The sequence below is a fragment of the Talpa europaea genome (assembly GCF_964194135.1).
Source record: "Talpa europaea genome assembly, chromosome: X".
Lineage (NCBI taxonomy): Eukaryota > Metazoa > Chordata > Mammalia > Eulipotyphla > Talpidae > Talpa > Talpa europaea.
Window position 1 is genome coordinate 47219245 of NC_140081.1, and position 110006 is coordinate 47329250.

Genomic DNA, 110006 nt, shown 5'->3' on the forward strand with positions numbered 1-110006 from the left:
TAGGGAAGATATGGGCTTAATGGCTTCCAATGAATTATGCCTTCCTGTATCCACATCCTGGGTATTCTCTTCCCATACTGATTCTGGACTTGACCATATGATTTTCCTTAGTCAATGTTATATCTGAAAATGTGATGCAAACAAAAGCTCGAGAAGTTGTACATGGGGGATTGCCACCATATTAGGAGGTCCAAACCTTCTGGAAAGGCCACAAGTAAGAAAATTTAGACACCCTGGCTCACTGTGTGACCTGCTAGATATGCAAATGAAGTCATCTCAAATAACCCAGCCCCCAGAAAGCTGCCAGCTGATTTCTAAGCATGAGTGAGTACAGACAAGTCTACCAGAAGAAAAGACCAGCCAAATCTAGTACAAAATTTCTACTGAGTTTTGAGCATAAAAAAATTGTCATTTTAAGTGAATGTTTTAGGTGATTTAGTTTTTACATCGGTGATATTATATTATTCATGGCATACTGCAATTTGGTTGTTTTTTTTTTTTTTTGCTTCTTCATACTGATATTTTTCCATGTTGATATTAATACATACAGTTGTAGTAATTCTTTTTTTTAATAGAGGCATGTTTTATTTATTTATTTGTTTGTTTGTTTGTTTTGTTTATACAAGCACTGGGTACAGTCAGAAGTGTGACTGTACCAGAGCCAGAGCGGGGAGCAGAGCAGGCAGAAGGACCGAAGTACACTGCTGAGGGGAGCAGCGGGCGGCAGGAGAGGTCTGCGCGCCATGTGGGACCCTCCTCCGATGGCCGGGGAGCAGCCGGGGATTGAACCGGCGCCGCAGAGGACGCGGGCAGCTTCGCAACCCAGCGCTCAACCGCTGCACCACCGGGGAGGCCCTGTAGTAATTCATTTTTAACTAACTTTATTACACAATTTCTTCATATGAATACAACACATTCACTTACTAATGGATATTTGTACTTCTAGTTTTTAACAACCATAAGCAATATTGCAATGAACATTCTTGTATGAACCCTTTTACACTGTGAGTGGGATTACAAGATTGAAAGTGTAAGGACATCACCGACTTTACAATATAAGACCAAATTGTTTTCCATTTGTACAGGTCCTAGATCCCTTATCTACAATTTTTAAATCTAAAAATCTCTGAAAGCCAGCAGCATTTTTCAAAGTTTGACCTTTCCACTTTGTTTATGGTATTTAGGTAACTTGTGTTACTTAAAAGTTTCTCATTTTTGGAAATACAAATGGCCAACAGGTATATGAAAAGATATTCAACCTCACTTGTAATCAGGGAACTGCAAATCAAAACCATAATGAGATACCACCTTACACCAGTAAGAATGGCACATATCAAAAAATAGGCAACAACAAATGTTGGTGAGGATGTGGAGAAAAAGGAACTCTCCTACACTGCTGGTGGGAATGTAAACTGGTCCAACCCCTATGGAAAGTTGTGTGGAGATTCTTCAAACTACTAAAAATTGAACTTCCATATGACTCAGCAATTCCACCCCTAGGAATCTACCCAAATGACACAAAAACAGTTCAAAAGCATACCTGCACCCCTATGTTTATTGCAACACTATTTATAATAGGCAAGCTGTGGAAACAACCCAGATGTCCAAAAATAGATGACTGGATCAATGGAATATTACTCAGTAATCAAAAGAGGTAAACGCATGTCATTTGCAGCTACATGGATGGGATTATGCTCAGTGAAATAAGCCAGAAATAAAAATAAAAATATCAGATGGTTTCACTTATAGGAGGATATAGGGGAAACAAATAAGGGATCAGAAAAAAATAGTTATAATAAATTAAAAACCAAAATTAACAGGCAACTATAAATCAGAGACATTCTGTAGGGGAGGGCAAGGGAGAGGGATCAAAACAGGGGAGGGAAGAGCACAAGGGACTATGCGGATGGTGCATGGGTGAATTGGTGATGGGAATTCTATGGGACCTACTCCTGAGAGGTGAAAGCATACATTGTACAGAAAGTAAGAATGATATAAAATATCATTTTTTAAAAAAAGTTTCTCCTTTTAACTGACAACAAATGCTGGCAAGTATGTGGAGGAAAAGGAACCCTCTTACATGGCTAGTGGGAATGCAAACAAGAAAATGTGGTATATATACACAATGGAATACTACTCCGCAATCAAAAAGGATAAACTCATGTTATTTGTAGCAACATGGATGGAGCTAGAAAGGATTGCTCAGTGAAATAAGTGAAATAAGTCAGAAGGAAAAAGAAAAATAATGGATGATATCATTTACAGAAGGAATATAGGGAAACAGAATAAAGGGTCAAAAAAAGAGAGACAAAACTTATAGGCAACTATAGATCTGAGGCTTAAAGCAGGGGAGGAGGGGAAAAGGGATCAAAATGGGTGGGAAGAGCACAAGGGACCATGGTGATGGTTCACAGGTGATGTGGTTTTGGGATATTTACAAGGACTACACCTGACAGGAGAAATCAAATACTGTACAAAAATGAACAGCAATGTAAAAAAAAAATTAAAAAGTAATAAAAGGGAAAAAAAGTTTCTCATTTTATTTTTTTTTTGCAAAGAAACTGTGTGACTTTTAGTCTCTTAACCAACTTAAAATACAATTCAAAAATAATATCATGAAAGTGTATTTTTAGGCTTAAAGTATATAAAGATATAATAATATGTACAGCATAGTTGGAGGAGTGAATGACAGTCTATTACAACTAAAAATTTCTCATTTTAGAACTGGACCTCCACATGCAAAAAATGAAACTAGACCACTACCTCTCACCGTGCACAAAAATCCACTCAAAACAGATAAAAGAACTGGACATAAGACCGAAACCATAAAATATATAGAAGAAAATATAGGTAAAACACTACGAGATATACATCTCAGAAACATCTTTAAAGACTCATCACCCAAAGCAGTGATAGTGAAGGCAAAGATAGACACCTGGGATTACATCAAACTGAAAAGCTTCTGTATAGCAAAACAGAGAGACACCCCACTGATTGGGAAAAAAATCTTTGCACTCCATTCAACTGATAAGGGACTGATCACAAAAATATACAAAGAACTCACAAGGCCCAACAAAAACAATATAAACAATGCAGTCAAGAAATGGGCAGAACTCAAAAGACATTTCTCCAAAGAGGAAATGCAAATGGCCAACAGGCATATGAAAAAATGTTCAACATCCCTTATAATCAGGGAAATGCAAATCAAAATCACACTGAGATACCACCTTACACCAGTAAGAATGGTACATATCAAAAGAACAAGCAACAACAAATGTTGGTGAGGATGTGGTGAAAAAGGAACTCTCCTACATTGCTGGTGGGAGTGCAAACTGGTCCAACCACTATGGAAAGCTGTCTGGAGGTTACTCAGTCTAATGAAAATGGAGCTACCAGACGATCTGGCAATTCCACTTACTAGGGATCTACCCAAAGGACACAAAACATTGATTCAAAAGAACACCTGTACACCTATGTTTATTGCGGCACTATTTACAATAGGTAAAACCTGGAAACAACCCAAATGTCCAAAAATAGATGACTGGATCAAGAAGATGTGGCATATATACACAATGGAATATTATTCAACGGTCAAAAAAGATAAACTTATGCCATTCGAAGCAACGTGGATGGAGCTAGAGGGAACTATGCTCAGTGAAATACACCAGAAGGAAAAAGAAAAATATTGGATGGTTTCACTTATAACAGGAATATAAGGGAACCAAATAAGACATCAGTGCAAAAAAAAAAATAATAGTACAAAACACAACAAAGCAAAAACAGACAATTATAAATCAGAGACAAACTGCAGGGGAAGAGGAGGGAGAGGGATGAGAGGGAGGGAGGAAGGAGCACAGGGTACTGTGGTGATGGTGCATGGGTGCCTTGGGGAAGGAAATTCTATGGGGACTCAATCTGAGGGGGTGGGGGGAAGCAAATATTATTTAAACATTTAAAAAAAGATAAATGTTAAAATAAAATAAAAATAATAAAATAAATAAAGTTTCTCATTTTAAATTGTCAAGGTTACCTTTACAGTTGTGCTTTACCTTACTGTTCAACCCACTGATTTCTGAACCATGCCACTCTAATAAAAGTGTTCAATAAGGTCATCAACCATAACTTAAAATTCAAATCTCATGAACACTTATTGTACTACTGAATAATAAGTGGACCTCTATAGCATTTTGATATTATTTATCTTTCCTATCAGAGAAATTTAACTTCCCTAGGGCAGGGTGGTGATGGCCACTGTTGGCAGCCATAACAACAAGGCAGTAATACCACCTGCAACACTTGGGTGCTGCACTGCCTTCCTGCGAGGCATAACTTACTCCCAGATTGTGAGCCTGGTGGTCTAGACATGGTTCCCACCACTGGAAGACTCAAGCTTCATAGATGATGACACACAACAGAAAGGAGCAGCAGGGAAGCAGGGTGGGAAATCAGGACAACCTAAGTGTGCAATGAAAGAAAAGGAAGTAGAGGTGACTGACTTTACTCCTCAAAGTGAGATCAAGTATTAGAGCCCCAGATTCCCTCTTGCCTCCACTTCATGTCAAGATAAACTAAGAAGAGAAACAAGCAAAACTAATCCCCAGTGTGCTTCAGTCTCTCTCTCTCTCTCTCTCTCTTTCACACACACACACACACAGAGCAAATAAGACAACTCGCGTGCTTAGAAAGCAAGAACATCTGAATACAAGACAGAAAAGCAAAATGAGAACAGAAGGCTTGAGACAAATATAAAGGATACAGAAATAGAAAGCCTGTCAGACAAAGACTTCAAAACACATTATTAAAAATGCTAAATGAGGGGCCTCCCCGGTGGCGCAGCAGTTGAGCGCTGGGTTGCGAAGCTGCCCGCGGCCTCCGCGGCGCCGGTTCGATCCCCAGCTGCTCCCCGGCCATCGGAAGAGGGTCCCACATGGCGCGCAGACCTCTCCTGCCGCCCGCTGCTCCCCTCAGCAGTGTACTTCGGTCCTTCTGCCTGCTCTGCTCCCTGCTCTGGCTCTGGTGAATTCTCTCAGCCTCCCGCGCTTCTGACTGTACCCAGTGCATGTATAAACAAAACAAACAAACAAACAAATAAATAAATAAATAAAACATGCCTTAATTAAAAAAAAAATAAAAATGCTAAATGAGGAAGGTCAGTCAAAGGCAGATAGGCAGGTGCAAGATCTTAGGATGATCCAGTAACAAAGAGAAATCTTCACCAAAGAGATTGAATATATAAAAAGATGACAAAAAGAGATTTTGAATGAAGTGCAGACAAATTTAGGAAGTGGCTTAAATAGAATTAAACTGGAACTCTATATTCACTTTTTTTAATGAAAATGGAGTTCCTTGCAGCATTAATCATAAGCAGAAGAACTGGAAACAACTTGCATAAAAGTCAGTAAAGATTGTAAAGTTAAGTAAAGATTGAAATAAAATACTATCATTTAAAATAGTAATTGTATATTTACTCTTCAACGTGTGTACAGGCTTAACTCACCCTTCACCAAACCTCCTGTGTCAATGTCTTATCCCTTTCCTTCCTCTATTCCTTCAAAAAGGTAGCCCTAAAGTTAAATAGGCATGTAAACAACTGAAAAACTTAAAGAGGAAAAATTTTTTAAAAATTAAATAAAGGGGCCTCCCTAGTGGTGCAAGGAGTTAAGCACAGTACTGTGAAGCCATCCACAGCCTCTGCAGCATGAGTTCTATCCCAGCTGGCCAGGGAGCTACCCACATGGTACAGCAGACCTCTCCTGTCCCGCCCACTGCTCCCCACAGCAGCGTATTTCAGTCAATCTGCTTGCTCTGTTCCCTTCTCTGTCTCTGGTGAATCTTCTCACACACACACACCCCACCTCTGGCCTGTACTCCAGTTCTAGTATGCATAAATAAACAAATCTTTTTTAAAAAAATTAAAATAACAATTGTAAAAATAAAATAAAAACATTTGAACTCTAAGAATATACTGACACAGGGCAGCAAGGGGCACTAAAATGGCCATAGACACTGCCCAAATAGTTTACCTGTCACTGTCTGAATTTTTTACCCACGCACATAATTGCAAGACTACACAGGCTCAGGGAACAACAAAAGGATTTATTTAACAAACCAGGGAAAAACAAAGAGTTACTGAGACCAATAATGACTTTTACCTCACGCAAAGCCGTGTCCAGTGTTTCTCAGTCCTGCACAAAAACAGTTAAAATGGTGTCTTCCTGCCACTGAGGATGAAGAGCTCCTCTCCCAAACATGTCTAAGATGGTGTCTTCCTGCCTCTGCTGACCTGAAGCACACAGCAACCAGACTCCAGGCCAGGTTCCGACTCACAAAGACAACAGAAGACACAACAGGAGAAGCTCCATGAGCTGCTGGGATGCCCCAGCACAACACCAGCCAGACAAGGGACATTCAAAACAATAGCAGCCAAACCAAGCATAAGCAAAGCCAAAGCAAGCACAAACGACCACATTCACAGATCTCAGCCAGTCGCCTGGCTCCAGGCATCACCTTTTCTGCCAAGCTGCAGCTCAGTAAGACGCCTGGCTCCTGGGTCTCTGTCTTCTCCGCCAGGCCACAACAGCCTTTTGAAAGAATGGTGCAGTGGCGGCCCAAATCCGCTAACCCCAAATGCTAAATTACAAAGACTGCCCCCCCCATGCACTTCTGCAGTCACTTATATTACTTATCAGACTCTCAAGCCCACTTTTAGCATTTTCCCTGGGGCTATCTATCCTCACCAGCAACCTCCTCCAGGGGGAACCACCTGTAACAGCCTGTGCCTTGAGTCACGGGTTACAATACCACTGATATTTACTTAATTCAGTTTAATTACGAAGATATACTCAATTTTATTGTTATAATTATTCAGACAAGTTAAAGGACAAACATACCCAAAAAAGTCTGGTAGATAGGATCAAGGAATTTATAGAAATTAGGAAAAGAAGAGGCTATTTCTTTCTTTTTTAATCAATTTACATGTTTATGCATAAAATAACATCGCCTCAAATATATCAAGCAAGATGTGAGCACTTTCAGAGAACATACATACAGAACTGCAATCAGAATGGGATATTTTCACATATTTTTCTCAGTAATTGATAGACAATACCATCAAAAAATTGCTACAGAAGTGAAAGCTTTTAACATTTGTGGAAACTTGTTCACTTTCATAGTCAACAACTGTAAAATATATATATTTGGACAGATGCCCATATAAAAATTGCCAAATTTGATTGTATGTTCTACCATAAAATAAATCTCAACAAATTTAAAATTACTTAAATCTAAATATGCTCTTTGACTATAGTGAAATTAAGCAAGAGCCAAACAACAAAAACTAACTGGAAAAATTCCTGATTTCTTTTTTTTTTAATTTTATTTAAATTTTATATTTATATTCCCCATACAATTACAACCCCCTTATTTTGACCCCAAGCCCTCCTTTCCCCGCCCCCCAGCCCCCATGGAGTGTCTCTGGTTCGTAGTTGTTTGTTGATTTTGATATTTATTTTCTCATGGTTATTCTTTTTCTTGGTCCCTTATTTAAGTTTTCTAGATTCCTGCTATGAGTGAGACCATCCGGTATTTTTCTTTTTCTTTCTGGCTTATTTCGCTGAGCATGATCCCTTCTAGCTCCATCCATGTTGCTGCAAATTGCATGTGTTTATCTTTTTTGAATACTGAGTAATATTCCATGGTGTATATGTACCACATCTTCTTGATCCAGTCATCTATTTTTGGGCATTTGGGTTGTTTCCAAAGCTTAGCTATTGTAAACAGTGCTGCTATAAACATAGGGGTGCAGGTGCTCTTTGGAATTGATGTTTCTGTGTCCTTTGGGTAAATACCTAGGAGTGGAATTGCTGGATCATATGGAAGCAGAAGAGGTTATTTCTTTAAAACAGACCAGAATTATACATTGGTCACCAAGAGAAGACTCCATAATATAGCACTAAATGTTTTGGGGAAGCATTTAATTACATGCTATGTAATATAAAATTTTTCTTTGGGAACCAGAATTAATTACATAGCTGAAGTCCATGCTATTTCTATGACTGCCTCTTCCAACTTTCAAAAATAGAAAAAAGTACAAATTACCTATACTTTCCACATAAACTCCCAAGTTTTCCTTATTTTTTTAAACTATCTTTTTTAAAGATTTATTTATTTATGCATATAAATAAATATGGGGTACAGGCCAGAGGTGTGGGTGGTGAGAGGGTTCACCAGAGACAGAGTGGGGAACAGAACAGGCAGACTGACTGAAATACATTGCTGAGGGGAGCAGCGGGCAAGACAAGAGAGGTCTGCTGCACCATGTGGGTAGCACCCTGGCCCGGGATGGAACTCGTGCTGCAGTGGCTGCAGACAGCTTCATAGGTTGTGTCTTAACCCCTTGTGCCACCAGGGAGGCCCTCCCAAGTTTTCTTTAATAGAAGAAAAAGAGTTCTCTATCTTCATTTAGTTGCAAAGTCATCAATTTTTCTTCAGAAATATCTTTCTGAACCTTATCAATTTCTTTCTTTCGTTCAAGACCTAATTTCTTCCTTCATACAATTCCAATAGCTTCCTAATCTAGTCTTTTTTCTGGCCTTTCCCCTACTCCACTCTAGTCTTCACACTGTAATCAGCCCTCTAAAATACGGGTCCCTTTCATCTTCAAAGTTCTTCAATGGATACCAATTACACCACAGTTTGGCATGCGAGGCCCTTTTTGTGATGAATGCTGATTAACTATCATTTCCTTATTTTGCCTTCTATCAATTCCTTATTTTATATCTATAGTTCAGTTTACCGGTCTATTTTCTGTTACAAGGATGGAACATGCTGTTTTACCACATCATGCCTGGGTAATGTGATTTCTTTCTGAAAGTCCCTTCTTAACCTTGTGCACATAGTAAATGCTTATTCATTCTCCTCCATTTAATTACCTTCTCTGTGAAGATGTCTCTAATCTCAATCTTCATTGTTACACTTCATCATGTTTAGTCTGTTTATGTTTCTCCTACTGCTACCAAATTGCTTTTATTCCTTAAGAGAAAAAGCCGAATTTTTTATTCTCAATGTGCCACAAAGTAAGAGGGCAATTGCTATTTAATGACTAAATAAACCCCTTCTCCAGCAGTATTTCCTGCTATCCAACCAGTTCTATGATTACATATTGTACTCTCTAGCCTCTCTTTGGTATTCATCATTATTTATTACCTAGCAACTGCAAGCATAATTTATTAAACTTTAGAGTGCTGAAGCCTGGCAGTGCTATAGGTAGATTCACACCAGCCATAACTGTTAGTTTTTCCAATATCTAACTTTCAGGTTTAAATAGTTCATAGCAATTTCTTTCATTTTGAGTTGGTACAAACCTATGCTTTTTATTTTCACTTAGCCTTCCACATGCTGTTTTATCTAGGTTGTAATACATGAGGAATTATCTTGATTTACCTTTAGGTAAAATCACTTTCTTCAAAGTCAGAAGGGTCACAGTAAAAACAGGTTTTTGTGTCGGCAAAGGACCGAACACTAAGACTGATCAGCTATAATCATCATTATCATCATCATCATCATCATCATCATCATCACTAACATTTCTTTCTTCAGGTGCCTTGTAAACCCATTTAATCCTCACAACAATCCTGTGAAGTACATGTACTTCACAAATCCTTACTTAAGCCCTTGGGGCCAGATGTATTTCAGAAGTCAGATATTTGTGGGGGGAGGTGTTTAGAAAGGTGTTTGCCAAGGGCCAGATCATTTTCATCTCCTATAGCTCCCTTTTCTGATCACCACAGCTGGAAATTATCCCCTTGCTTGTGCTGTTCTCTATTATAAGGTGCAATTTTATGATCAATAAAATCAAAAGATCACTGAGCTGGGCTTTTGCCCTCAAGAACTCTGTTTACTCTGGGGATACATTTTTTTTTTTAATTAAGGCAGCTACTTTATTCTGAACAAGAAAATGTTATCATCAACAAGGAGAGTCTCCCCAATCTCCTAGATTTGGGGAGTCATGTATTCTATCTGGTGGTCCTGTCCTCAAGGGTCATAGTGTCATACAAAGCAGGCATGGTGCTGACTGGTGTTGCTGAAGGTCCAAGGTTGAGGGAGAGTGATGGTGAAAGTCACTTGGGTAGAGTGGAAGGCACATGCAGCATAGGGCACCAAACCACCCACCTCTCCTTAGAAAGCATGGATGTAAGATGTCCACATTCCCGCAATTGCTTTCATGGAAAGCTGTTTTCTAGTTCCTTTCATTGTAATGTTTCCTGATCACATAATCTTGCAAAGGAAGCCCCCCTAGCCTCGAGCCTACAATATAAAGCAAGGACAAAGTGACAGATTTTCTGTGGTTACCATGTCAAGACCCTCCTAAGGGATAAGGGAGATGCCAGGCCCCAGAGAGCACTGCTATGCCATCTGTGCCGAAAAATGCACATACTGCCCCTAAGTCTCAAAATAGCCAACTGGCTGGTTGTACATCATCCACAAGGGCTCTCCCACATGCAGCCTCAAACAGCCCCACAGCCTCCATGCAGTTCTTCTTGTTTAGCATGCAGTGGTGATCAATCCATGCGGGAAGGGATATTATATCTCCTTTCTCCATGAAAATCTGGATCTACTTGTCTTCCTTGTCTCTTACTTCAAAGGAACCACTGACATACAGGATGTAGCAGATATCTTCATCAAGATGAAGGTGCTCTTCATAAAACATTTTAATTGTTCCCTCATAATTTGATAATTTGTCTTTGCTTATGGTTATTATGGCCATCAAAGAATAGTTTCTCTCTTTTCAGATCTTTTCTAATTCTAGGTCATTCTGAAATTTTTCAGCATCCAGCTTCCAGTAAAAGGACCCCAAGCTGATGCAGCTGATCCAGGCTAACCTAACTTTCAGCCTCAGTGGAGTAGGGTCACCTCAAATGGTTGGCCGACTGCCGGTGCACACCTACTCTAGAGATTGTTAAGTTAGTCGGTGCATTTCAAAGTATAGCAAATAAAAGTATCACCCACAAATATATTGATTCACTAACTGGGGGTGGGACCTGGAAATTGTTTTTTTAAAACAGTCATTCCAGATGGCTTTCATGCAGGTGAGTGGATCTATACATCTCCTTTTAGGAGGTTTATGGATCCCATAAAATTACATGAGAAATACTGTAAATATGTGTAATATATGTCCATTTTCTAGAAATAGTTCACAGTTTATATTATACCATCTATGAGATTTTATTTATTTATTTGTTTGTTTGTTTGTTTATTTATTTATTTATATAAGCACTGGGTACAGCCAGAAGCACGAGAGGGTGAGAGAATTCACCAGAGCCAGAGCGAGGAACAGAACAGGCAGACTGCCAAAATACACTGCTGAGGGGAGCAGCGGGCCTGGCAGGAGAGGTCTGTTGTGCCATGTGGGACCCTCGCTGGTGGCTGGGGATTGAACCGGTGCTGCAGAGGCTGTGGGCAGCTTCGCAGCCCAGCGTTCAACCGCTATACCACCAGGGGAGGCCCCCATCTATGAGCTTTAAAAGAATACTTGTACCCCTATGTTTATTGCAACACTACTTATAATAGGTAAAACTGGAAACAACACAAATGCCCCAAAATAGATGACTGGATCAAAAAGATGTAGTATATATACACAATGGAATACTACTCAGCAATCAAAAAGATAAACCCATGCCATTTGCAGCAACATGGATGAATTAGAAGGAATTATGCTCAGTAAAATAAGTTAGAAGGAAAAAGAAAAATATTGGATGGTTTCACTTACAGGAGGAATATAGGGCAACCAAATAAGACATCAAGGGAAAAATAATAACAATACAAAACAAAACAAAAACAAACAATTATAAACCAGAGTCATCCTGCAGGGGAGGAGGAGGGGGAGGAGGAGGGAGAGGGATTGGAGGGAGGGAGGGAAGAGCGCAGGGGACTGTGGTGACGGTGCACAGGTGCACTGGTGAAGAAAAATTTTTTTAAGATTTATTTATTCATGCATACAAGAGCTGGAGTACAAGCCAGAGATGCAGGGGAAGAGAGAATTCACCAGAGACAGAGCGGAGAACAGAACAGGCAGATTGACGAAAATACACTTGCTTAGGGGAGTAGCAGGTGAGTCAGGAGAGGTCTGCTGTGCCATGTGGGTTGTTCCCTGGCCAGTCAGGGATCGAACTTGTGCTGCAGAGGCTGCAGATTGCTTCACAATGCAGTGTTTAACCCCTTGCACCACCAGGGAGGCCCTGGTGAAGGAAATTCTATGAGATTACACCTGAGGGGGCGGGGGAAGCAAACATTGTTTAAAAATGAACAATGATGTAAAATAAATATATAAATAATAATAATAATAAATTTTAAGCTCACTTATTAAAGAAGAAACAGGAGGTTACAAGTGAATTAAAATTAGGCTAGATGTAAAATAACAGTATGTGTAATGTCCAGGATAGGAAATAGGGACAAGTCAAGATGACATTGAATTTTCTAGTTTAGATAACCAGAGTGATGGTGACATTAACTGAAACTGAGAACATAGGTTAGTGAAAAAGTTTAAGAAACAGAGTAGAGCATAGTGCTTAGGAATATTGGCTCTGGAATCAGACTACTTGGGTTCAAATTCAGGCATAGCCACTTTTTTTTTTTTAATTTTATAGAGGCATGTTTATTTATTTCTTTATTTGTTTGTTTGTTTTGTTTATACATGCACTGGGTACAGTCAGAAGCGCGGGAGGGTGAGAGAATTCACCAGAGCCAGAGCGGGGAGCAGAGCAGGCAGAAGGATCGAAGTACACTGCTGAGGGGAGCAGCGGGCGGCAGGAGAGGTCTGTGCGCCATGTGGGACCCTCCTCCGGTGGCCAGGGAGCAGCCGGGGATCGAACCGGCATCGCAGAGGCTGCGGGCAGCTTTGCAACCCAGCGCTCAACCGCTGCGCCACCGGGGAGGCCCAGGCATAGCCACTTAACCACTGTAATGTAGGACAGATTACATACATTTTCATGTGTCAGTTTCCTCATCTGGAAAATGGCATCACTAGAACGAAAATCACAAAGAAAATTACAGACCAGAAACTCTTATGAATATAAACATGTTTTAAAACCCAAAAAGAGGGCCTCCCCGGTGGCGCAGCGGTTGAGCGCTGGGTTGCGAAGCTGCCCGCAGCCTCTGCAGTGCCGGTTCAATCCCCGACTGCTCCCCGGCCACTGGAGGAGGGTCCCACTTGGCGCGCAGACCTCTCCTGCCGCCCGCTGCTCCCCTCAGCAGTGTACTTCGGTCCTTCTGCCTGCTCTGCTCCCCGCTCTGGCTCTGGTGAATTCTCTCGCCCTCCCGCGCTTCTGACTGTACCCAGTGCTTGCATAAATAAATAAATAAATCTTTAAAAAAAAATAAATAAAAAAAAATAAAACCCAAAAAGAATACACTAGCAAGATGAATCTAGTAACATACAAAAGGGGTTATAAACTCTGACCAAGCAGGATTTATCCCAAGAATGTAAGATTGGCTTAACCTCCAAAAATCAATTGTAGTCATGACATGGATATGTTCTGAGAATTGCATTTTAGGTGATTTTGTTATTGTGCAAATGTTAGAGTATAATTACACAAATATAGATAGCATAGCCTACTACACACCTAGGTTATATATAGGGACACTATTATATAATTTTGGCTTTGATACATTGTTACATATTGCATGACTATAATATTAAACACCATATCAACAGAACAAAGAACAAAGCCCACATGATTATTTCAATAGATACTTAAAACTGAAAAACTTCAAAGCCCCTTCATGATAAAAACATTCAATAAAATAGGAACAACCTCTGCAGGAATCAGTACCAGAGTAGAACAACTTGAACTATAATTGAGGAAATGCTGGAGACTCAAAATAGATAAGCCTGAGAAATTAAAAAAAATCCAGGGACACCCAGTCATGAGAGGACCACCATACTTTGTGAGCACCAGGAGCTCTACCAGGTTCTTGCAGGGAAGACTAATGAAAAATCTTCTCAAAAGTCTAGCAGGAGGAGGGGAAATAACTATTTTCAAATATACCAGATCTTCTGTATTCTGTTTAAGAAGGCTGGCCTTCAAAAGAAGCTATTTTAAAAAAGATTTATTTATGCATACAAGAACTGGGGTACAGGCCAGAGGTGTTGGGGAGTGAGAGGATTCACCAGAGACAGAGCGGGGAACAGAACAAGCAGATTGACTGAAATACACTGCTGAAGGGAGCGGCAATTGAGTCAGGAGAGAGGTCTGCTGTGCCATGAGGGTAGCTCCCTGGCCAGAGATTGAACTTGTGCCTCTGTGGCTATGGATAGCTTCATCGGTTGCATCTTAACCCCTTGTGCCACCAGGGAGGCTCTGAAAAAAAACTTTTAAAAGTATAACCAATTTGCTAAAAATGGAGAATGGAATCATAAAATGATCAACTAATAACACAAACAGCATAAAAAGAGTAGAAGACAAAAGTAGAAAGAATAAAGACGACAAATAGAAAACTAACAAATATGGTAAATATTATCACTTTGAATGTCAATGGGCACAAATGTACCAATTAAAAGATAGAAACCCAAGTAGTCTGATTTTTGAACCCAAGTAGTCTGATTCCAGAGCCAATATTCCTAAGCACTATGCTCTACTCTGTTTCTTAAACTTTTTCACTAACCTATGTTCTCAGTTTCAGTGTCATATATTCCTTAATCACATACAATGTTACCTCAATAAAAAATATACAACTAACAATTTAAAAAGACAAAAAATACTACCATGAATCTAGGTAGTATAGTTTAAAGGACACTATATATTGTGTCAGGAGACTAAGAGCAATTTTTGGCACTTCTGTGTTAAATTATATTATCTTGGTGTACTTATTAATGCTTCTGAACTTAAATTCTCCCATCTGTGACATAGGATAGTGATATCTCATCTATAAAGAATGTAAGGATTAAATGCATAAGGTCTTGGATTTAAAAAAAATAGAGGCTACCAGAGTAAATAAAAAAACAAGACCCAATTATATGTTGTCTACAAGATACCCACTTTAATATAAAGGCATGTAGAGATTGAAAGAAAATAAATGAAAGAAAATATGCCCTACTAACACTAACTAAAAGAAAACAGAAGAAGCAATATTAATTTTAGACAGAGCAGATTTCAAAGCAAGGAAAGTAAAGAAGGGTATTACATAATGAAAAAGATCACTTCTTGGGCCTCCCCATTGGCGCAGCTGTCCGCAGCCTCTGCAGTGCCAGTTCGATCCCCAGCCACCGGCAAGGGTCCCACATGGTGCGAAAGACCTCTCCTGCTGCACCCGCTGCTCCCCTCAGCAGTGTACTCTGTCAGTCTGCCTGTTCTGTTCCCCGCTCTGGCTCTGGTGAGTTCTCTCACCCTCCCGCGCTTCTGACTGTACCCAGTGCTTGTATAAATAAATAAATAAATCCTTAAAAAAAAAATCACTTCTCCAAGAAGACATAACAATCCTTACACGTATGTACCCAACAACAGAAGAAAAGAGTGAAGCAAAGCTAGCGAGGCAAACACTAACAGCATTGCAAAGAAAAATAGATGAACTCTCTAAGTGAGATATTAACATGCTTTTATCAGGAATGGACAGATCCAGCAGTCACAAAGTCAATAAGAACATAGTTGAATTCAACATCAATCAATTGAATATAATTGACATCTATAGACTACTTTATTCAACAACAGCAGAATACATATTGTTATCAAGCTCAAATGGAACATTTACCAAGATAAATCACATTCTGGGCCATATAACACACCTTAACGCTCTAAGTAACAGAATTTATAAGAATATATCATTTAATATTTGCTGTCAGGCAAATGAAATCAGCAACTGAAAGATATCTATGGGGCCTCCCTGGTGGCGCAAGGGTTAAGACGCAATCTATGTAGCAATCTGCAGCCACTGCAACACTAGCTCCATTCCCCGCCAGCCAGGGAGCAACCCACATGGTGCAGCAGACCTCTCCTGACTCGCCCGCTGCTCTCCTCAGCAGTGTATTTCATTTCAGTCAGTCTGCCTGTTCTATTCCCCACTCTGTCTCTGGTGAATCCTCTCAACTCCAACACCCTCTGGCCTGTACACCAGCTCTTGTATGCATAAAATAAATAAATCTTTAAAAAAAGAAAGACATCTATGAATACCCAAAATAAGTTGAAATTAAAGAAGGCACTTCTAAATAATGAGTTAAAGAAAAAAATTTCAAGAGAAATTAAAAATTCTTCTGAACTAAATGAAAACACAACAAAATGTGTGAACTACAATAGAAGTAGTACTTAGAAGGAATTCAACTGATAGCACTGAATGTATGTATGTATTAGAAAAGATAAAGCTCTAAAATCAATTATCTAAGTTACTACCTTAAGAAACTAGAAAAAGGGGAGCGTCTTAAATCCAAAGTAAACAGAAGAAATAATATTTTTTAATTTTATTTTTTTTCATTTTTGCATAGAAGACCTGGGGTGTAGACCAGTGGTGTGGGGGTGAGAGGATTTACCAGAGACAAACTGGGGAGCAGAACAGGCAGATTTTACTGAAATACAGTGCTGAGGGGAGCATCAGGCAAGACAGGAAAGGTCTGCTGTGCCATGTGGGTTAGCTCCCTGGCCAGGGAATCGAACTCAGGCCATAGTGGTGATAGCGCTGAGTCTTAACCCCTAGGCCACCATGGAGGCCCAGAAGAGAAATGATAATATTCGGAACAGAAATCAATGAAATTGAAAACAGGAAATTGATGGAGGAAATCAATAAGACCAAAAGCTCCTTTGAAAATAACAATGTATTGCGTTATGCAATTGAATATTTTAAATGGGTGAATTGGGGAATAGGGCCAATTCCTCTGTCACTCCAGAAACAAATTTTTATTTTTATTTTTTTAAAGATTTATTTATTTATTCAAGTACTGGGTACAGTCAGAAGCACGGGAGGGTGAGAGAATTCACCAGAGCCAGAGCAGGGAACAGAACAGGCAGACAGACAGAGGACACTGCTGAGGGGCGCAGCGGGAGCGACAGGAGAGGTCTGCGCCATGTGGGACTCTCGCTGGCGTCCGGGGATCGAACTGGCTCTGCAGAGGCTGCAGGCAGCTTCGCAGCCCAGCGTTCAACCACTGCGCCACTGGGGAGGCCCCAGAAGAGAAATTTTTAGCAATGAAACGACTAAGTTATCTATTCAGACCTTTGTAAGAATTTGACTAAAAGCACTAGCCACACAGGGAAAAATAAAGAAACATGACAAATTGAAAAAAATATGGGTGAATTGTGTGGTGTGTGAATTACACCTCAATAAATTATACCTCATTGTCCAAACTATGAAGAAATCAGTCAGTAAGAGAACGTCAAATACCAGATGGTGTCACTTATATGAGGAATATAGCAAAACAAAACAAAGGGTCAGATAAAGCCAAACTAAATTACTAACCCGTGAAAGTTGCTGTGGAGTGGGAGCAACCAGAGGGGGAGGGGAGGGACAAGAACAAAGAAGGGAGGGACCTCAAGGGTGGTGGACTAAAGGTTCTTTGGTAGACAGTCAAGGAAAAAATAAACACCTGGGATTACATCAAACTGAAAAGCTTCTGCACAGCAAAAGAGACATTAACCAAAACAGAGAGACACCCTACTGATTAGGAAAAAACCTTTGCACTCCAGGCAACTGATTAGGGACTGATCACAAAGATATACAAAGAACTCACACAACTCAACAAAAATGAAGCAAACAATCCAGTCAAGAAATGGGCAGAAGAGGAAATGCAAATGGCCAACAGGCATATGAAAAATGTTCAACATCCCTTATAATCAGGGAAATGCAAATCAAAACCATACTGAGATACCACCTTACACCAGTAAGAATGGCACCTATCCAAAAAACAAAACAAAACAAAACAAAACAAAAAAACAAGTAACAACAAATGTTGGTGAGGAGGTGGTGAAAAAGGAACTCTCCTACATTGCTGGTGGGAGTGCAAACTGGTCCAACCACTATGGAAAGCTGTCTGGAGGTTCCTTAGTCTACTTAAAAATGGAGCTACGATATGACCAGGCAATTCCACTCCTAGGGATCTACCCAAAAGACACAAAAACATTGATTCAAAAGAACACCTGAACACCTATGTTTATTGCAGCATTATTTACAATAGATAAAACCTGGAAACAACCTAAATGCCCAAAAATAGATGACAGGATCAAGAAGATGTGGCATATATACACAATGGAATATTATTCAGCAATCAGAAAAGATAAACTCATGCCATTCACAGCAACATGGATGGAGCTAGAAGGAATTATGCTCAGTGAAATCAGCCAGAAGGAAAAAGAAAAATATCGGATGGTTTCACTTACAGGAGGAATATAGGGCAACTAAATAGGACATCAGTGTAAAAAAATAATAACAGTATAAAACTCAACAAAGCAAAAAGGGACAATTATAAATCAGAGACATCCTGCAGGGGAGGAGGAGGGAGAGGGATCAGAGGGAGGGAGGGAGGGAGGGAGGAGCAGGGGACTGAGATAGTGGTGCACGGGTGCACTGGTGAAGGAAACTCTATGGGCACTACATCTGAGGGGGTGGGGGGAAGCAAATATTGTTAAAAAATGAACAATGATGTAAAAAATGAAAAAATTAATTGGAAAAAAAATAAAGGTTCTTTGGTGGGTAGGTGCACTATAGTAACAATACCTCAAGAGGGGCTCCTACACTTCTACAGTGCAAACAATGCCATAAAACAATATTAACTCAATAAAAAATATTAAAATAGGGCCTCCCCTGGTGGCGCAGCGGTTGAGTGCTGGGCTGCGAAGCTGCCCTCAGCCTCTGCAGCACCAGTTCTATCCCTGGCCGCAGGCGAGGGTCCCACATGGCGCAACAGACCTCTCCTGCCGCCCGCTGCTCCCCTCAGCAGTGTATTTCGTCAGTCTGCCTGTTCTGTTCCCCGCTCTGGCTCTGGTGAATCCTCTCACCCTCCCGCGCTTCTGATTGTACCCAGTGTTTGTATAAATAAATAAATAAATTTAAAAAAAAAATCAAAATCAAAATCAAAATCCCAGTCCATCTCCTCTTTTGCTGCCTAGACTAAGAAGCCTACCACCTCCTCCTTAACTTCAATAGGTTCACCAGAGAACCTTATTAGGACATCTGTTTTAGGATCCCTGTGACATTTCAACTCCAGGCATTCTGCTTCACTCTAACTAGACAACTGTTCTAATGAATTAGATCAAAAAGTGGCCCACACTAACCATGGAGAAGTCTATCTTTGATACGAGAAGAGTAAGAACCACATGTATTTTCAACTAGCATGGCCTATCTACCAGATCTTTCCATTGTTTGACCAAAAATTCAAGCTCCAAGTCAAACAAACAAAAATATGCAAAACTCTAGTGGTAAATTTAAAAATGCTAAATTTTTACTCTGGAAGGTAAGTATATAGAAGACATTATTTGTCACAAACTCAGGAGACAGAGGAAGTTATCCTCCTTCAAACTGGCCTAATTAGCACTCATCATACCCTGCTCTCCAAAAGGTTCTGACCCTGAAACATCTTTTTAAAGATTTATTTATTTATGCATACAAGAACTGTGGTACAGGCCAGAGGTGTGCGGAGGGGAGGTGATAGGATGCACCAGAGACAGAGTGGGGAACAGCAGAGGCGGATTGACTGAAATACACTGCTGAGGGGAGCAGCGGGCGAGACAGGAGAGGTCTGCTGCGCCATGAGGGTAGCTCCCTAACTGGCCAGGGGATCGAACTTGTGCTGCAGAGGCTACGGATTGCTTCATAGTGCGGTGCTTAACCCCTTGCGCCACCAGGATCTTGCTACAAGCTGCGCTGACAAGAAATAACTAATTGCATACCTACCTGTGAAGAATAATTCATCAAATATTTTCCCCCATCCCATCCCTAATTCATCATATTATTGAATTTCCATCTTATTAACTCCTCCTTCCACTGCCTGGCAATAGTGACAATATATTGAGTACTAAATATGTGCAGGGATCATGCTATACACTTCATATATTTTTCATTTGATTCTTTCAATAACCACATAGGAATCATTTTAAGTTCAAAGCATACTTCCTTCCTTTTTAGCTTTGTCTTCATAGATATTTTTATTGCCATTTAATCTAAGTTTCTACATTCTTGAAGTCAAGCCAGATCCCAAAATAGAATTAGTTCTCCCAGTGTTTATATTTCATGAATACCACACTACTAAACTTTTACTGGATCCTCTTCCCCTGTTTTGCTGCTATGGCCCAGGCCTTAATTTCTCTTTTAAGGTCTAAATTTTATATCAATAGTCTTCATAATCCCTTCTTTCTTTTTTTCTCCTATTCTTTTCTAAAGAATGAGAAACTAGTCCACAGGGATTACTTACCTGGCTAGACCAGAATGACACAGATTGCCTCATAAACTAGAAGTCTTACAGTCTAAGGGTTCAAGATTCCAGATCACAAATGATGAAAAGGGTGGTTTAATCAATACTTTTTTGTAGTCTCTTATCTGATGGCTGCAAGAATGATAAAAAAAAATTACATCTATAAGAGCAACACTTAAACACTTCCATATTATTACCAAGTAAAAGTCAATAAGTCCCCAGCATGATCATAAAATGCTATTCTGTTATTATCAACCAATACCAAATATACAGTATTAATATAAAAACAGCTACAAGACTCCTTACTAGTTAGTTAACAAACTCCTTTCCTCCATCCCATCACGGGCAATTATGTACTTCAGTATCCAATAATTTCCAATTTTTTTCAGTTCATAACAAATGATAACTAGAACTAGAAATGCCAGACTACCATCATAACAGTAAATCTTTTTAAGGTACATATATATTTATGTATATATGTGTATATATAAGGTGTATATATATATGTAAGGTATATATATGGTGTATATATATTATATAAGCTTTCCATCTCTAATTCAGTCTCATACTTGCTTTATATTTTCCCTTTTCCTGTGCTTCTAGCTATGTAGGGAAAGTGAGATTTAAAAAATACACTAAAGTAGATCCTGTGCTCTATATATTATGGATTGAAAATGATTCCGGAAAAAAAGAAAAAGATTACTCCAAAAAGTCAACACATTTTTTAAAATACCTATTTTCTAATTACAAATAGACTAAAATTCATCATATTCTACTGGACATATTCCTATCAACTTCAGTTCCAATGGCGTTAATAACTTACCAAATATATAACCATTGTCACATTGTCACAGTCAAAGTATTCCAAAGCTGCCAAATTGGTTTCCAGCTACCAATATCAGTTCTAAAATTTCCCTGAGATATAAAAAAAAATCATTTCAAAAAGTTTCCTCAGTGCCCTATCTAGTAATATTTTTAACAATAACTTTAGCTATATTCTAGATTCAAACTAATTGCACAGATTTTAATATTGTCTTCTTTGTACCCCTAATTACACCCTATACTTAATGAAAAACTGAACTATGCACCATTTCACAGATTCTTCTTGTTTTTGGTCTTGCTCATGCATTCAGCTTCTATCTCCTTGCCTTAACTGAACTCTGGTTGGCCCAAATTCTAGTTTCTCTTGCAAAGCTCTTACTTAGAAGTTGATCATTTTCCTTACTTTCCTGTAAGACTAGATCAGGTTGGCATCTTCTTATATCTTCTTCACCAGATCCCCAAAGTATTATTTTACAATCTTCCGTCAAAAGCCCTTTTTTTTTTTTCCGTCAAAAGCCCTTCTTTCTTAAAAATATCAGATGGTTTCATTTATAGGAAGAATATAGGGGAACCAGATAAGACATCGGGGGAAAATAATAATACAAAACAAAAACGAACAGATAATTATAAACCAGAGATCCTGCAGGGGGAAGGAGGGAAAGGGATGGGAGGGAGGGAGGTGCACAGGGGACTGAGGTGATGTTGCATGGGTGAATTGGTGTAGGAAATTCTATGGGGACTACACCTGAGTGGGGGGGAAGCAAACATTGTTTAAAAATGAACAATGATGTAATATATATTAATTAATTAAAAATAATAATAAATAAAAAGCCTTTCTTCAAAGTTCATACTACTAAATTTTATCACCCACCCTATGTTAAATATGAACTTCAGTTCTCTCACCTACATTCACTGAGGATTTTGTTTTGTTTTGTTTTTAAAGATTTATTTATTTATGCATACAAGAACTGGAGTACAGAGATGCAGGGAAGTGATAGGATTCACCAGAGACAGAGTGGGGAGCAGAACAGGCAGACTAACTGAAAGACACTGCTGAGGGGAGCAGTGGGCAAGAGAGGAGAGGCCAGGGGATCGAACTCATGCTGCAGAGGCTGTGGATAGCTTCATAGTGCTGTGCTTAACCCCTTGTGCCACTAGGGAGGCCCTCATTGAGGATTTTGATAACCAACTATTTTTCTTTTGCCCTTTCATCCTGAAACCTTCACTATCCCCTTGATGATCTAATAACCAGACCTCACAATTCCTTGACATATACTATTCTAGTATTTCATCTCAACTCCAATTTTAATCATCCATTTCTACAGTAACACATGAAATGGCTCTACCTCCAAAATCAGAGTCCATTCTCAGAACTACTTGTTTTTCTACTTCTCTTACCCTTATGCTCCTGTAATTTACCCTTCAACTTTCTCACCTTTAATTCATCAACCCTCTTACTATTCCCCAAGACCACCATGTCCTTTTGGACTTCACTTCCTTCTCTACCTTGGAAAGATTCCACAGACAGTGGGACTTCAATGACAGTAACCAACACTTTCAATTCTCCTGTCTCTCTGATTTTCCACTATACCTATTCTGTCAATTCTCCACCCACAAATTAACCCAAATACTTATATTTTCCATTCCTGCTTATAGATGACAAAATATTACTGAGTAAAATTATATACTCTTGACTACCAGTTTCCCGTCCACCCAAATTACTCATTTACTGCTAGCAGAATGATCTTGTAAAACATAAATTAGGCAGAACTCCCAGAATGGCAGAGGGAGGAGGAACTCAACAGACCCACTCCCCTCTACCCCTCCCCCCAAAAATGACACAATGTACAAAATTGTCAAAAAACAATGATTTCAGAAATCTGGAGAAAGGCCAAAATTAAATCTATGGGAATCTATGTATTTTAGCCTGGAGACTGTTAATATCTCCCTTCCCCAGCAACTCTGGAGCTGATTTACAAGGGCAGGGCAAGGGAAGCCATAAAAACCAACAACTTGACTGCTGAAAGGGAATTACTTGTTTAGGAATGAGTACCCAAAAAGTCCTACACCCAGGATTGTAGAAAACAACAGAAACTCCTTAGATTGAGGGAAGTCATCACTGTTGATTCCGGCAAACAAAAGAAGAATCTTGGAGCCTTAGGTATTTCTGACATGCCTTTAATGCTGAATCTGGGGAGCAGATACACTGGCAGGCAGGCAGGCAGGCATGCAGGCACGCAAGCAGGGAGACAGAAAGACCAAAAGACAAATAGTAATTGAGTCTCTTAGACCCTTTTATGCTGTTATGTGCCCATGGCCATATAACTAATACATTGTTGCACATCAAAGCCCATCTGTTGTTTGTTGGATGTTCCAAAGGTGGAAAACATAAATGATACATTTCTTTTTTTTTATACAAGCACTGGGTACAGTCAGAAACGCGGGAGGGTGAGAAAATTCATCAGAGCCAGAGCAGAGAGCAGAGCAGGCAGACTGACGAAGTACACTGCTGAGGGGAGCAGCGGGCAGCAGGAGAGGTCTGCGTGCCATGTGGGACCCTCGCCCGGCGGCAGCCAGGGATCGAACCAGCACTGCAGAGGCTGCTGGCAGCTTCGCACCCGCTGCACCACTGGGGAGGCCCTAAATGACACATTTCAAGGTTACAGGATGTCTATTGCTTGAAAGGCTAAAAAGATCCTGATTTAACTAATTTTCCTTATAATCATAGTTATGTGAAGTCACAATATTGATTGGGGGTAAGCAACAGAACAACAGGTCTTTTAAAAAATTAGCAGAAAGATCTAGAAAACAAAGATGCCTTAGAGGAACTTGATAAGCTCCCTCATATTTCTGGTGTTCCAGAAGGTTGTGTGCATGTAAAAGTCTATACTCAAGTTCAAGGTACTAAAAGGGTGCAGATTATCTGCCTTTCCTTGACTGAAAATGAAACTTTCAAAAGGCACCAAGGAAACACAAGAAGACCTAGCAGAAAGTAAAATCAGGGAAGACTTGTAAATTCCCTAGACTTTGAAAATGCTTCCCAACCCACACACAATTCTATCAGCAAAGTGAGGAAGATAATATTAGCCCAAGGTGTTTAAGGAAAGTCGAACAAATCACTGACTGACCACTAAGCCATCCTGACCCAGGTGTGATACCACAACAACTTCTTGTTTGGGCGGGGGCGGGGAGGATAGGGATCAGAGCCTGAGTTAATCTTTTGTGGAACTGACAACTGTTTCTCAAAGTGGCTATACCTACTAGGATGTCTTTGATTTAAAAAAAAAAATGGAAAATAAAGTATTGGAAAGGATTTGGAGAAAACTGGAACCCTCATACCCTATTGGTGGGAATGTAAAATAGTGCAATTGCTTTGGAAATCAGTGTGACAGTTCCTATGAATGTTAAACATAGAGTTCCCATATGACTACAAAAGTGGAAACAATCCAAAATGTCCATCAACTGATGAAAAGTTAAACAAAATATGGGCCAATCATACAATGGAATACTATTGACTCATACAAAGGAAAAGTAAGTGTTGATACATGCTACAACATGGATGAACCTTTGAAACATTACTCTAAATGAAAGAAGACAGACCAAACAGCCACAAACCATGTGATTCAATTTAGGTGAAATGTCCATAGCAGGCAAATCCATAAAGACAGAAAGTAGACTACCAGTTACCAGGGACCAGTGGGGGAAGGTAAGTGTTCTAAAATCAGACTGTGATTGTGATAATAGTTGTACAACTATATAAATTTTCTAAAAACCACTGAATTGTATACCTTAATTGTGTGAATTTTATGCCATCTAATTTACCTTAAACAAACATTTTGTTTATATATATAAACTAGGGTTCCTTGAAGAAATGGCAGGTCTGAGGCAGGAAATATACAAGATTACTTTTGTGCCAGAAGTCAAGCAAACTATGGAACTCTAGGGAGTGGAATCAGAAGGATGCAGGAGGCAACACTTTGGCAAAAGATGGAACAATCTGAGCATTAACAAGAATAATGAATGCAATAAGTTGAAACACATTGAATACATTTTTTAAAACACAAGTTCATAATCATAGAAAGAGAACACACACATATAACTTATTATATAAAATTGACAGTAACTAACTAGTGTAGCAACTCTTTTTTAGAAAATTAGCAATCAAGTCCAAAAGCAAGAATTAAGCATATCTCCTGCCTACCCTATAGCAGTAACCCAACAGCCCTAGTTGATGAGGGAAAATTTACTTTTAGGAGAATTGCAGCTAATTAATGTAGAAGATAAAATTAGGAAAGCAACATTTTGAAACTACTAGTGGAATAACTAAGTCTGCCAATGATTATCAGTGAATTAAACTACTGGATAAAAGTTTTGTGGGAAACATAATGAAGGAATCAGTCTGTCACCTGTTCATTAAATGTAGAATAGACATGTGCCTCCAGATGTGATTTAAGATGGATTAATTACAAAGCAACCCCTCTGAAGTATTCTTTTTTTTTTAATTTTTTTAAAAGATTTTTTTTTAATAGAGGCATGTTTTTATTTATTTATTTGTTTGTTTGTTTGTTTTGTTTATACATGCACTGGGTACAGTCAGAAGCGCGGGAGGGTGAAAGAATTCACCAGAGCCAGAGTAGGGAGCAGAGCAGGCAGAAGGACTGAAGTACACTGCTGAGGGGAGCAGTGGGCGGCAGGCCATGTGGGACCCTCCTCCGGTGGCCGGGGAGCAGCTGGGGATCGAACCGGCGCCACAGAGGCCGCGGGCAGCTTCACAACCCAGCGCTCTACCGCTGCGCCACCTGGGAGGCCCCCCTCTGAAGTATTCTTAACAAAAAAAAAAGTCAAACTTGAATATCATCACACCTCTAAAAAGCTAACTTCCAATATAGAAAAAAATGGTGTATAGAGGAATAACGAAAATTACAATATAAGAAAGAAAACAATTCAAAAAAAAAGTAGGGTGTTCTATAGGAAAACTGACCCACTTTCTGTAACAAGTCAGTAGCTTGAAAAATAAAAAGTGAGGCACAGGCTGCTCTAGATTGAGAGAGATTTAAGGGATAAAACCCATCTTACATAACTGAAACTTTGCACCCATTGACCAACATCTCCCCTACTTCTCCCTCCCCTCTTGCTCTTACTTCACAATGTACACATATATCAAATCAACAAGTTGTACAGCTTAAATATACAGAATTTTTCATTATAAATTACACCCTGTTCAGTTAGTCCAGGCTTCTGTAACAAAATACTATGCACTGTGTGGCTTATCAACAACAAATTAATTTTTTCACAGCTCTAGAGGCAAGGATGTCCAAGATGAAGATGCCAGCAGATTTGGTATCTAGTGAGACACTGACTCATAGACACCTTCTTTCTGTTGTTTCCTCACATGGTTGAATCAGTAAAGGGTCTTTCTAGGGTCTCTTTTATATAATTCCATTCATTTGGGCTCTGTTCTCATGCTCTAATAACCTCCCAAAGGATCTTTAGTTTCTTTCTTTTAACTATCCTTCTGTGGATGCAAGCTTGCTCTGATTGTTCCAAAGTGGAATCCTCATTTCTTCCATAAAGGTGAAGCCTTATCCTCTAACAAAGGAGGAGGATTATGGGACATATCTTAGAGGCGATTTTCCAAGGTCTTTTCCTGTTCTCCTAGTACAATCACAATGGGGTTTGGGTTTTAACATATGAATTGTTGGAAGACACAAACATTCAGTTTATAATAGCTTTTTAAAAATTTTTAATTTTTTATTAAATTTATTTATTTATGCATACAAGAACTGGGGTGTAAGCCAGTGGTGTTGGGGGAGGGTGACAGGATTCACCAGAGAGAGTGGGAAGCAGACAGGCAGATCTACTGAAACAGACTGCTGAGGGGAGCAGCGGGCGAGGTAGGAGAGGTCTGCTGCACCATGTGGGTAGCTCCCTGGCCAGCCGGGATCGAACTCATGCTGCAGAGGCTCAGATAGCTTCATAGTGCTGTGCTTAACCCCTTGTGCCACCAGGGAGGCCACCAGCTTATAATAGTTTATACCTCAATAAAACTGGTGGAAAGAGATAATTAGATATAATGTATAAAATTTGGATGCTTACATGAACAAACCAAATGTTAGACACACTTTTGAGATAATCGGAGAAACTTTATAATAGACTAAGTATTAGGTGCTATTCAGAAACCATAAATTTTGTAAAATGGCATGGTGACTTTTTAAACATGCCACTGAGTATTCAGAGGTGAAATAACATGATGTCTGGAATTAACTTTAAAATGCTTATACAATAAATCAGTTCAGTGAAGTGTCAGGCTATATAATCAATACACAAAAATTTGCTGTGTTCCTATATGCAAACAAAAATTTAGAAGAGAGAGAAATCAAGAAAACAAGCCCATTTACAGTAGCATCAAAGAGAATTAAATACCTAGGTATTAGCAAAGGAGGTTAAAGGCCTGTAAGATGAAAATCATAAGACATTATTTTAAAAAAATAGAAGACACGAAGAAATGGAAAGATACTCCCTGTTTTTTTTTTTAAATAAATTTTATTGTTATATTCCCCATACAATTGCAACCCCCCCATTCTGACCCCAATCCCTCCCCTCCCGCCCCCGCCCCCCTAAAAGTGTCTCTGGTTCATAGTTTTTTGTTGATTTTGATTTTCAATTTCTTATATTCAATTTTCCTGGTCCCTTATTTAAGTTTTCTAGATTCCTGCTATGAGTGAGACCATCCGGTATTTTTCTTTTTCTTTTTGGCTTATTTCGCTGAGCATGATCCCTTCCAGCGCCATCCATGTTGCAGCAAATTGCATGTGTTTATCTTTTTTGAATGCTGAGTAATATTCCATGGTATATATGTACCACATCTTCTTGATCCAGTCATCTATTTTTGGGCATTTGGGTTGTTTCCAAAGCTTAGCTATTGTAAACAGTGCTGCTATAAACATAGGGGTGCAGGTGTTCTTTGGAATTGATGTTTCTGTGTCCTTTGGGTAAATACCTAGGAGTGGAATTGCTGGATCATATGGAAGCTCTATGTTTAGTAGGTCCAGAAATCTCCACACAGCTTTCCACAGTGGTTGGACCAGTTTGCACTCCCACCAACAGTGCAGAAGAGTTCCTTTTTCTCCACACCCTCGCCAACATTTGTTGTTGCTAGTTTTTTTAATATGTGCCATTCTCACTGGTGTAAGATGGTATCTCATGGTAGTTTTGATTTGCATTTCCCTGATGACAAGTGATGTTGAACATTTTTTCATATGCCTGTTGGCCATTTGCATTTCCTCTTCAGAGAAGTTTCTTTTTAGCTCTTCTGCCCATTTTTTGACTGGATTATTTTCTTTGTTGTTGTTGAGTCTCATCAGCTCTTTGCAGATTTTTGTGATCAGTCCTTTATCATTAGTGTTGGGTGCAAAAATGTTCTCCCAGTTGGTGGGGTTTCTCTTTGTTTTGTTATTGTCTCTTTTGCTGTGCAAAAGCTCTTTAATTTGATGTAGTCCCAGCTGTTTATCTTTGCCTTCACTATCACTGCTTTGGGTGATGTGTCTGTAAAGATGTCTTTGATGTGCAAATCACGTAGTGTTTCGCCTATATTTCCTTCTATATATTTTATGGTTTCAGGTCTTATGTCTAGTTCTTTAATCCATTTTGAGTTGATTTTTGTGTATGGTGTGAGGTAGTGGTCAAGCTTCATTCTTTTGCATGTAGCGACCCAGTTTTCCCAGCACCATTTATTGAACAAACTTTCTTTGCTCCAATGCATAGTCTTTGCTGCTTTGTCAAAGATTAGTTGACCATAAATCTGTGGGTTTATTTCTGGATTTTCTATTTGATTCCATTGGTCTTTATGTCTGTTCTTGTTCCAATACCATGCAGTTTTGATGATTATGGCTTTGTAGTATAGTTTGAAGTCTGGAGTGTGATGCCTCCATTCCCTTCTTTTTTTTTCAGGAGAGCTTTGGCTATTCGGGGTTTTTTGTGATTCCATATGAATTTCATCAATAATTGTTCTATTTCTTTGAAGAATGACATTGAAATTTTGATTGGAATAGCATTGAATCTGTATATTGCTTTTGGAAGGATGGCCATTTTAATAATGTTTATTCTTCCAATCCATGAGCAGGGGATGTCTCTCCATTTCTTTGTGTCTTCTTCTATTTCTTTTAACAGTGTTTTATAGTTTTCTTTGTATAGGTCCTTTACCTCTTTTGTTAGATTTATTCCCAAATATTTGATTTTTTTTGTTTCAATAACAAAAGGGATGTTTTTTTTGATTTCTTCTTCTTCAGATTTATTGTTTGTGTATAGGAAGGCTACTGACTTTTGCGTGTTGATTTTGTATCCTGCCACTTTACTGAACTGATTGATGAGTTGAATTAGCTTTTCTGTGGAGTTTTTGGGGTTCTCTATGTATAATATCATATCGTCTGCAAATAGTGATAGTTTGACTTCTTCTTTTCCTATTTGGATTCCTTGGATGTCTTTCTCTTGTCTTATTGCCCTGGCTAGGACTTCCAGTATTATATTGAAAAGCAGTGGTGAGAGTGGACATCCTTGTCTTGTTCCAGATCTTAATGGAATTGCTTTCAGCTTTTCACCATTGAGAATGATACTGGCTGTTGGCTTGTCATAGATGGCCTTTATGATGTTGAGGTATGTTCCTTGTATCCCAAGAATTTCAAGGGCTTTTATCATGAATGGGTGTTGCACTTTGTCGAAAGCTTTCTCAGCATCTATTGATATTATCATATGGTTTTTATATTTATTTTTGTTGATGTGTTGGATAACGTTGATTGATTTTCGGATGTTAAACCATCCTTGTGTCCCTGGAATGAATCCTACTTGGTCGTGGTGAATTATCTTATGGATACATTGTTGGATTCTGATGGCTAAAATTTTATTGAGGATTTTTGCATCAGTGTTCATTAGGGAGATTGGCCTGTAGTTTTCCTTTTTTGTGTTGTCCTTGTTCGGTTTTGGTATTAGTGTAATGTTGGCTTCATAGAACGTGTTTGGTATTGTCCCTTCCTTCTCAATTTTTTGGAAGAGTTTGTGAAGGATAGGCACTAATTCGTCTCTGAATGTTTGGTAGAATTCATTTGTAAATCCATCAGGTCCTGGGCTTTTGTTTTTGGGGAGGTTTTTGATTACCATTTCAATTTCGCTAATTGTAATTGGTCTGTTTAGGTGTTCTATTTCTTCTTTATCTAGCTTTGGGTGATTGTAGAGTTGTAGGAACTTGTCCATCTCCTCTAGATTGTTAAACTTGTTTCCATATAACTGTTCATAGTAGTTACTGATTATTCTTTTGATTTCTGCTGTGTCCGTTGTGATTTCTCCTCTTTCATTGATGATCCTGTTTATTTGTGCTTTCTCCCTTTTTTCCTTTGTGAGCCTGGCTAGGGGTTTGTCTATTTTATTGATTTTTTCAAAGAACCAGCTCTTGGTTTTATTGATCTTTTGGATTGTTTTTTTAGTTTCAATTTCATTTATTTATGCTTTGGTTTTTATTATTTCTTTTCTTCTACTGGTTTTGGGGTTTTTTTGTTGTTCTTTTTCTAGATCGGAAAGATACTCCCTGTTCATGAACTGAAAGAATAAACATGGTTTAAATGGCCATCTCACCCAGGGCAAAATACAGATTCACTGAAATCCTTATAGAAGTCTCTATGGCATTCTTCCAAGACATTGAATGAACATTACTGAAATTTATATGAAAGCACAAAAGACACCAAACAGCCAAAAGCAATTCTAACAAGAACAAAGGTATCACACTCCCATATTTAAAAGCATATTACAAATAAATAGTAATCAAAACAGCATGGTATTGGAATAAAACTAGACACACAGACAAATAGAATAGAATTGACAACCCCAGAAAGAAACCCACATTTGCACGGACAGTTACTCTACAACAAAGGAGAAAAGAGTAGACAAAGGCGGACCTTCCCGGTAGTGCAGCGGTTGAGCACAGCCCGCAGCCACTGCAGCGCCGGTTCGATCCCCGGCTGCTCCCCGGCCACCAGAGGAGGGTCCCACATGGCGCACAGACCTCTCCTGCAGCCCACTGCTTCCATCAGCAGTGTACTTCGGTCCTTCTGCCTGCTCTGCTCCCCGCTCTGGCTCTGGTGAATTCTCTCACCCTCCCGCGCTTCTGACTGTACCCAGTGCTTGTATAAATAAATAAATAAATCTTTAAAAAATAAATAAATAAAGCAACCCATTAAAAAAAAAAAAGAGTAGACAATGGCAAAATGAAAGTCTCATCAATAAATGGTGTTGGAAAATTGGACAGTCAAATGCAGAAAAATGAAACTAGACTATTACATACACACAAAAATTAACTCAAAATGTATTAAAGACTCTGATGTGAGGCCAGAAAACATTAAATACATAGAAGAAGCCATAAGCAAAACACTGAGACATCTTCAGTGCTATCTTTGGGGATTTGACTGCAACAACAAGGGAAACAAAAGCAAAAATAAACAAATGGGACAACAGCAGACTTAAAAAGGCTTCTGGACAGTGAAAGAAATGGTCATTAAAACAAAAAATGCACCCTACCAAATGGGAGAAAATATTTGCAAATCATACATCCAACAAGGGGTTCATATCTAGGGCCTCCCTGGTGGTGGTGGTGGTGGTGGTGGTGGTGGTGGTGGTGGTGGTGGTGGTGGCAGCGGCGGCAGCCGGCAGCGACCAGCAGGTTGAGTGCAGTGCTGTGAAGCTGTCCACAACCTCCAGGCCAGCCAGGGAGATTCCCACATGGAGGGTAGACTTCTCCTGTCTCACCCGCTGCTCCCCTCAGCAGTGTATTTCAGTCCTTCTGCCTTTTCTGCTCCCTGCTCTGTCTCTGGTGGATTCTCTCACCCTCCCATGCATCTGGCCTGCACCCCAGTGCTTGTATAAATAAATAAATCTTAAAAAGGGGGGTTAATATCTAATATCTACAAAGAACTCAACAAACAACTCATCAAAAAGAAATCAAATAACCAAATAGAAAAATGAGCTAGCAACAACAAATGTTGGCGAGGGTGTGGAGAAAAAGGAACTCTTCTGCACTGTTGGTGGGAGTGCAAACTGGTCCAACCACTGTGGAAAGCTGTGTGGAGATTTCTGGACCTACTAAACATAGAGCTTCCATATGATCCAGCAATTCCACTCCTAGGTATTTACCCAAAGGACACAGAAACATCAATTCCAAAGAACACCTGCACCCCTATGTTTATAGCAGCACTGTTTACAATAGCTAAGCTTTGGAAACAACCCAAATGCCCAAAAATAGATGACTGGATCAAGAAGATGTGGTACATATATACCATGGAATATTACTCAGCATTCAAAAAAGATAAACACATGCAATTTGCTGCAACATGGATGGCGCTGGAAGGGATCATGCTCAGCGAAATAAGCCAAAAAGAAAAAGAAAAATACCGGATGGTCTCACTCATAGCAGGAATCTAGAAAACTTAAATAAGGGACCAGGAAAATGAATAACTATAAGAAAGTGAAAATCAAAATCAACAAAAAACTATGAACCAGAGACACTTTTAGGGGTTGGGGGCGGGAGGGGAGGGATTGGGGTCAGAATGGGGGGCTGCAATTGTATGGGGAATATAACAATAAAATTTATAAAAAATAAAATAAAAATAAAAAAGCTGAAAAAAAAAAAAAAAGAAAAATGAGCAGAAGCACTAAATTGCTGCTTCTCCAAAGAAGACATACAGATGGCCAACAACACATGAAAAATGCTCATCATCACTTATCATCAGGGAAATGCAAATCAAAACCACAATGAGATACCATCTTACATCCGTAAGAATGACCCACCTCAAGAAGCCCAGAAAGGGGGAACATAAAGATAGCAGCAGAGTGAAAATGCTGGGCTCGCCTGCTCCATATAAGCACAGCTAGATTACAGCAAAAATAACTCCTGAAGGAAAAACAAATGATTATAGCACATGCTAGGAACAACGTCCAGAGAAGGAGGACCCCAGCAAGCAATGGAACAGGCCAAGCTGATAGCTTGGATAGGTGAGGTGAGCCCCAGAAGCCTGGCGGGCCCTACGAGCAGCAGAGTAGAAGTGGCAAGTGGCACCAATTTAGTAGGCTCCAACAGACCCCAACAAGCCTGGGAATAGGACCTGGAAGAAGTCCCAATGGTGTTAGCCACCCCCAGAACTTAGTGAGCTCTGAGGTAGGAACTAGAAGCAGCCCTGCAGAACTAGGATACCAAGGAACCCAGTGAGAACTTGGGCAGCCCCACTGTGATGGGCCCCAGAAGACACCAGAAAGCCCTGGGGTGGGACCTGGAAGCATCGTCATAGAGATAGGTCCTGGCAGAAGCCAGGGAGTCCCAGGATAGGAACTGGAAGCAGCATCATAGAGGTAGGCCCTGGCAGAAACCACTGAGTCCCAGGATAGGACCCGGAAGCAGCTCAGACCCATCAGACCCTGGAAAACAATGGAGCAGACCCTGTTAATGTAAGCAGATGTGAAAGGTGCTGGCAAAGGCAATGGCATAGTCTGGTCCCCACTGGTTAGTTTTTGCAGCAGCAAGCCAGAGGGACACTGTTAAGAAAGTCCACAGACAGGAGTAAGATTGATTGTCTTGTGGATAGCCATTACCAGTGCATGTCAACAGGGTGGGCACTGAGGAGATTCATGCAACATCAAACAGGAGGTGGATGGAGAAAGGAACCTAGAGACTATGGTCTGGAGTAGGGGACTCAAGTGGCATGGCTGCCAGCACAGCCAGGAACCCTGGGGAAGGTGGAGCAGAAGTTGTGTGAAGGCACACTCCACTGAAAGAGGGAAAAGCCATGTGGAGGCATTAGGAAGCTCCACACAGATGAGTTCCTAGGAAAGATAATAGCAGAACAGACATTCTGATCTCAGCTTCCACTTCGAGCCTGTCATAACTGGTGTTAACTTTGTGAGATTCACCAAGAGCACAGGGACTTCTGTGTCTCATCACAAACCCCAGAGAAAAGGGATACTGTGGTGCCACAAACATGAGCCAGTCCCACCCAAACTCATCCACACTAACATCTAGATGCCTTCAAGCTCCTCCACCAGACTGCTGACTCAGTAAGTACAAAACAGATCTGAGCAGATACAGAAAGCAACAAAATAGATAGATAGATAGATAGATAGATAGATAGATAGATAGATAGATAGATAGATAAGAGGGTAAGTAAATAAGTAAATAAAATCAAAAAGAAACACAGCACCACCTTCGGGGAAAGTAAAATAGCTTAATACCCTAAATTACTCCTAAAGATATTTAAAACAATAATAAAATAGGGAAAACTGAAGTACAAAACAGTATGCCACCACAAGGTAAGAACAACTCTACAGAATCCAAATAAAAAAGTATAGAAGGTTGGGCCTCCCCGGTGGCGCAGCGGTTGAGTGCTGGGTTGCGAAGCTGCCCGCAGCCTCTACAGCGCCGGTTCGATTCCCAGCTGCTCCCCGGCCACCAGAGGAGGGTCCCACATGACGCGCAGACCTCTCCTGCCGCCCGCTGCTCCCCTCAGCAGTGTACTTGGGCCCTTCTGCCTGCTCTGCTCCCTGCTCTGGCTCTGGTGAATTCACTCACCCTCCCGCGCTTCTGACTGTACCCAGTACTTGTATAAATAAATAAAAAATAATAAAAAATAAATCTTTTTTAAAAAGTATAAAAGGTTATATCCCCTATTAGCTAGAGATTTCAGAACTTCTATAATAAATTTACTCAAAGAGATAGAAGAAAACTCAGGAAGGTAAGTCAAAGTAACACAGAGAACTAAGAAAAGTTAATCAAAGAGCTACAACAAAACTCAGAAAAACAAATTAAAGAGTTTAGAAATAAAATCAATGAAAAGAAGGCAGAAATGGAAACTTTCAATATGAAAATTAAAGAAATTCAGGAAGTAAAGAGCTCAATAAATAAAATCAAGAACTCTAGAGAATGTATGGAAGTAGAATGTATCAAATGAAGGATTCAATCAGTGACCTCAAAGACAGTAATGCACTGAGGATCCAGATGGGAGAAGAAAGGAAAGAGATGTAAAAAGAAAAAAAAAATTAAGAGGCAATCTGAGAACTATCTGATACCAGTAAGAAAACCAACATATGAATAATGGATATTCCAGAAGGGAAAAAGGAGGGGGAACAACGGGCTTACTCAAGGAAAGAATAGAGGAAAATGTCCCACACCTGGGGAAGGAAATAGATAGACCAGTCCATGAAGCCAAAAGAAATCCTAGTTATCCAAATGTTGGTGAGGATGTGAAGAAAAAAGATCTCTCCTGCACTGCTGGTGGGAATGCAAACCAGTCCAACCACTATGGAAAGCTGTGTAGAAGTTCCTCAAACTACTAAAAATGGAGCTACCATATGACCCAGCAATTCTACTTCTAGGGATCTACCAAAAGGACACAAAAACATTAATTCAAAAGGATACCTGGACCCCAATGTTTATTGTAGCTCTATTTATAATAGGTAAGATATGGAAACAACCCAAATGCCCCAAAATAGATGACTGGATCAAGAAGATGTGGCATATATACACAATGGAATATTATTCAGCAATCAAAAAGATAAACTCGTGCCAGTCACAGCAACGTGGATGGAGCTAGAAGGAATTATGCTCAGTGAAATAAGCCAAAAGGAAAAAGAAAAATATCAGATGGTTTCACTTATAACAGGAATATAGGGGAACCAAATAAGGGAACAGGGAGGAAAATAATAACAATGAAAAAAAATTAACAGGCAACTATAAATCAGAGACATTCTTCAGGGAAGGGGGAGGGAAAGGGATCAAAATAGGGGAGGAAAGAGCACAGGGGACTATGGGGGTGGTGCATGGGTGAATTGGTGGTGGGAATTCTATGGGAACTACACCTGAGAGGAGAAAGCAAACATTGCACAAAAATGAACAATAATATAAATAAATTATATTAAATAAAAAAAGAAATCCGATTATCTAAATGCAACTTGATTGACAAGACACATAGTAGTAACACTAGCAAGAGTTTAAGGCAAAGAAAGAATATTGAAGGCAGCTTAGATGGAAAAAGCAGGTAACTTATAAAGGTATTCTCATCATGCTTATATCAGACTTCCCAGCAGAAACTCCAAAGGCAAGGAGAGAATAAAATGATGTACTCAAGATGCGCAAAGATAAAAATGCAAGATTTTTATTCAGATACAAGGGAGAAATAAAGGCCTTCCCAGAAAAGCAAAAGCCAAAGGAGTTTGCAAACACCAGAAATGTTGAGCAGTGTACTTCTATCTAAATCAAAGGGAAGAGGGCCCACAAAAAACAATAAGGAAATAAATATAAAACCAAAAAAAGAAAAAAATGACAGTAGCAAATCCTCTTATATCAATAATCACTCTAAATTTAAATGCAATGAACTTGCCAGTCAAAAGGCACAGACTGACTGGTTGCATCAGAAAACAAATATCATATTTTTTTTTGTCTCCAGAGACCCATCTGAATTCCAAAAATAAGCATAGGCTCAAAGTAAATGGTTGGAAAACAATCTTAAAAGCATAGAGAATATCCTCCCTCCAAAAAAACCACAGGGAAAACCATACTTACATTGAATAAATAAACCTCCAGTTAAAAAAGGTAGTCAGGGGCCTCCCCGGTGGCGCAGCGGTTGAGTGCTGGGTTGCGAAGCTGCCCGCAGCCTCTGCAGAGCCAGTTCTATCCCTGGCTGCTCCCTGGCCACCAGAGGAGGGTCCCACATGGCGCACAGACCTCTCCTGCCGCCTGCTGCTCCCCTCAGCAGTGCACTTCAGTCCTTCTGCCTGCTCTGCTCCCCGCTCTGGCTCTGGTGAATTCTCTCACCCTCCCGTACTTCTGACTGTACCCAGTGCTTGTATAAATAAATAAATAAATCTTTTTTAAAAATTTAAAAAATAAAAATAAATTAAAAAATTAAAAAAAGGTAAGACTGTGATAGACATTATATAATGATTAATGAATCAATACATCAGGAAGATATAACACTCATAAATACATATGCACCAAACAAAGGAGCATCAAAATATATAAGACAACTATTAATAAACCTAAAAACAGAAGTTGGCTACAACACAATAAATTATAGGGGACTTCAACACCCCCACTTACATCAATGGACAGATCAACCCGACAGAAAACAATTAAGACAACAATAGCTGTCAATGAGGAATTAGACCAGATGGGGCTATTATAGATTCATAGGGCACTATGCCCCCCAAAGTGTGTACACACTCTTCTCAAATGCACATAAAATGGTCTCCAGGATATACCAATTGTTCAATCATAAAACAAATGCAAATAAATTAATGAAGTATCAATCATATCAAGCACCATCTCTGATCACAATGGTATCAAAATAGAAATCAATCACAAAAAGTCAGAAAATCCTCTAATATGTGGAGACTTAACAACCCACTACTGAATGACTATTGGGTTAATGAGAAAATCAAAGACAAAATTTAAAAATACCTGCAGATAAACAAAAATGAAACCATGGCATACCAAAACCTATGGGACATAGCAAAAGCAGTACTCCGAGGGCTACATATAGCAATACAGGTCTAATTCAAGAAACGAAACAGATCTTCAAACCATTACACCTTAAGGAACTAGGAAAGATAAAAAAAAAAAAAATGAAACCAAAATCCAGTAGAAGGAAGGAGATAGTGAAAATTAGAGTGGAAATAAATGAAGTAGATGTAAAAAGACAGTTCAAAAGAGCAATGAAACTAAAAGTTATTTCTTTAAAAAAGTAAACAAAGTAGATAATTCACTAGCTAGACTCACGAAGAGAAAAAAGGAGAAAACTCTTAAAAATAGAATCAGAAACAAAAGAGAATTATAACAGACACCTCAGAAATTGGATCATAAGCTACTATGAATGTCTTTATTACAACAAATTGGAAAATCTAGAAGAAATGAACTAATTCTTCAAAGCATACAACCTTCCAAGAGTTAATCAGAAAGAAATAGAAAACCTAAACGGACCAATTATAAGCAAAAAAAAATTGAAATAGTAATCAAAAGTCTTCCAGAATACAAAAGCCCAGGACCAGATGGTTTTACTAGTAAGTTATAACAAATCTTTAAAGACAAATTTACACCTTTCTCAAATTCTTCAAAAAAAAGAGAGAAAGAGGGAATGTTTCCAAATATATTTTATGATGCCAACATTATTCTAATACCAAAAGCAGATAAGGACATCACAAAACAAAACAAAACAAAAAAGCTACAGTCTGATATCTCTGATATATACAAATGCAAAATTCCTCAACAAAATCTTAGCAAACCAAATTCAGCATTAAAAGGATCACACATCATGACCAAGGGGGATATATTCCAGGGATGCAGTGATGGTTCAAATCAATGCCATTTACCATATCGACAAAAGAAAAGGCAAAAACCATGTGATCATAAATGTCCAAATCTAGAGGATGGCCTATAAAGCTATCCAAAATGCAGACCCGACCTCATCTCTTACCATTCCCTAAATTCCAGCAATTAAACATCCTATTTCATACCTCCAACCTTCTGTATTTACTGTTTCCTTTGTCTTTGTTATCATACTTCTTCTCACACCTTTCTAGCCTGAGAAGAGTTTCCTGATTTATCATTTAGATTCCAAGAAAGGCCTATGAAGCCTTTCTTGACCCCCAATATTCAGTCTACTTTTATTTTGAACTTTATTCTCCTGTCACATAATGTCTGGGTTCTCATCTGCAGCCCTAGAATCTTCGATTCCATTTGAACGCCTGTACCCAGGACCTCTGTTACTAGAACTCCTAGGGCCTTAATATCTAGTCTTCCCATGGCTCTCACTGCTCTGTTTCCAACTGATAGACCTCAAGTCACTGTCTGAGGGCACAAATAGAAACTGGCACTCACTTTCAGGGTCAAGCAAATATAGGATCAGCACAACAGGCACCTCATTTGTGAGCTAAACCTGGACTGTTCCCTCCTCCTTAGAGTACTGCCATTAATATTTTCCTTCTTTTTTCCTTTTATCTTTTACCATTCTTGGCTCAGTTAATTTCCCTTGACTCACATATAACTTCCCCCTAATTCTTGGCATATTGGAAAATGTGTCTCTCCATTTATGATCCAAATATTTGACCTGATCATGATCTCTGGTTGCTGAGTATAAGAGGAGCCTGAGCATAATGCAAGTCACAAAAATTGATATAGCTTAAATTCTTAGTAAATTTAGATATAAGAACCAGCACCATCAAACTCTAAACACCATTGTAAGCATTCAGAGGATCCCTTCAGACCACCATGGGTATCCATCTACTTCTTTTTCTAATTAAGACTGCTTTTCTCTCAAGTACTAGCACTCAAGTTAAACTTTAAAAACCCATTCAGTTTTCCTTTTTTCAATAACTAATATTACAAACATATTTTATATTTTTTATTGCTTGCATGTAATGCTTCGTTTACCCTGTAGATTTAAGTTTTTATTTGCTATTTTTGAAACAAAACCACCACTTATAAATGGTTTCTCTGAGAAAATTTTCTAAGGCGCCAAATTACTAATATAAATAAACTTTTAAAACACAATCACAAAAGTATTACACATTTACCTTGCTAATTATGTACAAACTGTCTATTTTAGCACACCAAAAGGACCTAGTTGGTGAGGGAACATCCCTCACAAAATAATTCCAGATTGCTAACACTCCCCCTGGTTATGCTCATACTGCTTGTCTGTGGCCCAAACTTTGAGTAACACGAAAGTGTGGTGACAGCAACTCCTGCCTGGGAGTCCAAAACATAGCTTCAGTTCTTGGCCATGAATTTTGGAAAGTGAAATTTCAAAGACCCGGAACTGGTAAACTGATAATATGACCTACTGGACCCAGATTCCACCCACAGCACCGCAGAATAGGGAGGTGTTGATAAAACGCTCCCCTAAGTAGAACTGAAAAAAAACCAAAGCTACCTACAGGAAATTTCACCAGTTGATTACCAACGTGGGGGGAACTGACCCACAGATATTTCATTTGAGACTGGTGGCTCACAGTAAAAGCAGAAAAGGAAAAGGGATGGGGAGTTGTAGTCAGGGCAGCAGCCATTTCAATCAGCCCAACGAACTAGGGACTGCGGCACACACATCGCGCGCAGGGAAGCTTTTCAGTGAGGGTGGAATGCAGATACATCATGTTTATGGGTGCTGGGACCTTTGACTTAGGCAGAGACGAGGACTGCCTGCAGAATGGCTGGCAGACTCTCATACCCGCTCCCTGCTGGAAGATCTGAGAGAGCCGGTGCACGGAGAGGAGTGACAAAGAGGTGCGGCCTCAGAACTTGGGCTCCATGCAGCAGGGGTCAGTGCTAGCACTCGACCCAAAAGAAGAGGCAGTGTAAAATCCCGCCCTGGAACAGCTGTCCTTCCCCACCAAGATGGAAAGGAGACTATAGCTTCCCCTCCCTCTTTCACCCACTGACAAGTTAAACAAAATAGACAAAACTAAAGCCAAAGCACCCCAAATAAGGCAACCTGCAAGCCTGGGATACAAGGGGCATTTGAACGTGAGATGGGAAAGCTCAAAGAGAAGAAGTTCAGAAAACTGCAGAAATGACACATTATTTGAGGGCTTAAGACACAAATATTTTAGAATAACAAGCATAAAGAAACTTAATGAAGTCCTAGAAGCTCAAACACAGAAAGGCAGGTTCAGGATCTTAGAGAATAAATGTCCATATAAAGTTATTCACTAGAGATTGAACCCCTCATGAAATGTTCGTTATTTCTCTCTAGGTTATCCCAAAGGCCTCTTACGCTGTTTTCATTTTTTTATCTTTTTTCTCTATGTTGTTCTATTTGCATGTTCTCTGACATTGTGTTTTCAGTCTCATTAATTCTCTCCATTGCTTGCATTTGTCTGCTGTTGACAGTGGAAAATTATATTTCAAATTCAGTTTTATTTTTTAAATCCATTACTTCTAATTGTAATTAGCTCATATTTTCTTCACTTTTATTCTATTGCTATTTTATATCTTCTGTTGTTGTTGTCGTGTTCTGTAAGCATTGTCTGTCACCTTAAACTCCTCTCCGGTCATGTGCCACAGTTCTGCTGGATTGAGACTCCTCTCGGGATTTTGTTTTTCTGTACCAGCATTTGTCGTACATTCTTTTCTGTTTCTTCATTTTTTGTTTTTATGGGTTGTAACAGAGTTAGACTTACAGACTATTGCCTTTGTACCTTTTGAAGTAATCTTAGAACTGATGCTGGTAAGAGGGGGTAAGTAAAAAAAAAAAAAAAAAGATCAAAGGTGAAGGGCACCAGAGGATCACCTCCTGGATGTAGGCTTTAGGGATTCAAGCTTCCTGCTGTGCTGCGGGTACCAGAGTAGTGTGATGGGGATCTACAGTGATCCCCTCATCTGGACCAGCATGTCAGTCTAAGTGTCTCTTATACTCTCATGTCAGTTTTTACTTTACGCTATTTTTGAGCACTAGGTGCAGTGCTGGGCACAGCTGATATGGGGTCACAGACTGGGAGTTGTTCTTTTTTCAGTACAGAGTCTTATCCTAGGGTGTTTGTGCTTATTATTAACAGATGCTTTAAACTCTGATTTATGCAAATATTCATTTGTGATAATGGTTTTAGCCAAGACAGGTGGCAGATGGGTGGCAGGTGTTTCGAGTATCCCCGTCTTGGCTTCAAGTAGTAGCCTCATCTATGAGGAAACATGGGTGATACGACCTATTTCTTCCTACAGATAAGACTCTAGTTGTTCTCTATTTAAAGTCTCAGGCTCAAGCCAGTGATCCTTATTCTTCACTCCTGCTAATATAGTTCTCCAACAGTGCACCCTCTGAATGTCCCTTATTCAATATGGTATCAGATCTCAATAGTTCCAGAAGTTGCCATGTGCCCCTGAGTCACCAACTCTAGGGTGTTCTACACAGCAGTTGCCCCTCTCTCTGGTGGGTTATACTGCTCTGGTATCACTATAAACACAGTTCATTTAAAGTTTTCCCTACCCCTTTTGCTGAGCCACTGCTCCTTCAGTATACTGTGATTGCCCATTTTACCTTCAGGGGTTTTTGACTTTGTTCTATTGCAATCTAGTTGTAAGCACATGCAGGAGGCCAGCCCAGTGTCCTTACTACATTTGGCTGTGCCCTTATGTATGTGGATTTATTTCTGGGTTTTCTATTCTATTCCATTGATCCATGTATCATTATATGGGTTAAAGGTTTAGATATGAGATCTGAAACATTAAAATGTATACCAAAAATATTGGCAATTCATTTCATGACATCAACAATAAAGATGTTTTTGGTGGCTCAACCTTATGGCAAGGGAACTGAGATTACTTCAAGCTAAAAAACTTGTACACAGTGAAAAAATACAGCATGATTAAAAAGGCACCTTTGAATTGGAGAAAATAGTCACACAATATTCAACTGATAAGGGTTAATATCCAAAATATATTTTAGAAACTCACACAATCCAACAATAAAAAAGAAAACCCAATAAATAAGTAGTCACCAGACAGGAACAAAGCAATTAACTAAAGAGATTATCCAGGTCAATAGACATATGAAAGTGTTCATTGTCACTTCCAGTAAGACAGATGCAAGTGAAAAGCACAATGTGATCCCATCTCACACCTGTGGGAATGGCACATACTAAAAAGACCGACAAGTTCTGAAGAGGATGGGGAGAAAGGAGCCCTATTACACTCTTGGTGGGAATGTGAACTGGTGCAACCATTATGGAAAGCAATCTGGATTTACCTTAAAAAACTAACAACGGGGCCTCCCCGGGGACGCAGCAGTTGAGCTGGGCTGCGAAGTTGCCCGCAGCCTCTGCAGCACCGGTTCGATCCCCGGCCACCAGGCGAAGGTCCCACATGGCGCGCAGACCTCTCCTGCTGCGCTCGCTGCTCCCCTCAGCAGTGTACTTCGTCAGTCTGCCTGTTCTGTTCCCTGCTCTAGCTCTGGTGGATTTTCTGACCCTCCCGTGCTTCTGACTGTACCCAGTGCTTGCATAAATAAATAAATAAATCTTAAAAAAAAAAAAAAACTAAAAATGGAAATAGCACATGACCCAGCAATACCACTCTTGGATATTTATCCAAAGAACATGAAACCAGCAACACAAAAGACCATTTGTTCCATGTTCATGGCAGCATTATTTATAATAGCTAGGACATGGATGCAGCCTAAATGTCCTTCAATAGACAATCAGTTCAAGAAGATGTGGCATTGGGGCCTCCCCAGTGGTGCAGCGGTTGAGCGCTGGGTTGTGAAGCTGCCCGCAGCATCTGCAGCGCCAGTTCTATCCCCGGCTGCTCCCCGGCCACCGGAGGAGGGTCCCACATGGCGCGCAGACCTCTCCTGCCACCCGCTGCTCCCCTCAGCAGTGTACTTCGGTCCTTCTGCCTGCTCTGCTCCCCGCTCTGGCTCTGGTGAATTCTCTCGCCCTCCCGCGCTTCTGACTGTACCCAGTGCTTGTATAAGTAAATTAAAAAAAAAAAAATGGTTCCTTTCTTGTATAAGTAAATTAAAAAAAAAAAAAAAAGAAGATGTGGCATATCCACACTATGGAGTACTATTCAGTCATAAGGAAAGATGAAATGTAACCATTTTCAACAAAATGAGTGGGATTTGAGAGAGTTGTGTGCAGTAAAGCAAGTCAGAATGATAAAAATAAATACTGGACATTTACATAGAAGATGATTGATAAAGTAAAATTAAAAAACTAGTGAACATCAACGAATACTGTGAGGGCTCTGAAGTTAAGAAGGAAGGTACAAAAAGGGGGCAATGAGATATAAGGGATGGTGGTGAAAAGAAAGAGAAAAAAAGCACAATAATAAAAAATAGTAAGTTTTTTTTTTAAATTTAATGCTAAAATCTTGAAAGAAAAAAATTAATTCAGGAAATATTCCAGATTTAAGAAACCTAAAGTGATATGCCAAATGAATTCAATGTATATTCCTGGATTTTATTCTGGATTGGCAAAAATTACTGTGAAGGACATTATTGGGATAAGAAGTAAAATCTGATAATAGAGAGTAGTAGTGGTGTTATCGATGTTAATTTTCCTAATTTTGACTATTATACTGCAGGGGATTTTTTTGCATAATGATTTGTGGATAACCATGGAGTGACTGATGCTTTTTTTATTTTTACTGAAGTACCACTATTTTACATCCTTGCTAGTGTTTTGACAGTATAGGATTCAGCCCTTGCTTCAGGTGTAGGTACCATAGCTCTCCCACCACCAATGCATTCATAGTCCATTGTGTTCTCCCCCCACCCCTGTTTTCACTCCTCTCCCTCCCTTCTTTCTCCCTCCCCCTCCAGAAGCCAAAGATCTGCATTCAGTTTTTATGGGTTGGTGTTAAATTTTGTCTTTCCCTGACCCTTTAGTGTTTTGTTTTGTTTTGTTTTTATTCCACATATAAGTGACACCGTTGAGTATTTGTCTTTCTCCATCTGGCTTATTTCACTTAGTATAAATTCTTCCAGCTCCACCCATGTTGTTGCAAATGGCATGGGTTTATCTTTTTTGATTGCTGAATAGTATTCCATTGTGTACATATACCACATCTTCTTGCTCTACTAGTCTGTTTGTGAACACTTAGGTTGTTTCCATATTGGCTATTGTTTTAAGTAAATAGTGCTGCTATGATCATGGGAGTACAGGTTTCCTGAGCATTCTTGTATTTTTCAGGTAGATACCTAAAAGTGGGATTGCTGGGTCATATGGAAGATCCATTTTTAGTCTTTTAAGAAACCTCCACGCAGCTTTCCACAGGGGCTGGACCAGTCTACATTCCCACCAGCAGTGTAGGAGGGTTCCCTTTTCTCCACAACCTCACCAGCACTTGTTATTTCTGGTCTTTTAGATATGGGCCATTCTCACTGGTATGTGGTATCTCCTTGTGGTTTTGATTTGCATTTCTTTTTTAAGATTTATTTTTGTTTATTTATGCTTATAAGAACTGGGGTGTAGGCCAGAGGTGCAGGGGGAGGCTAAGGGTGGGGTGAGTGGATTCACTAGAAACAGAGCGGGGAGCAGAACAGGCAGATCTACTGAAATACACTGCTGAGGGGAGCAGCTGGCAAGACAGAAGAGGTCTGCTGTGCCGTGTGAGTTAACTCCCTGGTGGGGATCTAACTCATGCTGCAGTAGCTGGTGATGGCTTGATAGCACTGGGACTTAACCCCTGCACCACCAGGGAGGCCATGGATTTGCATTTCCTTGATAAGTGATGATGACCATTTTTCATGTGCCTCTTGGCCATCTATATGTATTCTTTGGACAAGTGCTTATTTAGCACCTGTGACCATTTTTTTGATTATGGAAACAACTTAAATGCCCCAAAATGAATGAGTGGATAAAGAAGACGTGGTACTTATACACAGTGGAATACTACTCGGCAATCAAAAATAAAAGAAACTCATGCCATTCACAGCAACATGAATGGAGCTGGAAGGGATTATGATAAGCAAAATAAGTCACAAGGAGAAAGATAAACACCACATGGTGTCACTTATAAGTAGAATATAGTAAAACTAAACAAAGGGATAGATAAAGCCAAACTTAAAAACTAACCCTGGAAAATTGATTATAGAGCAGAGGAATCGAAAGGAGTAGGAGAAGGGGAGGAGGAGGGCAGGGTGGGAGGGGGGCATCACAATGGACTAAGGTGGTGGGCAGCAAGTGCTTTAGTGGCGGGTTCACTATGGCAATAATGCTTGAAGGGGGGGGTCCTGTCCTCCCCAAATACAATCAACTATGTAAAGGAATATTACCTTAATTAATTAAATAAGCATCTATCCTATAACCTAGAAATTCTAGTTCTAGGCATTTATCCCCCCTCTTCAAATGAAAGTATAGGTTTATGAAAAGATTTGTTTTTTGTGTGTTTAAGATTTATTTATTTATTTATACAAGAACAGGCCAGATGCGCAGGAGGGTGAGGGGTCTCACCAGAGACAGAGCAGGGAACAGAACAGGCAGACTGAAATACACTGCTGAGGGGAGCAGCTGGCGAGACAAGAGAGGTCTGCTGAGCCATGTGGGATCCTCCTGGCCTGTGGAGGCCAGGCGCTGCAGAGGCTGCAGACAGCTTCACAGCTCAGCGCTCAACCACCTGAGCCACTAGGGGAGGCCTGAAAAGATTCGTATTAGAATATTCACTGCAGTTTTATTCATAATAGCCAAAAACTATAAATAATCCAAACGTTCATCAACAATAGAACGGTTAAACTGTGGCATATTCATACAATGAAATATTGTATCATATTCAGTAATGAAAACGAACAATTTTTATTATTTTCTTACATCAATTTTTGGACATTATTTTATTTCTCCCCTCAGGTGCAATCCCTGTATTTCTCCTACCACCATAGCACCCACAATCCATCACCATAGTCCCTTGGGCTCTTCCCTCCCCTGTTTTGATGCCTCTCCCCTCCCTCCCCTGCTGGATGCCTCAGATCTAGGGTCAGCTTGCAAGTTGTATCTTTTTCCTGATCCTTTGCTCAGTTTCTCTATAGTCCACCTATAAACGAAACCATCTGATGTTTATCTTTTCCTTCTGACTTATTTCATTCAGCATGATCCCTTCCAGGGAAAAGGAACAATTGTGTGTGTGTGTGTGTCTGTCTGTCTGTCTCCAAAAGGGCAGGTTTATTATAAAAAGGGAAAGAACAATAAAGGACACTTATACAGACACAAGTGGGCAAAAAGAGATGCCCCAAAAGAGACAGGTTTGTTAAAAGAGAGTTCTGCATAGTCACAGGCGGGCAGTCTTGGGAAGAGAGCTGCCTCTGCTGTTTTGCAAAGGGAGATGTTTGGCCAAGAAAAACACCTGCATGGTCACAGGCAGGCAGAAGAGCTGCTGCCCAAAAAGGAGCAATCATAATACTTACACTTAACATGGAAAAATCTCAAAAAAATGAGCAAGAGAAGCATTACACAAACTACTCCTTATTAAGTTATAGATTTTAAAAAGTAAATCATTTTTATTTTTAAATTGTATCATTTATCATTGAGGTAATATTTGTTCACAACAGTGCATATAATTTAGGGGTAGCAGGTCACACCTTTTCAAATGTATGTTACCACAACACACCACTAATACATTAATAACTAAATCCTCTGCCATAACCCACTGGGCCTTTTCCCACATTTTCCAACCACCACCTGCTCTCCCCTTCTGGTAGAATCACTTCTGCAATGAGATCTCAAGGGTTTGCTTGGTTTCATTGTATCTATTGCCTTGTTTTTGTTTCTTTATACTCCACCAAAGAAATTATCCCATATCTGAAGCTATAGATTTTGATGTAAATGTTGGTTAATAAATGTATTAACAAGTAGTTACACTTTACTTGAGGAGAGAAGCAGACAAGTACATAAAGATGAATGGGTAAAAATGGTCCTCACAAGTGTTTGTAATAGCAAAAAACTGAAAATGATTCAAGCGCCCACTGAGTGAAAAATTAATTTACATCAATAGAGTGGAAAGTTACACAGTATTTAAAATGATAGTGTAATCTATATTTATTGACAGAAAAATGTCCAGAACACACTGCTAAATGCAAACAAAATGGATTATAAAATAAAGAATGTATCTCACCTATCATAATGGTAAGGATGAAAAATTATAACACTGACATTGGAAAGTACATGGGGAAAACACACTTTCATGCCCTATTGGCAGGAGTATAACTGATAGACTCTTGAAGCCTATATAAATGTATTATTAAAGATTTAAATGTGTACATTTTACACAGCAATACATTTTGGAAAAAACTGTCCTATAGAATATTCTATAGGCACATAGATATGTAAATAAAGAACATAGTAACTTTACCATAGTCTAACATTAGAACAACCCAGATGTCTATTAGTTCTGTTTCCCACTCTGTCTCTGGTGGATCCTCTCAACCCCCGCATTGCTGGCCTGTACTCCAGCTCTTGTATGCATAAATAAATAAATCTTTAAATTTGGCTTTAAAAAAAGCTGGTATATGGATACAATGTAACACTATGCTGCTATTAAAATGAATGAGTTGCTATAAGATCAGAGAGTACAATGGTAGTTACCAGAGGCTTGAGGGTGGGGAGAAAGAGGAGCTATTGACCAGAGGGCACAAACTTTCACCTATAAGATAAATAAGTGGTGGAAACATAATGTAGGGCATGGTGACCATAATGCATGGCACAGTTAATAGTAAGGTATTATGTGTTAGTAATAATGTATTATATACTTGAAATTTACTAACAGAGTAGATGCTACACACACAAAATGGTAACTATGGGAGGTATATTAATTTTATTGTAGTAATAATTTTTTAAAGATTTATTTATTTATGCATACAAGAGATAGAGTGGGGAACAGAACAGGCAGATTGACTGAAGTACACTGCTGAGGGGAGCAGCAGGAGAGCCAGGAATGGTCTGCTGCGCCATGTGGGTTGCTCCCTGGCCAGCCAGGGATAGAACTCGTGCTGCAGAGGCTGCGGATTGCTTCATAGCGCAGTGCTTAACCCCTTGCGCCACCAGGGAGGCCCTCATTGTAGTAATCATTTTACAATGTATACATATATCAAAATATCACATTGTATATACTTTAAATATTTACAGTATTGGTCAAAAATAAAATTGTTTTTTAAATGAATGAGTTGATGCTATATTCAGTAAAATGATAAAGATTTTAAAATATATTATGCAAAAAAGGAAGTTGTGGAATGTAGTTTGTGCCATATTTATGAAGATTACATATGAATACATGCATTGACAAAGTTCTGGAAAACTAGCACTAAATTCTTTTTTTAAAAAAACATTTATTTATTTATGCATACAAGAACTGGGGTACAGGCCAGAGGTGTGTGGGGTGAGGGGATTCACAAGAGACAGAGTGGGGAACAGAACAGTCAGATTGACTGAAATACACTGCTGAGGGGAGCAGCAGGTGAGTCAGGAGAGGTCTGCTGCGCCATGGGGGTAGCTCCTTGGCCAGGGATTGAACTCATGCTTCAGTGGCTGCGGAAGTTTCATAGGTTGCGTCTTAACCCCTTGCACCACCAGGGAGGCCTTAGCACTAAATTCTTTTTTTTTTTTTAAACAATGATTTTTTTTTTTTTAGATTTATTTATTTATGTATTTATACAAGCACTGGGAACAGTCAGAAGCACGGGAGGGTGAGAGAATTCACCAGAGCCAGAGCGGGAAGCAGAACAGGCAGAAGGACCGAAGTACACTGCTGAGGGGAGCAGCGGGCGGCAGGAGAGGTCTGCGCGCCATGTGGGACCCTCCTCTGGTGGCTGGGGAGCAGCCGGGGATCGAAACGGCGCTGCAGATGCTGAGGGCAGCTTCACAACCCAGCGCTCAACCGCTGCGCCACCGGGGAGGCCCAGCACTAAATTCTTAATAGTAGTTATCTTAGTGTGATAGGATTACAGGGCTTTCCAGGTTCTAGGTTTATGGTATCAAGCAAATCTTCTATAAAACACATTAAAAATAGCAAGAACACATTTCAGAGAAGAAAATGAAAGGAATATAGATCTGAAGAGCAATTACAAAATGGTTAAGGCAGCAAGAAAACTGGAAAAATGCAAAACTGAGGACAGAGAGATCACAGAATTTTATATTTTCAGTAGAGTAATTCCAGGAAATGACCAAATCCAGGATCAGGTTGAGGGATTTTGTTGCAGACATAGAGGGAGAAAAGCACTAGCGATGTGGTCTAGAAACGGTGAAGTGAGGGTGCTGCTTGGCCAGTCCTACCACAGAGCAAGGAAGTGAAGAACAGGAGTTTGGGTGGAGGGAAGAATGAGAGTCAGATGCCCAAGTTCTCCAAAGATTATAGGAAATAAAAAAAGTCAATAAATGACTATATCAAGAAGTAATAAAATGTAATACTGCCAGAAGACATGCACCTCAGAGGAGAGACTTTTAATCTGAGGGTTAATAGTAATAGCCTGCAAGCTATAAAGTACAAGAATGATGATGACTTCCATGAAACAAATGAAAACTAATGACTAAAAAAATTAAATCTAGTACCAGCAAGGCATAAGAACATGGGCACTCTTGTGTGTGGTTGGTAACAATACTTACTAAAACAAACTTTCTGCATAAAAAGTTGGCAGTATTTATCAAGGTTTTTATGTTCACACTATTTGATTCAGCAGCTCCAATTCCATAAATCTATCCTAGATACAATTCATACATACACAAGTATATGAAAAGATATTCATTGTGACATTGTAACTGTAAAATAATTGCAAACAACCTTAATGTTCATCAGTAAGGACATGGGTTCAATAAATTATGTGAAGATTTCACTCAAAAGCCATAGCAATAAGGGAGTCCCAATACACTTGGGGAGACGCAAGTTCTAATTAAAGCAAGTGGAAAGAAATGTAGGGTACAATAGAGTTTATTTACAATGAAATCAGCTTTCTAGAAAACACAGTGCAAAGATATAGCAAGAGGCAACAGTGGGTGGAAGAATGGGAGTAACAAAAGGTGTAGAAGGGTAAGAGGAACCCCAAATGGGCTCAAGAAAAGGTGAACAAAAAAGGCAAATGATCAAAGAATCTTACAGGATAAATTGGCTTTCAAGCTAACTGTACTTTCAGTCTTAATGAAATTCCTACTCATTCTTTAAGTATCAGACCAAAATTATCTTTTCAGTGATGTTTTCCCTTACATCTACCCTGTGGTAGAGTTATGGAATCTTTCCCTTAAGTCTCATACAACCACTATTATAGGATTTATCACTTCTGATTGGGGGTACTAAACATGAGATTTATGGCTAGGCATCAGGGGGACTGTCCAAGTATCCCTTGAAATTTTATGCATAAGTCTGTGTATATTTGTGCATGGGGGAGGGGAGAAACCCACAGTTTTTAATCAAACTCTTAAACACTTATTATAGTGTAACTTGCTCATCAAAAAATTATTGAGCGGGGCCTCCCTGGTGGCGCAGGGGTTAAGACACAACCTATGAAGCAATCTGCAGCCACTACAGCACGAGTTCGATTCCCAGCCGGCCAGGGAGAAACCCACATGGCGGGACAGACCTCTCCTGTCTCGCCCGCTGCTCCCCTCGGGAGTGTACTTCGGTCCGTCTGTCCGTCTGCCTGTTCTGTTCCCAGCTCTGTCTCTGGTGAATCCTCTCACCCCCCCGCATCTCTGGCCTGTACCCCAATTTTTGTATAAAAATAAATAAATCTTAAAAAAAAATTATTGAGTGACCTATTACATGCCTCTGCTATATGTCTCTATGTAATATAGAGATGAGACAAAAAGATCCCTACACTCAACATGTTTACAGATGAGAAAGAGAAATAAAGGATTACAAAATAGCATAAAACATTTTTTTTAAGTCAAGGTAAAGGGAGAGATATACAAGTAATGAAGACCTAAATAAAAAGACATACCATGTTCCTGGTTGGGAAAATTCAATAATGTAAATTATTGAAAACTCCATGTAATATCAACTAAAAACAAGATCTTTTGTGGAATTTATTGACTGATTCTAAAAATTCTTGTGGAAGGGAAAATGAGCTAGATTAGCCAAGAAATGTTTTAAATACAAGGAAAGACTTGTACTATCATGTACTAAAATTTATGATAAAGCCATTGCAATAATTTCAGTATTGAAATTGGCATAAAAACAAATGATTGCATTGTCAATAAATAGTGTTAGGACAATTAGCTACCTGTTTGGAAAAAAATTAAGTTATAGCAATATCTCACATCATTCACAAAAATCAGTGCTAGACAGTTTAGGGAATAAAACCTTAAAAAATAACTCAGAAACAACATGTATTAGACAAAGATTTCTTAGATGTAAAACCAAAACCAAAAATTGATTGTCATCAAAATTATTAACTTTTCTTCAAAAGATAACTGGTAAGAGAAAGAAAAGAAAAGCTACAGACTGAAAGGAAATGTTTGTAAATTACAAAGCTAATAAAGACCTTGTACACAGAATATATTAGAATTCAAAACTCAAGAAAACAACTGAATTTTTTAATGGGGCAAAAGATTTGAACAGACACTATTCCAAAGATGCTCGGCATCATTAATTACTAGGAAAATACAAATTTAAACCTCAGCAAGATACCATCACACACTTATTAGAACATCTTAAGGGAAAAAAATACCTGACACTACCAAGTGTTGGGGCACTGGAAGCAAATGGAATTCTCATACATTGCTGAAAGGAATGCAAAAGTATATAGCTACTTTGTAAAATAGTTTGGCAGTTTCTTTTTTTAAAAAATTTATTTTCTTAAGTCATTGTTCTCCCTTCAGGTGTAGTCCCTGCACCGATGCACCATCACCACAGTCCCTTGTGCTCTTCGCTCCCCACTTTTGACGCCTCTCCCTCCTCCAGCTTGGCAGTTTCTAAATTAAACATACATTGACTACATGACCTAGCAATCCCACTCCTAGGTATTCACCCAAGTGAAATGAAAACTTATGTTCACACAAATACCTAATGCGGATATTTATAGTGACTGCACTTATAATCCCCAAACACTGGAAACAACCCAAATGTTCCTCAACTGGGAAATGGAATAATAAACTGATGCATCCATATAGAAAGCCATTCAAGCAAAAGGAACAAACTCCCGACACAAGCCACAATATGGATGAATTTTAAAGGCACTGTACTGATTGAATGAAGCCACTCTCAAAAGGTTCTATATTGTATGATTGTATTTATATGATTATTCTAAAAAGGCAAAATTATAATGATAGAAAACTGGCAGTGATTACTAGGAAGCAGGGGGACTGGGAAATTTCTTGAAGTAATGGAACTATTCTTTATCATGTAGTGATGTGGTGATGTTAAATGACTGTGTATTTGTCAAAACTTGCAGATATATATAATAAAAAGGATGGATTTTACTATATGCAAATGATACCTTAATTTAAAATAGAAAAAATAGCACATATATATGCACACAAACTTAGAAATGTATGAGAAAGAAGGGATACAAGAAAACGGTGCGGGGATGATGGACATGTTCATTATTTAAACTGTGATAGCTCCATGGGTATGTACAAATGTTGAAAACTCATCAAATTATATCCTTTATGCATGTATAGTTTATTATACATCAAATATACCTCAATACAGCTGTAAAAAAAAAGGTGGAAGAAATATGAGACTATAAATGAATATGTTTAAAACTTTGGAGTATGAACAGCCTTCATAAACAAGACAAAAAAAGCAAAAATCATAAAAGGAATGATACATTTGACATTGAAATTGAATGTTTCTATTCTAACAATATCATAAATACAGAAGAAGATAGGTTGTATCTATGAAACATTTGTAACATATATAGACATATGTTTATAACATATATAAACAATCATATCCAAAATACAAAGAACTACTATGAGTCAATGAGAAAAAATTAGCAATCCAATAGAAATAGAATGAAAGATATTTCCAATAGAAAGATATTTCCAATAGAAATAGAATGAAAGATATACCAAGCAACTAATTAAAGAGGAAACACAAATATTAATGAAAATATGAGAGGATACATAAATTGACAAGTAGAATTATGAATTAAAACAAGACACTGTTATTTTGTCTAACAGATTAACAGAAGTTTTAAAAGATTATCAATTGTTGACAGAGGTATAGGGAAATAGGTGTTTTAATATACTGTTGAAGTACTCAGTCTTTATGGAGAGCAATTTTGTACTATCATAATATAAAATGTGCATACCCTTTAATACAATAATTCTATTCTTCATAACCTACTCGAGAGAACACTAGGGTATGGCCACAAAAAGACTTACTGGGAAGCAAGTCAGAAAGTAAAAGATGGTTACCAGATGGTGTCACTCATTTGTGGAATACAAATAACCAAAGAAAACAAACTGGCCAAACAACAGGAATAATTCTTTGACTCTATGAAAAACATACTGGTTATGGCCTCCCTGGTGGCGCAAGGGCTTAAGCACAGCACTATGAAGCTATCCACAGCCTCTGGAGCACAAGTTTGATCCCTGGCCAGCCGGGGAGCTACCCACACAGTGCAGCAGACCTCTCCTACCTCACCCGCTGCTCCCCTCAGCAGTGTATTTCAGTGGATCTGCCTGTTCTGCTCCCCACTCTGTCACTGGTGAATCCTCTTACCCCCTGCACCTCTGGCCTGTACCCCAGTTCTTGTGTGAATAAATAAATAAATATAAAAAAGAGAGCCTCCCCTGGTGGCACAGAAGGTTGAACACCGCGCTGTGAAGCTGTCCGCAGCCTCTGTAGTGCCGGTTCAATCCCAGCCGGCCGGCGAGGGTCCCACATGGCGCTGCAGACCTCTCCTGGTGTGCCCACTGCTCCCCTCAGCAGTGTATTTCATCAGTCTGCCTGTTCTGTTGCCCACTCTGTTTCTGGTGAATCCTCTCACCCTCCCACGCATCTGCCCTGTACCCCGGTTCTTGTATAAAATAAATAAATAAATCTTGAAAGAAAAGAAAGAAGGAAGAAAGAAAGAAAGAAAAGAAAGAAAGAAAGAAAGAAAGAAAGAAAGAAAGAAAGAAAGAAAGAAAGAAAGAAAGAAAGAAAGAAAGAAAGAAAGAAAGAAAGAAAGAAAGAAAGAAAGAAAGAAAGAAAGAAAGAAAGAAAGAAAGAAAGGAAAGAAAACAAAAGAAAGAAAACAAAAGAAACAAAAGAAAGAAAAGAAAGAAAGAAAGACATACTGGTTACCAGAGGGGTGGAGGGGAGCAGGGGAGGAAGGTGATAGGGTTGTGACCACTGAAGAGTTGGTGGGGGTGAGTGAGAAATGTGTACATTTGGGTGTGAAGTTATACTCCCCAATTTATACAGTTATGTAAACTAGTGGTAAATCAATAAAACTTGAGGGGAAAAAAGAGTTAATGGGGAAAAAACAAAAACAATTTCAATCAGTAACTTTCAAACTGTATATGGCAAATGACCAATTTTTTTCAAAGATTTATTTTTATTTATTTATGCATACAAGAACTGGGGTGTAGGCCAGAGGTGCAGGGGTGTGAGAGGATTCACCAGAGAAAGAGTGGGGAGCAGAACAGGTGAATTTACTGAAATACACTGCTGAGGGTAGCAGCAGGCGAGACAGGAGAGGTCTGCTGCGCCATGTGTGTTAGCTCTCTGGCTGGGGATCATGCTGGCGATAGCTTGATAGCACTGAGACGTTAAACACTGTGCCACCAGGGAGGTCCCATAAATGACCATTTTTTCTTTTTTGTTAAATTTTCAATCTGCTATGGACTTATACATTTGTACAGTAGAGAAGAAAGGGATTACTAGAAAAGCGGTCATGTGCTTGGATGTCATGGCAACACCAAATTGCTATATAAGTTTTTAAATGCCTACTCTCAATTTTTTGTGCTTATTTCATTGTAGATGGGGGATAGTTCCTGATTCCCACAAATCTGTGGAATACAGAGTAGCACTGATATAAATGTCCATCAAAAGGGAAATAGGAACTGCCATATGATCCAGCAATTCTACTTCTATATAGACACCCAAAAGAAATGGAAACAATTCTTGAATAGATATTTGCACACCCATATTCACAGAATTAGCCTAAAATGGATGCAAACCAAGTCATCAGCAGATAAATGGACTTAAAAAGTATGATAGAACTCAATGGAGTACTACACAGCTGTGAAAAAGATGAAAGAGTAGTTTTTGGGACAAAAACTAAGATTACGATTGCACATAGTAGGCATACACCCTAGAGCAGATGTTTCAAGGTTCTCAAAATATGGTCCACAGATCTCTGGGGGTTTGCAGAAATCTTTCAAGGGGGTTATGTGATTCAAAACTATTTTCATAATAGTAATAAGACATTGTTTGCCTTTTCTTTTTTTTTTTTTTTACAGTATTGACATTTGCACTGATGGTGCAAAAGCAAAAGTGGGAGGAAAAGAAAAGGCAAAGGTGGACAAAGCTCCTGGTGCCTTTATGCTCATCAAGGCAGTGGCACTGAAATGTACCAGTAGTTATATTTTTTTGCCATCACGTTTAGGAATATCCTTGATAAATCAGTAACAATTATTAACTCTTCATTCTTGAGTATGTGGTTTTCTAATATTCTGTGTAACAAAACAAGAAGTACAGCTAAAGCACTTCTGTTACATCCCAAAGTACAATAGTTATCCCAAAGAAAAGCACTTGTAACATTGCTTTGTGAGCTGAACTAGTTGCATTTTTTTCAGGGAACACCAATTTTTTCTTGAAATAACTGACAGATAAACAATGGGTATTCACACTTGGGAATTTGGCAGGCATTTTCCTGAAAATGGACAAAGTGAAGAAAAGTAACTGACAGTATATGGTGCCAATGATAAAAACTTGAACCTACTGATTTTTAATTAAGTTATATTTTTATTTATTTATTTATTTTTAAAGGTTTTATTTATTTATTTATACAAGCACTGGGTAGAGTCAGAAGTGCTGGAGGGTGAGAGAATTCACCAGAGCCAGAGCGGGGAGCAGAGCAGGCAGAAGGACCGAAGTACACTGCTGAGGGGAGCAGTGGGCGGCAGGAGAGGTCTGCGGCCATGTGGGACCCTCGCCCATCAGCTGGGGATCAAACGGGTGCTGTAGAGGCTGCGAGCAGCTTCACAACCCAGCACTCAACCACTGCGCCCTCGGGGAGGCCCTATTTTTATTTATTTTTAAAATAAATTATTTATATATATATTACATCATTGTTTATTTTTTACATTTGCTTTTTCTCAGGTGTAGTCCCCATAGGATTTCCACCACCAATTCACCCGTGCACCCCATCACCATAGTCCCTTGTGCTCTTCTCTCCCCGGTTTTGATCCCTTTCCCTTCCCCTCCCCTAAAGAATGTCTCTGATTTATAGTTGCCTGTTAATTTTTTAAAATTGTTCTCCTTTTTCCCCCTGATCCCTTATTTGGTTCCCCTATATTCCTCCTATAAGTGAAGCCATCCGATATTTTTCTTTTTCCTCTGGCTTATTTCACTGAGCATAATTCCTTCTAGCTCCATCCATGTTGCTGTGAATGGCATGAGTTTATATTTTTTGATTGCTGAATAGTATTCCATTGTGTATATATACCACATCTTTTTTTTTTAATGATTTATTTCTTTGTACAAGAGCTGGGGTACAGGCCAGAAGCACAGCAGAGTGAGAGGATTCACCAGAGACAGAATGGGGAGCAGAACAGGTAGATGGACCTAAAACACTGCTGAGGGGAGCAGCGGGTGAGACAGGAGAGGTCTGCCGCTCCTTGTGGGTATCTCCCTGGCTGTCCGGGAATGGAACCTACGCTGTAGAGGCTGTGGGCAGCTTCATAGCGCTGTGTTCAATCTGCCGCGCCACTGGGGAGGCCCTATACCACATCTTCCTGATCCAGTCATCTATTTGGGGGCATTTTGGGTTGTTTCCAAATCTTACCTATTATAGTGCTGCAATAAACATAGGGGTGCAGGTATCCTTTGAATTAATGTTTTTGTGTCCTTTGGGTAAATCCCTAGGAGTGCAATTGCTGGGTCATATGGTAGCTCCATTTTTAGTAGGTTGAGGAACCTCCACACAGCTTTCCATAGTGGTTGAATCAGTTTGCACTCCCACCAACAGTGTAGGAGAGGTCCTTTTTCACCACATCCTCGCCAACATTTATTGTTGCTAGTTTTTTAATATGTGCCATTCTTGCTGGTATAAAGTGGTATCTCATTGTGGTTTTGATTTGCATTTCGCTAATTATGAGGGATATTGAACTTTTCTTCATATGCCTGTTGGCCATTTGCATTTCCTCTTTGGAGAAGTGTCTTTTAAGTTCTTCTGCCCATTTTTTGACGGGATTGTTTACTTTTTTTTGTTGAGTCATATGAGTTCTTTGCAAACCTTTGTGATCCCTTATCAGTTGCATGGAGGGCAAAAATGTAGGGTATCTTTTTGTTTTGCTTAATGTCTCTTGCTGTTCAAAAGATTTTTAGTTTTATGTAATCCCAGCTGTTTATCTTTTCCTTCACCTTATTTACTTTGGGGGGATGAGTAAAGTTGTTACTGAGATGTATGTCTTGTAGTATTTTACCTATATTTTCTTCTATATACTTTATGGTTTCAGGTCTTACATTCAGTTCTTTTATCCATTTTGAGTTTTTTTTTTGTGCAAGGTGTGAGGTAGTGGTCTAGTTTCATTCTTTTGCTTATGGTGGTCCAGTATTTCCAGGACCATTTATTGATCAAACTGTCCTCGTTCCATTGCATATTCTTTGCTCCTTTGCAAAGATTAGTTGTCCATATAAGTGTGGCTTTATTTCTGGGCTTTCTATTTAGCTTCATTGGTCTGTGTGTCTGTTTTTGCTCCAGCACCATACATTTTAAAATATAATGGCTTTGTCATATAGTTTGAAGTCCGAGAGTGTGATAGATACCTCCATTCTCTTTTGTTTTAGTCAGGAGCATTTTGGCTATTCGAGGTTTTTTGTGGCTCCATATGAATTTCATCCATATTTGTTCTATTTCTTTAAAGAATGTCATTGAGATTTTTATTGGAATAGTGATGAATCTGTAAATTGCTTTTGGTAGGATGGCCATTTTGATAATGTTAATTCTTCCAATCCATGAACAGGGGATGTCTTTCCATTTCTTTGTGTCTTCTATTTCTTTTAATAATGATTTAATATTTCTTTGTATAGGTCCTTCACCACTTTTGTTAGGTTTATTCCCAAGTATTTGAATTTTTTTGTTTCAGTTATAAAAGGGATAGTTTTCTTTATTTCTTCTTCTTCAGACTGATTGTATATAGGAAGGCTACTGATTTTTGTGTGTTGATTTTGTATCCTGCTACTTTACTAAACTGGTTGATTGTTTTGATTAGTTTTTCTGTGGGGTTTTTAGGGTTCTCTATGTATATTATCATACCGCCTGCAAATAGTGATAGTTTTACTTCTTCTTTCCCTATTTGGATTCCTTGTATGTCTTTCTTTTGTCTTATTGCTCTGGCTAGGACTTCCAGTATTCTATTAAAAAGCAGTGGTGAGGGCCTCCCTGGTGGTGCAGCGGTTGAGTGCTGGGCTGCGAAGCTGCCCGCAGCCTCTACAGCGCCCTCTCCACCCCCGGTGGCTGGGCGAGGGTCCCACATGGCGCTCAGACCTCTCCTGCTGTGCTCGCTGCTCCCCTCAGCCGTGTATTTAGTCAGTATGCCTGTTCTGCTCCCCGCTCTGGCTCTGGCGAATTCTCTCACCCTCCCATGCTTCTGACTGTACCCAGTGCTTGTATAAATAAATAAATAAATCTTTAAAAAAAAGAAAGAAAGAAAGAAAAGAAAAGTGGTGGTTAGAGTGGACATCCTTATCTTGTTCCTGATCTTAAAGGAAATGCCTTCAGCTTTTCACCGTGGAGAATAATATTGGCAGTGGGTTTGTCGTATATGGCTTTTATCATGTTAAGGAATGTTCCTTCTATCCCGATATTTCAAGGGCCTTCATCATAAATGGATGTTGGACTTTGTTGAATGCTATCTCAGCATCTATTGATATGATCATACAGTTTTTATTTTTCTTTTTGTTGATGTGTTGGATTACATTAATTGAATTTCAGATGTTGAACTATCCTTGTGCCCCTGGGATAAATTCCACTTGATCGTGGTATATTATCCTTTTGATGCATTGTCGGATTCTTTTGGCAAGGATTTTGTTGAGGATTTTTGCATCAGTGTTTATTTGGGAGATTGGCCTGTAGTTTCCTTTTTTTCTGTTTTTTTTGTTTGGTTTTGATAGTAGTGTAATATTGGCTTCATAGAACATATTTGGTAGTATTCCTTCTTTCTCAATTTTTTGAAAGAGTTTGTGTAGGATAGGCACTAATTCATTTTCGAACATTTGGTAGAATTCATTTGTGAGGCTGTCTGGTCCTGGGCTTTTGTTTTGGGGGAGTGTTTTGATTACTGTTTCAATTTCACTGCTTGTAATTGGTCTGTTTAGGTCTTCTATTTCTTCTTTATCTAGCTTTGGATGAGTATATCATTCCAGGAATTTGTCCATCTCTTCTAGATTGTTGAACTTGTTTGCATATAAATGTTCATAGTAATCTCTGATTATTCTCTTGATTTCTATTGAGTCTGTTGTAATTTCGCCTTCCATTTATGATCCCACTTATTTGTGTTTTCTTCTGATTTTTCTTCATGAGCCTGGCTTGAGGTTTGTGTATTTTATTTTTTCAAAGAACTAACTTTCGGTTTTGTTGATCTTTTGGATTGTTTTTTTTTTTAATTTCTATTTTGCTTATTTCTGCTTTGATTTTTATTATTTCCTTTCTTCTACTGTTTTTTGAGGGTTTTTGTTCTTTTCTAGTTCTTTGAGATGGGAGATTAGGTTGTTTCTTTGAGTTCTTTCTTGTTTCTAGATGGGAACCTGTATTGCTGTATACTTTCCTCCTATTACTGCTTTTGCTGTGTCCCATACATTCTGGAAAGTGGTGTCCTCATTGTCATTCAACTCAAAGTACGTTTTAATTTCTTTTTTGATCTCCATTTTATTTATTTTTTTAAGATTTATTTATTTATGCATACAAGGGCTGGGGTACAGGCCAGATATGTGGGAGGGTCAGAGGATCCACCAGAGACAGGGTGGGGAACAGAACAGGCAGACTGACTGAAACACACTGCCAAGGGGAGCAGCGGGTGAGACAGGTGCGCCATGTGGGTTGCTCCCTGGCCAGCCGGGGATCGAACTCGTGCTGCAGTGGCTGCAGACAGCTTCATAGTGCGGTGCTCAATCCCTTGCGCCACCAGGGAGGCCCCTTGATCTCCATTTTAAACGAATGGTTTTCAAGTAGTGTGGATTCAATCTCCATGAAGTTGGAGGGTTCCTTGCTTTCTTTTCATGATTTATTTCTAGTTTGATGACTTTATGATCAGAGAAGATAGTTGGAATGACTTTGATCTTAATGTATCTGTTGATGTATGTCTAGTGGCCCAATATCTAATCCATTCTGGAGAATGATGCATGCATGTGTATTGGGATTTTTTGGGGGGTACAGTGCCTATAGATATCTGTTAAGCCTATGAAGTCTAGGTCTTTATTTAGGGCTCTAGCAATCTTTTTTTTTAAAAAAAGATTTATTTATTTACACATACAAGAACTGAGATACAGACCAGAGGTGCAGGGAAGGAGGGCGGTAAGAGGATTCACCAAAGACAGAAAGCAGAGCACAACAGGCATATCAACTGAAATCTGCTGAGGGGAGCAGTGGGCGAGACAGGAGAGGTCTGCTGTGCCATGTGGGTAGCTCCCTGGCCTGCGGGGGCTCAAACTCTTGCTGCAGAGGCTGCAGATTGCTTCCAGTGCTGTGCTTAGCCCCTTGCACCACCAGGGAGGCCCAGGGCTCTAGTATCCTTGTTTAATTTTTGTCTCATTGATTTATCCATTGGTGAGAGTGGGGTGTTGAAGTCTCCTACTATATATATATTTTCTCTAATGTCTGTTTTCAGAGCTGATAATAATTGTCTGATATATTTTGGTGCTCCTTCATTTAGTGAGTATATGTTAAGGAGTCTTAGATCTTCCTGATGTATTGTCCTTGTAATCATAATGTAGTGTCCATCTATGTCTCTTTTTTTTTTTTTTTTAAATAGAGGCATGTTTTATTTATTTATTTGTTTGTTTTGTTTGTACATGCACTGGGTACAGTCAGAAGCACGGGAGGGTGAGAGAATTCACCAGAGCCAGAGCGGGGAGCAGAGCAGGCAAAAGGACAGAAGTACACTGCTGAGGGGAGCAGCGGGCGGCAGGAGAGGTCTGCGTGCCATGTGGGATCCTCCTCCAGTGGCAGGGGAGCAGCCGGGGATGGAACCGGCGCCGCAGAGGCTGCGGGCAGCTTCACAACCCAGCGCTCAACAGCTGCACCACCAGGGAGGCCCCCATCTATGTCTCTTAATACCTTTTTCAGTTTGAAGTTTATTTCATCTGATAAAAGTATAGCTGTTCCTGCCTTCTTTTTGGGTCCATTTGCTTGTAGGATTGTTTTCCAACCTTTTGTTTTCAGTCTATGCTTATCTTTTGTAGTTAAATGTGTTTCCTAGAGACAGCAGAATGTTGGATTTTGTTTTTTAACTCAGCCTGCTACTCTGTGTCTTTTTATGGATTTATATTATTTTATTACAATAAAATAATAATAGTCCATTTATATTCAGAGTTAATATTGATATGCTGGCATTTGTATTTGCTATTTTGCTGTCTTTTGTGGTTTTATTCCTTGCTTTATTCTGTTCTTCTTATTCATTCCTCTGTTGGTTTTGGCTTTAGGACTTCTTGTAGTAATTTTTGGAGTGGGGGTTTAGTCATAATAAATTTCTGGAGTTTCTGTTTGTCTAAGAAGTTCCTTATTTTTTCTTCATAGAGGAAGGAGAGTTTTGCATGGTAAAGTATTCTTGGTTGGCACTTGTTTTCTTGGAGTTTGTTGAATATGTTACTCCATTCTCTTCTTGCCCATAGTGTTTCTTCAGAGAAATCTGATGTCAGCCTGATAGGTTATCTGTTTCATCCCCCTTGTCAGCTTCATTTTTTTTTTCCTTTTCTTGGACTCTTGGAAGCTTTACTATTATGTGTCTTGCCGTAGGTTTCCTTTCATTGTGGTAATTTGGTGTTCTTTTAGCTTCCTCCTGTATGTCTATTTTCATCTCCTTCTTCAAGCTTGTGAAGTTCTCTTCAATTATCTCCTTGACTAGTTTTTTGGTTCCTTGGTCTCTCGCTTCTCCTCTGGGATTCCTGTAACTCTTATATTTCCTTTCCTCATTTCCTTTCCTTATATTTCCTTTCCTCAGATAGTTCTCGAAGTGTTTCTTCATTCTTTTTCTTTTGTATTTATCTTTACTTTTCTGTTTTGATTCTTTTTATTTCTGTATCTTTAAGAGTACTGATTCATTCTTCCATTTCATCAATTCTATTTTCATTGCTTTTCCCAGAGTTCTTCAGCTCCTCCACTAATCTTTTAATCTCCTGCGTTTCTTTCATTTCCTTCATTAGGGACTCAATTTCATTCTTCAGCTCATTAATTATTTTTCTCATATCATTCTTTTCCTTTTTGTCTTCTTTATGTTTTTTAATCATGACTATTTTTAATTCTCTATCTTGCAGGCTGAGAAGTTCTTCCATGTCATTGCTATTGAGTTCTGGTGGCTGATTTTCTTTTTGTGGTGTGTCATTCCCCTGAGGGCTTGCTTATTTGTATTTTTCCTTCTCCCTGTTGTTTGTTTTCTAATTTGTTCTATGCATTTGTTCTGTGTCACTGGTACTGGCAGGAATCTCTTTGGGGTACTCCTTCTGGCATGTTGGGATCTGATGCCCAGACCAACTCCAGCACTGTTACACCAAAACTCCACAAGGGTAGTGATGCTGTGGATATGTTGATGGGCACTGTCCCTAAAGATCCCCTCCTTCTGTATTTACTCAATTCCAGAAGGGAATTGTGGGGCCCCTGGCTTTGTTTGCAGAGCCCCCCCCTCAGTTTCTGAAGGGGGTCATGGGGTCCCTGGCTTCCAACAATGGCTCAGGGGCTGCACTCTTCCAGGGACCGCAGTTCACCTTGATGGTGGATCCTTCCCTGGCTCTACTCAGTCCCAAAATAGGGGTGCAGGGCCTGCCACAGCCTTGGTTGGCGAGCGCACTATCCTGCTCACCTTTGTTTGCAGAGTGTGCCCTTTCCTAGTTCTACAGGGCGATTGGGAGGTGCCTGGTTTACAACCGAAATTTTGAACTTTCAAGGAAAAATTACAATTTTGGAAAATTTGCACCTCCATCATATGCTCGGCAACTTTCTAATACTTAAAGACTTTTCTGAGGAGAGCGGAAATGATATTAATGAGATTTTTTTGACAATGCATGTATAATGAATTGTGTCAACATTTGAAAGATCTACATAACTGACTGAAGCCAATATTCAAGTACAATGTAGACTAGTAGGTTTTAATGGTAACAAAGTATGGAAAGTTGATTGATACCGTCGATGTGATTTTAAAATCTACATTAAAGTATTTTTTTAAAAACTACCACTTGTTGAAGATTGATGCAGTATTAAAGACTATTCAGAATTATCCGAAAGGGCTATTAAAATACTCCTCATAATCTGAACAGACATTTCTCCAAAGAAGATACACAGATGGTTGACAGGTACATGAAAAGATGTTCCTCATCTTTTATTACTAGCTCAAAACAACAATGAGCTATCACCTTGTAACAGGGTAATCCCCAGGGAAAGGAGAGGTTCCAGGTTCCCTGCCCCACCCAAGGAAGGGTAGAGCTAGGTAGAGAGAAGCTAGAAAAGACAGGGAGAAGGAAGGGAGGAGATGGAGAAGGCACCTGGAGTAGAGAGGCATGTCAAGAAGCTGGGCTTACTTCTCAGCCTTGTACCAGAAACTAGGGGAACATGGAAGGAGACACTTGAAAGATATAGAGATGTGGGTGAGAGACCCGTGGGGAAGCTGACAATGGCAGCCTTTATCTTGACTTGGATTTTCATTTTGCTCTTTTCCTTTGAATCATGCCTGGCCCCTTCTGCCCCTTTCCTATGGGTCCCCACCAGAAAGTACTTTAGACTTGTGGTAAGCTTTTGGGCCTCAGCTGCCCTGTTGCTTAGGGCCAACCCTGTTTGGCTGGGCATTTGCCCATGAAGGGATGGGTAATTTGGGGTGTTTAATTGGAACCTATACTCTTTCTCATCTCTTCTCTTTATTGCACACTAATTGTATTAAAGTTCCTTTATATTTAAGGTCTAATGCACCAGAGTATGTTTGTCATGATGTGGCACATGGCAGAACCCATTTAGAGCAGGTGGGTTTGGGAGTCGGGGGTTCCCCTCACCCTAACAGATAACAACACCACACCTGGTGAGAATGGCTATTATGCAAAAAACAAGAAACAAGTGTTGGAGAGGATGTGGAGAACAGGGAAACTGATACACTGTTGCTAAGAATGTAAATTTGTGGAGCCCTTGTGGAAAACAGTATGAGATTCCTCAAAAAATTAAACACAGAAATTCCATATGAATCAGTTATCCCACTTCTGGGTATCTACCTGAAAATTACGCAAATACTAATTCAAGGAAACGTGCACCTCCAAGTTTATTGCAGCATTATTTACTGATGAATGAATATGTGGTATTATTTATTCATTATAAATAATGGAGTACTATTCAGCTATTAAAAAGATGAAATACTGCCATTTGCACCAACATGGATGGACCTAGAAGATATTACTTAATGAAATAAGCCAGGTGAAGAAAGACAAACACCATAAAATTTCACCCACATGTGGTAAATAGAGAAAATAAACAGATAAAATAAATAAACCAAAAATAAACTTTTAGACTATAAGGCCATTTCATGGTTGCCAGAAGGGAAAAGGTAAATCAAGACAAAGGGGACAACTGTATGGTGAAAGACAAAATTGGACTTTTAGCGGTAAACTTAATGTAGTATATACACATATTGACTTTCAATCATGCACACCTGGAACTTACAAAACAGTGTTATGTTCCTTTAATAATTTTTTAAATATTCCTCATTCTTCTAATTACAGATCTGTGTGCTTTGCTTCAACCAAAACATATAGTTCAAACAAAACTACTCTAAAGAAATTAGAGGAGTGGTACTTAGGAATGTTCTTAGTGAACTGCTTGTAACAACAAACCATTGGGGAAACCCAGTAGTCTACCAACAAGGAAATGGGTAAATAAACCATTTTATAGACATACTATGGGATATTATGTCATTTTTTAAAATGGTGTAAATCTAGATGTAGTGAAATAAAAGTTCCTAAAACATTGAATGAAAAAACTTGTAGGATATGTATAGTATGGTAGAATTTTTTGTAGAAATAAAAACACAACACAATGTATTTTCAAAGAAAATAAAGTTACCAAAATACATACCAATTGCTAACAGCTAGTACCTTTGTGAACAGCAAAAGAGGACATAGATTGTGGGTAATGGCCACAGTGTGGCCCCATCTATGTGTATTTTTTTTTTAACTAGGAGAATGTACTAGTATACTTTAAATAATTAGGAAAAAGGGGATAAAGCAAGGAGGGCAAATCCACCAACATTGAGGGAAGAAAGGGAACTCCCCCTGAGTCCAAGCTGAAAGGACCAATGCATTTGCAGCAGTGGTTCTGAAGCTGATGAGTCTAGTAAGGAGCCACAAGGGGTAAAATCAGGTGATGGAAGGGGTGGTTAGCTTAAATGATGGTGGCCACCTAGATGTCATCTGGTCAGGTACCTCCTGCTCTGGACCCAGAACCTAATACAAAGACCTTCAGCGCCGCAGAGCACAGCCATCATGAACCTCGCCAGAAGCCTGCTAACTCTTGCCCCTTTCAGGGTCCAGACCCGTGACCTCAACGGCGAGTTGAGGTGCTCCAAGTTGGGTGGTAAGAGACGACAGGCTAAGGCAAGACCTCCCTAAGCACCAGAAGGGAGACTACAGCTAGAGTGGCCTTCACACAACCGGTGACACCCTTAGACACTAGAAGCGTGACGGGGGTAGAGGGTAGCTAGGTTGCGGAAGGGGCACAGTTACCTAATTGCTTGCTGGAGCTACGAGGGAACCTGCCGCCTCTTCTAAGAGGGGAAAGGGGAGAGGGGGGACTCACTTTTGAAAGCAGCACCACAGCTTTCCCAGTGGTCTTCTACTCCAACCAGCAGGTCTCCCTATGGCCCATCCTTCAGATTGAGGCCAATCAGAAGCTTTGTGCTTCTCACTGCGTAGGTCCAACTAAATGCTTGTTTCTGACAGGCACGTGTACTGCCAATCAAAAGGGCCGAGACCTGATGGCTCATCCTCCTGTTTCACGCTCGATCTAGAGTCTCTGCCTGGTATATACGGTTTGGAGCTGGGAGAAATAACCAAAACGGAGCTCTAGGTTGGAGAGGGGGTGGCCCAAGAGGCAAATCAGTTATTTCCCCTGGTCTCTAAGGAAGTCGGCCACACGGTCAAATGAATCTGTAGTTGAGTTGTCAGTGTTGTTCTGGGCTTAGCCTCAAGTAGTACCTAACTCAGAAAAGTATTGGTCATGAGAGTCTCAGATGTTGCCTTGCCACCGGACTAAATGCTTCCTTTCCCCTTAAATCAGGTGGGAAGAAACCTAGAATAACATTCAGAGTCTCAAGAGCATTAGTTTGTCCACAATGAGGAGAGGTAGAATGCTCAATTAGCAGCGATAAATACTGCTGGAATGACTAAAATTAAATGTGCGGGGGGAGAGGGAGATTTAAAAACTTGATAGTGGTATTATAACTAAATGTATCAGAAAATGCAAATTAGAACTAAGAAATACCATCTTCATCAAAATGTCTGATTATCGATTGTTCAGTATTTTGCCAAAGAAACCTTTTTGTGTGGAGGGCCTCCCTGGTGGCACAAGGGGTTAAGCACCACACTCAAAGCAATCCGCAGCCTCTGCAGCACGGGTTCGATCCCCGGCTGGCCAAAGAGAAACCCACATGGCAAAGCAGACCTCTCCTGACTCCCCTGCTGCTCCCCTCAGCAGTGTATTTCAGTCAGCCTGCCTGTTCTGTTCCCCATTCTGTCTCTGGTGAGTCCTCTCACCCCCGCTCCCTCCCTACCCTACCGCCCCCCACTCCCACCAGCATCTCTGGCCTGTGCCCCAGCTCTTGTATGCATAAATAAATCAATCTTTAAAAAAAAAAGAAATCTTTTTGTGTGGTAACAGGAACTTTTACTTCTCACTTCCTATAAACGGAAACTTAAACTGACTCTTAAAGGCAACTTGGTAGTACCTATCAAAACGTAAAATGCGGGCCTCCCCGGTGGCGCAGCGGTTGAGTGCTGGGTTGCAAAGCTGCCCGCAGCCTCTGCTGCGCCAGTTCGATCCCCGGCTGCTCCCCGGACCGGCGGAGGGTCCCTCATGGTGTGCAGACCTCTCCTGTCTCACCCGCTGCTCCCCTCAGCAGTGTATTTCAGTCCTTCTGCCTGTTCTGCTCCATGCTCTGACTCTGGTGAATTCTCTCACCCTCCCGTGCTTCTGAATGTACCCAGTGCTTGTATAAATAAATAAACAAATAAATACTTAAAAAAAAAAAAAGTAAAATGCCCACATCCTTTGACCCAGCAATTTTTCTCAAAATCCATCCTACAGAAATAAATACACAAGCAAGGTTGTATGTAGCATTACCTGTAATAGTGAATGATTGGAGACAAACTTCCATTGATGAGTGAATAATTAAATCATGATATGGTACCATGAAATGTTATGCCTTTTTTTTTTTTTTTGGTATTGTTCCATGAGTTCTCTCTTTTCCAGCCATTGGACTAAGCACTTTACTGTATGATCTCATTTAATTCTCACAGCAAACTTGTGATGTAAATACCAATATCGTGCCCATTTTATATATATATGGAAACTGAGGCTCAGAGAAATTAAGTACTTCACCAAAAATCACTCAGCTATTTAGTGCTTAAGCTGCACAATTAGTTACTCAATGTAATAGCATGGCAAGTTGTACCTTTGGTATTTAGAAAGTTCTGGTGATGACTTCAGAGAGCCCAACTATCATTGGGTAGACTGGATTATTGTGGGGTTCTATTAGGTCCTCGCCATTTGGTGGTTCCTTAAACACATAGATCTCAGCTCTGTAGATGAAGGACTTGCACCTCTGCAACCACAACTCTGCAGAGTCAAACTCAGAGAGCAAGAGCTGCTGAATGGAGAAATGTTTATTGAGCTGCTATAGTACTGTAACACGAAGGTATGCCACTGTTTTAAAAAATTTCCATGTGCTAATGTGACAAAGTCCACAATACATTGCAACATGAAAAAATTAAGTTGCAAAATAGTACATTTAATATCCCATTTTGTTTAAAAAAAAACTACATAAAAGTGTATGGCTATTCATACATATATATGTAAATGAATATACATTTACATATATTTGTGCATAAGCAAAATGTCTAGGAAGACATACCAAATTAGGTTACTCTTAGAGAATGGAAGTGGAGAGGGAGATGTAGCGAAATATTTTTTTATACATTAACATTTTGTTTGCATATTGTCAGTTAGCATTAGATTCTTTTAAATTTTGTCACCATACTAAAACATTTTAACAAAATAGGTACTTTTAAAATCAAAATAATCAAAGTATAATTTATATATTTTAAATACGAGTAATTCCATATAGGGATGAAGCGACTATTTCATTAAAAAAATTTCAGCCACAAGACCAAGGATAAAACCAGGGCAACTGTAAATCAAATCACCATTGAGTTTCAATTGGGTACTCATGACTGGATACAACAGGATGTGGGCAAGCAAAATCTAATCAGAATTAAATGAAGAGTCTTCATTTCCAGGAGAGGAAACTTACTGCTCTACAGCAAATTTTATCATATGAAAACAGTGTGCCTTCATCTTTTTGCTGGCATCACCTTCAAGGTTTAATCAATTCCTTGGCAAGGGTGGGAAACCATAAAAATTAGAGCTTCAAGATACCTTAGATCTCACTCAGTCAAATCCCCTCATTTTAGAGTAAATGGATTCAGAGTGGTGAAGCAATTTGCTTAAGGTGCTATGCTCATCTAACAGGATAGCCAACTTCAGAATCCAGGTTTCTACACCAGGCCTAATCTTATTTTCAGATCTTCCCGAGCCTTCATTCTGATGACATATTAGGAAATATTCCTATGAATCTAACTGTATTTACTGTTCACTTAAGTACTATGGCTTTATCCAGTTTCTGGTTGACCTTCAATTGGCAGTGCCTCTTAATCTTTTACCTTCAGTTTTTCTTTATCAAGTAACTGATGATCTACATTCAAATACTTACCACACCACCACAGGAAGCATCTATTTAAAGGAAGCCAGCCATGATTTAAAGAATCCTTTTGTAATGTTAATAATTACCCCGTTTTCTCTGTTTCATAAGAAATTAGTTTTCTGTTCTCAAAAGTATCAACAGAAGATAGAAAGACAGATAGAGAAAATAAAGAACGATTGTTCTTTTGTATAAGCAAGGGAAAAAAAGATAAGAGGAATGAGGGATGGTGGGTGGTTGGGAAGGGAGTGGCAAAGAACCACAAGCTAAAATAGTCACAAAGTGTTTATATTTTAAAAGTAACTTGAATACTGCAATGTATAAATGGACTCTAAACACCACCTAACCTTCAAGTTATAATTAAAGCAGTGTCCAGTTTTTGACTATGACTTAGAGACATGTGAGGGCCTTGGGAAAAATTCAGAATAATAAAGATAAAAGGGTTTAAAATGAGCCAAGTGAGGAAAAATTAAAACTGCAATTATGTCTAAGAAGACCAGCGGTGACTCAACAGTCCTTAAGGATATGAAGAACCATCCATTTCAGTGAGCAACTGGTCTGCATTTCCACAACAGAAAGTAATTTTACTGAACTTAGTACAGCATATACTTGAACATAGAAGTTTTTCACCTAGGATAGCTCATCAAATAAAAACCCCAGAGTAGCCTGTATGCTGTCTACCTCTCCCACCCTTTACTAGCTCAACTGCTCATCCCAAAGAATGGGTCAAAGGTTTATAAGATATCTTTGGAATGTGAAGATTTGGACTTTTGAGTCTAGCTACTATGTTAAGTATTTGTTAGTCTGTCTCCCAGGCTCCAGTGTGAGGCTGAACTGCTTCTGTGCTATGAAGAAAGGGAATTCATTAGTAGTAAACATGTAGATGAATGTGTAATGCTTGAATTTCCTATAGAAACATGCTTCTTCTCAGTATTTTTTTTAAAGATTTATTTATTTATTTATACAAGCACTGGGTACAGTCAGAAGCACGGGAGGGTGAGAGAATTCACCAGAGTCAGAGCGGGGAGCAGAACAGGCAGAAGGACTGAAATACACTGCTGAGGGGAGCAGCGGGTGAAACAGGAGAGGTCTGCGCGCCATGTGGGACCCTCCTCTGGTGGCCGGGGAGCAGCCGGGGATCGAACCGGTGCTGCAGAGGCTGTGGGCAGCTTCGCAACCCAGCACTCAACCGCTGCACCACCGGGGAGGCCCTCTTCTCAGTATTGATGGGTCAGAGGGCTTGGACTGAGATTCTTTCTGGACCCAGTGACTGTGCTAAAATGGCCAAGTTAATTCCAAAAAGGGGGAATTTACTGACCTGATTTTAAAAAAAAAAAAAAGACTGTATTACTAACTAGATTGCCTGGACCTCTTATTTTGTCTCTAGCATTTTCTTATCTTATATAGACAGACATTTCCTAAACTAAAATACAGTCTGTGAAGACAGAGAATGTAATCATTTTATTTGTACCATACCACCCTGGCCAAGCCCAGCTTTAACATAACACTGAGCAAACAAAAGGCTATCAATTAGTACTTTTTTTTTTTTTAAGATCTATTCACCTATGTATATAAGAACTGGGGTACAGGCCAGAGGTGTGGGGGGGGTGCAGTGAGAGGATTCACCAGAAATGGAGTGGGGAGCAGAACAGGCAGCCTGACTTAAATACACTGTTGAGGAGAGCAGTGGGTGAGCCAGGAGAGGTCTGCTGCACCATGTGGGTAGCTCCCTGGCCGGGGATCGAACTCATGCTGCAGTGGCTGCTAATAGCTTCATAGGTTGCGTCTTAACCTGTTGCGCCACCAGGGAGGCCCCACAATTAGTACTTATTAAAAGAATGCCATCTGTCCAACATTTTGTTAATATTTTATTTTATATCTGCTTTTTGTAGTTAATGTCTTAATTCACTCTCTAACTCTGCTGCCTCTGCAGGTAACATTACTCTTATCTCACAAAAACATCTACTTTTCGGGGGGCGGGAGGGGAAGGATTGGGGTCAGAATGGGGCGTTTGCAATTGTATGGGGGAATATAAAAATAAAATTTATTATTTAAAAAAAAAAATCTACTTTTCCCTATCCCCTCAGATATCTTTATCTAATTCCTAAACTACCAAACCTCTTAACTTCCTCAATTCAGGCCCCTCTCCTCTACTTAGATGTATCATTAAGTCGCCTTAATTCATTTTTTAAACACATCATTTTCTACACCTTCCCATGTTCAACTACATGATTAAAACTAGCTTTGACTTTCCAAACGACAAACCTTTTCCAAAACCCAGTTGTGTAAGATGCCATTTCAGAACACATTTGGTCAGATAATAATATCCACCAATCAAAAGTTATCAGGATACACTCACCTTTCTGCCTGAATCGAATCTATTTGAAATAAAAAAAATATCAGCTGAGGTAAAAATCCCATGAAACAAAGTGCTTATAGGTGGTGTATGGGTGTGTTGGAGAGCACATGCCCACATGCATTTAAGTACACGAATACATGCATATGTATACACATGTATGCACGCACGCACGCACGCATGCACACACATCCTCTAAATATATTCTGCCCAAACTATCACAAAACCACAGAGCTTAAAACCAAATTTGCTAAATCTAACACAAACCAAAGGTTCTGAGTCCTAACAGCTACTTCCTGCAAGCAGAGGTATTACCTCTGTGACAGTCAATTTTGAGTTGCAAGAAAGATAGGTAAATGTGACTACAGGCAGCTAGGTTTCTGGCTGTTTTTTTTTTAATTTAAATGCAAAACTTATCACCTCAGGACTCTTGACCACATTGCATGATTTCTGCACAGTACCCATCATATTCTAGGCACTAAAAACCAGTAAATTTATAACATAAGCAGAAGAAAAGAGGCTTGCTTCACAGTGGTTTAATATGAACAGAATTGAATATGACATTGTCTGACAGAAGAATGAACAGTTTGCTGAATAAAAGCCCCGAGGCAAGATATATACACAGCAGAAACGTATCCACAGCAGAAATGAGGCCTCAGGCTCTCAGCACTTGTTCACAATGAAAAGAATTTTTTAAAAAGTCAGTAACAGGATACAAATCAAAAAGGCAGCAACAACAGCAACACTGGGGAAATGGGGAAGGGAGCAGAGCCTCTCTCTAGGGGCTGCTCAGCCCCTGGCACAGGCGCGACAGCTGAAGAGCTCATCTGTCTCAGGGAAAGTCAACATTTAGATGGACTCCAAAGCCATGTCAAAATCCAATCCTAATATCTCCAATTAGGATCTTGTCAGAATCAGTAATCTTTTCCCAAAAGGCCCTGTATAAAAGAACGCCAATTCTTTCATGTAGGGAGTCTAGGCAAAGAGCTCCCACTTTTGACCTGACACCAGAGTTAACTTGCTCCCATCCCACCACTTGGACCCCCCGAAACAAACCACTATCTTCCAGGCAGCTGCCCAGGAAATTTGCCAGCCTCAAGAAGCTGCTTCAGACTCAAAAGATTTGAGATATCCATGCCAAGCTGCTATCCTCAGCTCAACTTCTGGAGGGAAAGCTGGAGTTCCATGGAAAACAGTGCAGGCAGTTCAATAACCCTGTGACCAGCCGAGGAGGGCAGCGACAACTCTTGCCCCTAAGCCCCATTCAACAGCTCAAAGTGCTTAGAAGTCAGAGATTGTGTGGTTTGTTCATGTGCTTCTGCCCTGTGGCAGCACTAAATGGGATGGGGGAATGGGAAAATGGAAGGAAGAGTGGTGATATCCTTCCCTACCATGGTAGGTACCTAAAAAATGAACCACTCCCACTTTTCAGGAAGTTACCTGGCAGTCGTGAGTTACCCCCTCCCCTCAAGCCACCAAACCTGCAAAGCTAACCCATGAAGTAGCAAGGACTTGGGAGGGAGAACTGCTTACCCACACTGACTCACCAGCTGTAAGCAAGAACGGGCAGCCAGACTGGGGTGCCACAAAGGAGAGGGTCTAGGCAACAGGAGTTCCCCTACTGCCCTATGGCTTTCTTCTGACTCTGAAGCAGCCATGATGATGGGTCTGGAAAACCCACACACCTTGCTCCACACAATAGACTGCTTAGATTCTAGGATTACTGCCATGAAAAGCAACAAGGGAGACAGAAAGGAAGAAAAGAAACTGTTGAGAAAACTGGGAGCAGGCCTAGAGAAAACAGAGAGTTTTTGGGTTTCTACCACTTTCTCAAAGAAGAAAAAGTTCATGCAGGTGGGAAAGGCAGGGCTTTTCCCTGCTCAGTATTCCTGGTTAAACCTAAGAGTAAGAAAAATTCCCTGGACTTGCAGCATCATTATGTATTCAAGTGCCTCACCAGCACAAGACCCACCCACTGACCAAGGTTAGCCTTCTAGCATGGGTAAATGCCCAAGAAATTGCCTTCCAGTTCAATCCTCCCACCCACCCACCCCAATCCCAAAGGGCATCTGCCTGTGGTTTCCCATCTCTCCTCAGAGAAGAGGATCCTAGCAGAGTGCCCATGGTGCAGTCAGGTACCAAGGAGCACAATACCAGACAGTTCATCAGGCCGGGGGATGGGCAGCCAACTTCAGATCAAAGAGAGAGAGAGGCTTAGTGTAAAAACCAATGTCATTTCAGCAGGAACGCAGAGGTCAAGTGGTGAGAGGCACTCCTACTGGCGCACCTTCCCAGGGACGTAGTTCCTGTCGATTGCCTCCTCCTGCAGGAACATGTGTAGGCAGCGTTCGTTCTGAGCCAGTGGGTGGCCAGCAATTCTATAAAGAGACCAAGATGATTATCAGTACTATTTGGGATCAGAGAGAATTCACAGATGGATGGGGGTGTGAACGGCGGAGGAAGGGCAAGGCCAGTCCTGAGGTTCTAGCAAGTAGAGGACAGCAGCAGGGAACCACTTCAACCTTAATATTGTAGAGGGGGAGGGAGCAATAAGGTCAGGAAACCCCTAGACACATCCAACGTGCAGCACTTGCTTAGGCCCTGAAGTATAGGATCAGAATTCTGGTCAAAGGAACAGAGTTTTACTGTCCAGTCACCCCACTGCGCCACATTACCCTTTATAAAAGAGGATAGAAGAAACATACAGAAAAGACCATGATGGCAAAAGTAGCAAGAGGAGCTCCCAGGAACTTGACTTACTTGTTAATAAACTGTTCGAGGCCCTGCCTCCTTTCTTCAATGAAAGACTCCTCGAAGATCCCTTCATCTCCTCGAAAAGGGAGCTGTCGCTTCAAGGCTTTCCCAGGCAGTGGTGGTACGACAATCTATTGGAAGAGAACAGAATACCAATCCCATGGGAGAAGCCAGAAAGGAAATGAGATGGTGAAGCACTGTGTACCTCATTTCCTATTAGGTTTAGGGTCCATCCTGTCCCAGAGCCAGCAACATGCACCAGCTGAGACCCACCAGCCAAGACCCGTGAGAACAAGATGGCTTAGAACCAGAGTTGTATTAAAAATTAATACAACTCTTTTGATGGGAAGACAGGTTTACTATCTCAAAAGAAAGGAAATAAATTCCAAACATTCCTCCCTTTCCTTAACCACCCAACCAAGAATTTAGCTAGGCCTTTCCTTAACAGTATATTTTCCATTCTTAGCTCCCACAGGCATTAAGTTGATGATTTCACTAGCCACTGAGTATTACTTTTTCTTTGAAATTTGTCTTGAAGTTACTACTTTCAAGTTTCAAAGATCCAATATACAGAAATTTGGTAGATAGAGTATGTTCACCCTCTCCGTTGCTTTCAAGATTTTACAGACGGTGATCTTTCTTATGCCCTCTCAATCTAGAAGAATTTCCTCCTCCAACAGTAACACACAGGGAATGGGGCCGTACCTTACTATCACGCTCCAACTCATTTTTTAACCACTCAAAGTCACTGTAGCGCCTTCGTACACAGGACTCCTTCAATTTGAAAATAGGTAGGTTTGTCTATAGGGAAGGAAGAATGAGAGAAGAGAGATGGTAAATAATGTTGGTAATAATGATGGTAATAATGACAGATGGCCACCTGTCATAACCATCTGGACAGGAACCAATGAAGACAGCTCCTATGGATCATGCTCCATAACCCTTTCAAAATACCACTTGGTGAACATCAATCCTTACCACACCCACGCTTGTCACAGTTCGTGATCAGAAGTCCTTTGCTTAGAACTCATCCTGGAATAGACTTGAAGTTATATGTAAATATGTAAAAATAAGGATTTTCACTGCATTTTATTATTTGTAATAATGTGTCCTATGATTGATGGACACATTCTTTAATTGGTTAAATAAATTAAGTTACACCTGTACAGTGGTATACTACACAATTATGAAAAGAATGTAAGAGAGATATATGTGCCAGTTCAGAAAGCTATCAAGCATTAAAATCAAGGTACAGAAATGAATATACAGCTTGCCTCTATTTGTGTTTTAAAAAAAGATAGACACATGTATATATTTATGAATATTTATAAAAAGATACTGGTAACAGTGATAGACTTTGGAGAATAAAGCTATACAGCTGGAATGGGTAGAATCGTCACACTTTTCATTGTACAATTTGAATTATAATGTAAATATATTACATTTTCAACTGAAAAGTGAATTTAGATTCCCTGGAAAGAGTAAGAGATAAATACCTCCAAGTAATGTCTTCCTCTGCTTTTCCTGTCAAAATATTCTCCATTCTACAAGTCCTACTTCATTCTGGAAATCTTTCCTTACACCAGCTTAATTTATTGGCCTCCCTCCCTCTCCTCTGAACTCCTATAACACTTATACTCTAGTAGTATCCCTATTGTTTTATGCCTCATCTTAGTCTTGCTACTACCTAAGTGAACTATAATTTAATTGAAATCAGGAGCCATGACTACTACTGCATCTCCCTAAATGCAGAGTAAGCAAGCTATTTAATAAATTCTCAATTGACTTACTGAGGCCCTATGTATCTGCTTACACCCTCTTTATTGACAGAAAGTGCAGAGGACCTCCCTGGTGGTACAGGGATTAAAGTCTCAGTGCTGTCAAGCTATAGCCAGCCACTGCAGCACGTGTTCGATCTGGGGAGCTGACCCACATGGCGCAGAAGACCTCTCCTGTCTCACCCGCTGCTCCCCTCAGCAGTATAGTTCAGTAGATCCACCTGTTCTGCTCCCCACTCTGTCTCTGGTGAATCCTCTCACCCCCGCTCCCATACTTCTGGCCTAAACCCCAGTTTTTCTATGCATAAATAAATAAAAATAAATTTTAAAAAATAAGTGCAGCAGAAATAGTCATCACATTAAGTTGGCTTACCATAGATTGCTTCCTGATATGAATCAGTTTACTCCCAAATCATTAAGAATCTCCTCAAGGCTCTACTACCAACATGGACTCCCTGGACAAAAAAGCCCCAATCTCTACTCCTGTCTACAAGTTCTACATAGAAATGGCCAGCCACATGTATTAATACTGACTGTATTTCCTGCAAGCCAATTCAGATAAGGACCTGGAAATAAAAGAAACTAGTTTTGTTCTATTGTGTAAAACTGACTCAGAAAGAGAAAAGAGCTGGCTGGAGCTATGCTATAGCTTCACACAATCCCCACTACATCATGCTTTGTGGTTCTCTAGTCTGGAAATTGTTCAAGGTCCAATTTTAGATATAGGTCATCAAAAGCCAAATAATTGGTCAAATTACATTAGTTACAACTCTACCCAGGATTACTGCCATCCAAGGAATGTCAATGTGGAGTCAGACATATGTAAAGTAAAACTGCCCAAACTAGTCTTTAGAAGAATAATAAACTAGAAACAGCTGCTTCTTTAGAAAGGTGAACCTCTAGAGGACAAAGGGAAGGGGGTTGGTTTTACAGTGTATCATTTGAATTTTGTACCATGTACATGCATTAACTATCCAAAATAAACCCTTACAGAGAACATTCTCAGAATTTGGCAAGAAATATATACTTGTGTCAAATCATTACACTGTATGCCTTAAACTTACATTATATTAAATGTCAACTATATCTCAATAAAGTTGGGGGGTGTAACAATAATGCAAGAAAGAAAAAAGTCCTTCAGTATCATGTCATTCTAGGTTTACACCAGAGTTTATTATAAACGCTATTGTATTTACATAGTTGGTTTTTACAGAAGCCAACCTACTAAGTAGGTTCTTCCCAGACACAGTTGAACCATGCTGCCATTTTGTGGACTTCCTTCTTTGATTCACAAAAATGCTATTCTTTCCCTACCCCCACAGGATAGTGACAATAATGGCCTTTCTTCTCAGCACCTAGCCATTGAAGGAAAGGGCTACTATGTATTAGGGTAGTCTCCCAGCTCCAACCTACAAATCATATGAGGAAGTCAGGATTGTGTAGAATAGGATATAGACAGCCCTTTGGCTCTGATCAACACAAAGTCAAGGGAAAGGAGAGGAAGAAGCAAAGTTCAAGCTCACAGGACAACTGACATTTGTTCCATACTCATCATGTGAAGTCACCATGACACCTCTCCAGACTCATTTCTTGAGGGTGGTGGGAGAGGAGGAATTCTTTCCTGAGCGAATATGAAAGAGAACAGCTTCAGAAATATTTAAAGAGAAACAAAAGAACAAAAAAGAGAGAAATATTTGGCTATTATACAAAAAGTCAGTGTCATCTGCTTCTACTGTACAGAATGCCTAACTCCCAAAGCCCATTCTGTCTCATGCTCCCAATAATGCCAACCATGATCTATTACTTAAAAGCAACTATGTACACCCAAATATGATTTTACCAACTTTTCCCAAAACAGAGTTCAATAAATGCCTATATAGTCATACATATCAACATATATACAAATTAAATCAAGCCCACAGAAATAGGAATTGCCATCAAATGTAGGAACTGTATCACTATACAATTAGAAATTGCAGAAAGGACTAATAAAAAGCTTAGAAGGTAGAAAAAAAAAACTGTATACTAAAGTTATGCAACTAAGCAATGACCAAAGAGACTAAAGTGTAAAGCAAAGAGCATGATGAGCTTTGGCATTAGACAGAGCTGAGTGCAAAGCCTAGCTCTGCCACTTGTAAGATACGTATACATGGGCAAGTTACCTAAATTGCAGTTCTCCTCAATTTCCTATCTGTAAAATGGGGTTTTGGCAAGGATTTAGAAACTAAAACTTAATTCAATACCTGGCACATTGTAGGCCCTAGAAGAACAGCCCCTGTTCTTATTAGAATGCCTGAAGTAGAGAACTAATTCACTCACCATCCCTAAGGCTCTTGGGTAATGCATGAGACAATGTCTCCCAGCACCCCGTTAGCCAGAGTCCTTATAATGAGCAAGTTATGCCCAGGCTTCCTCAGATAATTGAGTTCTCTCTAGCACTAATAACTTCCAGATATTATCATATTTTGAGGGATCCACTCTCCTTTCTTCCCCAAAGAAATGATTTCAAGTTGTTCTTATATAGACAAGTTTTTCTTGTTTCCTGTTATTCACTTTTCTTTCTTTAGTTTGAACTTTGACAAACATGAAATTTGGGATCATCATTTCTCCATTGGATGTGAAAGCCAAAGTAGGAAAACACTCATTTCATTCATTCGTTCATTCATTTGTTCATGAATGGAAGCTCATACACTCTTTCAGGTCTTCAAATACTGTTTGTGCAGCATGCTGTCACAAAGAATATTCAAGTCCTCTAGTCTGAGAAGAAAATATTAGAAAATGGCTCTAAAATTTTTTGTTTATAACCATGTCAACTGGCAAAAGAACCTACCAATCAAGTATCCTATCTGCACATCCCATCTTTGCACTGTGTACTAAGAACTAGAGAACAAAGTCCTCGGTAGTGTACACTGGAAGAAGTCACTTGTGAAATGTCATCTATTCAAGTAACTACAGACCAGGGTCTGGATTCAAAAGGTTAATCTAGGGCTTAAAGACAGTACTTTACATTACACTACAGAAAATCAAGATGAGAGCCAGTAAATATTGAAGTGAACATTCTGGATACTTCAAATTCAAAGAATCAGCAGAGGAAGAGAGCAGGGACTGACAATCCACCATTCCTGGTGCAAGCCAGGCCAGCTTTCACTGGGAGCCAGAGCATGTGGTATCTGAGAAAACTTAAGCACTTAACACTTCGGCTCTCCCTCAGATGCTAATTCGACACAAGTCTGGGAAGCACTCCCTCTCAAGGAGACTCCTTTATTTCTGCTTCACCAAGTCCAAGGTCTTCCTTTCCTGATGTCTACCTTCCTTTTAATCCAGGCTTTGCTTAAATTAACTCCATCCCAGGGAGACCTGCTGAGGAAGATGCCCGGCCTCCCTGCCCTCAGTCTTCGGAATGACTTCCCACAACCTAGTTTGGTTATGGGACCCAGCGCCATACCGCCCAGGTTTTCCATCCCCCCGCCCTCTGGCACCCTCCCTCCCCTCCTTCTGTCGCTCCAGTCGTGATGATTCCTATACCTCACTCTAAGCTTCTCCATCCTCCCCACCCTAGTCAGCCACGCCTCACTTCTTGCTCATGGGTACTTGTTTTCCCATCCCCCGGTCCGACGTGCCCCTCAGGAGTTCTCGGTACCTTCGGGCCACAACCGAGTCTGCTGACCTCTCTCCAAATCTATTATGCCCCTAACCTCCAAATGACCCTTCCGGGAGTCTGCTCCGTCGTCCCCATGGCAGCCACCCGCCCCCCTCCCCGCCTCCCCGCCCAGCCGCCCTGTCCTCCCTCAGCGGTCCCCCTCACCCCGTGACTCACCCGCATGCGAACCTCATAGGTGGTGAAGCGCGCGCGGCCCACGCCCACCGTCTGTGGATTAAAGATGTCGATCTCCAGGAAGTTACTTGGTGGCCCGTAAGCGTCGGTCAGGTCCTGCGGCTTCGAGTTAAGACGCCGAGTGTCAGCTACGGCCGTGTCCGACATCTTTCCGAAGGAAAGAACCGGACCGGGGAAGGGGGTGGGGGACAGAGACCGGAGGCAGGAGCGCGCACGGCCCCTCCCGCTTGCAAAATAACCAGCCAGGCCACTGATGGAGGCGCTGCGCACGCGCGCCCACGCACGCACGCTCGCGCACGTCGCCGCCCCGGGCCCCGCGCCCTGAATAGCGGCGCAGCGGACATGGAGCGTTCAGTAGCTAGGTGGAGTCATTCAGGCTTCGGGGCGTAGTTTGTGGCCGCCCCGGAACCTGCATGCCCCGGACGCTCCACCCTATATCCTGGGAAGCACTTACGGGCCGGCTCCGCCCATCGCCCCTTCTCAACCCCAGAAATTGGCTTATACCGCGTTTCAGTCAACGTTGGGCACCGCCAGCTAGGATCCTTCGGTGATAGGCCGAAGCCGGGTGACCTGAATAAGCCAGGGTTTTACGCGAAAACCCTGGGCCTTCTCCAGAGGGTGGGGTTCCCACAATAGTACCAAGAACCTAGCACGCAGCCCTACCGCTTGTGCCACTGATAGTTTCAATTCATTCCACACGCAGCTGACCACTCAGGATTATGGTGCTGGGAAAGCAGCGACGGTGGGAGTAAACAAAGATGATTTCTTATCCTCCCTTTTCAGGAAAATTGGGGCATACCTTCATCCTCCACTGTTGCCATATGAACACTAACTCCAGATGGACTCATATTATTTCTCCACAAATTGACGGCCTTTGTTTCATACCTTCTATCTCTACTCTGCAGAATTCCATACTTGGCCCTGCTCTGAGGTTTGCTTGCAGCCCATAATGGAGATAGAATGCATATCTACATGAGAAAATCTATAGAAATAGTAATATTCATACGGCTGATGGACAAATAACCCACATAAAGGGGGACAGCCCACCACATTCATTGTAGTGCTATTAGAAGAGGTTGCACCTGCCCTCTTCTGCTCAAAAACAGTTTCCATATCACTGATGCCTGACATTCTTTCAAAAGTGTATAAGACCCTGGGCCTCCCCGGTGGCGCAGCGGTTGAGTGCTGGGTTGCGAAGCTGCCAGCAGCCTCTGCAACGCCAGTTCGATCCCCGGCTGCTCCCTGGCCACCGGGCGAGGGTCCCACATGGCGCGCAGACCTCTCGTGCCGCCCGCTGCTCCCCTCAGCAGTGTACTCCGGTCCTTCTGCCTGCTCTGCTCCCCGCTCTGGCTCTGGTGAATTTGCTCACCCTCCCGCGCCTCTGAATGTACCCAGTGCTTGTATAAATAAAATAAAAATAAATCTTAAAAAAAAAAGAAGAAAAAAAATAGGAGTTCATGTTTAAAAAAAAAAAAGTGTATAAGACCCTATAATTTCACAATTAAGTTATTTAATCCAATTTAATTCACAGCTACTAATCAACTACTTATGTGCCAGAAACCATGCTAAATTAAACACTGAAGACTTAGAGCTAAATGAGAGAGTCCCTGACCTCAAGGAGCTAACGTTCTAGAGAGGGAGACAAGTAAATACAACTAACATAATGTGACAAATACAAAATAATCAAATGTTCAAAGTAGCACATATGACATAAATAATTGGTGGAATTAGCGAAGATTTCCAGGAGGAGAGAGCTGAGTTTGACAGACATGAAACAAGAGGAGTGGGAAAAGGTAATTTCTTACAGAGGGAGTAGCATCTGCAAAGTCATCCAGATAAGAACTAGCCTGGTATTTTTAAGTAATTATCAACAATTCTGATTGTGTAATACAAGTGCTTAGAGAAGTAGACTAGTTAGGAATGGTCAGGTGAGGATCTCTGGCTTTATGGTGTAGGTGACAGGAAGCCACTGAAGGATCTTCAGGAAAAAGACATAATCAGATTTGTGCTCTAGAAGAATTATTTTGCAGACCACATAAACGAGGTATTTGAGTTGACTAAGACTAATTGTGAGAGTATCGATAAGCCTTGTAATCAGGTAGTGATGACAGGAAAGGAGAAAGGGGAAGGGAGGACCGAGTTGGAGGTAATAGGTAGGACTTGTATCTGATTAGATATGATGGAATATAGTGTAGGACTTAAGCATGTGAGCCAGGGGTTTAGGTTTTAATCCCTGCTTTCTAACTGCATAACCTCGAACAGTTTAGCCAGATTTTTTCCTCATCTGCAAAACAGAAGTGATAAGACTTAAAGCTACCTCCAGGGCTTTTATGAGAATTCAATGAAATAAAATATGTGCAAAATAGTAAGCATTTAAATAAATCGGGGAGGGGGGTTTCTGTAGGAAATTCAGGTAGAGATGTCCAGCAGACAGCTAGAAATATTGGCCTGGAGCTTGAGCATATGATCAGGGTTAGAGATAGAGAATGGAAGTCATCAGCATACAGTATAAAAACAAAATGTGAAGAGGCAAGGACAGAAGTATTAAAAATTGGTGAGAGGGCCTCCCCAATGGCACAGTGGTTGAGCGCTGGGTTGCGAAGCTGCCCGCAGCCTCTGCAGTACCGGTTTGTTTGATCCCTGGCCACCGGGCGAGGGTCCCACATGGTGCGCAGACCTCTCCTGTCATGCCCGCTGTTCCCCTCAGCAGTGTACTTCCTTGTTCTGTTCCCCACTCTGGCTCTGGTGAAATCTCTCACCCTCCCGCACTTCTGACTATACCCAGTGCTTGTATAAATAAATAAATCTTAAAAAAAAATTGGTGAGAGCATGAAGTGTTGAGGAAAGTGTAAATCCATACAGTATTTCTGGGAGACAAATTGGCAGTATGTATAAAAAAAAAAAAAAAACTTGACATCTAGAAACTTGTAATACTGGTTGTCTCTGGATAGCAGAACTGGAGAACAGGAGTCAGCGATAGCAGAGAGAGTTGTTTTTCATTTTCATTTCATTTATGTTTAATGACTTTTTGAATATAATTTTTTTATTTTTATTTTAATTTTGGGGGTTACATTTTTGCTCCTCCTTCACTCACCTTCCACCAAAGTTCCATTGCCAATGTCATATTCCATTCCTCCCCATCCCTTCCTCGCTCACCCTCCCATTCCCTCTGGCAGTCAGTGTATTTTTCACAGAGTCTAAGATATTTTTGCTGTACTTTGCCAGTTTTTTTGGTTTTGGCATTTATAGTCTGAAAATGAGTGAAACCATCTTTCACTTTGTGACTTATTTCACTTAACATAATCACCTCATGATCCACCCACTTTATGCCAAAAGACACGGTTTCCTCTTTTGTTTTGATAGCTCAATAGTATTTCACTGAGTCTATATTCCATAATTTCTTTATCCAGTCATTTGTCAATAGGCATATATGTTTGTTCCATGATTTTGTAGCCATATTTTCCTAACTTATGGATTTGTTTATATGACGAGACTTACAAAGGGTTAGTGGGTTCTATATTTTACACTTTGTACCTCAGTCACTTTCATTATAAAATTCAAAATAAAATTCAATGTTGGGGCCTCCCTGGTGGCGTAAGGGGTTAAGTCTCAGCACTATCAAGCTTTTGGCAGCCACTGCAGCACAAGTTCGATCCCCAACCAGAGAGCTAACCCACATGGCACAGCAGACCTCTCCTGTCTCACCCACTGCTCCCCTCAGCAGTGTATTTCAGTAAATCTGCCTGTTCTGCTCCCCACTCTGTTTCTGGCGAATCCTCTCACCACCACCCCCACCTCTGGCCTACACCCCAGCTCTTTTATGCATAAATAAATAAAATTTTAACAAAATAAAATTCAGGCCTCCCTTAGTGGTACAGCGGGTTGAGCACAGCGCTGTGAAGCTGTCCGCAGGCTCCACAGCACAGTTTCGATTCTCGGCTGGCCAGGAGATACCCACATGGCGTGGCAGACCTCTCCTGTCTTGCCTGCTGCTCCCCTCAGCAGTGTTTTTGGTCCATCTGCCTGTTCTGCTCCCCTCTCTGTCACTGATGAATTCTGTCACCCCCCACATCTCTGGCCTGTACCCCAGTTCTTGTATAAATAAATAAATCTTAAAAAAAAAATAAAATTCAATGTCATGTGTAAATTTGTGTAAATGGCCAAAATTCAAGGTTCTCCTAAGTAACCATTTTAAATAATGATCTATACTAGTTGATATGGAATGATGACCACAAAAAAAGTGAAAAAAGCTGGTAAAAATATTGTCATATGATGCCATTTGTATTCTTGTATATGATATAAATAATTTTTAAAGACTAAAAAGATATAAATAAGTGCTAGCAATGGTTACCTATGTGTTGGAGTCTATGTTTTTATTTATGATTTTTTAAAGGTTTTGATGTTTAAACAATGAACATATGCTTCTTTTTTCATCAGGAAAAATAAAACTACTTCCACTTAGAGAAGAAAACACCCAAAGGGCAGGCACAAGAAAAGAAGCTTGTGGCCTGAGAAGTAGGAGTGATCTGAAAGGGAGATAAAATATGTTTCCAAAAGGAGCAGGTATGTGCTTAATAGTTTTTAATACAGTAGAATGGTCAAATAAGATAAAGTCTGAGAGGTGGCCACTAAATCTGACAATTACCTAAAAGAGAGTAGTTTCGGTAGAGCACTGGAGGTAGGACCCAGACTGCAGTGGATTGAAAACTGAATCAGAAGTGGGGAAGAAGAAATATTCAATAGAAATTATTCTCATGAGAAGCTTGCCTAGGATGGGAGCGCACTACCTAGCGGGCAATGTGTTGTCAAAGAAGGGTTTGTTTGTTCATTTTTTTAAAAAAGTCAATTGGAATATATTTTTTCCAAATTATGTTTATTGAGCTAAACTAGGTATGTATCTTTGTATCTGCTCTGAGGGTTATAGATTCAAACCTCTACAAATGCATACTTTCACACCCTGCCCACCACCAGTGCCCCCACAATCCTCCACCATATTCCCTTGGATCTCTTCCCTCTCCCACTCCTACCCCACCAATATCACCCTCTGGTTGCCTCAGTTTTACAGTTAGAGAGTTTACTACTGGTTGGGTTTTGACTGACCCTTTGTTGTGTTGCTCTGTATTCTATATAGAAGTGAGACCAGTCAGTATTTGTTTTTCTTCTTCTGACTTATTTCCCTTGGCATTATCCTCTCCAGTTCCATGAGACTTGAATCTATTTAACAGCTTGGATGTAGGGAAGGATTTTATAGAAATTGAGTAGTTGAATATACAGGCAAGTAAAGGCATAAATAAGACTTAAAAATCAAATAGCCCTAGGAAAATTGTGCAGGTTCAATACACAATGTAGGGTAATATATGGTCCTTTTTATTATTAAGAGAAAGATTTGATAGGATGGAAAGCAGAAAGTAAAGGGTACTGAACTAATTGAATCTTTTGCAGGAGGGCTAAGTCAAGAGACACTCAAGCAGGGACCATGGCAGATGATGACTTGTAGTGGGCTGATGGGTGCATTGTCAAGATGGAGGTGGACTACAGCACCTTAGTGGACCAGCATCTGCCAAAGTGTGAGAAGCTAGCCAAAGAAGGAAGATGTCAAAAAATCATTGAAACCCTTCTCTCTTTGGAAAAACAGACCCGCACTGCTTCTGATATGGTGTGTACCTCCTGTATCTTAGTTGCAGTAGGGAAGATGTGCTTGAGGGTAAAGAATGGGATTTACTTAATGAAAATATTATGCTTTTGTCAAAAAAGACAGAAAAACAAGCTGTTGCAAAAGTGGTTCAGCTGTGCTGTGCTTACAGTGGGGCAATCACCTTCCAATCAAACTTTGATTAATTGGTATTCTACAAATGGTTACAGAAGGAAAGATTTATGTTGAAATTGAGCATTCTCTGCTGACTAAAACATTAGCCATTATAAAAAAAAATGGTGACAATGAAAGAGGCAATCTCCGTTTTTTTCCCCTTTTTTATGTTATACTTTATTCTTTTTATTTGTGGTAACATTAGGATTCTCCCCATCAAGTATTGCCACGTAGGTACCTGTCACCAAATCACCCATTGTCCACCACCATGGCCCTTTGTGCTTCCTTCCCTCTTTGTTCCTACTACACACACACACACACACACACACACACACACACACACTTTGGATGCTTCAGTTGTATTGTCGGTTTTTAAGAGTCAGCTTTTTAGGTTGTCTTTCTCTAGTTCTTAGTTTGGTTTCTCTATAATTGCACATATTAGCGACACCATCTGGTATTTATCTTTCTCTTTCTGACTTATTTCACTTAGGATTATCTCTTCCAACTCCATGCATGTTGCTGCAAATGGCATGAGTTTAGTTTTTTGATTATTGAGTAATATTCTATTGTGTATATGTACCACAGCTTCTTTATCCACTCATCTATTTGGGGACACTTAGGGTGTTTTGATAACTTGGCTATTGTAAATTATGTTGCTATGAAGATAGGGGTGCAGGTTTCCTTGGGAATTGGTGTTTTTCTATTTGGGGGGTAGATATCTAAGAGTGGAATTGCTGGGTTGTATGGCAGATACATCTTTAGTCTTTTGAAAACCCTTCAGACAGCTTTCCATAGGGATTAGACCAGTCTATATTCCCACCAACAGTGTAAGGTGTAAGAAGTTTCCCTTTTCTCCACACCCTTGCCAGCATTTGTTGTTTCTTTTCATTCCGATGTGAGCCATTCTCACTGGTATGAGATGGTATTTCATTGTGGTTTCATATGCCTATTTGCCATTGTATGTCTCCTTTGGAGAAGTGTTTACTTAGATCCTCTGCCCATTTCTTTTCTTTTAAGATATATTTATTTATGCATATAAGAACTAGGGTACAGGCCAGAGGTGCAGGGGGGTGAGAGGATTCACCAGAGACAGAGTGGGGGACCGAACAGGTGGATCTACCGAAATACACTGCTGAGGACAAGACAGACAGGAGAGGTCTGCTGCGCCATGTGGGTAGCTCCCTGGCAGGCCGGGGGGTTTGAACTCATGCTGCAGTGGCTGCAGATAGCTTCACAGTACTGTGCTTAACCCCTTGCACCACCAGGGAGGCCCACTCTGCCCAGTTCTTAATTGAGTTATTTGTTTTCTTTTTGTTGAGTTGTATGAACTCTTTATAGATATTTGATGCCAGTCCCTTTTCAGATGTATGGTTTCCAAATATTTTCTCCCACTCCATAGGGTGTTTTTTGTTTAGTTGTGGTCTCCTTTGCTGTGCAGAAGAGTCAGCCTCCATTTTACAAGAGCTGCAGGTAGAAATATATGGGTCAATGGAAAAGAAAAAGTTAGTGTAGTTTATCTGAGGGCAAATGAGGCTCTGCCTGGCTGTGAAGGATTACATTCATATACAAATCATCAGCAAGAAAATTAATACCAGATTTTTCTGGGAAGAAAATGCAAAGAGATTAAAGTCAAAATACTAAGACAATGATTTGGCTAAATCAGTATGAGGGGTCTTATTTGTCTATGTGTAAGCACTACAGAGCAATATGCAGTGCTCCCTCTATACAAGCTGAAAGCAAAAAGTAGCAACAGGCTCTGAAAATATTGTCCTTTATGTTATGTTGACTCCTTTTGATAATGAACAGTCAGATTTTGTTCACTAAGTGGTGACAGGAAGTTAGAAGTAATTGCTAAGTATAAGCATCTTTTAAAACTTTTTACCATAATGTCCTACATTGCTGTTGGGAGTGCAAACTAGTCCAACCACTATGGAGAGCTGTCTGGAGATTCCTCAACCTGCTAAAAATGGAGCTACCATACGACCCAGCAATTCCACTTCTAGGGATCTACCCAAAGGACACAAAAACTTTGATTCAAGAGAGCACCTGCATCCTTATGTTTATTGCAGCACTATTTACAATAGGTAAAACCTGGAAACAACCCAAACGCCCAAAAATAGATGATTGGATCAAGAAGATGTGGCACATATGCACAATGGAATAGTATTCAGCAATCAAAAAAGATAAACTCATGCCATTCGCAGCAACATAGATGGAACTAGAAGGAATTATGCTCAGTGAAATAAGCCAGAAGGAAAAGAAAAAATATCGGATGGTTTCACTTATAACAGTAACATAGGGGAACCAAATAAGACATCAGTGCAAAAATAATAACAGTACAAAACACAACGAAGCAAAAATGGACAATTATAAATCAGAGATGTTCTGCAGGGGAGGAGGAAGGAGAGGGATCAGAGGGAGGGCGGGAGGGAGGAATACAGGGGACTGAAGTGATGGCGCGCGGGTGCATTGGTGAAGGAAACTCTATGGGGACTAAACCTGAGGGGGCGGGGAAGCAAATATTGTTTAAAAATGAAAAATGATGTAAAAAATAAAACTAATAATAATAATAATTTTTTAAAGACCTAAAAAATAAACATAAATAAATAGATAGATAAATAAATAAATAAATAAATAAATAAATAAATAAAAACTTTTTACTATCATGGAGTTGATGTATTGCTCCACACCTGTTGAAGAGTATGTAATGGAATTTTTAAAAATTTAAAAAAGGTTCTCTGGAGCCTCCCCCCTGGCGCAGCGGTTGAGTGCAGGGTTGCGAAGCTGCCTGCAGCCTCTACAGCACTGGTTCAATCCCCGGCCACCCGGTGAGGGTCCCACATGGCGCGCAAACCTCTCCAGCCGCCCGCTGCTCCCCTCAGCAGTGTATTTTGTCAGTCTGCCTGCTCTGCTCCCCACTCTGGCTCTGGTGAATTCTCTCACCCTCCCGCACTTCTGACTGTACCCAATGCTTGTATAAATAAATGAATAAATAAATCTTTTAAAAAATAAAAAAATAAAAATAAAAAAGGTTCTCTGGAGAGTCCTGCAGCTGATGTTTTTGTTTATACAGAGGAAGATTAAAAAAAAAAAGGGCCTCCCCGGTGGCGCAGTGGTTGAGCGCTGGGTTGCGAAGATACCCGCAGCCTCTGCAGCGCCGGTTCAATCCCCGGCTGCTCCCCAGCTACCAGAGGAAGGTCCCACATGGCGTGCAGACCTCTCCTGCCGCCCGCTGCTCCCCTCAACAGTGTACTTCGGTCCTTCTGCCTGCTCTGCTCCCCGCTCTGGCTCTGGTGAATTCTCTCACCCTCCCGCGCTTCTGACTGTACCCAGTGCTTGTATAAATAAATTTTAAAAAGAAAATTAAAAACAAAAAACAAGTGAAAAGACTTGACTAATAGAGTTGTTGAATATAGTATTAATATAATGATCAAGTATTAAATGAGGACAATAATGAAGAGGATGGCACAAACTTCTGGATTTGTTAGTAAGTGAAAGATTTTTCTCTCAAATCTAGAGTTAACAAGACCATATTTTGCTAGACAGTTTGGCAGGAATTATCAACTTCCAGAGACCCAAGAATCCAAATAATTTGTTAAATAACGGGTCTCAGACACTGAACTCCTTTATGTCACTAGTTTTTTGTTATTGTGGTGGTGGTGGTGTATGCGCTGGATTTTTTTATTGTTGTTGTCTAAATTTAAAAGATAGTGAATAACTATTTGCAGATGATATGATAATATATATAGAGAACCCCAAAAACTCCACAGAAAAACTAATTCAAGTAATCAATCAGTTCAGTAAAGTGGCAGGTACAAAATCAACACGCAAAAGTCAGTAACCTTCCTATACACAAACAATAAATCTGAAGAAGAAGAAATCAAAAAAAAATCCCTTTTATTATCAAAACAAAAAAACATCAAATACTTGGGAATACATCTAACAAAAGAGGTAAAGGACCTCTACAAAGAAAACTATAAAACACTGTTAAAAGAAATAGAAGAAGACACAAAGAAATGGAAAGACATCCCCTGCTCATGGAATGGAAGAATAAGCATTATTAAAATGGCCATCCTACCAAAAGCAATATACAGATTCAATGCTATTCCAATCAAAATTTCAATGTCATTCTTCAAAGAAATAGAACAATTATTGATGAAATTCATATGGCATCACCAAAAACCCCGAATAGCCAAAGCTCTCCTGAGAAAAAAATAGAAGGGAATGGAGGCTTCACACTCCCAGACTTCAAACTATACTACAAAGCCATAATCATCAAAACTGCATGGTATTGGGACAAGAACAGACACACAGACCAATGGAATCAAATAGAAAATCCAGAAATGAACCCACAGATTTATGGTCAACTAATCTTTGACAAAGGAGCAAAGAATATGCATTGGAGCAAAGAAAGTTTGTTCAATAAATGGTGCTGGGAAAACAGGGTTGCTACAGGCAAAAGAATGAAGCTTGACCACTGCCTCACACCATACACAAAAACCAACTCAAAATGGATTAAAGAACTAGACATAAGACCTGAAACCATAAAATACATAGAAGGAAATATAGGTGAAACACTACATGATATGCACATCAAAGACATCTTTACAGACACATCACCCAAAGCCGTGATAGTGAAGGCAAAGATCAACAGCTGGGACTACATCAATCTAAAGAGCTTCTGCACAGCAGAAGAGATAATAACAAAAACAAAGAGAAACCCCACCGACTGGGAGAACATTTTTGTACACAACACTAATGATAAAGGACTGATCACAAAAATCTACAAAGAGCTGATGAGACTCAACAACAACAAAGAAAATAATCCAGTCAAAAAATGGTCAGAAGAGCTAAAAAGAAACTTCTCTGAAGAGGAAATGCAAATGGCCAACAGGCATATGAAAAAATGTTCAACATCACTTGTAATCAGGAAAATGCAAATCAAAACTACCATGAGGCCTCCCCGGTGGCGCAGCGGTTGAGCGTTGGGTTGCGAAGCTGCCCGTGGCCTCTGCAGAGTCAGTTCAATCCCCGGCTGCTGCCTGGCCACCAGAGGAGGGTCCCACATGGCGCGCAGACCTCTCCTGCAGCCTGCTGCTCCCCTCAGCAGTGTGCTTCAGTCCTTCTGCCTTCTCTGCTCCCCGCTCTGGCTCTGGTGAATTCTCTCACCCTCCCGCACTTCTGACTGTACCCAGTGCTTGTATAAATAAATAAATAATTCTTTTTTTTAAAAAAAATCATGTGATCACCCAAGAATTAAAAAAAAAAAAAAACCTACCATGAGATACCATCTTACACCAGTGAGAATGGCACATATTAAAAAAACTAGCAACAACAAATGTTGGCGAGGATGTGGAGAAAAAGGAACTCTCCTGCACTGTTGGTGGGAGTGCAAACTGGTCCAACCACTATGGAGAGCTGTGTGGAGATTTCTTGACCTACTAAACATAGAGCTTCCATATGATCCAGCAATTCCACTCCTAGGAATTTACCCAAAGGACACAGAAACATCAATTCCAAAGAGCACCTGCACCCCTGTGTTTATAGCAGCACTGTTTACAATAGCTAAGGTTTGGAAACAACCCAAATGCCCAAAAATAGATGACTGGATCAAGAAGATGTGGTACATATACACCATGGAATATTACTCAGCATTCACAAAAGATAAACACATGCAATTTGCAGCAACATGGATGGCGCTGGAAGGGATCATGCTCAGCGAAATAAGCCGAAAAGAAAAAGAAAAATACCGGATGGTCTCACTCATAGCAGGAATCTAGAAAACTTAAATAAGGGACCAGGAAAAAGAATAACTATAAGAAAGAAAACATCAAAATCAACAAAAAACTATGAACCAGAGACACTCCATGGGGGTTGGGGGGTGGGGGTGGGGAAAGGAGGGCTTGGGGTCAAAATAAGGGGGTTGTAATTGTATGGAGAATATAAAAATAAAATTTAAATAAAATTTTAAAAAAATAAAAGAGTGATTAAGTGAGGCCCCTTTAAACCTTTCACTTCCATGATTTCACTGTTAACTTTTAATTTTCAATTGATGTAAGAATATATTACATTTCTATTACATGAGTATTCAAAAATTTGTGTCATAACTTACGCAAATACATTTTTCTATCATTTGAAAAAATCCTTTGCAGTAATAATAAGATAACAGCTGTTACCAGCTGGCATTCATGCATTTCACACACACACACACACACAGCCTCTATGCTTTTCATGCGAGTTAGAGAGTTTCACAGTAAACGAGGGATATTGGCCAAGGCAGTTATCCTCTGTACTCAATTATGGCACACACACAAAAAAGTCAATACTTCTTGCAAACAGGTGACATCAGAACTTGATATGAGCTATGCTCATTTTCCTCTCCATTAGGTTTCCTTGACCATGTCATTCTTTGCAAAAGGAGTCCAGAGTGGGAAAACATGAGAGATTTAGGATCCTTGAGTTGGAAGGAATCTCATTAGTTTATCCTCCAGCCCGTACTAAGATTATACTGTACCTGAATCAAGTAGACACCTTTCTATCTTCCTGCCCTTAAATTTTTCCCAAGGGGATTGCACAATCTCCAACTCAATGTTATGCAACATACTGACAAGAACTTCTTTCTAGTCTCTACTCAGTCTGTCCCAAATAAATGGCAAATCAAAAGTCCCTGTAATTTGGGGTGTTTGGTGGGTCAGATGTCTGGAACTACAAGGAGGAAATTAGGGGAGGGTCTGAGTATAAAAGAGGTAGCGCAGAGAGAAAAACTAGAGAGCCGTGCTCATGAAATACAGTCTCAGGTAATGTGGATACAGAGATTAGCTGCTTTTTTTTATATGGGCCTCACTCTTTCCACACACTCCCATTCAGCTGCCTACTACCATTAGTGACTTCTCCCCTTTTTGAAGTTCATTTAACCCTAATTTCACCTGCACCTCTATAGGGATAGTCTTTACTTTAAACTAAATCCCTTCTGAAAGTTGTCAGTTCCTTCCCTATGCTGATGAAGTGTCCTTTAAATACTCAACTTACCTACTTAAGTTGATGATTGTATTTATTTTACTGAAGTATCTCGGGATAGCCTAGGGATGAGGGCAGCCTGAGAGAAAGTGATGTGGCCTAAGTGCATGAGGTCTATGCATGTTTATCAGGGGTTGCTAAAGACCTAATCCTTTAGCTGACAGGAGTCTGGCCTCCTGCTTCCATATAGATTAGTTAATTGCATAATGAATTACCTAGCTACAATAAAACCTGAAAAGATAATAATGTTGCAATTAGCCAGCCTTCTTCCCTTAATAAAAACTAACATTTATTAAACATTTACTATGTGCTAGGCACTCTTTTAAGTACTTCATATATTTAACTCAGTTCATCCTCAAAATTATCCTTTGACTTATATACTATTTTTTTTTATAGAGGCATGTTTTATTTATTTATTTATTTATTTTTTAGAGAGGCATGTTTTATTTTATTTTATTTATTTATTTGTTCGTTCGTTTTGTTTATACATGCACTGGGTACAGTCAGAAGCGCGGGAGGGTGAGAGAATTCACCAGAGCCAGAGCGGGGAGCAGAGCGGGCAGAAGGACCGAAATACACTGCTGAGGGGAGCAGCGGGCGGCGGGAGAGGTCTGCGCGCCATGTGGGACCCTCCTCTGGTGGCCGGGGAGCAGCCGGGGATCGAACCGGCGCCGCAGAGGCCGCAGGTAGCTTCGCAACCCAGCGCTCCACCGCTGGAGGCCCGAGGCATGTTTTATTTATTTGTTTGTTTGTTTGTTTTGTTTATACATGCACTGGGTACAGTCAGAAGCGCGGGAGGGTGAGAGAATTCACCAGAGCCAGAGCAGGGAACAGAACAGGCAGAAGGATCGAAGTACACTGCTGAGGGGAGCAGCGGGCAGCAGGAGAGGTCTGCGCGCCATGTGGGACCCTCCTCTGGTGGCCGGGGAGCAGCCGGGGATCGAACCGGCGCCGCAGAGGCCGCGGGCAGCTTTGCAACCCAGCGCTCAACCGCTGCGCCACCGGGGAGGCCCAACTTATATACTGCTTTTATATCTGCATTTTACTGATGAGACACAGACAGATTGAGCAACCTACCAGAATCACACAGCAAATAAATGGCAAAGCCAGTATTTGAAACCAGACAGTCTGATTTTGGAGCCAAGGCTTTTAACCTACCTCTCAAAGATTCTTTTACCCCTGTATGTCACCGCAAAAGGAGTAAGATGGAGGAAAATATTAGAAGAAGAGGAAGACCAAAAAAAAATGCATATATGGTGGGAAGGATAAAATGTTACTAACAAATTCTTAGTAACCTACTTGTGTAAGTTGCCTACCCTGCCTAGAAGTTGTTCTTCATCTGTTTGGTCTTTAGCCTGAATTTGTTGTGAGTGTTGAATTTTATCTTCTTAATAACTATGAGAACTTCAAGCCTATTTAATTTATGCCCATCCTTCAAAGTCCAATGCAGTTCCCATCTTCTCCACAAAGCCTCTATATCCATCTAGTCTGTATACTTTTTTTAAAAAAAAAAAATTTACAGACTTATTGTTCGCAGTGTTCTTTTGGCTCTGACCCTCATTCTTAATTAGCCTTGTGTGCATTTATGTCTCATCTTACCAACCATACTGTAAACTCCCCAAGGGAAGAGACTAAGGCTTTTATTTCTCTTGCATCTTGCATCCCCGATAATGCCTAGCAGGGTGTATTACAAATAATAAGCACTCAGTAAATATTTGTTGGTTGACCGATTGAAAAAGGTCAGAGACTACATCAAATCATGGTCAACCCCTGCCTCATTTAGTGAAGAACTGTGCACTCAATGTGTACTCAATAAACGTTAGTAATGATTACAAAATCATTCAAAAAAGTCTTTATGGAGTTTCTATAGTATGTAGAGAATGGTGTTGTGGGGATATAAATAAACAGAACACATAACTTCTACCTTTGAAGAGCTTAGCTGAGTTTTCTCTCATTACAATGCGTACTATATCCTCTCTCTGAATTCCTGCCGCATGTGAAGTTGGGACCAGTTATCACTCAATTATTCTGTCTCCCCCAATTTGATCATGAGCTCCCTGTAGGAAATGGATAGCACAGTACTGGAAACATAATAGAACCACAGAATTGGAAGGGATTTTAGAACTCTCCCTGCTGTTAAACGTCCCACACAATGCAAGAACCCTTTTTTCAGCTGCCTTGATCCAGTTCTTATTTAATTATATGCTTCCAGAAATTAACCAAACTAGGAAATATATGAGAAAGAGTAGGTTTAGGTGCATTTTGACTAAGTGCAGTTTAATGAAGTTGTTAGACAACCAAGTAGAGACAAACAGCTGAAATCCAAATCCTAGTCTCAGGAGAGAGATCCAGGCTGAAGATAGAGGCTTCTGGATCTTGGGCATAGAAGTGGTAATTGAAACACTAAGATTCCGTAAGACTATTACAGACCAGAAAAGAAAGGGGTCAAAGTCTCTGATAATTCCAGTATTTGGAAAATGAGAGAAGAAATTCAGTGAAGTGGGAGAGCTGGAATACAAAGGAGTTTTAAGAAGAGGTTCGTCACCACAGCCAATGAAGGATGGTGCAATGAAATTAGAGGGGATAAGACTGAAGAAAAGGGCCTCCCTGGTGGCGCAGCGGTTGAGCGCTGGGTTGCGAAGCTGCCCGCAACCTCTGCAGCGCTGGTTCGACTGCAGCGCTGGTTCGACTGCAGCGCTGGTTCGACTGCAGCGCTGGTTCGACTGCAGCGCTGGTTCGATTCCCGGCTGCTCCCCGGCCACCGCAGGAGGGTCCCACATGGCGCGCAGACCTCTCCTGCCGCCCGCTGCTCCCCTCAGCAGTGTACTTCGGTCCTTCTGCTTGCTCTGCTCCCTGCTCTGGCTCTGGTGAATTCTCTCACCCTCCCGCGCTTCTGACTGTACTCAGTGCTTGTATAAATAAATAAATAAATCTTTAAAAAAAAAAGAAAAGACTGAAGAAAAAAGTATTTGATCTGGCAACTAAAAAGTCAGACCTTTGATGACCTTAAAGAAAGCAGGCTCAGAGAAGTAAATCTGTTTTTTTCTTACAATTGTTCCCCCTAATGCTTAGCACAATGCCTGGCTCACTACTTATTTGATGAATAACTGAATAATTGGATGGATGAATTGTAGGTCCTGCCAAAAACAGCAAGTGATGGGAAAAAGTTAACAAGTTAGCCTTTCTTTTCTGAGCAAGAGGAGAATATGGGTGGTAACATAGAGAAATGTTAAGGTGAAAAAGAAAGAAGTCAAGGGCTATAATTTCCCCCCAAAAAATAAGAAATAAGCTCAACAGGTTCCACTCTCAGTATAATGGAATAAAACCTTAATAGGTAACAACAATAAACTCTGGACAAAACACATGCTCCCACATGCGTCCATATGCAGACACATACCTAAAAGCTCCAAAGAGTGATTAAAAAGCAGGCAGATACCAGAGGGAATAAGGTCAATGAATAAGGTCAATGAAATGGATAAGCTCCCATTTTTCTAACTTTAGCCTAAGGGTAGACTGCAGTCACCAATCTCACCACTAGGATTTATTTTGTTAGCCAAAAAAAAAAAAAAAAAACCAGGACAGGACCTGGGGCAACCACAGTATCTAGAAAGTGAAGGGATATTTCAGAAAGTGATCGTAAAAAAAGGAGTGCTCAATTGTACATATAAACTCTTTGCAAGACTTAACCTGACCATGGATGTATAGAGCAGGCTCAAAGAAGCTTCCATCTAAGACTAACAGAATGGAAATGAGGTCCTCCCTGGTGGCACAAGGATTTAAGTCTCGGCACTATCAAGCTATCGCCAGCCACTGCAACACGAGTTCAATCCCCGGACAGGAAGATAACCCACTTGGCGCAGGAGACATCTCCTAAGTTGCCCGCTCCTCCCCTCAGCAGTGTATTTCATTGGATCTGCCTGTTCTGCTCCCCACTCTGTCTCTGGAGAATCCTCTCTCACACACACACCCCGCACCTCTGGTCTACACCCCAGTTCTTATATGCACAAATAAAAATAAATCTTTAAAAATTCAAAAATAAAAGAATGGAAATGAGATCTGAGCAGCCACTCATCACAGACAAGGCAGAGGTTTCAGTTTTAATCTAACCAAGTTAATTGACTATTGAAACAAATGCATGCATACTCTTCAGAGGAATATAACAGAAACCAGGGTCTCCTCAACTTAGCATTCACTATGTCCAGGAAACCCTCTAAAATTACTCAATGGGGCCTCTCTGGTGGCACAGCGTTTGAGCGCTGGGTTGTGAAGTTGCCCGCAGCCTCTGCAGCGCCTGTTCGATTCCCGGCTGCTCCCTGGCCACTGGAGGAGGGTCCCACATGGTACGCAGACCTCTCCTGCTGCGGCGCTGCTCCCCTCAGCAGTGTACTTCGGTCCTTCTGCCTGCTCTGCTCCCAGCTCTGGCTCTGGTGAATTCTCTCACCCTCCCGCGCTTCTGACTGTACCCAGTGCTTGTATAAGTAAATAAATAAATATTTTTAAAATAAATAAATAAAATTACTCAATGTATGAAGAATCAGGAAATGTGACCCATTCACAAGGGAAAAGACAATTAATGGATACCACCCCTGATATGATGCCCAAAATGGAAAGAAAAATACCTGGTAAGGAATAAAATGATAGGAAACCTCAACAGAAAAGTAGAAAATATGAAAGAGAACTAGAACTAAAGAACAAAATTCTAGAACTAATGAACACTCTATCTGATATAAAAATTAACTAGATAGATTTAATAACAGAGTGAAATAACAAAGAATAGTCAGTGAATTAACAACAGCAATTTGATGAAGACAGAAGGGGAAATGAAAAAAATGATTGGAGCATCACAGACCTATAGGACAACAACAAAGGTATTAAATATGTATGATTAGAGTTTCAAAAGGAGAGGAAAGGGGACATTCTCTTTATTTATTCTCATTATTGGAAGTAAAAAATGATTGAACATTTCCCAAATTTGACAAAAGACAATTATAGATTCAAACTCAGCAAAATGCCAATAGGACAAATGTGAACAAAACAGCACCTCTGTGTATCATAGTCAAACTGATGAAAAACAAAGATCAAGGTCTCTCTGGAATTCTCAGAAACTGGATACTAGAAGACAACAGAAAAAAAAAAAAGCTCAGCAAGGACTTACTGTATAAGATTCACTATTATACTCTCTTAAACATTATAGAGAAAACTGCTCTCCAAAAAACTGCAGCTTTCATTGAACTATCACTTTCCTTTTAGTAACATCGGTAATTACTGCATTGGGACAATCTGTGTGTGCTTAACATAGATCCTTAGCAATTAATGTTTATTTTAATGCCACTTCCAAATAAATATCTAAGAATATGGAAACGATTACACTGTGGTATATTCAACTGACAGAATATTGATGAACCTATGTAATCATTTGAAAATACCCTTCTATGTTAAGCGAGAAAAACCCTAAGATAACAAATTGTACATATAATGTGTTACAATAGTGTTTTTTTAAAAAAAAGATTTATTGATTTATTTATACAAGAACTGGGGTACAGGCCAGAGGCGTGGGGGGTGAGAGGATTCACCAGAAACAGAGTGGGGAGCAGAACAGGCCGATTGACTGAAATACACTGCTGAGGGGAGCAGCAGGTGAGTCAGGAGAGGTCTGCTGCACCATGTGGGTGGCTCCCTTGCTGGCCGGGGGATCGAATTTGTGCTGCAGAGGCTGCGGGCAGCTTCATAAGCTGTGTCCCAATCCCTTGCACCACCAGGGAGGCCCCTACAATAGCATTTTTTTTTAAATCTATGTAGTAGGGAAAATAACACTTGGAAGAAATATAGTAAAATATTAACTGTTATTTTCACTGGGTGATGAGACCATGAGTACTTTAAAATTTTGTTCTGTACTTTATAATTTTTTCTTTAATAAACGTGCATTACTCCTTCAGTGGATAGGGTAGACTCTCTATTTTTAAGTTTTAAAATAGAACTTGGGTAGACGTCCCCTGGTACACTAGACAACAATCGCAAATAAAATAGGACTATATTTAAGCCTTCTTTCTCTTGAACTTATATCTTAATGGTCTGATACCACCTATAGATTAACCGAGTGTGTGACCTTGTTGAAAGATGCTATAAGACTGGCCCCAGAAAAAGAAGAAAGAGGATCAGCAGTGGAAACTGCCAGAGGCAGAAGGAGAGGCTAAGCAAAGAGATCCGAGAAAATAAACATAAAAGATCAGGAAATGGGAGAGGGAAGGAAAGACAAGGGTAAGTTTTCTTTGGTACGTGGACATACATATGAAAACAGAGTTGCTAGTAATGGATTTTCATAACAGGCATAGTTAGTGTATTTTTCATGTTATCTTATTTTTGTCTGTGTTAAGAATGTGTATTTGTGCCTTGTGCCTTACCATTCCTCCCAGGCACAGGCTGTGTATTTTTCAGCCCACATGTGCTCTCATATCTGCCTAACGCTGCCAGGGGAGATCAACTGGACACTAGATCTGGACATTCCAGAGCCTCATCTGAGAGAATTGCATAACTACATGCCTATCTATATGAGCTACAGATTTAGCAAGCTATATGGGACAGTCAGGAACCTTCTGGGTGATAAATGATATCTGAATGGGGATTCTGGGAGTCCCAGAGGCATTTACTGAAGTCAGTTCTCTATGGGTCTGAACCCCACTTCTGACACACAACCTAACTAACTGGACAATGCTGGCTTGTAGCCATTTTTGTAACGTTTAAAGTATTCTGTTGACTTTGTACTACTGCCATCCTTAAAGGATGACTGATGGCGAATTTTAGCTTATTAAATGTCAAGTGAGGGTGTCTGGATTAGAAATGAATTTCTACATGGTTTGGTTTGAGTACAGTCATTTCCCAGAAAGACAGGCTCTGTGCAACTTTGACTTTTCCATATGATAATACATCTTTTAACCCACCTGGAAACCAGGAACAAGGAGACTTAACCTTAAGAGAGGGACATGTAAGAGGACCGAATCAAGATCTTAGCATCATCCATTAACCTTTAGAGGGTAGATGCAGTTTTCTTAGAGCTTCTAGTGATATAATTTGTAATATAGAGGATGTGGCTTCTGGGCCTCCCTGGTGGTGCAAGGAGTTAAATCTCACCACTGTGAAGCTATTGGCCACCTCTGCAGCACGAGTTCGATCCCCAGCTGGCCAAGGAAGTTACCCACATGGCACAGCAGACCTGTCCTGTCTTGCCCGCTGCTCCCTTCAGCAGTGTATTTCAGTCAGTCTGCCTGTTCTGTACCCCACTCTGTCCCTGGTGAATCCTCTCACCCAAACCCCACACCCCATTTCTTACACACATAAATAAATTTTAAAAAATCTTTCTTAAAAAGGATGTGGTTTCCACCATCCTATGCTCCAGCACTGTCCAATACAGTAGCCACTAACCACATGTGACCAAATTTAAATTAAATCCAAACTTCAGCTTCTCAGTTACTTGTCCACATTTCAAATGCTCAATAGGCACATGTGGCTAGAGGCTACCTTATTAAACAGTACAGATCTAGAACAGTAACATCATAACTTTGGATAGCATTGTGAATCTAAACTCACAGGATAGAGCTCTGGGGATCTATTATGTCAACATCTACTAAGTGATTGTTACGTGACTTTTTTTTTTTTACATCAGGCTGTTTCTTTGCATGGTGTGCTCAGAGTGATACCGGGGACACTGAGGCAGTTTAGCTGACATCAGCCCTCTTGACACAGGGAAAAAAATAAGAATTCTCCTTTGGGGAATAACTAAATAAAATGTGGCATATTCACTAAATAGAATAGAACAGCTAAAAGGAATTAAGTAGATGTGTCAATATAGATCTCAAAAATATTTTTGTGTGAAAAAAGCCAGTTACCAAAGATAATCACTTATTGCACAGAAAAGCAAACAAAGCAATACCGTATTTTTCTTACCTAAGAGATGTTTTGTGGGAGATCTGGAAGAATACATTTGAACATGACCTCAGGGAGGAGGAGGAAAGCTGGGTGGGATGGGGACCAAAGGATCTTTTAGCTTTTCATGTAATGTTCTAAATTCTTTAAGGAAAATATATTCATGTATACATGTATAATTAAAATTATTAAAACAGGACAGAAATTCATCTACACAATGTGAATATAAATATGTGAAAATATGGTGGTGAAAAAAACAAGGGAAGTGAACAAAACCCTAAAGACAGTTGTGTTAACAATAGAGGAATTGTGGATAATTTCTTCTTTTTCTCTAGCTTTTAAAAAGTTTCCTGTTTGTGGATGAAACCTTAATACAATAAAAATTTTTAATAAAAATTAATTAAAAAATAATAAATAAAAAGTGAATTTACCTTCATGCTGCTGACATAGTTTTATCATATTATTAGGCGTTGTTCTTAAGAGGCAACAATCTCTGGTTTAGAATTAATGCCAGAAATAATAGCTCGACACCATTTATGTAAAAAACAATTGTCCCTAAAGGTGATCTCCAAAATTCAATTGGTCAATATAAAACCCCATCCTACAGCTAATTCATACTGACAATCACACTGGGACCCTAGAGCTCCTAAAACCAATGGGCCCACTGGAATAATTTAGAAACTTCTCATGTCCAGGCCACCTGACTGGTTATAAACTTTGAAGATGGTTCAGATCAAAAATCCCTTCTCTGTGGTATGGAATTCGTATCTAAAAGCTATTTCCTAAGAATTTGACTTTACCTGTACCTTGCCTCTAGGGGATGTGAGGTAAACATCCATGCGGGCAACAATACTGGTAGGGCTTCTCAACTTTCAAGACAGAATGTTAACCCTGTCATCCAACCACCTGTTATTCTGGCTTCCAAAACATATGGATGCTGCCTCAGTCAACAACAGAGCATACCAACACTTCAGGCCTTCACCAGAGAATAAGCGTGGTCAGCCACTGAGGTCCTGTCAAAAGCCTGGATGTGAGGAGATATTTATGGAATACATTGTAAGGGACATTCTATCCATCCACTCCTTTAGGTGGCATTTTAAGTTGTGTCCTCAGATCAAGTTAGAGTACCAGAAGGTTACATGCCTGAACTGTATTAGCTCAGCCCCTACAGAAATGCTTGAATGTTACACCCTTGGATTTTAGCCAGGGTAGTTATAAGAAAGCAATATGAAAATCTCTCTGTGTGTGTTATGAAACTGTTACTGAGGCCATTGTCACTTATGTTAATCCCACATGAGAAATTTCTTATGGAATTTAATGCCAGCAATGGACCATTATGTAGCTGTTAAAAATTATAATTCTGGAAGTCTATGAAAACATGTTTATGATATGTTCATTGAACAAAGCAGAACACAAAATGGTATATTAGACTTTAATTGCAACCTTGTAAAATTATTTGTGTCTGTGGATAAGAACTGAAATCTGATAGGCAAAGATGAAAATTGTATGAAAGCAATGGGATTACGAGTGTTTCGTTTTTTCAAAAATTTTGCTTTCTGCAACCCCATCTTTACAACTTGGGGCCGGGGAAGGGGAAGGAATTTGGTCACAGAAAATCTCTGTCTCTTGAGTTGCTATGTGTCTTTCTGATGACAAGAATTCTGTAATTTAAAGTGTTTTCCCCTTCCCCCCTCGTTTTGCAAAAAGGTAATTTAATGTTCAGTCATGGCACATTAGCTACCTCTTCTTTTCCATGCCTCTGATGCTCCATTTCTATAATCATTTTACATTTGTACTTTTTTTTGGCAAAGTGCCTCAAACCCTCACAGAAAGGGAAAAAATATAAAGCATTTCCCCCATTTATATATTCAGTGATATATAGATAGATATTATATGATATATATATATATTCATAGTAAATTGGAAGACTATAAGAAAGTAAAAAGATGACCACTGTGAGCACTTTTGGAAATTTCTTCCTATCTTTTCTCAATGTATTTTGAACAAAATTATGAGCAGATAGTATATAAGGTATTACACTGCTCTTTTTACATAACTTTAAAACATAAGCATGTTTTTGTGTATTGGGAACTCTTTGAATAACCCTGATGAATACCATGTCTGGGGACTTTCAAAGGTTGGAAATATAGAGGTCTACAGGAATAATAAAAGAGGAAGCTCTAAGGTTAGTTCAAGTGAGCCCCAAACCTGAGCAATGAAGCTTGTGGACCTTATTCCTACAGGGAACCAGGACCAAATATGTGTGATGTGAAGTGCAAGCTCAGGGTAACCTCAGGTCAAAAAGACAACCTGAGGTCAAGTGCCCACATTGAAGATCACAGGAAACAGAATTTTAGAGCTAGGAAAAACTAACTATCCTCTAACAGATTTTCATTTTACAACAGAAGAAACCAAGGCCAGAAGAGGTGAGCTGACTTGTATAAGGCTCTGGAGTCAGACTGCCTGGATTTGGACTTTTGCTCTACTATCTATTAACTCCAATCCTCAAGTAGATCCCCTTACCCTCCTAAGTCTCATTTTCCCCTGTGAGATGAAAATAGTAATAACATTTAACATACATGCTTATTGTGTGCATTATATCTGATAATCCATATAACACACTTGTCACAGTGCCTAATGCATAATAAAAATTCAATATATGCGGGGGCCTCCCTGGTGGCACCGGATTTAAAGACACAGCACTATCAAGCTATCGGCTGCCATTGCAGCACCCACATGGCACAGCAGACCTCTCCTGACTCGCCCGCTGCTCCCCTCAGCAGTGTATTTCAGTCAGTCTGCCTTTTCTGTTCCCCACTCTGTCTGTGGTGAATCCTCTCACCCCCCCCCATCGCTGTCCTATACCCCAGTTCTTCTATGCATAAATTTAAAAAAATGTTAAAAAATATAATAGGGCCTCCCCGGTGGCGCAGCGGTTGAGCGCTGGATTGCGAAGCTGCTTGTAGCCTCTGCAGCACTGGTTCGATCCCCGGCCGCCGGGTGAGGGTCCCACATGGCGCGCAGACCTCTCCTGCCGCCTGCCGCTCCCCTCAGCAGTGTACTTCGGTCCTTCTGCCTGCTCTGCTCCCCGCTCTGGCTCTGGTGAATTCTCTCACCCTCCCGCACTTCTGACTGTACCCAGTGCTTGTATAAATAAATAAATCTTTCAAATATATATATATTATATATGCTACTTTTTGATAGCAGTATAATTGTCATCGTCACTCAACTAGTTAGTGACAGAACCAGAACAAGAACTCATAGTTCCCAGTTCAATCTAGTGCTCTTTTCACTGCACTGGACTGACTTCCAGGGTCCAAAAGGGACTGAAAATTGCCTCGAAGTTAGTGATGATGCCAATTCAAATATACTTGAGGCTAATCCTGAGGACTTTAGTCTGGGGAGCAACTTTTGAAAGAACACCTAACTTGGTGTCTGGAAAACAGTAAACCCTTAAGAAAGGGTTATTAAATAAAAATATTGTTTGAAAAACAACAGAATACAAGGGTGGTACTGGCTCCTAAGAGAAGGTCTAGAAATCTTTCACAGAAACATATAAAGAAGGACTTAGAGAAAAGTGCTACCAAAAATACATGTATTCCACACACATCTGTGGAGACCAGGGACAAGTAGAGGTGGTACTTTATGAGATTCCTCAAACTTCCTTGTTATTTTTGTTAACCTGCATCTCTCTCTGCAGCTACAAACAAAAATCCTATACAAATGCTAGGTGGGGGTTGTGTGTTTTTTTCAGAGCTGGGCAGGGTAAGAAAGAAGTAGGGGAAATGTCTATCTTGATTCAAATGAATAAAGCCGTTTTGGTAGCAGGCTTGGGGGTTGGGGGTGGCACCCAGTAGAAGAGTAGGTGGTGGCAGCAGTGAAAGAGACAGAGAGCCAAACCCCTGTGACCTTCAAGAGACGAAAAAATGGTGGTGAATGGGGAGCCATTTGAGATAATAAACTCTGGGGTTAAAACTGGGGAAAAGGGCTATGGCTCCCCATATCTTGCCATATCTGTTCATACTTTATGACAACAGTGGTTTTCTGGGAGGCTCCTGTTAGTCCTCTTTCCTGACCAATGTCTCTTCTATTTTCCAAGGCCATCTTGCTAATGGTCTCTTGACTAATGTATATTCTAATACTCCCACAGCAATAAGGGGAATAACCCTGACCTCTCTAGAAACGTAAAAAGTCCTGGTGTTTTTTCACCATTCCACTGATTTTTAACCCAGCTTCCTAATGATTGGGTCCAATCATTTACAATCGTTCTTCACTTAGCAGGGTTTCAAGGTATATTCAAATCTTTTTTTTAAAGATTTATTTATTTATGCATACAAGAACTGGGGTACAGGCCAGAGGTGTGGGAGGGTGAGAGGATTCACCAGACAGAGTGGGGAGCGGAACAGGCAAACTGACTGAAATACACTGCTGAGGGGAGCAGCAGGTGAGACAGGAGAGGTCTGCTGCACCATGTGGGGGATCAACTCATGCTGCAGTGGCTGCGGACAGCTTCATAGTTCTGTGACTTAACCCCTTGCACCACCAGGGAGGCCCAGTATATTCTCATCTTAACAGTAAGGGCTCAATAAGCATTTGTTGATTGATCGCAGTCTATAACCTAATTGGGGAGACAATATGCCCTCATGAAACAAAAAGCCATGTAAACACAAGCAGAAATTAAAGAATACAGGGGCTTCTCTGGTGGCTCAAGGGGTTAAGTCTCAGAACTATGAAGCTAGAGGCAGCCACTGCAGCACATGTTTGAGTTTGAGCCCCTGGCCAGGGAGCTGGCCCACATGGTGCGGCAGACCTTTCCTGTCTTGCTGGCTGCTCTCCTCAGCAGTATATTTCGGTGGATCTGCCCAGTCTGCTCCCCACTCTGTCTCTGGTGAATCCTCTCACACACACCCCACCCCCAGTACCCCTGGCCTACACCCCAGTTCTTGTATGCATAAATAAATAAAATAAATCCTTTTAAAATAGAAATTAAAGAATACAAACTGAGTTCACAAAGGTTCAGGAGATACAAAGTAGGTAAGTGATCTGTCAGGTTGAGCTAGTTGGGTAAAGTTTCCAAGAGCACATAAGTTTTGAGCTTTGAAATGGAAATTTAAGAAGGTGATGGACATGAGTTGGTGGAGAGGTGGACCTTTTCAAACAAATGCACAAAGGGAGACAATGTAAGATATTATATAACTCAATCCAGGGCAGATGCCTGCCCCACCCAAGCATTTCCCTGTCTCAGCAGCTCTACATGATCTGCCACCATACCTTGTTTCAGTTAGAAGAGATCTCCCTGTGACCTAGTGCCCACCAGGCTCTCTCCTTTATCAAATACACAACCCACGCAGCACTAAATACCCAGTACTCCAGTACTCCAGATGCAGGAATGTTTGCAGGCATTGTGAGCCACTATGACCCATCTATCTAGTCAAGACCTCAGGCAGGAATAGTGCTTTTCTGTTTACCCTGTACATGACAGAGGTAGGACAAATGCATATTGGATTAGAAAGAGGCAGAAATATGTAGCACCAAAATGGTCGTGTTATCCAGCAGGCAAATACCACTCTGAAGGTCCCATGTGCTGCCACCTATGAAAAATCCCAGGTAGTGTGGCTATCTCTCCTTCCTGACAGGAGAGCCTGGTCTCACAGAGCATATATCAAGCAACAAAGTACACAGTACACTGCAAGGTGCCATACAAAGAAGTTAAATTACAATCTCTGCCCCTAGGATCTTGCTGTCTAACAGGAAAATTAGGACATGGCTAGGCAGATAATATATATGATACATTTATTTAAAAATTGTCAAATGTACAAGTGTGATATCATTCTATTCCCATCCATTTGACCAACATTTATTGAATGTCTACTATATGACCCCAACTGGAGCCACAGAGATACATAAAACTTGCCCCTACCTTCAAGGAGTTCAGTTTAGTGGAAGAGAAACCAATAATTGCAATACAATATGGCTTATGCCATACAGACAGTCCTTGACTTATAATGGTTCAACTTAGGATTTTTTGACTTTACGATGGCGTGAAAACTATATGCATTCAGTAGAAACCATGAAATAATACACTTGTGAGAGAGAGAGAGCACAGCAGAAGCTAGCCAGAACTCCCAGTTAGCACTTTCACCTTCTGATAGTTTCAGCGTATTTGGGTTTATTGGGATGTATTCTCATCACAAGTTGGGGGGTTGGGGAGGGTCTGTATAACATAAACCTGTACAAAGTGCTGTACAAACCTGTACAAAAAAAGGGAAAACTAACTGAACTTGAGGGAGAAAGGGGGAGGTGAATAGGAGTCTTCCAGAATGTGAGACTTGGGGAGGGGTTGATCAAAGAGAGGACACCCCTGGATGTGCAGGGAAAGGTATAAAATAGTATTACATTTCTGGGAAAGAGTCTGAAAGAGTTGGAACTTAGTGTGCCCAGTGAAAGATGAATCAGAAAAGGTGAGAAGTGACCTGAATCTGAAGAAAAGTTTATGCCTGTTAGGGAGTGAGAACTTTATCACATATGCAAAGGGGGGAAATCAAAGGAATTTTTTAAAATTTTTTTTAAGATTTATTTATTCATTCATTCATTCATTCATTCATTCATTTAAGCACTGGGTACAGTCAGAGGCGCGGGAGGGTGAGAGAATTCACCAGAGCCAGAGCGGGGAGCAGAACAGGCAGACTGATGAAGTACACTGATGAGAGGAGCAGCGGGTGGCAGGAGAGGTCTGCGCGCCATGTGGGACCCTCCTCTGGTGGCCACGGAGCAGCCGGGGATCTACCCGGCGCTGTAGAGGCTGCAGGCAGCTTTGCAACCCAGCACTCAACCGCTGCACCACTGGGGAGAAATTTTAAGGTCCTCCCTGGTGGTGCAGGGGGTTGAGCACAGTGCTGTGAAGCTTTCCGCAGCCTCTGCAGTACCGGTTAGATCCCTGCCGGCAGCAGAGCAACCCACATGGCGCCACAGACCTCTCCTGTCTCGTCCGCTGCTCCCCTCAGCAGTGTATTTCAGTCATTCTGCCTGTTCTGTTCCCCACTCTATCTCTGGTGAATCCTCTCACCCCCACACCTCTGGCCTGTACCCCAGCTCTTGTATGCATAAATAAATATTTTTTTTAAAAAAGGGAATTTTAAGCAAAGAAATTTTATGATCACATGTAAATGATCCTGCCCCCTAGTTTGTGACTTTGGGCAAGTCACTAAATCCCTGAGCATCAGTGTCTCCATCTGTAACATGGTGACAGTAGTGGTATTTACCTCACAGGGTAATTGATTTGCGGAATAAGTGAACCGATGTATGTGGAGCAATAGCACATTGCCTCACACATAATAAGTGCTCTGTGTTAGCTGTTATCATCTTGAGTGTTTCTTAGAGAGGTAAGTTTAATGGCAGCAGGGAACATAAAGTGTAATAGGGGAAAGACTGATGACAGGAGATCCAATTAAGATGATATTGCAGCTTAATCCAGTGATAAATAAGGTCTTGAACTGGAATTTGGATGTAGGAAGTTATGGAGATGAAAAGGTGACAGGCAAGTCTAGCTTGGGACACTAGCTCGTAGACAGGGACAACCATTAACCAAATTCAGAGATAAGGATAGCCAAAGGATAGGGGAGTGGGTGAAGGAAGAAATATTAATGAGTTCGACTTGGGACCTATTGAGATTGAGAAGCGAAGCCCAGGAAGATGGGAACCTGGAGAACATCAACATTTAAGGGGAAGGCCAGGAGAGCCAGTGGAGAAAAGTGGTCAGCAACCGCACTGTCAGTATGAACTGCATGTGGAGAGGTGAAGGGCAGGGGTGGTGGGGAGTGGGGTTGGAGGTTGGGAGATGAGGGGGTTGGAGGGGAGAGATACTATCATTAGCTCACCATTTCTGTTACACAGTCCTCCACCCCCAAGTCCCCAATAGGGATAGAACCCATTTTCTAGTCAGTTATTTGTTTCTTGCTTAATGGTTTTCTGCTTCGTGTAGAGACCGCATTTGTCCCTTTTGCACTCTCCGAACTGAAAGGTCTGGCACGGTCACCTAGGCGACCTCAAAACACAAGGGAGGAGGCAGGATGGAGGGAAAGGTGGGAAATGATTTTTAAAGAAAAGAAAAAGTCCGCGACGACCTCTAATAATTAAAGTTCCACCTCCTTATATCCTGCCACGCCGCTTTCCTGCCGCTCTTTATCTGGCTCCTGGCCGCGAGGGAGGACGGGAAATGTAGTCCGCAAGCCTGACCAGGGTGGCACTACCAAAGAACTCGATTTCCCAGCTGGCTCTTCAAGCGCGTGCGCAGATGGCTGCCCCAGCGAGTGGTAAACAGAGACGTCAGGCGGGGGCTGCTGCTTGGAGCAAAACAAAAGGGAAACCCGGGGGGCGGGGGGTGGGGGGGTTTGATCGGGGAATCAGTGCAGGAGTAAGAGAGACTGGGGTGGCGGAGAAGTGGACCCTATTAAGAGTGGAGAGAAGGGAAGAGGCGGGGGGGAGGGGGAGCCAGGGGAGGGGCAAGTGACGCGGGGAGC

At 40.3% G+C, this 110006-nt stretch overlaps 1 protein-coding gene and 1 pseudogene across 3 annotated transcripts; one reads left to right on the forward strand and one right to left on the reverse strand.

Annotated features, from left to right (window-relative positions):
* Positions 1-22645: 22645 nt before the first annotated feature.
* Positions 22646-80891, reverse strand: SNX12 (sorting nexin 12; the record flags this gene model as incomplete). 2 transcript variants are annotated; one of them, XM_084259079.1, is made up of 5 exons in its annotated part: positions 22646-22714; positions 74665-74755; positions 75138-75262; positions 75837-75932; positions 80727-80891. In XM_084259079.1, the coding sequence occupies 5 exons, from the start codon at positions 80889-80891 to the stop codon at positions 22646-22648; spliced, it is 546 nt and encodes a 181-aa protein (XP_084115205.1). The 2 variants fall into 2 exon arrangements, with proteins under 2 accessions (XP_084115205.1, XP_084115206.1); XM_084259080.1 differs by lacking the exon at positions 22646-22714 and having other exon boundaries at positions 74653-74755; positions 80739-80891.
* Positions 80892-82513: 1622 nt separating this feature from the next.
* On the forward strand, positions 82514-88469 carry LOC311187553 (26S proteasome non-ATPase regulatory subunit 12-like; annotated as a pseudogene). Its single transcript has 3 exons — positions 82514-82537; positions 86242-86699; positions 87989-88469. The product of its transcript is annotated as a 26S proteasome non-ATPase regulatory subunit 12-like (transcript).
* The last annotated feature ends 21537 nt before the right edge of the window (positions 88470-110006 follow it).